Source organism: Nothobranchius furzeri, chromosome 12, assembly GCF_043380555.1.
Source record: "Nothobranchius furzeri strain GRZ-AD chromosome 12, NfurGRZ-RIMD1, whole genome shotgun sequence".
In the NCBI taxonomy this organism is placed as follows: Eukaryota; Metazoa; Chordata; class Actinopteri; order Cyprinodontiformes; family Nothobranchiidae; genus Nothobranchius; species Nothobranchius furzeri.
The window spans coordinates 26102012-26246190 of NC_091752.1; the positions used below are offsets into that span (position 1 = coordinate 26102012).

At 42.6% G+C, this 144179-nt stretch overlaps 2 protein-coding genes across 4 annotated transcripts in view; both read left to right on the forward strand.

The window, feature by feature from the left end:
* The first annotated feature begins 14545 nt into the window (after positions 1–14545).
* Positions 14546–116766, forward strand: LOC107375853 (inactive phospholipase D5). The gene is made up of 11 exons (XM_054750225.2): positions 14546–14712; positions 15025–15278; positions 72664–72800; positions 94622–94802; positions 95317–95425; positions 95588–95715; positions 95824–96021; positions 109064–109200; positions 109344–109509; positions 109600–109675; positions 111068–116766. Exons 2-11 carry the CDS (start codon positions 15273–15275, stop codon positions 111589–111591), a joined length of 1662 nt encoding a protein of 553 aa, XP_054606200.2. The 5' UTR covers positions 14546–14712; positions 15025–15272; the 3' UTR covers positions 111592–116766.
* A 13239-nt stretch (positions 116767–130005) lies between these two features.
* The window catches only part of cfap36 (cilia and flagella associated protein 36), an 18481-nt gene continuing 4307 nt past the window's right edge, over positions 130006–144179 (forward strand). For all 3 annotated transcript variants that reach the window (XM_015944631.3, XM_015944633.3, XM_015944632.3), the window contains exons 1-3: positions 130006–130325; positions 130552–130616; positions 130738–130839. In XM_015944631.3, the coding sequence (XP_015800117.3) occupies positions 130220–130325; positions 130552–130616; positions 130738–130839 (273 nt within the window). In that variant the 5' untranslated portion in view covers positions 130006–130219. The remainder of the gene's footprint in view (positions 130326–130551; positions 130617–130737; positions 130840–144179) is intronic.

Below are 144179 nucleotides of genomic sequence, written 5' to 3' on the forward strand. Positions count from 1 at the left end.
TTGTATTTACTATTGTGTTTATAATGCGTTTAGGTATTTCTGAGACTTTTTAACCCTCTGGAGGCAGGCGTTGCAGTTTTGCAACATTAAAACCTACCTACCTGGTTACTCCACATACATATTTCATGAGCATTTTTTAACTCAGAAGTACCCCTGAAGGACTAAGTTGTTCGTCATTTTATCAAAACTTATTTTGAGCCTGAGAGGGTTAACAAGTCCTCCACCTCTTAATGCGATCGCCACCTCTAAACCCACGTTTCTCATCATTTCTGTTCACAACAAAACACTTGTTCAGTATCTTTGTACTCCTTCAGTCACTGGTGAATAAATGTTCATATTTCTGGACTTTTTCCACAAAGCATAGCTAAATCTGTTCCGGGTCTGCTGCTAAATATCTTTTTGGATGGGGCAATGGCAGTGCTGTTGACAAATTTACAGGAATTGACATCCTGACCAATCACTAGCTTGCGGTCTCCGCCACTTCCGACAGATAGTTCAAAAGTGGGGCATGTCTCCGTCACCCTCTGCGAGCCTGTCGGAGAGCCCTTGCACCGATGCACAATAGTATTGCATGTCTCCATACTGACGCAGACGGAGCAGTATAAATTAGGCTTTAATCTAACAGCTGAAATGTCTCCTCAGCCTTCATTAGTTTCTACAGGCATGGTTCATCTCTACAACATGCAGGAATCATGTGCTGGAAGCAGACTCCAGCGCTATGTCAGATAGCCATTTTACTATTGACTAACAGAGTTCCTGGTCAATTATATGACCAAAATCCTGAGGGGAGGAATCATGTGACCTCAGGGAAAGACTGTGTGTTGGCAGTGATAAAAGACAGGCATGTTACTACAGAACAGGGGGGTCACAAACCTGGTGGTTCCCCAGGAACCAGATAGCGGCCCTCAGGCCATTTCTCCAAATAGCACAAGTCTAACATACTGTAAATAAAGAAATAAACTAATCTGCTGCGATTTTTAATCACAAATGCTTTAATATACAGTCAGGTCCATAAATATTGGGACATCGACACAATGCTAACATGTTTGGCTCTATACACCACCACAATGGATATCAAATGAAACGAACAAGATGTGCTTTAACTGCAGGCTGTCAGCTTTTATTTGAGGTATTTACATCCAAATCAGGTGAACGGTGTAGGAATTACAACAGTTTGCACATGTGCCTCCCACTTGTTAAGGGACCAAAAGTAATGGGGCAATTGGCTTCTCAGCTGTTCCATGGCCAAGTGTGTGTTATTCCCTCATTATCCCAATTACAATGAGCAGATAAAAGGTCCAGAGTTCATTTCAAGTGTGTGATTTGCATTAGGAATCTGTTGCTGTCAACTGTCAAGATGAGATCCAAAGAGCTGTCATTATCAGTGAAGCAAGCCATCCTTAGTCTGAAAAAACAAAACAAACCTATCAGAGAGATAGCAAAAACATTAGGCGTGGCCAAAACAACAGTCTGGAACATTCTCAAAAAGAAGGAACGCACCGGTGAGCTCAGCAACACCAAAAGACCCGGAAGACCACGGAAAACAGCTGTGGTGGATGACCGAAGGATCCTTTCCCTGGTGAAGAAAACACCCTTCACAACAGTTGGCCACAACAAGAACACTCTCCAGGAGGTAGGTGTATCTGTGTCAAAGTCAACAATCAAGAGAAGACTCCACCAGTGTGAATACAGAGGGTTCACCACAAGATGTAAACCATTGATGAGCCCCAAAAAGAGGAAGGCCAGATTAGAGTTTGCCAAACAGCATCTAAAAAAGCCTTCACAGTTCTGGAACAACATCCTATGGCCAGATGAGACCAAGACCAACTTGTACCAGAGTGATGGGAAAAGAAGAGTATGGAGACGGAAAGGAACTGCTCATGATCCTGAGCATACCACCTCATCAGTGAAGCATGGTGCTGGAAGTGTCATGGCGTGGGCATGTATGGCTGCCAGTGGAACTGGTTCTCTTGTATTTATTGATGATGTTACTGCTGACAAAAGCAGCACGATGAATTCTGAAGTGTTTCGGGCAATATTATCTGCTCATAATCAGCCAAATGCCTCAGAACTCATTGGACGGCGCTTCACAGTGCAGATGGACAATGACCCAAAGCATACTGCAAAAGCAACCAAAGAGTTTTTGAAGGGAAAGAAGTGGACTGTTTTGCAATGGCCAAGTCAATCACCTGACCTGAATCCGATTGAGCATGCATTTCACTTGCTGAAGACAAAACTGAAGGGAAATGCCCCAGGAACAAGCAGGAACTGAAGACTGTTGCAGTAGAGGCCTGGCAGAGCATCACCAGGGATGAAACCCAACGTCTGGTGATGTCTATGTGTTCCAGACTTCAGGCTGTAATTGACTGCAAATGATTTGCCACCAAGTATTGAAAAGTATAAGTTTGATGTATGGTTCTTATTCTGCCCCATTACTTTTGGTCCTTTAACAAGTGGGAGGCACGTATGCAAACTGTTGTAATTCCTACACCGTTCACCTGATCTGGATGAAAATACCCTCAAATAAAAGCTGACAGTCTGCAGTTAAAGCACATCTTGTTTGTTTCATTTGATATCCATTGTGGTGGTGCATAGAGCCAAAAATGTCAGCATTGTGTCGATGTCCCAATATTTATGGACCTGACTGTAGATTTTAAAACAACAAATGCCTTAAAAAATATAAAAATAAGATTATTATGCATGAGGTTTAGTTTAACTCTGATCTATTCCAGTTCAAAGATCAGTGTTGTATCAAGCTGGTAGACCTTCTTATGGCTCAGTACCCATGAAGTAGCTCTCAGCTTCACAAAGGTTGGTGACCCCTGCTGTAGAAGCTTCGAACAGCTAGGCGACAGGATAGGCCAGCTGTGCTTGTGGCTGGCAGCGCTGCAGCGGCCGATGGCTTCCATTGGGCGGACAGCCAACCAATCGGCACACTGAGGATTCATTGGTGTTTGACAATAAAAGGATCTTGGATAGAGACGAGAAAACATCAGAAACTGAGCATTTTCTAGGTAGGACAAGAGCTTACGTTGGTCCAAGAGTGAGTGTATGATCGATGACGGAATGGGACATGATCACTACCGCCTGACAAACATGTTTAGAAATAATTACAAACATGGAAAGCTAAAACATGCACAAACAAAACATACTAAAGTTGTACATACAAGCACATCAGGATGATCATTGTGTCTGCATCCAGTCTGAATCCTTAATTGTATCTGAGCTCCCGCGATTCAGAAACACTCCCGATGTTGACACTTGTTTGACCCTTATTGTGGTCGGACGTTCTTATTTTTTTAACTCCATTAAAAAGTTTTACTTTGTTTCTTCTGAGGTTCCACCATGATAAACCTGTTACAATAAATGTTAACCAGGTACAGTTCGTCTTTCCTGTGGTGTAAACATGGATTGCAGCAAAGACACAGGGAGCGGTCCAGAGAGGCTCAAGTTGCAAACGATGTTTTCTGTCCACAAGGAGCGGAGTGGGCTGAGTGACTTTTCATTCACCCTGTGGAGGGTCATTTTAGCTCCTCAAGACAATGACACACACACACACACACAAACACACACACACACACACACACACGCACGCACGCACACACACGCACACGCACTCACACGCACTCACACGCACGCACCATTTATATCAAATGGGGTTTCTACGGCTGCATATATTGTGATTTCTGTAGAAATTCCATTCCTTAACAAAATAAACATTAATGTCTTTATTTGAGTGAATCTGTAATTAATTCAACAGATAAACTTGTAGTAGTACTTCCTGTTAAAAAAATAAAAAGTTCATATCTGGAGAGGGAGAATGTTTAGTGGGTTGGCTGCAGTATGCCAGCCGATAACGCCCTCCAGGAGGCTATGGCAGCTCAGCACCAACACCAGTGTGGTTTCTTCTGGGGAGAACAACAAATAAAGGCCCAGAAGTCTTTGAAGGTCACACCCTGAGTTCTCCCGCAAACAGTTATTACTTCGATGCGTCTAATATTAATTGGTTGAATTATTTTTTGGAGGTTTGGCCAACAGGGTTGGCTCCCCCGGGAGACGGATTGTTCATTTCTTTTAAGTGGCTCATAGTTGGATAAAACACCGTCAAATATCCAGAAACTTCTAACACATTTTCTCAACCAGTTAATTTGCTCTGTACTCGCTCCTACATGAGTATTGGTTGACTGTTTCACTTCAGTATTAATGCATTGTGGTTTCTAAAAGTACATGAGTGCTTTTAATGGATTTTATTGTATTCCTCTCGATGAAGCATCCTTTGATAATGGCAGAGTGGATGCTCCATTATGTCATGTTAGCATATCGCATCCTTATGATTATTTAGCATGCTTGATGCACACAACAATAAAGAAATAAATGAATGAATAAAAATCACTTTGTGATTGTTTCATGGCAGCTGCTGGATCAAGGGGGTTCACATCTTTCTCCACAGAGGACGTTAAACAAGATGAATCAGGCGGCCCAGCTGGGAGGGTGACTTTGCAGCAGAGATTGCAAAATCTCCCACAGGTTTTCTAAAGTTTGGCAGCTCTGAGTTGAAGAGCTCCCCCCACACTGATTGTATTTTCAGTCCAACAGCGGTGGTGCTGTTGTACAGCCCAGGTCGGCTGAAATAATGCATCAGCTCCTGAGGAGATTCCTTTTGAGTGCAAACAGGTCCAAGAGGTTTATATTGTTTATTTTATAAAGCAGATTTATCAAGTGGAGTTTTGCGTTCATGGACTCACTCAGCTTGACTCATGATGGGGTTGGTTTAGTTTCCAGGAAACAGCAGAGAACTAGTTGAAGCTAACCATTAGCATTAGCAACTCCACAAACTCCACTGTAGAAATCCGTCAGGCTTGTGTTATTTGTGGAGATTAAACATCAGTGTTGCAGAGCATACCGAGTCAGTGGTAGAGCCGCGTTGCCGCTGGCCAATCCAAGGCGAAGTGTCCAAATATCATAAAGTCCATATTCTGCCACTTTGTCCTCCAGTTGACTTCAATGTCCACAAACAGAAGCACCAGAGCTTTAATTCCTCAGAGAATGACTTACAAGGCACTCCTTCCTAGAGACTACTACAAATGTAATAAAATATGAGTAAAGTTGACCTCTAAAAAACCCTATTCAAGAAAGCTACGCTTTGGAAAATAAAAATTCCAAGGTTAAACCTCCTTTCTGGCTCCCCTGCAGAATCTCAAATTTTGATGATCACAGTAAAAGTTATGATTTTTGTAAATCACTTTAAGGAAGCACAATAATTAAACACATCAGTAGAGGAATGGTTGTTTGACAGCTTGCTTCAATTAAAGTTTTTCTTCAGCCTCTCATATGAATGTGTGATGCTCCAGTTGTTTTAGCATTTTTTAAATGAATTCTACATTTAGAGTGCAGCATATCCATTGATCCTGTTTTGTTGTTGTTGTTGTTTTTTATAATGACATGGTTATAGTAAATGACCACTAGATGGTGGAGTGGCTCTTTGGCTTTGAAACATCAGTTTAGAGGGAAATAGGTTTGGAGGAACTTCAGAACTTCAATGAAACTTCAGATGTTCCGGCGTTCACTTAACATTCAAACCCACCCCAGATGTGCATGCAAAGTCTGAAAACCCTGCAGTTAAAATGATCGGTGCATTAATATAGTTATGTCCACGTGTATTGGGTTAACACAAGTTTCAAATCAGGTGTTACACACATGCAGATCCTTTGAGTCTATTTTCTCTCCGTACTTATGGAATTGTTTGAAGGTGCAGAAAAAAGATTACTCGAACCTTAGAGCGAATCATGTGTAAAAAGTTATTTTTTCTAATTAGAAGAAATAAATTGCTATTGTTCTGAATAGTTAATGAAAAGGGTGTGATAAAATAAAGTAGTATTTCTTTCCATAGCTTTAAGATGTGTGATCTTTTTTGTTTACTTTATTTGGACAATTTATGCGCTTTAAATGTTTACAATAATAGAATCATCAAATTTTACTATAAAAGGAGTAAAAAAAATGTGAGTAGACCGACTGTAGCTTTTAGCCTGAAACAGCAGATGGCGGTATTGTATAATTTGGTGAAAAATGCACCACTTACCTATTTAAATACAGGTGCTGGCCAGTAAATTAGAATATCATCAAAAGGTTGAAAATATTTCAGTAATTCCATTCAAAACGTGAAACTTGTACATTATATTCATGCAATGCACACAGACCAATGTATTTCCAATGTTCATTACATTTAAATTTGATATTCATAAGTGACAACTAATGAAAACTCCAAATTTGGTATCTCAAAAAATTAGAATATTCTGAATAGGCTGAATATAGAAGACACCTGCTGCCACTCTAATCAGCTGATTTACTCAAAACACCTGCAAAGGCCTTTAAAAGGTCCCTCAGTCTTGTTTTGAAGGCACCACAATCATGGGGAAGACTTCTGACTTAACAGCTGTCCAAAAGACAATCATTGACACCTTGCACAAGGAGGGCAAGACACAAAAGGTGATTGCTAAAGAAGCTGGCTGTTCGCAGAGCTCTGTGTCCAAGCACATTAACAGACAGGCGAAGGGACGGAAAAAATGTGGTAGAAAAAAGTGTACAAGCTCTAGGGATAACCGTACCCTGCAGAGAATTGTGACGACAAACCCATTCAAAAATGTGGGGGAGATCCACAAAGAGTGGACTGCAGCTGGAGTCAGCGCTTCAAGAACCACCACGAGGAGACTCATGAAAGACATGGGATTCAGGTGTCGCATTCCGTGTGTCAAGCCACTCTTGAACAAGAAACAGCGCAAGAAGCGTCTCGCCTGGGCCAAGGACAAAAAGGACTGGACTGATGCTGAGTGGTCCAAAGTTATGTTTTCTGATGAAAGCAAGTTCTGCATTTCCTTTGGAAATCAAGGACCCAGAGTCTGGAGGAAGAGCGGAGAAGCACAGAATCCACGTTGCATGAGGTCCAGTGTAAAGTTTCCACCGTCAGTGATGGTGTGGGGTGCCATGTCATCTGCCGGTGTTGGCCCACTCTGTTTCCTGAGGTCCAGGGTCAATGCAGCCGTCTACCAGGAAGTTTTAGAGCACTTCATGCTTCCTGCTGCTGACCAACTTTATGGGGATGCAGACTTCACCTTTCAACAGGACTTGGCACCTGCACACAGTGCCAAAACCACCAGCACCTGGTTCAAGGACCATGGTATCCCTGTCCTTGATTGGCCAGCAAACTCGCCTGACCTTAACCCCATAGAAAATCTATGGGGTATTGTGAAGCGGAGGATGCAATACGCTAGACCCAACAATGCAGAGGAGCTGAAGACGACTATCAGAGCAACCTGGGCTCTCATAACACCTGAGCAGTGCCACAGACTGATCGAGTCCATGCCACGCCGCATTACTGCAGTTATTGAGGCAAAAGGAGCCCCGACTAAGTATTGAGTGCTATACATGCACATTCTTTTCATGTTCATTCTTTTCAGTTGGCCAACATTAGAGAAACAAACATTTTTTCATTGGCCTTTAGAATATTCTAATTTTCTGAGATACCAGATTTGATGTTTTCATTGGTTGTCACCTATAAATATCAAAATTAAACGTAAGAAACATCGGAAATACATTGGTCTGTGTGCATTGCATGAATATAATGTACAAGTTTCACGTTTTGAATGGAATTACTGAAATATTTTCAACCTTTTGATGATATTCTAATTTACTGGCCAGCACCTGTAATGTTGTGTCTACACAACTGACAGTCTTGTTCCTGTGTGTCTTAATAAACACACAAGATGTCTGCACTAAATAATTGTTTCTTTAGGACAGGAATAGTCAACTCCCTTCCCAGCATGCTTTAATTGTTGCCCTGCTGCAACACAGTTGAATCACCTGTTCAGCAACTCGCCAAGCTCTGCAGACGCCTGTTAATCTGCTGCTGATTAAAATCAGGTGTGTTGAAGCAGGGACACAACCAAACATACTGGATATCGGCCCTTGGGATTTGACTACCCCTGCTTTAGGATCTATAAATCATGCTAGCTCTCATCACACGGATTACCCATCATTTACAGTAACTGGTTTTGCATTTTTACGTTGATTAGTCTCACTTTACTGCGTAAATTCCACCTATCTATTGTTTCACACGTGCAGCAACACACTAGAGCCATATCAATGGGAAAACTGAAAACTATGACCACTTCTTTAGTTTGAAGTTAACTAATTAGGCAATTAGCAGACACACATTAGGATCTCCTTCTGTGTAAATTACTTTCTTTTTAAAAATGTCCCATCACAAAGTGACCATTGATCTGTGAAACACAGTTAAGGTTGGAGGGAGGCTGGAGATCTCCATCGTCTCTGGATTTGTGTCTTCTGAAAGAACCATCAAAACAGATGATAGAGTTAAAAAATGAAGATAAAACACATAAATTCATATCAATTGTGTTTAGTTGACACTGACCACAGAGACAGGGTTTCTTGACCTTTCTGTATGCAGCATCTGATGGCTTCAGACCCACTGCCCGAGAGCACAGAGGAAACAAAAACTGGAGCGGCAAGCTAAAAAGAGTCAGCATCAGCAGGGTCGAGCAAAGTTTACTTCGGTGAGCGACAGCATTTCAGAAACCTAGAGAATGACAGTTTTGCTGTACAGCACACCTGCAGTAACAGAAAGTTTGTGCTAATGAACCATGGTCTGGTTGTTAAGCTGGTTTTGTGTCACTAAAGTACAAATGTGTCTCTGAGATTTCTGTTTCTGTGCTCGTCAGGTCGTGAGAGACTGAAGGTGTCGGAATATGTCAGTCAGCTAAAAAAGTGAACTGGGCTAGTGTGGTCGCACGCAGGTTGAATTACGCAAAACAAAACGTGAGTCAGCAGCTGAAAATAGATGTGATTAGACACACATAAATGTCCCCCCACACACTGCTGTTAAGGGGAAAATGGAGCAGTTAGCAGTGGTTTATGGCAGCAAGAAAATACAGAAAAAATGTAGCACAGTGTTAACCAAATCTGGGTGAATATCAGGTCACAGTAAAGTGATATTTTCAAGTTCAGGACTCATAAACTTCAGTTAGTACCGAAAGAACATCCTTATAGTATTAAAAGTGAATTGTTAGACTCACTAGATTTAAAAAAGACATTTATAATGCGTCCTCTGCTCCACTTTCCTCTTAATTGTCCATTTCTCTGACTGCAAAACTCACCTGCTGTAGCGTTGTTTAGTCTGTGGTAAGTTTAAACAGATCATTTGTCCAGTTTGAGGTCTGTCTAGGTGATGAATAATGACTATTTTACCTGTTATATATAGCTTCCTGAGTGGCCTTTGTTTGAAAAAATAGTGTTTATGTTTTTCAGGATTGCTGAAGCAGCATGGTTGATGTCATGAGCATGTGTGGAGTGTCTGCTGAGCCCTGGCCAACAGCAATATTTAAGATGCAAGTTAAACTGGGGAGTTCCTTTTGCATTTGTAATCAATATCAGCTGAGATGGCAAACTGGTGCGATGCAGAGATCCAGGAGTTTCTGGTCATTAATGCTGAAGCACATGGGTACTGTGTCAGACAATCACTGTTTGGTTCAACTCGCAAAAAACAAAAATAAAAACTAGGAGAAAAAACAAGTTACATCCAAGCTAAAAGGATGTCCTCAACAGCGAGTCAGATAACACCCCAACACACCCTTTAAACACTAAATAGCTTTTTACGGTAGAGCTTTAACATCAATCTCAGTGATTGTTGGGTTAGAAATTTGATCAGTTTCATATTTAATGGAACACTGTGGTCCTCTACTGGCCAGATACTGATATTAGCTGTTATGTTAGCAGTTAGCATTTCAGTTAGCCGATCATGATAAATGATAAATGACCTGCACGTATATAGCGCCTCTCAGAGTAAGGACTCCAAAGCGCTTTACACTACAGTGTATCATTCATCCATTCACATCATCGATATACTGGACAATTCATTTCCATAGGCTCCAATAACACGTTTTGGAGGCTAAATGGGAGGTGGCCACCACCGCCATTTTGACCGTGTCACAGGTTCCGTCAAGCCCAGACAATTCCACAAAAGGGAAGAGAGGTGGAGCTGAGGGTGTGGCTGTAAGGCTGGGATCAACTGACGACACCCGGTCGAACTAGCTACAAGCTAACCTGAAGCTAACCCAAAGCTAACGCAGAGGTGGGAGCTAAGCTAACGGAGGTAGCAACCTAGCTACAACCGGAGTTAACTGTGCACAACATCAGAGCTTCTGAGTCAGAGGTACGCCGGGCTGACCGCTGGGTAAAACCAGGTGGAACACAGAGGTCTCCCGAAAGCTGCTGAAAGCCGGCAGCCCGCGCAGCAGACAGAAGCCGCGATCAGACAGAGATGCGCCGAGCTGCGGGGAGGGGAGAACCACAATCCAGCCGGCAGCCCGCGCAGCAGACACACACACACATTCACACACTGATGGTGATGAGCTACGATGAGCTACAGCTGCCCTGGCGCACACTGACAAAGGCGATCATCAATAAAAAGCACAAGAAGAAGAAAAAGAAGAAGTTTGGTGTTTTGTTGACATCATTGCAGAGCCTGGAAGTAAAAGTATTAGAGTAATTTTATAGTGAAGCAAATTGCTAAAATCAGAGTAAACATCGGCATGGCCTACACTAGTTTGATGGAACTAAAAGAGGCTACAAAATCACAGACTGATGGTGACATGGCTTTGTTTGCTACTGGACTTGTATGTAATAATATTCTGTGTTCAACGGTGTGGATCTTTTTACTGCGTGGTTTGTTTTAGTATTAGTTGGCTCATGTTAGTGTTAGCTTATTGTTAGCACTAGCTACAGCAAGCTGCAGCAGGATTGTTGTAATTCCACTTTCAACCAGTAGTGTGGAGGAACAGGAAACTGCTGAGTGTTACTTTAAAGAGCAAGTCACCCCATATCAGAGTATTACTTCACTCCCACTTCCTGTTTGAAAAATGCAGCAAATGCTGTTGCCTAACAGACCGAGAGGGCGGAGCCGCTAACAAATACACACACACAGGCTCACAACTGACATCATATGGTACCAACTAACGTTCTAGGGTACCGCTTAGCTAATAGCGATGGCAGATTTAAATTCAAATGCAGTGCAGAGTTTTTACCTGACAGTTTTAGGCAGAAAATTTAAATTTTAACTAAAATGCACTAAAGTGCAAAACTATTGACTGCACGTGTCTGCAGCACGATTAAAGACACATTTATATAGTTTATCAGAAAAAAAGTTGATTTGGGGGTGACTTGCTCTTTAAACAACCAATGCATAATGTTTTGTGAAAAACACATGATTGTGCCATAATGCTACCACAGGCTGACCACCTTTGACCAAATAGTCCCCAATGCCGCCCTCGCTTTGTGGCAAAGTGGTACCAGTGTTTTTTGAAACAGACTATAGATAGAGTTGAAATCATACTTGCAGCCGTTGCAGCAAAATGTGTTGATTTGTTCTCATTTTATATGCGTTTAATGTTAAAACTATATATTTACTTGACTTTACTGTACTTTACTTTACATTACTTTACTTTACTTTGCCTAACTTTACTTTACTTTACTTTACTTTACTTTACTTTGCCTAAAGCAACTTTATATTACTTGACTTTATTTTACTTCATATTACTTTACTTTACTTTACTATACTTTACTTTACTTTGCCTAACGTAACTTTAAATTACTTTACTTATAAAGCCTCTTTCACGTCCTCATCGGACACCCAAGGTGCTAAACACAAAGTCAGAAACACAATATTGCATTTACCTGCATAAATTAATACAACGAATATATACATTTAAAAAATTTACTAAAAAAGGAAATTAAATGCAAACATTAAAAAACAGTAAAAACCACAAAACAGTAGGACAATGATGTTGCGCTTTCTCATTTAGTGGTAGAAAGCCGAGACATAAAAAATGAGTCTTCAGATGGGACATAAAAACAAACTGTAAAGGAGAGTGGCACACAGCCAAAGGCAGCTCATTCCAAAGTCTTGGACCCATCACTAGAGAACACACGATGCCCCTTGTGACTTACATTTTGAACGTGGAACCACCAACAGCTCTCCATCAGCCGAACAAAGAACATGCCTGTTGGAGCATGCCTCTGCAGGAGACCTGTAAGGTTTGGTGGTGGTGGAGCTTTGTACACCAATGTCAGCAACTTGGATTTTTTTCCCTGAAATGCACTGAGAACCAATGTAAAGGTGCCAGAATGAGGGTGATGTGCTCTAGGGCCTGTCAAGAACCTAGCTGCTGAGTTCTGAACCAACTGCAGCTGTGCAACTGGGCCCTGAGTCAGGCCGATGCACTTCCCATTGCAGTAATCTAATCTGGAAAGAACTAAAGCATGAGTAACAGACTCTAGATGTACTTTAGACAAAAGGGGCTTAATTCTTGACAGACAACACAGATTAAAAAATCAGGACTGCACAACGTGATTAATTTGTGCCACAAACTTCAGGATTGAATCCATTCTGATCCCTAAATTGTTGACAACGCCCTTCATATTAGCAGCAAGAGGGCGAAGATCAAGGCCAGAGGTTGTATAATCTGACATACCTGGCGTAAAGGCTATGACCTCAGTTTTAGTGTCATTTAAAAGCAAAACATTAGAAGCCATTCAAGCCCTTACATCCCCTAAACAGTTCAAAAGAGTAGAGATTGATCCACGTGCCCCCGTTGAAGTGGAAGGAAGATCTGACGATTGTCAGCAGCCATGCTGGCTAAGAAGGAACCCCAGCGGAAGCATGTAGATGGCAAAAAGGAGGGGAACCAAAACAGAGCCCTGTGGGACTCCCCATTTGGATTCTACCAAGGGGAGTAAGATTTCCCTACACAAAGACAGAATGTCCTTTCTCTGAGGTATGAACGGAGCTATTGCAAAGCCGTCTCAAGAAGCCCCTCCCACTGTTGAAGTCTTTCCAGTAGGACATCATGGTCAACTGAGTCAAATGCATGACAAATGAAAATAAAAAATTCTGCCGACAGGTCCAACATTAGCAGAACAACAGCGTCCCCTCTGTCAGCAGCTTGAAAGGCATTGTTAAAGATGTTAGACAACTCCCATTAGAAGTGCAGTCACTGTACTGTGTCCTGCCCTGAACCCAGACTGAAACATCTCCCATAACTCATGGGTGTCTAAAAAAGATACCAGCTGAGCATACATAATCCTCTTCAGCAAAGGGTTCACCACAAACCTCTTAAAGGTTGCGGGTACCACAGAGGAAGCTGGACTCGATTGCCAATAGAAATGGTGTTAGAACAGGAAAACAATCAAAAGGAGAACCAGTTGGCTTCAGACTATTAACAAAATTTTCCAACTCTGATATAGCCACAGGTAGAAAAGCTGATAGCGTGGCCCTAGGTGGCACAGTTATCACAGATATAGGGGTGGTGTGTACAATAGCAATCATCTTATCAATAAAACTGCTAAGAAAATCGTTACAACTCCCAGCCACCTACGTTCAGGCCTGCCAGCATGCCCGTCTCATCGACAACCATGGCTCAGCCCTGCGCTTTGGACAATTTCTTTGTTGTGTTAGTGCCACCTGCTGGTGGGACTGAGCACTTTGAGGTGCACACTTTGAGCTGATGATTAATGAAAGAGTAAAACTACAAAATAACTGTTTTATTTATTTATTTATTTATTGCTTATAAACTGAATGATTGGGTCTTTACAAATGCATTCTGTCTGTTTCTGTGCATTTTTTGACATGTTTGTGTAAATTTGAATAAATCTAGAATCTTGGTCTGAAACGGTCTTTGTGCCGCCCCCCGTGGGTTGAACTGAGGCTACTACATATTAAATTTGTGATTGACTGGGGCTGCACAATTTTACGCCATGGGTACAGTTCCCTCCCACTCCCCCTCCCTCCCGGGATGGAAATTTCCCCCACTTGGCCATGCCACTCTGTGCCTCCTGGCAATGCCCACTTTCATAGCATTTGTCAAATCTTGACTGGGGTGTGCAGTCCCTCTTTAAGGTACACAGGCTGCTGGAGACTGAAAACTCAAGCTTGAAAACAAAGTCCTCTCTACTCTTTTGTCCCTTCCGAACTGTAATGGTGTGACTTGTGAAGCATGCCAGCACCCTCTGTAGACTAATCTGTGTCAGTGCACAACCAACAAGCAGAGAGCAGAAAAGGTTTGCTGCTGATGGTCTGATGCTGTGTATTTGAGAAACTTGTCAGTATAGCTGTCTCATAAAAGGATTATAGAATTTTCTTCAGGGGTTTGATCTTCCATTGATTATTTTCTCTGTGGGAAAACATGCAGCATCTTTTCTTGAACATGTCTGGAGCAGCTTTGTAAATGTGAGACACTCTTTGCTGTGTCTGCACCTCCTCACAATTTAGTGTTTGATGTGAACAACCAGAATGAAAGGAGCGCGTATGCTTCCAGAGAGAGAGAGAGAGAGAGAGAGAGAGAGAGAGAGAGAGAGAGAGAGAGAGAGAGAGAGAGAGAGAGAGAGAGAGAGAGAGAGAGAGAGAGAGAGAGAGAGAGAGAGAGAGAGAGAGAGAGAGAGAGAGAGATGTAAGAGAAGGTGAGAAGATGCAGGCAGGAGAGACGGATGGCTGGACAGTGAAAAACAAAGGAAGCCTGACCATCTATTTATTCTCTGTTCCCTCCCCTTTATGGGTCTATGCAGGAGAACAGAGAAATGTGAGCTTGCTCTTTAGAGGGACAGAGGGATGGAGAGGGAGAGTCAGGAGGATGAACATTCGATACGGTGAGATGAGTGGGAGAGGAGGAAATTGAGACCCACTGAGAACAGAAGATGATGATAGTAGATGATAGATAGATGATAGATAGAGAGATAGATAGATAGATAGATAGATAGATAGATAGATAGATGATAGATAGATAGATAGATAGATAGATAGATAGATAGATAGATAGATAGATAGATAATAGATAGATAATAGATAGATAATAGATAGATAATAGATGATAGATAGATAGATAGATGATAGATAGATAATTCTTATAGTTGAAGTGGTGTTTAAGAAGGAACATCTCTCTCTCTCTCTCTCTCTCTCAGCTACATTCACTTGTTTCACATGCACACATGTGCATTTACAACCAGCACCTCGGCTGCGCAGCCGGCAGGACTCCCCTCCCCTGTGACTCTGGGTGAAGAGGGGCAGACGAGGACTCAAAGCTTTCAGACGTAGAAACGCTCTTACTGTCATCTCTCCCTCCCTCTCACTCTCGCGCTCTCTCTAACACACACACACACCAAGACAGGCACATGTGTACTGGATCAGAGAAACAACAGAAGAGTTGGACATGAAGGTGAGCTTCATTTTATTTCTCTCGCTGTGAAGTGGATGGACTAAATGTGTGAGGGAGGTTGTGAACAGCGCAGCACTCAGAGACAGCTGTGCTGATGGTGTTTGGCAATACTTTGTTAAAACTACATAGAGTGTTGATTCATCATGGTGTCTACAAATCTCTGTTAGAACATTTGGGTGCAGCAAGATGGATTTTGTTTTATTTTGTGGAAACATGTTACTGTAACGCTCAGGGGGTGATATTTACGGCAGCTCTGTTATTACAGCAGATGTTTCACAGCCACTGAAGGGAATGTTTTATTTTATTTTTTTGGGTAAAGTGATTCAAAGTTATCCTTTGCTTCCCTTTCTGTTGTTTCTTTGTGTTTGTATCTATCTCTCATCAGCTGGAAGTTTTATCACAGGATGGAGAAATGCAGCTGGTGACTGTCGTTGTTTTGCTGTGTTTACATGCATATTAGAAGGATGCAAAAAAACACTGTTAATCAGATGTTGTGGAAATATGCAGAAAAAAAACTTGCCTTTCTATGTTTGAGTTAGTCTAAGGTATTCGGTTGCAGCCAACCAAACCAAAACCACAGTTATATCCATCTGTGATATTATCCAAAGTACCCGAGATATTAACAAGTATCAGAACATGTTAAACTCATATAAACACATAAACCTCCACAAAATCTGACATACTTTTAGTTCATAGTAAAATCTGAAAGACTAGTAGTATGGAGCACCGGTATTATTGCAGATTTGATTCAAATGGGCACATTTTGTAAAAATGACATATTACAATGTGATGTTTACCTGCAGAGCTACTAGATCAATAAAATAAAATAAATCAAATAAACTGTAAAAATGTTCCTCTCGTCAGCTCTTTAAATGCAGGTTGCATAAAGAAAAACAATCATTCCAACTGGGATCTTTTTTTTTATTTGAATCACCGCTCCAAATTGTTTGTGCGATTACCTAATTTGTTTTGTGGAACACCAGGACTCTAATGCATGTCTGTAAGAGGTAATAAATCAACCAAAACATTTCATTTATTATTGAAATCCAATTACCGTGTCAGTAAACAGTAAATTGGCTAATGCTACCTGAATTAAATGTTTTTTTTTGTTTTTTTCTATTTTTCACTTAAGCTTATGACAAAAGACTTTCTTTTCATTTTCTTGTATTTCTGATATATTTTTAAGTCAAACAGAAAATATGTTCTTTACATAACAAACTCATCTTGCTCTTGATTATTTTTTATTCTGAGAGTTTAAGTGAACTTAAAAATCTAAAAACACGTGCAAAATGTTTGACTGGAAGCATGCATCACGGCTTTGATCGTGATTTTATTCACTGATAAATCTCTGTTTTCTCAAACACCTTAAAAAGGCTTGCCTTATGCCTCTTTTTTGTTTCCACCTCTCTGTCTCTATTTCTGCTCCTCCATCACTGCTTCCTTCGTCTCCTGGTTCCATCAATCTTTCAGTGTGCATGTGCAGCCTGACTAGTGGGCTCCAGGCAGCAGCCAAATGAATGGAGTCTGTCGTACAACCAGGCTGTGGGGAGCAGTAAGAGGATGAGGAACGATAGTGGACCAAGACGGGTAGAGGCAGGGTAGAAATGCTGGGTGGAGGCAAGTTAGAAACCCAGTGCTGCAAAAGGAGAAAAGAAAGCCAAACTACTAGCATGTTTGTGAGAAGCAGCTCGGGAAAAATGTTGTTTTTTCCACAAAAGAGAGCATGTTTACCTTGTAGGTGTCAAGCTTCAGCATTAAAATAGTGTGAGGTGACTCTGGAAATTGCTTTCTCTTTTCTCTATTTGGCACAATGAGCGTCATTTTCTAGAGACAGTGGTGCCCCCATGGGGTGGCTGGGGTGGGGGTGGGGTGTGGGGGGTCATGATTATCTCTTGAAAACTGTTGGCCATCCCAGTGCCAATAAATACATGATTTTCTAGGGTTTGGTAAATTGAGTGCTTTAAGAGCTCAATATATATTTTACCTCTAATTTTGACCAATAAGCTGTGATACTCTATCTAAATCAGGGGTGTCAAACTCATTTTAGCTCAGGGGCCACATTGAGGGAAATCTAGTCCCAAGTGGGCCAGACCGGTAAATTAAAAACAACTTCAGATTGTTTCATTTGTTTTAATACAATCAATATAAAACAAAGCTGGAGCCTGAGGGCAGTGTATCCAAAATAGTACAAGTACAACACCTGAAGTGCACTTGAAATTTTGGGGGGGAAAAAAAAATCAATAAATTAAAAAAACATTCCTTAGTGATTCAAAGAGCTTACAGATCACATGGCTAGATCAGTTTCATGAAGCACTTAAAGTATGTTTTACTCATTTTACTTAACATCTTTTAGCTTTCACCAGAACATCAATATCAGAAGTCACATCCTGAGTGGCAGCCAACTTCAGGATGTGATTCAAGTTCTTGTGAGCCTTGAGCGCAGCTTTGTTTTATTTATACTCGTTACAGAGGAAACTCGCTCACAAAGATAAGTTTATTTTTACTCTACATTGTAAAGTATGAAAATAAAGTTTACACAACCATCTCGCTGGCCGGATTAAACCCGCTTGCGGGCCGGATCCGGCCCGCGGGCCGCATGTTTGACACCCCTGATCTAAATATAGAATATCAACCCTGCTTGGTCTTTATGGTGTTTAATCAGAAGATTCTAGGATTCTTTATTTATTAGGGGATTGTAAACACTTCATATTGATTCAGAAAAGAGTCAGGTTTTCAAAAGTAAGAATTTATTTTACCAACAATTAAAACATGGTAAGTTAACTAAGCATTTACTGTGATGGATGGAACTAGATGTGATGTATGAACCTATGTGTGAATGCAGTGTTAGTCAGAACTTCCGTATCTTGGAGAGCCGAGTTCTGGATGTAAAAGAATTTGGTTTGCATTAAGCTATGAGGTTGATTGTTATTAAAACACATCAGACGCTATCTGTCATGTCTACTTACCCACTCGAAGACCCTCATGATAGATCCGGAATGTCGAAGTCCTCGGACTTCCAGGCACCGAGGTCCATAGAAGAAACTGCGGCCCCACTAAACTGGTCTTAGAGTTGTCTCCAGGTCACAACAGATGCATGGAACTGTGCGTCTGGGACTCCTAAGGAGTCTAAACAATATCAACTTGTTCTGCAGGAACTGTTGCGGTATCAGCTTTGCAGGTGCAAAAAGATTTTGACGACGTGTCAAAATCTTTGATGGGTTAAAGAAGGTTTTGTTTCAGATGGCCGGTCTGAAACTTTCTCTAGAACTAAAAACTCACCAGAGTGATCCAGTTTTAAGGTTCTCATGTTATGATTTGCGTAGTCAACCAGAGATTGACAAGTTGAGGAATGTTAACAAGACAACTCAGAAACACGCCTTCTTAGATCCGGAAGCTCTGATCTGGGGTAAAGGCTTATTTATGTGTCACGGGTTTAACTTAACCTTACTTTGTCCTTGTGTGAGTGCAAATGGTTATGACCTTGTCATATAAACATGCTGAAATGTATTTCAATCACTGTAATCATGACATAACATTCATTTCAAACTTCAATCACTGAGCACAGATTAATGAAACATCCCATTATATTATAATTATTATAAGTAGCAATAAACAAATGTTTATTTAATGATTATCTAGCTTACAAGTTGTAGAGGTTCACATCTGATTTAGGAAATCCGGGCTGCGAGTGTTCCTTATACAGAGGCATGAAGAGTGCTGAAAGATTGGACCTTAAGGAGAGAATGTTATTGTTGACATTTTGTTATCTGTGCTCAGAGCTGCAGGCTCTGAGCTCCAGATGGTGGGATGAAGGCAGGCCAATTCAAAGGGGACACATGCTTTCACAAGCGTGCTGGTGAGTGAAACGGAGGTGAGGATCCACACGCGGGTGAGGAAGGAGGCAGGCAGGCAGACAGGAACATTTAAAACAAGGATTTAATCAGGGACACATAGGACAATGAAACAATGAGCCAACAAGAGACACAGAACTGAAGGGGTTTAAATACATGAGGGCTGGGAGCTTGGGTGATTGGAAAACGAGAGGCAGGTGGGAGCAATTAACAAAGACACATGACTGAACAGAATGGGGAGACAGGACAGGGTGTGACAGTACCCCCCCCCCCCCCCCCCCCCAAAAAAGGGCGGATCCCAGACACCCATAGGAACACAGAGCAGGGCGGGAGGCGGGGGAACCCGGAGGGAGGGCCGAGAGGGACCGAGGGACCGATGGAGAGGAGACAGGGACCAGTAGAGTGCGGGGGCCTGCGTCTGGGGCTCAGGAGGAGGCGGCAACGGGTTCTGGGGGGCCTGCATCTGTGGCAGAGGAGGAGGCAATGACAGGCTCTTGGGGACCTGCGTCTGTGGCAGAGGAGGAGGCGACGACGGGCTCTTGGGGGGCCTGCATCTTTGGCAGAGGAGGAGGCGACGACGGGCTCTTGGGGGGCCTGCATCTTTGGCAGAGGAGGAGGCGACGACGGGCTCTTGGGGGCCAGCGTCTGTGGCAGAGGAGGAGGCGACGACGGGCTCTTGGGGGGCCTGCATCTTTGGCAGAGGAGGAGGCACAGACGGGCTCTTGGGGGCCAGCGTCTGTGGCAGAGGAGGAGGCACAGACGGGCTCTTGGGGGCCAGCGTCTGTGGCAGAGGAGGAGGCACAGACGGGCTCTTGGGGGCCAGCGTCTGTGGCAGAGGAGGAGGCACAGACGGGCTCTTGGGCGCCTGCATCTGTGGCAGAGGAGGAGGCGACGACGGGCTCTTGGGGGGCCTGCATCTTTGGCAGAGGAGGAGGCGACGACGGGCTCTTGGGGGCCAGCGTCTGTGGCAGAGGAGGAGGCGACGACGGGCTCTTGGGGGGCCTGCATCTTTGGCAGAGGAGGAGGCAATGACGGGCTCTTGGGGGCCTGCGTCTGTGGCAGAGGAGGAGGCACAGACGGGCTCTTGGGGGCCAGCGTCTGTGGCAGAGGAGGAGACGCCGACGGGCTTTTGGGGGCCCGCGCCTGGTGAGGGCAGGACTGGCGGTGACCGGAGGCAGAGATACCGGAGGAGACATCCTTGACTTCTGGACTGGAGGCGGCGGCGACCACCTCTGGACTGGAGGCGGCGGCGAAGGCCTCTGGATTGGAGGCGTCGGCGTCGGCCTCTGGACTGAAAGGACAGGGTGTGACACATGCAGTCTTGTGTCTCCTTTTTGACCAGATGTTGAATGGTCAAACTGTACCTAAAAACTGACCATTGCTGGACGTTACAATTTCAATAACATTTTAATAAATAATTGACAAGACATATATAGTTTTTGTGGATATTTTTGTTGAGAAAGCAACAGGCAAATTAAACAGTTTGAAAATTCTAAAACAAAAAAATATGAAACAATACCTGAAATATCTGGCTCAGCTCTCTCTTCACAACGACAGACCAGTACAACACTTGCATCACTGCAGACGTAGCACCAATCCGACTATAAATCTCATGCTCCGGCTTTCCGTAACTCGTGAACAAGACCCTGACACACAAACTACTTCACTTGGGGCAGGACCTCATCCCTGACCTGGAGAAGGCATTCTACCCTTTTCCGACTCAAGACCATGGTCTCGGATTTAGAGGAGCTGATTCTCATCCCATCTACTTCACACATTGCTGTGAACCACTGAAGCAAAAGTCAGAGATTACTGTCTGATGAAGCCAACAGGACCACATCATCTGCAAAAAGCAGAGACCCGATCCTTAGGCCACCAAAACAAATCCTTTCAACACCTTGGCTGCGCCTAGAAATCCTGTCCATTAAAGTTATGAATAGAATCAGTGACAAAGGGCAGCCTTGGCGAAGTCCAACTCTCACCGGAAACGAGCCAGACTCACTGCCGACAATGCGGACCAAGCTCTGGCACCGATTATACATGGACCTAGCAGGCCATATCAGAGGGCCTGGTACCCCATCATCCTGGGGTACCCCCCACAGGACCCCATCAAACGCTTTCTCCAAATCCACAAAACACATACAATGGTTGGGCGAACTCTCACGCACCCTCCAGGACCCTCCTATGGGTATAGAGCTGGTCCGGTGTTCCACGGCCAGGATGAAAACCATATAGCTCCTCCTGAATTCGAGGTTCAACATTCCAACGGATCCTCTTCTCCTGAACCCTTTAATAGACCTAACCAGGGAGGCTCAGGAGTGTGATCCTCCTTAAGTTGAAGAGCCCAACCCAAAGTCCCTAAACTCCGTTTCTTTACTGGAAGACATGCCGGTGGGATTGAAGAGGTCTTCTAAGTACTCTGCTCACTGATCCACTACGCCCTGAGTCAAGGACAGCAGCACACCTACCAACACTATAAACAGTGTTGGCAATACACTCTTTTCCCCTCCTGAGGTGCCGATTGGTGGGCCAGAATCTTCTAAAAGCCATTTGGAAGTCTTGCTCCATGGTCTCATCAAATTCCTCCCATGCCTGGGTTTTTACCTCCGTGACCACCCGAGCCGCATTTCACTTGGACTGCCGATACCTATCAGCTGCCTCTGGAGTCCCCTAACCAAAAGTACACAATAGGACTCTTCTTCCAGCTTGACAGCATCCCTAGCTGCCGGTGCCCACCAGCAGGTTTGGGGGTTACCACCACGAAAGGCACTGTCCACTCTGTGCCCAAAGCTGCAATCAGCCGCCTCGTCACAGAACATGGCCCACTTGGACTCAATGTCCCCCACCCCTGTTTGAAATGATGTATTTTTTCTGAAATGTTTGTTTATTTCTAAATTGAGTTATATTTTTGGATGCATGGGCCTATTTCTTCTTTTATGAAAAAGAACAAAGGAGCAATGTATTGCACAGACACAGGCTAAACTCTCCCAATTACCACAGGGTCCAATTTTGTGTGCCACCCCAAAATGAACATGAAAGTTTGCCACTGCCTAGAGAAGCTTATATTTTTGCTTTGCTGGAGTCTAACTCAGATATAATAAATTTGCCTCAAACTATTAAAATGCTGTCATCAGTCAGAAAGATTGATTACCGTATTTTCCACACCATAAGGCTCACCTGATTATAGGGCGCACTGCGGCTGGAGTTCTTTGGTTAATCCACCCGGTATGATAGTGAGCTCCGTGTTCATCCTCTTCACCTGGATTTTAGCTGTGTCGGTGAGATGGGCCCGCATGGAGTCGCAGATCAGCATGGCTGGAGAAGTGTGGAAGAAGCCGTCCCGTCTTTTGGTGTACACCTCCCGCAGCCACGCCGCCATCATGTCCTAATCCATCCAGCCATTCCGGTTCGCCTTGATGATCACGCCGACGGGAAACTTTTCTTTGGGTAAAGTTTTCCACTTGAAGATAACCATCGGCGGCAGCTTCTGGCCATCAGCCTGGCAGGCAAGCACGTCAGGGAAGCAGGACTTCTTGTGGCCGGTCGTCCGCACAGACATTGTGCTGGTCCCCATTTTCCCCACGGTCCGGTTCACCAGGATGTCGAAGGTAAGCGGGACCTCATTCATGTTGGTGATGTGCTGGGGCTAGATGTTTTTGTCTGCCATCTTCTTAGTGTAATAGGAGCGGAACAACTCTAGCTTCTCAGCGTAGTCGGCGGGTAGCTGCTGCGAGATGGTAGTTCTGGTGCGGATAGAAAGCGCTCGCCTCCGCATGAAGCGAAAACACCAGGAAGGGCCTCCTATGAAGTCTGCAATGTCCACCCCTCGTGCTAATGCTGCAGCTTTGAGACAAATGTAGAAGCTTCTGCTCGCGGTGCTACGGGCCGGCTCTTTGTTTTCCTGCGGACGCAGGTGTGGCTGGCTTCACTTACGTCCTAAAATACATGTATAAAAGGCGCATCCGTATTAAAAGGTGCACTGCCGGTTCAGGGGAAGATCAAAGGTTTTTAATAGTGCCTTGTGGTGCGGAAAATATGGGAGTTTCTGCTGTATGTGCTATGTTCCCACCTTTGAGATGAGAAACGGTCCATGAGTTCTTGCTACGGTGACATATATGTGAAGTGTGAGTACATGTTGGGTCTCCTGTTGTTTTTCATTCATTACTCAAAAAGCTGATTCTATATACTGTCTCATCTGATTCTTCCATCTAATGACAGCCTTTGGCATGCCCCCTGAATGCTGATTGTGGAAAAACTCACTTTGCATGCCACATAATTACATAATCTCTGCTGGGAGAAAGTGGATAAAGTGATGGGGGAAAAATGAGCATGTGTTATTCAGTGGATACCTGTATAGATCAGCAGTTTGTGCTGTCACCAGATGTCCAAATTCTGACATTTTTGTTGAACCTCAGGAACACAATTCAGATCTGTGAATGATTTTTGGGAGGACTGTTAGTCATTCGTGTCACGTATCTCTTAGTTTGTAATGAAAGAAGCTGGACTTGCTTTTATCCACTCTCTCTTCAAAAAGGGCTTTAGTATTTCCAACTCTATGAGCAGCATTTATTTATTTGTAGAGCCTTGCGCAAATTCTAAGTCTCCAAGGTCACGAGTCAAGGTGAGATTGGGTGTTGAGCTGCAAGAGCTGGGAATTGGTGTTTAGAAAGAGGAGAAAAGGGAGCCATTTAGAATTGGTTTGGTCAGCTTTGATCTGTGCAACATGGAAACCATATTTATATAATATGTTGTGGCTCTACAATACTGCCACAAAGACTAGCCCAAGCCCATTACTTCCTATGATAATGTGAGCTTATGAAGCTAGAAAAATTAAACCAGCAGAGAAGCAGCAGTGTTGCTGTTTTGAATGAAATGCTGTACACAACTAGCCTGGCATGCCATCCTATTTATATGAAAATATAGTCTAGTCATGGTCCATTGATGGCTCTCAGTCATGGGGCAGAATTTACTGTTGTCTTTGAAACGGTCTCTATATACTATTGGATAACAAACAACACAACATATTCACTGCTATGGGTGTCAACAAGGCAGTCTGCTATACTTTGTCAAAGAAAATGCAAATACATCCTTTTTCTAAATAAACTTAAGTAACTCTATCTGCCCTTGACTCAAAGAAAATCCCAAGCCTAAATAGTCCAAAGTTGGTACCAAATCCATTTCAAATGCACAGTAACATCCCGCTAAACCAATGAAGCGCTGTAATTGGACCGCTACAGAGCTGTCATCATCTTTGTTTTGATCAGTTGCACTAACATCCCGCCCACCTGGCTGATAGAGTGCTGGGATTGGCCAGCTGCAATACTGGCTGGGACTTTAGAGGATGCAAGGGAGTGTTGCTTGATCGACATGCAGAGCAAAATCATTTTGCTTCAACAAATGACGGTCTAGATTCTAGGCTAGCACACACCTGCTCCAACTTCCCTTCATGCTCACTGACCAACTCAGCCCTGTGACTACCTCCTTTGATGACTCAGAGGCTTAACAGCAATGCATCAACTACCACAAGGTGTTTCACGCAGTACAGACAGTTAGGCAGAAGGTGTCTTGGTTTTGATTCAGAGATATGTGGAGGTTTCTTAAGTTGTTTTGTCCTGTGCAACACACTTGATTCAATGGATGAAAGATCTGATTAGCCTGCCAATTGGCCTGTTTCCACTATCAGAACTTTCGGGTTGTTTTACTGAAACTTTGCAGCATGCGTATGTCCTGGCTTTAGCTGGCTGGCCAAAAGGACCACTTTCTGGACCAATTTAACCAACATAGTACCTGAGCTGGGATAAGTCGGAATGGCCCGGTAGAGTCGCTGAGCAGAACTTTTAGTTAACTCACTCTGTTAGCAGAAGTCGCCAAAATACCAGTTTTTGTAATATTGGAGGAGTTGCTGATGAAGGGGAAAAGAAGGAAAGGAAAAAGAGCAGGGTTCAAGCTGCTTTCAAATTGCCGTTACTCAACTCCCAACACTGAAAAATGCAGCAGAAGTCCCCTGCAACACCATATTTCACGGGGCTTTGTTTCACAGAGCACGATAGAAAAAGGCGCTTCTTCTGGTCATTGAATACCAGATTTACACCAGCTGCTCTCCTGGTCCTCCGACTCAGTTAAAATCTGCCGTGCGTCAACAGAATAAAACTTTTAATGTTATTAATATTTGTGGATGCTTTTTGGCGCTGATCAGTGACATCAATCACTGCTAAAGCAGTCGCGATATGATGATGTCTGTGCAAAGTCCTGAAAGAGATGAACTTGTGTGGAGACACAACAGCTGAGAGGACTGGGCCATCATGTCAGCCGGTCAGTTTTCCCCTTTCCAGAAATTTCCTAAAGTGGAAAAACTGTATGCTGGTTTGCGATCCTTGAGAAACCCGAGTTTGAGGCCCTTTAAATAACACAAGCAAACAATATGATATGTATTTACTGTAGGTTACTTTTAATAATTACATATATTAGGTCTTTGGCAATGAGTGGGTCACAAACAGATCATGTGTTCTTGCTTCTTTTTTATTCTGACATAAATCTCTGAAATTTTTGTGTCTCTTATTAGTGGATTGTCTTATTGTCTGTCTCTGATGAGACTTGTGTGGCAATGTTGCAATATAATACAGGAACCTTTTGGTACTTCAGATTCTAGCTGATGGTCAGTCTTACTGGCATTATTTTGCTCCGAAGGCGCAAACGAGAGTGTCTAAAAACCTTAAAGACAAGATCCAACACTTTAAATAAAAGGTTGGCTCACTATGTAAAAAAAAAAAGACATGGTAAACAATTCCTGCTCGGTTTTGCAACTCACGTTTAAATTACAACAAACATTAAAAAAGTGCAGCGCATTTTCCATTAACAATAGATCCATAACCTGTGGTAGTACCTTAGTTTGTGTATCTGCAGGAGCAGAAAACAATGGTTTGATTCTGCTTGCAATGACCCAGAGGCAGCCTTGACACATTTATGGTACCAGCAGCTCTGCTCTAACTGGAAACACACACACACACACACACACACACACACACACACACACACACACACACACACACACACACAAATGCAGAAACACTGATTCTGCACTTTGGACAGACACATTATTCGTCATCCTGTGCTAACAAGGGATTATGTGAGCATAACAAATGACACCTCTCAGAACACTACAAGATCTTAGCAGAGAATGCATCGTCTGATTTATCAAAGCATTAATTATGAATGTGTCTGACGTGAAGGAGGAGAGAAGAAACATCAACCCTTTACTAGTCAGTGTTTGACGATTTATCCACATGGGTTTAATAATGAGATCGTTTAGATGCATGAGACACATTAAATATTACTGAAGAAATATCACATGGGTGTAATTCTACAGTTTTACTACCGTCTGAGAGACAGATAGGATGATTATGAGTGTGAGAGCGTACATTTCTTTAAAAGCTGGATTTAGTTGATTCATGTTGCTAATAGAAAAGTCCAACAAAAGTGTGAAAAGCTCCAGTTTTCCATGTCTGGACAAGCTGCACTCAGCATCACTCCTCATTAGGCTGGTGTCTCTGATCAGTTCTTCATTAATTTATTTCATTTAACCAAGGAAACATGCAAATAGATAATCAATGTTTTGAAAGGCAACAGGGCTTGAATCAGAAGAGTAACAGGTACAATGGATCTGAAAATCACAAGCATTATTTTTGTTGCAGGAAAGGTCCTAGGCTGCAGCACTAGGGTTCCTGCACAAGAACAGAGAAGAAGTAGAGTAACAGAGAACTGATGACATCCGCCCTGCTTTAAATCTAAACCACTGCAGTGGAGTCTGAAGTATTTTTATGTTTTTTTATCAGTGCAAAGATAAGTGTCGAACTAGTTGTTTTAAAGTTGGCTCCTGTTCCTGATTTCATTCCTGCCTCTAAACTTCTTGATGTGCCAGCTCATTACTGTGAGCATCAGCGTCCCCGAAGCCTGGGAGAGGGAAGGAGGACTGAGAGATGCAGCAGGCTGACTCACTGCCAGCACCACAAAAACGTGAAACTTGCGCCCACTCCACTAAGAGTCTGACAAAATCACCCCTGTCTAACAGTATGGACTGCTCTAAAAGAAAAAAGGAGATGTTCTCTCATGTGTTCACACTATTGAAACTGATGAGTTATCATATCTGTATTGTGTGATTACTAAGAAGAAAAGCAGAGCAGTGTCACTCTGACCTGAGGAGTACATCATGTAGAAAACAAAACTCAGTGTGTCCTACAGATACATTATTCTGAAAACATATTAATATTCTCCCCCCTCTTATCTATTTGTTCAATTTCTGGTGCAAATGTACCCGTTCTTACACTGCTCTGAGATAAATCCCCCCCAGCCTGCTTTCCAGTTTCTCAAAACGTCAGCATGCAATAAGCATCTGCAAGACCAAAGAAAGAAAAGCTGCAGTGTTCACAAGAAAATGAAGAACCATTCTAAATTGAAAAGATAAAATCAAGCGTACAATTCATTTTGGAGAAATTTGCTTAAATATGTAAAGAAATAAAGTGAAAAAATTGGCTAAAAAAATTCTTCTACTGAGGACCAAACATCAGGCTGTTGGTGTCTGTTTAGGTGTTTCCTTTTTGACATTAAAATTATTTTTCGGCCGATTTGAAGGGATTCTGTGTTATTTATAAGTAATTCCAATTTTACTCTTTTTATTTTCCTTCCTTTGGAGAAACAGAATCAACATCCGACAGGATCGATGAGCAAACAGCTTGTCTGAGTGCAAGCAAGACCAAAGTAGATCAGCTGCTTTTGATCGGACACATTGTAAAACCGAATATCCTCCCCCGCTCATCTAGGAAAGAAACTTGGGTCCAAACAACCTGGTTTTCAGCAGAAAATCCAAACCGAGCCTGTAGGTGGCAGTAGGTCCCCAAATTGCTGAAGTCTTTACTGAAAAATATTCATTGGATGTGGAATAACTGGGTGTTCAGTCCTGAAGGATGTAAAAGTCTCTCAACAGAGGCAGTTCAGGAGGCTACAACAGGTAATATTAGGAACTCATAACTTTCACACAGAAACACACCTGAAAAGACCCCCAAATTCCTTTGAGTTTCAGACTAAAGTACATCCTACACTATTATCTTCTTTTTTAAAAAGCACTTGTCATCAAAGTAAACAAAGTGCTGTACAAAACCAATCAAAGTGCAACAAATCAATAAAATAAGGAAAAACCATTATAAGCAAGGAAACAAAAATATTAAAAGGGTAATGTAAAAGCGAGAGTTAAAAAAACACACCATCATTTTAATGGGAAAACTAAACAGTAAAAATATGTTTTCAGACATTTTTTATTGTGAAAGTGTTTTAACTTATTTGACGGTCATTGTGATAGTGTCATGACATGGCTCAAGTCTAGTATGACTCGCTTGGGTTGTGAGAGGTCCCGGATGAAAATCCTGGACAAGCCCCCACTTTGTCATGACCTGGCTCAAAAACAAGGGTTGAGACATCATAGTTGGAGGTTAAAATTAATTTTATTAAAAAACATTTAAAAAGCGAGAGTTCTTATAGATGAAGGGTGACATTGAGCCCAGGTGTGTCTCCTATCAGGCCAGTCTGGAAACAGGTCATCACAATAGCTTTCTGTGATGGAACTCTTGACTCTTTGAAGGGAGCAGTTCTTTTGAGAGCCATTTACCTTAATAAGCCGTTCAATAAACTGACTCTTTTGAATGAAGCAGAGTGATTTCTGTTGGAGTGAGGAGGGGTGGAGTCCCGCCAATGTCCTTGAGGGGGCATGGGTAATGTGTACCACTGATGTACATGAAAGCACACGGGAAGGGGAGGGGTGTGTTAGCGTTCTGCGGATGTCTGTGGGGGGGGGGGGGGGGGGGGGGGGGGAGGGGGGGTTTACTGGGAGACAAGATGAACGGTTCTTTACAAAGAATTATCTCTCATCGTTCACTTCAAGGTAGGGATGGTATAAATGATAAATAAAATAATAAATAAAACCGGGCCGGTATTGACAGCCGATATTTTTTCCATCTCGTCTCCATTTGTTTGCCTGTTTCAGAGGATGACGGGGGGGGGGGTGATGTGTGATTGTTTAGTCATGTGAACAGTGATAGTAATAATCTCAGAACTGTAGATGTGTGTGTTGTGTACATAATAATGTTAATTCAGCTTTAATAATGTTCATTCTATACAAATTCTGCTGATTTTAGAAGCAATGTCAGTACATCGGTATTGGCAAAAATTAGTTATCGGCCATAACAGTGATATTAATAACGGACATCGAAATCGGCCCAAATTTTTCGTATCGGTGCATCACTAGTTTGAAGGGTTGTTGAGATTATTCTATTCATTTGTGAATGTCACATCACTACTTTCCATAGCTTTGGCACCATAACTGACATTAAATATGAAACTATCATTTCAAATGCTTGGTTTGGCTTATTTTTTACTTTACTTCAATACTTGTTCATGCTCAACATTAAAATTAAGTCATCAGTTACCTATAATATAGTTTTCATGATGGGGGGGGGGGGGGGGGGGGCTTGCATTCAAAATCAAATCAAAAGATATTTCATTAATCCCAGAGGGAAATTAAAAAAAGAGGACATGTCTCTAAAAAGAGGGTAAAGGAAGGACACAGAGAGAGAGAGAGAGAGAGAGCGCTGACAAGCTGACAGGACATCACATACACCCACAACTACTCACATCAGAGTCCAGTAAACACGCACAAGTGTCGCTCTTGTTAACTGATACTTGTTAACAGATGCAAATTAATCACTTCTAGATGGTGAAAGTCACAAACATCCAGAGGCCAAAAAGGAAAAGTTTTGTTCTCCCCAAAGTTCTGCTCTGCGTAAAGTTCTAGTGGTTAATAGTTAGCTTTAAAAAGGTCATAATTATAAGTTATTGCTCTGCTACAATTTAGCTGCTCTGTAAATATTGTATACCACAGCACATTCTGTTGAGTCTCTGTCTACAAGATCAAGCTTCGAGGATTAAAAATCTCAGACTTTTTCTGTTTTGACAACAAATCCGTTTGAGGATGTTTGTTCAAACGATCATGACCATAAACCTTCACAATACTCATAAATGCTCGGTTGGAGGATGTATACAGTTTGTGTTGTTTGCTGGATGACAAGTGTTTAAAGCTGCAGCTCTCAGAGGTCCAGATGGGTTAAACAAGAGGAGACAAATAGCTGAGCTCTCATTGTGAATCACTTTAGTTGTCTCCTGCTCTCTGACGCTCTTTGTTCCTTACCATGGTGGTTATTTAGCCAGGCCTGTGGCGTGTCAGGAATTCAAGCCCAATCAGCTCTTCTGGCAGAACTTTAATGAAACACTTTTGGCTGGCAAAGTATGTGTGTGCTTGAGGAACTATGTGTGTGCACGGATGGCCAGTAAACCATCCTCTGTCTATATACACCAGCTGAGCCGCTGTAATTGAACATCCTGCTGATTCCTCTGCAAACACACGACACGTGCACCAGCAGTGGATTGTAGCTGAATGTGATGTGATCGGTGGGGATGTCAAACACTCTTTGTTGTAGATAGAAGGAGAGCAGCAGCAGGAAATCCCAAAAAGATGGATGGAGCAGTGAGAAAGGCAGTGAGCTGCATGCACCAACTTTTACTTTTTAGTAAAACGAGAACGCCACATAGTGCCGAAATCAAAGTCCCATTCATTTATATTTAGTTTGAATTAAAAAAAATATTTTTAACAAAGTAATGAAATAAACATAGTAAGGTAAGGGTTATTTTTGGGTTATTATAAAATTTTAAAGCTTTTTCAGTGGAAAAATAAGGCAGGGTCCTCAGCTAAAGTTGTGGGGTTTTTGCAATTCAATTCAATTCAATTCAATTTTATTTATATAGCGCCAAATCACGACAAGAGTCGTCTCAAGGCACTTCACATAATAAACATTCCAATTCAGGTCATTTCATTAAGCCAATCAGAAATAATGTTTCCTATATAAGGAACCCAGCAAAAATGCATCAAGTCACTGACTAGTGTCAGTGACTTTACAGCAATCCTCATACTAAGCAAGCATGAAACGTGAATGAATGAAGCAGCCACTTTGAGGGCCAGGTGCTCTTCTAGAATAAAGTTCTAGTATTATTGTACCCTAATTTATTAATATTTAAAATGGCTTTGTGTTCCATCTAAACTGCTTTAATTGTAGTTTTAGTTATGGAGAACCTAAACAGTTATTGATATTTGGGACATGAAGCCCCCCAAATGGGGGAGGGGGTTAGGGCCCAAAGGTTTGGGGGGCTGGGTGGAAAGGTCTGGCAGGCCAGATGTGGCCCGCAGGCTGCCAGTTGGAGTTCACTAAATAAGGTGTAAGTCACTGACGTCGTTAGGTCCGTTTTAGGGGGGCTTCAGCCCCCCTAAAATAATCACAAGCCCCCCTATCATTTTGAGTTTTTTTAGGGAAGGAACTTTAACGCGTTAATTATGGTTAATTAGAAAAAAATGACACATTAAAAAAATTTCACACATTTAATCGCAGCTTGCATTTCGAGCACGGCGGAACCTTTGTCATTGCACGACTTCCTCGTAGACAGAATATCACTGACGCACACAACAATGCACAGTGCTAATGGCTACTAACGGAATAAAAACAGAAAGAAGTTGCCTTGCTTGGACTGATGCAGGATTTAGGAAACCCCTCCGCCTCTTTTCTGAACTTGAAAAAAACAAACTTCCAGACAACAACGGAGTCCGTGTCGCGGACATTTTTCAGAGATCGTCTCTGCTTCGGCTGCCCGGTGGCACCGGAAACTTTACAAAAGTTGCAGTAAGCTATATTTTTAACATTTACGTAACATCTGTGCAGCGCTGAAAGCACCAGACAGAATAATTCTGTGCCCTAACAGTAGTTTATGAATGTAGTCAGACACACGAGAGGCACCTGGCTGTCGCTGGGAGAATGCTCCGTGTTCTCACTACTCTGTAAACAATCACAGACAACGTGTCTTAAAGTTGAAAACAGAAGTTTAAGTTAAAACAGAAACACTCTGAAACTTTTCTGATGATTTTCTAAACAATTCTGTCGGGGAATTCTATGTTTCTGAGACGAGTCACTGTCTAAACATCACATGCATTACTATCATTAAGCAGCGAGGTGTATTGAAGCTGCCATCAGCTAAGGGGCGGATGCTTAAGTGTATCAGGGGCAGCGAGGAACGAGGAAGTTGTGATCAGGCTGGAGATCACACCAGATTCGCTGCTGCAGGTGTGATTCTGCGGGTCTGCAGCATCCCCTTCTTAACGTGACAGCAGAACTTCCCATGTAAGGAAGGTCCGCTCACCTGTTCGTCAGATCATAATTTCCTCGCCATGATCTTTTATTAATTATTAATTAAAATTAGAATCTGGTGCAAAGTCAAATTTATTTCAGTCATTCAACTGGACAGAGAGACTACTTAAAGGCTCAGGAACCCTTTTCAGGTGTTTTCTATTTGTAATTATAAATTTTTGTTGATTTGGGGTTTGCTTCATATCACACAGTGACATTTGATTAATTAAAATGCATTTTTTTATTAAAAGCTTTAGTTTTACAGTAATAACTATGGCTAATGTTTAATTCTCTGTCTCATAATTTTAATTAAGTTTTGCTTTGAGAGGACATTTTCCTGAACGATTAAAATGCGATTAATTTAGATTAATTAATTACAAAGCCTCTAATTAATTAGATTAAAAATTTTAATCAAGTCCCAGCCCTAATTTTTATATATACTGTTATTTTGTCTTGTAATTGTTAATTACATACTCCTTTATTCCATATTATATCAGTGTTATTCATATATGAAAACTGTCAACTGCACACTCATTTGGCAGAATGTTTGACAATTATTCATTTGTTCTTTGTCATATTTCAGTAACATTTATAATTAAGCAAGTTGTAATTAAACAAATTAAATAAATGACTGCAACATTTCCCCCTGTTAAGTGCAGTAGACTGAAATGAATAGCTTTATTTGGAAATATAACATATCTAATTTTTAATGGACTTATATAAAATCTTTTTTCAACATAGACCCCACTAATGAACTGATTAAGTGTTATTTTTTTTTTATAAAAAGAAGAGTGAAAATGCACAAAGGTAAGAAAGGAAAAGAAAGTGATAAAATAATAGGTTTTGTTAAATGTTCTTCAGATAATGAATTAATTGACAAAGTTTTTGCTTGGTGTGACAAAAGAGGTTCAAGGTCAAGCTCCTGGGGCTAAGCCCCCCCATCTCTCAATCCTAGTGACGTCCATGGTGTAAGTTATTCAAAATAAATATTAACATTGTTATTCTTTTTTTAAGTCAGAGATGAGAATAAAGACAAGACAGCAGATAATAAAATCACAAAGTTTTTGCAAAATCACCCACTCCTATCTTAAACGTTTCAAATCTTGCACAAACAGGAAACAAATTACAGGGAGTGCAGAATTATTGGGCAAATGCGTATTTTGTCCACATCATCCTCTTCATGCATGTTGTCTTACTCCAAGCTGTATAGGCTCGAAAGCCTACTACCAATTAAGCATATTAGGTGATGTGCATCTCTGTAATGAGAAGGGGTGTGGTCTAATGACATCAACACCCTATATCAGGTGTGCATAATTATTAGGTAGCTTCCTTTCCTTTGGCAAAATGGGTCAAAAGAAGGACTTAACAGGCTCAGAAAGGTAAAAAAATAGTGAGATATCTTGCAGAGTGATGCAGCAGTCTTAAAATTGCAAAGCTTCTGAAGCGTGATCATCGAACAATCAAGCGTTTCATTCAAAATAGTCAACAGGGTCGCAAGAAGTGTGTGGACAAACCAAGGCGCAAAATAACTGCCCATGAACTGAGAAAAGTCAAGCGTGCAGCTGCCAAGATGCCACTTGCCACCAGTTTGGCCATATTTCAGAGCTGCAACATCACTGGAGTGCCCAAAAGCACAAGGTGTGCAATACTCCGAGACATGGCCAAGGTAAGAAAGGCTGAAAGACGACCACCACTGAACAAGACACACAAGCTGAAACGTCAAGACTGGGCCAAAACATATCTCAAGACTGATTTTTCTAAGGTTTTATGGACTGATGAAATGAGAGTGAGTCTTGATGGGCCAGATGGATGGGCCCGTGGCTGGATTGGTAAAGGGCAGAGAGCTCCAGTCCCACTCAGACGCCAGCAAGGTGGAGGTGGAGTACTGGTTTGGGCTGGTATCATCAAAGATGAGCTTATGGGGCCTTTTCGGGTTGAGGATGGAGTCAAGCTCAACTCCCAGTCCTACTGCCAATTTCTGGAAGACACCTTCTTCAAGCAGTGGTACAGGAAGAAGTCTGCATCCTTCAAGAAAAACATGATTTTCATGCAGGACAACGCTCCATCACACGCGTCCAAGTACTCCACAGCGTGGCTGGCAAGAAAGGGTATAAAAGAAGAAAAACTAATGACATGGCCTCCTTGTTCACCTGATCTGAACCCCATTGAGAACCTGTGGTCCATCATCACGTGAGAATTACAAGGAGGGAAAACAGTACACCTCTCTGAGCAGTGTCTGGGAGGCTGTGGTTGCTGCTGCTGTCAAAACACTGACAGAATCCATGGATGGCAGGCTTTTGAGTGTCCTTGCAAAGAAAGGTGGCTATATTGGTCGCTGATTTGTTTTTGTGTTGTTTTTGAATGTCAGAAATGTATATTTGGGAATGTGAATATGTTATATTGGTTTCACTGGTAAAAATAAATAATTGAAATGGGTATATATTTGTTTTTTGTTAAGTTGCCTAATAATTATGCACAGTAATAGTCACCTGCACACACAGATATCCCCCTAAAATAGCTACAACTAAAAACTAAAAACTACTTCCAAAAACATTCAGCTTTGATATTAATGAGTTTTTTAGGTTCATTGAGAACATGGTTGTTGTTCAATAATAAAATTATTCCTCAAAAATACAACTTGCCTAATAATTCTGCACTCCCTGTAAAATAATCATTCAAATCCTACAATTTTACTCAAAAAATGCATGTAATAAATTTATATTATGTTTCAAATACATTGTTTTGTCAACCGTGAAGCTAAGGAGAAAATTCCCTGCATTTGTGAGTCTTTACAAATAAATTTTATTTCTCAGAACTCCTTATCAGCAGCATCCCCGTCCTTCAGCTGCTCCCTATAAATAAAATAAAGGATGCCAACTAGCAGGTAGAAGATAAAACTGCCATCAACAGCCCAGTTTGAAATGGCTAAGGAGGTCAGCTGAAAACACCCGGTGGGAACTCATTAAGTTTGTTTTATCGCATTGTTGTTCTGAGCCGAACGCACCTCTGTTGTTTTTTTCTGGAATTGGAAATGTTTCTCTGCTATCCTGAAGTGTTATCTGCTTTTCTTCTAGCGTGTGCATTACCTTTATCTCAAATGGCACTTTAACACAATCCGATAGCTTACTCTGGTCAGGTGGTTGTGGAACCAGAGCGGTTACGGCTAATATTGGACCTGAAATGAAAACTTAAATGGAGACCAGGCAACTTTTTCATATTTTAAAATAATTTTCTTGATCCAGTAGGTGCTAAAATGACCCTTTCCAGGGTTAATGAAATGCCACTCAGACCCCCACCACCATCTGTGGCAAGAATACCGCATTTGCAAATTCGGAGTGCCAGTCTGGTCTGTTGGGAAAAATTTGAGCTAACATACCTGGAGTTGCAGTTTGCTTCCTGCATGCTTCCGCCATATTTTAAATGATGAACACACCTGATATGTTTAATTTAGTGATCAATCACTCTTGTAGACACTAATGAAGGCTGGGGAGATGTTTCAGCTGTTGCTGTTCACTCAAATTTGAAGCTGGCAAAAATGTGAGTTGATTAAAAAAACATAATTTTTCCAAGAAAATAAAAAGCTCCACATTCAAAACCCTCAACTATTAATGTTTAATAAAACTACAGAAAAAGGAGGAAACTTCCAGCCAAGTGGGCTGAGATGAAGCCACCATGCAGGGACAGACGTGGTCACAGGTCACAGGCAGCAGGGTTCTCATGTCAGTTTAATGGAACTATAACAAACGTATTGATCTTCAGAGCAGAGGTGCGATCAATGTGTCTAGTGAGACAAAACAAAAGGACAACTTGCATCACAGCGCAGCTGTCACTACTGTAAATGGATAACAGTCACATGTGATTAATAATTCAAACTAAACCTGATACTTTGGGATGTTTCAGAGTTTCTAGAAGACATTTTGTTGAGTTTCAATGATTCATGGCTGAAAACGCGATAAAAAAGAACATTCTCATCCTAGAAGATAATCAGAAGGTTATCTGTGTGTGTGTGTGTGTGTGTGTGTGTGTGTGTGTGTGTGTGTGTGTGTGTGTGTGTGTGTGTGTGTGTATTTGGGGCACTGGATAAGGTCATATCATCCCTGTGTTGAATGTGTGTACAGTCTGACCTCAGAGATTCTTTCGTACATTTCTGCAATACTTTGTAACTTTTTTTTAAGTTTAACGCTTCCAACAGGTGCAGACGGTGTTTATTCACCCCAGCATCCACACCTCTGTTAATTGCCCCAGTGGTTTGTTGTCCTGTAACCACTCATCTCTGCAAAAATACTCCCTGGTTTGAATATCCTGCAAGCGGTTTTCCTTATTTCTTGTTGCTTCTTTGCACCATTTTAGGTTGTTTTCAATTTTTTTGTTCTGCTGTTTTAAATAAAGGTTTAGTTTTATTAGAATTTTCCTCTTTCTCTGCATGTCTTCAGATTTTATTTTGTTTTTTCATTTCCTGGTAATAAGAAGCAGCATAATTCATAAGAAGCAGGTGCAACATTGAAAGCTCAGTGGTGTTTTGTGAAAGACTCAATTTGTTTTGAATTCATTATAAAACCACTTCTGTATAAAGTTTATTTTTCATGTCTAATTGATTTCACTTATTAAATTTTAGTTGTAAAAATTATATTGAAAGAGGCTTTATCGTGGAAAATCCTCTTTTTGGAGCTCTTTACCATGTGATATTGTTATTTCCTCATGAAAAAAACCCAAACCTTTTTTTTTTGCAGCATTCATGCATTTTCCTGTTTCAGCTGCAAATTTAGAGTTTTATTTTGACAATCCTGTAAAGCTTTAATGGAAACAAGTCTCATCATCAGGGCCAGCTCCTCTCCCAGGAGCTGCTTCAGCTCGCTAAATAAATTACTGCAGACACCACCAGGATTCAAACCCAAGTCACCGCACGGCAAAAGTGAGATAACAGGTTAACACCTTAACCACTGGACTACCAAGGACAATACCACAATTGGCTTTCCTAAGACGCTGTAGGCACGTTGTGTCGGAGCAGGCATGGGCAGTGTTTCACTGAAACTAAACGTTTTATTTCCAGATATAAATTCAGGCTGACAAAAATAACTCATATTTAACATAACTGATGTCTCAATAGTGCCAACAGGAATATTTTATCATGTTCTGTGCCTACCTTTGCTCTCAAAGGTTTTACATAGCATTACAAGATTTTCAATAGTTAGATTTTTACATGAACTGCTGATATTTTATGTTTGAATGTCTTGTTTTATTATCTTATTTCCCCATCTTGACCAGTTTTCTTATCTGGCAAACAATCATTTTGAGTGAAGTTGTTCTATGCAGGATAACTTGGGTCTATTTCTGTCCTCTATGGATGGACAATGACTTTTACTGCTATAGAAAAGATCAGGGAAAAGGTCTGGAGGTACAATGATGTCTTTTTTTAAATTTCATATAAAAAAGATGCATAGGTGACTTCATTTTTTCTATTTAAACAAAACATTTTAAAAGTGTCTCAGTAGTTCAGGAAGCTTTAAACATGCATTTAGGTCTTATTTTATGTTTTAGCCATGAAGATGAGTATAAGAAGTAAATGGGCCGTTGCTGAGTTTAACGTCCACACATCACACCCGTGTGCTGCCATTTATCAACCCTGATGGGCTGAGACACTCGTGTGTCCACAGGCAGTAGAAGCATTCCCACTGGATCATGGAAACCAATCAGTTCTGGTCCTCCGTGAGGCATCAGTCACACCCAGTGCTTTCATGACTTTTAGCCTCTTACACATCAATTACTCTTAAGTCCAAACTGTGTGTCAGCCAGGAGACGTTCTGCAACCAGAGTGCTGCAAATGAAATCATAAATTCCACCTTTCATGGCAATAAATTTTAGATTTTCTGCACAAGTTGGCTCCACAGCTCCAATATCTCAGCTCGTCTCGCAAAGATGATTAATTAAACTGGACATTGGAATAATTTCATTTGACCTTAAACCTGTCACCCCACCCCCACCCCTCCACCCCCCACCCCACCCCTACTGAGCAAGAAGTGGAGAATAGATCTCAGGATGTGAATTGAGGATGTACAGTCGTGGCCAGAAGTGTTGAGAATGACACAAATATAAGTTTTCACTAAGTTTGCTGCTAAACTGCTTTTAGATCTTTGTTTCAGTAGTTTCTGTGATGTACTGAAATATGATTACAAGTACTTTGTATGTTTTAAAAGGCTTTTATCAACAATTACATGCCATTTATGCAAAGAGTCAGTATTTGCAGTGTTGGACCTTCTTTTTCAGGACCTTTGCGATTCGACTGGGCATGCTCTCAATCAACTTCTGGGCCAAATCCGGACTGATAGCAACCAATTCTTTCATAATGACTTCTTGGAGTTGGTCAGAATTTGTGGGTTTTTGTTTGTCCACTCGCCTCTTTGAAGTTTTCATTGGGATTAAGGTCTGGGGAGTTTCCAGGCCATGGACCCAAAATTTCAACGTTTTGGTCTCTGAGCGCCATCGTGCTGGAAAATGCATTGTTCTTCTCCATTGATCTCAACAGGTCCTTTAATGGCAGCAATGAAATGCAGTGGGAAGTGATTTGGGATTAAGTTAATTTCCATGACAGTGAAGGACTATGCATTTCATCTGATCACTCTTCATAACATTCTGAATATATGGAAATTACTATTGTAAAAGCTTAAGCAGCAACTTTTCCAATTTCCCATATTTGTGTTATTCTCAAAACTTTGGGCCACTACTGACTGTAGATAAAGATAGCAGCCCTTCTCCCAGCTGGGCAGGATTTGATGAGTTATTTATTTATTTATTCATTCATTTTTTACCTCTGCATGGGTATGAGGGAGCATTATCGTCAGAGTAAAAGACTGGAGCTGCTGGCTCTGGCTCTCCTGTCTCTAGGTTGTCTTTTAAGGTGATGGATGCTGCTGAGTCTTTATTTTACACAGCAAATTGTTTTATAACAGCTCTATTTATAGACTTCATCAGTCCAAGAGTGTTCAGAAAAATGGACTCTAACAGAGACAAGTTATCCCTGGGAGGAATCAAAGATAAAACATAAAATAATTGTTACAAATAAAACTGTCAAGCTATGAATAGGATGCACCAAAATGTCACATACTGGCTTTTATAATTAACAAAAGGTTTAATACCATGGAGGTTTATATGAGCAAACTTCACCTGAAAATACTCCAATTTGAACTCTGGCACACTCATATGGAGTTAATAATGTAGCTTCATGTCTGTTCAGGCTGCACAGTTTACACCACAAAAAAATAACAATTATTAAAAAATAAAAAACGTGTTCACTTTTAAGTTATTTGGATTTCATGCAAGTGTCTGCTTGATTTTCTAAAACATGCTTTTATTTCTTAATCCAGTTTCAGTTGCTTTGACAAAGGCCACAAATAAACTCTTTCCTACCAGTTTTTGCTCAGGCATTGATCCCTCAGGTCCCAGTGCTGCTGGTGATCCATAAACAAGCCCTCTCCCTCGCTTTAAATATTGCAGGAGAATGGAAGCGCTGCTGCTGCTTAATTAGAAAGAACTGTGGAAGCTCAACTATTGATCTGAGGGCAGGATAAGGGTCCATATTCTTATCTTCTATTGAGTAAAATAACCTTTATCAATCGCATGTAAAACAAGCTTTTCTCATGTTTCTGGCTAAGTAGCAGAAAGGCATTATGATTTTAGAGTCAAAGATTTTCTTTGAGAAGTTCTCTTTCTCTGTATGCTCTCTTCCTCTTGTAGCTGAAAGAAATGTTGAATATTGTGCTAATTAGTGGAATATTCCATGTCAATAATTAAATATTTGCTGATTGAGAGAAGAAAAGAAATGCAGTGGTTTTTATTTAATTATAAGAAATACTTTTTCACATCCTGTCGATTCAAACTGCAGGCAGCATCGTTGGAATAAACTGAACTAAACATTTGTCTTGTTAAAGAATCGGTAAAATACTCTGTATCCTATACTCTTGTTGTCTGATGCTGCAGACTCAAACCTAAGACAGTTTTTGTCATTTGCAAGAAATATTTTACTAAGAGGGACTCTGTAAAGACAAAAGCAGACAAATCGTCAAACTGCACGGATAAAAAATGAAAATTGGGATGCACATTAATCCATACACCACTGGCTTCAGATGATTTTTATAAGACTGATCCAGAGAGATCCCAAATTACCATTCTACATCAACTGAGTGAATCAAACATCCCATGAAAATGATGGTTTAAGTCAGACGCTCTATTTTAGCGACAGTTACCTTGGTCAACCCTCTCGCTCTCTCTGGATTTTCTCTCATTGTGATATTTATTCTCCATCCCACTGTCTTCTGTTTCCCACTCTGTTTTTCATTAGCTTTTGCTGACATCATCCAGATTCAACTCCAGAAATTCCAGAAGTTCGTCAGATTTTTGTGCTACTGTTCAGAGTTTGCCCAACTAGGCGGGTAAATTGAGAGTGAAATCGCCTGATTCCCCCATAAAAACTCTAAAAGGTAGGAAATGTGTGAAAATTTCAACCTAATTCCTGTTGTTAGTGATTTTATTAGTATATAAAATCCTATGAGTCATAGATGTGCAAAGCATACGAGATAGTTGAAGGGACTTGTGGCACCCAAAACAGGTTTATGAACACTGTGTTACAACCTGAACAGTCTGCATCCGCGCGTGTGTGTTTGCATTTGTGGGGGGGAGAGAGAGAGAGAGCGAGAGAGAGAGAGAGAGAGAGAGAGAGAGAGAGAGAGAGAGAGAGAGAGAGAGAGAGAGAGGACTCCACAAAAATCACCAAACCTGAGCAAATGTGTGGAGCAAGTCTGCCTAATGGCGTAATCATGAATACTGGAAAAATTGCTTGATTTTTATTACAGACTATGACTTTTTATGAGAGGAAGAAATGTCTCGAGGGTAGATGTGAGCAAAGTGACCAAGTCTTCCTGATTTGTTTCAAATTTCCCTGAGAAAATTCTAGAGAAAATTTAAATATTTCACAAAAACTAAAAACAGATCAACAGACTCTTTCCAGTTAAGAAAAAAAAAGGCTGAACATTAACCATCGACCTGTGACACACTCATAGCCGGGTATGCCTCACAATGAACAATTTGGCCTGTCATCGACATGAAAGTGAAGATAAATAGGCCACCAACAAAAACAATTATTTTAAAGGTGATGAACACTGAGAAAACGTTTTCAATGATTGTTTATGAAAATAATCGCTCACTCTGAGTTTTTCATAAAGGCTAAACATGAAAAAAGTCTCCTAAGGCTCTGTAATGCTGCTGCTTTGGGCCCTGGCAAGATGAGGTGGGGTCTCCATGCCCTGGATGGCAGTTGACAACAGAGGTGCCTATTGGGGCCAGTGTGGGAGCTGGCTCCCTGCAGGGCTAAGCCCAACCAGCCATTCCTCCCCATACCCGCATATATTCTCTCCTCCTGCTCCCTCACATCATCACACAAACATACACATAGGACCTTGGGGGGTGGGCAAGTCAGGGAGTGTGGGTATGGACCCCATTTCCACATTCCTGTGGCAACCTGCCCCCCAATTTTACTTGCACCTTATACATTTCCACTGACGACATTCCACACAAACACACACTTAGGGCCTTGGGAGTGAGCACATTCAACGACATTTGGCAGGGGGATTTTTCAGCCTCCTCCCGAGTGCCGGTGCCCACTTCCAATTTTAAACCGCACTTAGACACCGAGGGCTGAGGGTGTAAGTGGGGTGGTGCGGTGGCATCAGCTGGCACAGGCCGGATGATGCCCGCACTGCCCGCTCACCACAGCCATGGAATACACCTCATGATCACACAACACTATATTGGAGCAGGTGGAGGGAGACTAGGGGTCTTAGCCACCTCTGTTGTTGCTAGGCTTCCTGGGGCTGGAGGCTAGGAGGGAGATCTGGCCGTCCGGTTGTGGTCTGGGGTGGTGGGTTACTGAGCTCAGCGTTGGGCGGGGGAGCCTGCTCATCAGTACCCCAGCAGAAAGGGTCAAACTTTGGTAACCGGTGATGGTTGTACCCAATGTGCCGCAGTACCGGGACCAGAGTGAAAAGGGTGTGTATGGGGAGCATGAGTGGGTGTCCGGCATGCATTTTTGTAAGTCTTGGGTTGTATGTGCATGTGTGAGCATGAGGGAGGGTGTGTGTGACTGTGTTTGTGTATGACTGTATATGTCAGGTGGGGCCTTTGACTCCTCCCATCTCCTGGAACTTCTCTTGATGATATAGATCTTCGTCCCCCCTCTCCCTGCCACAACTGGTGTGAGGGGTTGTGCCATGGTCTGCCTGAGTGTTCGTGGCAACCGGGTCTGGGGGTTTAAGAATTTTGGCATCTGCCTAATCAATCCCAGTGGCTGCCTGGTGGGGTCTGGGTCCCTGGGCTCTGCTGGGTCCCCAGCGGGGGTGGTCGCCCCTGGGTCTCGGGTCGCTGGGTCCCGGGCTTGGCCGGCTAGGGGGTGGGAGGTTGCGGGCGCGCCTGTGGGCTTGCCGCTGATATCTCCCGGGACTCTGTGGCTCCCCGGGGCGATCCTCTGTGCCTCTCGAGGGGGGCGGGGGCCTTTCTGGTTGCAGTCTCCTTGGGGTTCCTGTGTTCTGGGGCAGCGCCTGGATCTCTGGGACTTGGAGCTCCCCCCGTCTCCTACGCATCTTTGGGGGGACGGATCTGTGGTCCCTCACACTCTCTATTGGACGCTCCTATAGAGAAACCTTACATAAGCAGGCACGTGTACACACACAGGTGCTCACATGGTGCTCTCAAAAGTATGGGCTTGGGCATGTTAAACACAGGTCTTAAGACTATGGTGGGCACTTAATGCACTGTGATTTGTTATCGTGATTCTTCAGTTAAACAATGTTGATTATATATTTCTTCATCAAGTTGACGCAGTGATAGCTTGATCTTGTTATATTGTTGTTGTGTCCCATTTTTTTGTTCTTTTGCTTTTTTTTTGTCTTTTTCTGCAGGTCTAGAAGCAGACTCTTGTTCATTATTGTTTATTTTTGTGGGACCCCCCCCCCCCCACACACACACACACACACACACACACACACCTTTTGTCTTTTCCTTTCTCTTTCACCTCTGTCTCCGTGTCTGGTTGGAATTACAAAGCATTCAAAAACAATAACAGTAAAGTTTTAAGCATCAGGCGTGACATTAAAAGCAGACGCTTTAATGCTCCACCTGAGAGTAAATCTGTAAGGCTTGTTACCAGCATTCAGACATCAATTCTGTTTGCTTCACAGCCAGACAGGATACGGGGGGAAAAAAAGTCTCCTACACCTATCTTCTGCATTCGCTTCTGATAGAAAACAGATGGCGAAGCTCTAGGATTTGAAAAGCCTGAGAGATCTATGTCAGACTGACACTTAACATTCATCAACTTACCCATCTTGACTCATAACGAAGAAGTCTGCTGTTGTTGTAGTGTCCAGGAAACAGCAGAGAACGTCTCGGCTAGTAGCTGCTAGCATTTCTATTTATTACTAAACAATTTAAAACTAGACTAACTTTAAACACTAAACACTCTGTGTGATGAATGGATCTAGGTGTGAATGAGGGAAGATGGATGGTGTGTGGAATGTTGTTCAGAACCAGCAAATCCTGAGAAACGACTAGTTCTGATGGGAGTGAAATAGCGTTTTCGCTCTAAGCTTTAGGTTGGAGATTATAACACACATTGAGACGCCATTCTGCCGGTCTACGTACCCTTTGCGGAAGTCCCCGTTAGATCAGGAATGTCGAGATCCAGCTTGACCTTCTCTGGAACCGAAGCCGGTAGCAAGGCAGCAGTTGCTGGCCAGACCAGTCTTGAGATACTCCCAGGTCACGACAGTTTATTGGCATCTAGCGAGACCCAAAAAGGGGTCGTGATGGTTCAGCTTTTATTCTGAAAGGAACCATTGCAGCAGGTGGAACATGCAACAAATTTAATCCAGCTTGTCGTTGGTTCTTTCGGCTGAAGAGGAAAGTTACGGATTGGCCACTCTGATAACTTCTCTAGAACGCTTTGAACTGAAGTTAAGATGATGTGGGCAGAGTTTTATAATTTGGATGCTTTGATTTGCGGTCGAATCAAAAAAGGACAACAAAAGGGGATTTACCAAACACCAATGAAACCACGCCTCACATCAGATCTGGAAGGTTCTGATTGGACCAGAAAAAGGAAATGTGTCATGTGACTTAAAGCATTACGTGGATGAGAATGTCTAGTGCAGCTAGTTTAAAGCTATTTTATTTATTAAAACTACTGATCATAGCATTGCCATTTCAGAGATTGGTTCACATTTTATTATTGGACTAACACTTTGTTTTGATTAGCTCATGAAAAATAGAGTTCTTCTGATTTATTAAAAATAAAGTGTTCATCTTTGTTGGGTATTTTTATAATTGTACCTTTTTGAGGCCTAAAAGATGCCCATCTCTGTGTTTGCCAAACCGTGGCTGTTCATGAAAAGGTTGAGCAAGGATGTTGATTGAGAAAACTCTGTACCTCTGTAACCTGAGAAGGCCCGCCTTCTCCCCCATCCTTGGTGAATAAAGCCCCTGACGAGCTAAGAGCACACGGGAGTGACGTGGGGAAGCCTCGGAGAAGGTTTCTCTGCATTAACTCTCCATGTTTTGGGGACTCAGGGTAAAATGTCTTCCTTGTTGTCATGTGTGTTTATTTCAGGTTCCAGGGTTATGGAGATTAAATATTACTTAACATTTAATTACCAAACATCTCGGTGGAGGGTAGGCAGAGCTGGTAAGAGCAGAAGGCTGAGGCTGGAGCAGAGTGGGGGCTGGTTGGTTGAGTCCAGCTTCTCGCATGTTGATTCGCCCACATGAACATTACAAATAATCAATTTTCTCTCTCTCTCCGGGTGTGTCGTCCTTTAAGGTAATATGGGATAAATCTAATTACCTATCAGTCTTCTTCTTCTCTTGAGCTGGAAAATAAGAAACAGTTTAGAAGCAGAGCATAAGACCTTGAGCAATATCTCATGCAGATTAGTTCTTGCTGAGGAGAGGGGGGAAATGACTTTTAGGTGGAAAACAGTCATTTCATTCTGTTACAATGTGTATTTCAATTAGTGGAGTGATTTTATGGAAAAGTCTTGAGGAAATAATCAAAGAAAGTTTAAATATAGAGCAAGTTAAGAAATTATACAAAGAATTAGTTTTTCCAGATATAGACAAGAAGATCACTAATTTGTATATGTACTGTAGTGATAACTTATATTAACGGTATTGTAATTGATGTTGATTCTTTTGAGTTGTTGTATTGTGACAGTTGTGTTCAGAAGTTGTTGTGTTCTGATATTTTATTTAAGTATGAGTAAATTAATTTAGGGATAGGTGAAATGAGCTATGCTTCTTCCTATTCTTTTTGAACAATTATGGTTGTGATAAGTTATCTAAGTTGGAAATTACTATATGTATTGTTTTATTTGTTTGTAATAAAAAGAGAAGGAAAAAAAGATGTCTATCTGGAAATTCATCTCAGGATCCTGTTGTGTTAAGCTTTCCTCTGATGTGGCGTTCTTCTAGTTCCTGAAATAGGTGCAGCTGAGAACCCCCACCACCACCTTTACAAGGCATTCAGGATTGTCACCATTTGTTTGTGGATGTACAGTGGGGCAAAAAAGTATTTAGTCAGCCACCGATTGTGCAAGTTCTCCCACTTAAAATGATGACAGATGTCAGTAATTTACATCATAGGTACACTTCAATTGTGAGAGACAGAATGTGAAAAAAAATCCATGAATTCACATGGTAGGATTTTTAAAGAATTTATTTGTAAATCAGGGTGGAAAATAAGTATTTGGTCACTTCAAACAAGGAAAATCTCTGGCTCTCACAGACCTGTAACGTCTTCTTTGTGTCACGCGAGGGTACACAGGAATAAACCCAAATGTAGGAGACAGGATGACCAGATCCGATACTGATTACTTTTAATAACAAAAAGTCACCACATAAGTGGGAAAAGGACTTCACGGGTAATACAAAACAAAACTACCACAGACTCGAAACAAAGCTATGCTCTAAACACCAGAAACTCTTCACAACAACGCCACACCATGCACAGGAAGCAGCTGCTTAAATACATGGTGTGGCAATCAGGAAATTGCAGTCAGCTGCGGCATTCCCCGATGCTCCAAAGAGGGGCAGGAACAGCAGGAAGAGCCACAGCCAACCTACACAGAGAAAGAAAAACACGCATTACAACAATCAGGAGGAGTAACCCATAACATAACCCCCCTCACAAGGTCCGGCTTCCAGATGGACGACGAGGCTGATCAGGGTTGTCCCGGTGAAAACGGGTGATCAGGTCACGGCACAGGACGTGGCGTTCGGGGACCCACTGGCGGTCCGCCGGGCCGTAACCCTCCCAATCCACCAGGTACTGGATGCCCCGACCCACCCTCCGAGAGGCCAGGAGCTTGTTCACCTTGAAGACCGGGCCACCTTCCACAAGGCGAGGAGCAGGCGGAGCCGCAGGGGGCGGATGCAAGGGGCTAGTCACAAAGGGCTTAAGCTTGCTCACGTGGAAAACAGGGTGGATCCGCAGGGAGCGAGGAAGGTCCAACCTGACCGCCACCGGGTTGATGACCCTGGACACTGAATAGGGGCCGATGTACCGAGGAAGGAGCTTTCTCAAACCCCCTTTCAATGGCACATCTGTCGAGGCAAGCCAAACCTTGTCTCCCACCTTGTAGTCGGGTGCGGCTGATCTCCGACGGTTCGCCACTGCGGTGAACCGTTCCTGATTCTGGACCAGACGAGAGCGGTAATCCACCCAAGTGCGCCGACAGCGTCGTACAAACGCGGCGGGGCCGGAGGCCGATGCAGACCTCTCCTGATGGGGGAAAAGTGGGGGCTGATAACCATAGGCAGCCTGAAAAGGGGAGAAACCGGTAGAGTTCACAAGAGAATTATGGGAATATTCTGCCCAAGGGAGCTGTGAGGACCAGGTTGGGGGGTTCTTAGAGCACATAGCTCGTAGGGTGGTCTCCAAGTCCTGATCAAACCGCTCCACTTGCCCGTTGGTCTGAGGATGGAAACCAGAACTTAAACTGACCGTTATCCCGAGGAGCTTGCAGAATTCCCTCCAGAATGCTGCCACGAACTGTGGACCCCGATCAGAGGTAATGTTCTCAGGAAGCCCGTGCAGTCGAAACACATGTCGTGCCACTATCTCGGCCAGTTGTTTTGCCGAAGGCAGTTTCTGTAGGGGCACAGCATGAACCAACTTCGAAAACCTGTCCACGATAGTCAGAATGACAGTGTTACCTCTTGAACGGGGCAGACCCGTGATGAAGTCCATGGCTATGTGGGACCATGGTCTTGAGGGGATAGGTAAAGGCTGTAGGAGACCTGCAGCAGGGGTTCTGGGCACTTTAGCACTGGCACACACAGGGCACGAGGAGACGAAAGCTCGTATGTCAGAGGACATGGTGGGCCACCAGAAACGCTGAGCCACCAGGAAGGCGGTCCTTGTCATCCCGGGATGGCAAGCCAGGTGTGACGAGTGCCCCCACTTCAGCACCGCGGGGCGTAGACTCGAAGGTACAAACAAGCAGTTAGGGGGGCATCCATCAGGGATTGGGACCGTGCCTGAAACTGCAGACTTGACCCTACGTTCCAAGGCCCAGCGGTTAGCCCCAAGTACCAGGACAGGAGGAACGATGGTGGTGGTACCCGGGACCTCTGTCGACCTGCAGTCCTGCTGATATTGTCGGGACAAGGCGTCAGGTTTGATGTTTTTGCTGCCAGGGCGATAAGAGAGGGTGAAGTTGAAACGGTCAAAAAACAGAGCCCACCGGGCTTGGCGTGGATTAAGTCGCTTAGCCGTGCGAATGTACTCTAGGTTCTTGTGGTCTGTCCACACCAGAAAAGGCTGTCTTGCACCCTCCAGCCAGTGGCGCCATTCATCAAGGGCTAGCTTAACAGCTAGCAATTCTCTGTTCCCTATGTCGTAGTTTCTCTCTGCAGGATTGAGCTTGCAGGAGAAATACGCGCAGGGATGAACTTTGTTATCAGACGCTCTCTGTGACAACACGGCCCCCACCCCAGACTCAGACGCATCGACCTCCACAATAAACTGTTTGGAGGGGTCAGGCTGTGTCAGGATAGGAGCCGTAGAGAAACGTCTTTTAAGCTCAGTAAAAGCCCTATTGGCTCCAACGTCCCAGACAAAACGTACCTGAGCTGAGGTGAGTTTATGGAGAGGTGCAGCCACGCCACTGAACCCTTTGATGAAACGTCTGTAGAAGTTAGCAAACCCCAAGAAGCGCTGGAGTTGCTTACGATCCGCGGGGACAGGCCAATCGAGAACAGCTTGTACCTTAGCCTCGTCCATCTGCACTGAACCAGGAGAAACCACATGCCCAAGGAACTTGGTTTGTGTTGTGTGGAACTCACATTTCTCCGCCTTGCAGAACAGCTGGTTCTCGAGAAGACACTGTAATACGGCTCTGACGTGCTGCACATGAGTGTCTCGGTCTGGGGAAAATATCAAGATATCATCCAAATAAACAAACACAAATTTGTTGATCATGTCCTTGAGAACGTCATTTATGAGGCATTGGAAAACTGCGGGCGCATTGGTGAGACCAAACGGCATGACCAAATACTCAAAATGGCCATTGGGAGTATTGAAAGCAGTCTTCCACTCATCTCCCTCACGGATACGAACCAAATGGTAAGCGCTCCGCAGGTCCAGCTTTGTGAAGATCTGAGCCCCCCTGAGAAGATCAAAAGCAGACTGTAACAGAGGCAAAGGGTAAGTGTTCCGGACTGTAATACCATTCAGCCCTCTGTAGTCAATGCAGGGCCGTAAGCCCCCATCCCGCTTGCCCACAAAGAAGAATCCCGCCCCAGCTGGCGATGAGGAAGGGCGAATGATCCCAGCCTGCAGGCTCTCCTGTAGGTACTCCTCCATGGCCGCACGCTCAGGGATGGCGAGGGGGTAGATGTGGCCCTTAGGAGGCTGCGTTCCAGGCAGGAGGTCAATGGTGCAGTCATAAGGACGATGAGGGGGCAGGGCCTTGGCTCGCACCTTGCAAATCACAGCGGCCAAGTCTGCATACTCGGGGGGCACCGAACTTAAGTCTGGAGGTTCAACAGGAGGGTTAGAGACAGAGGAGCGTGTAGCAGCAGCCGTTAAACAGTTCAGCAAACAGAAAGAGCTCCAGGAGAGCACACGGCCTGAACACCAGTCAATGTGAGGAGAATGTTTACACAACCAAGGAAAACCTAAAATAACCGGAGGCCTCAGGGAATCCACTACATAAAAATCCATAAGTTCAGAATGGTTTCCAGAAACAGTTACCTTAATAGGAACCGTGCGTGCTGTTACTCTGTGGATGATGGAACCGTTTATGGCACGGATGAGCAAGGCAGGGGATAAGGGTATTACTGGAATAAAAAGTGCGCTTACCACTTCCTGGGATATCAGATCACCATCTGAACCAGAGTCAATCAAAGTCTCATAAGCATTCTGCATCTGGCCATAGGTCACCAGCACATTGACGGGGGGTCGAGAGGGTGGGGAGGAATATGAAAACCGACTCACTAGGTGCCCCCCCGCTAGTGAGCCCCCCCGTTTCCCGGACAGTGACGCACCTGGTTACCGGGACGAGCACAGTACAGACACAGCCCCTCCCTCATCCGTCTCCGTCGTTCAGATGCGGGGAGCCGTCCCACTCCCAGCTGCATGGGTTCCACAGGAGACGGAGCCTCACGAGCGACGGGAGGCTGTGACAAGGCCCTGAGGGGTGCGTGGTTAAAATCCGGTAGACGGCGTTCCTCTCTGCTTCGCTCCATCCTCCGACGATCGATGCGGGTAGCCAGCTCGATTAGCTCCTCCAGATCCTCCGGAACCTCCCGTGCAGCCAGCTCGTCCTTCAGAGTGCTGGAGAGACCTCGAAGGAAGACGTTGATCTGCGCCTCTTCCGGCCAGCGAGTGTTAGCTGCCAAGGTACGGAACTCCACTGCATAGGCAGAGACGCTACATCCGCCCTGCCTAAGGCAGAGTAAGTCAGCAGCAGCAGTTCGGTGAGGAGTGGATGGATCGAACACCATGAGCAGCTGGCGAGAGAATTCCCGAAAAGAGCGGCGGAGGTCCGAGCCTCGGTCCCATTCCGCCAGGCCCCACCTCTTAGCTTGTCCAGTTAAAAAGCTCATGGCGAAGGCTACTTTGCTTTCTTCAGAGGGGAACTCACCGGGGTTAAAGTCAAAATGCAGCCTGCAGGAGGCGAGGAACGGCCGGCAGTCCACAGCCGTGCCATTGAAGAGCTCGGGGGAACCCAGGCGGACCTGACGAGGCGGAGTGGGAGCCTGCGGAGTGGGAGCCTGCTCCAGCCTAGAGAGGCGTCCATGGAGTTGTTGCATTCCGGACAGGCAGCCGCGTAACTCCCGAGCCAATACAGCAAGTTCACCTCCACTTGCCGCGTCCTCATCTGACCCAGGTAAGGGAACGTTGGCAGCTGGTATTCCTCCTGCTGGGTTTGTCATGGTGGCATTGTAATGTCACGCGAGGGTACACAGGAATAAACCCAAATGCAGGAGACAGGATGACCAGATCCGATACTGATTACTTTTAATAACAAAAAGTCACCACATAAGTGGGAAAAGGACTTCACGGGTAATACAAAACAAAACTACCACAGACTCGAAACAAAGCTATGCTCTAAACACCAGAAACTCTTCACAACAACGCCACACCATGCACAGGAAGCAGCTGCTTAAATACATGGTGTGGCAATCAGGAAATTGCAGTCAGCTGCGGCATTCCCCGATGCTCCAAAGAGGGGCAGGAACAGCAGGAAGAGCCACAGCCAACCTACACAGAGAAAGAAAAACACGCATTACAACAATCAGGAGGAGTAACCCATAACACTTTGAGAAGCTTTTCTGTCTTCCACTCGTTACCTGTATTAATGGCACATGTTTGAACTCATTATCTGTATAAAAGACGCCTGTCCACAGCCTCAAACAGTCAGACTCCAAACTCCACTATGGCCAAGACCAAAGAGCTTTCAAAGGACACCAGGAAAAGAATTGTAGACCTGCACCAGACTGGGAAGAGTGAATCTACAATAGGCAAGCAGCTTGGTGTGAAAAAATCAACTGTGGGAGCAATTATCAGAAAATGGAAGACATACAAGACCACTGATAATCTCCCTCGATCTGGGGCTCCACGCAAGATCTCATCCCATGGGGTCAAAATGATCATGAAAACGGTAAGCAAGAATCCCAGAACCACATGGGGGGACCTGGTGAATGACCTGCAGAGAGCTGGGACCACAGTAGCAAAGGTCACCATCAGTAACACACTACAACGGCAGGGACTCAAATCCTGCAGTGCCCGACGTGTTCCGCTGCTGAAGCCAGTGCATGTCCAGGCCCGTCTGAAGTTTGCCAGAGAGCACATGGATGATACAGCAGAGGATTGGGAGAATGTCATGTGGTCAGATGAAACCAAAGTTGAACTTTTTGGTATGAACTCAACTCATCGTGTTTGGAGGAAAAAGAATACTGAGTTGCATCCCAAGAACACCATACCTACTGTGAAGCATGGGGGTGGGAACATCATGCTTTGGGGCTGTTTTTCTGCTAAGGGGACAGGACTAATTTTGGCCTTCTTTTACGTTGAATTTCTTTCACAGTTTTCATTGGTTCACTCTATCCCTTGTTTTACCCATCTGTCCTGTACTAGAATGTTTCACCTTTTTTTGTAATTTTGTATTTTGTAATTTTAATTGCTTTTATTTCTGAATTGCTTTTATTTTTGATTTATTCACTATATTTGTGCTTCTACTGTACCATGTTCAGCGCCTTGGGCTTCCTGAAAGGGTTGCGGAAGGCGCTTTATAAATAAAGCTTTGATTGATTTATTGATTGAGGACGACTGATCTGTGTTAAGGACAGAATGAATGGGGCCATGTATCGTGAGATTTTGAGCCAAAACCTCCTTCCATCAGTGAGAGCCTTGAAGATGAAACATGGCTGGGTCTTCCAACACGACAATGATCCCAAACACACCGCCCGGGCAACAAAGGAGTGGCTCCGTAAGAAGCATTTGAAAGTCCTGGAGTGGCCTAGCCAGTCTCCAGACCTCAACCCCATAGAAAATCTGTGGAGGGAGTTGAAAGTCCGTGTTGCTCAGCGACAGTCCCAAAACATCACTGCTCTCAAGAAGATCTGCATGGAGGAATGGGCCAAAATACCAGCTACTGTGTGCAAACCTGGTAAAGACCTATAGTAATCGTTTGACCTCTGTTATTGCCAACAAAGGTTATGTTACAAAGTATTGAGTTGAATTTTTGTTATTGACCAAATACTTATTTTCCACCCTGATTTACAAATAAATTCTTTAAAAATCCTGCCATGTGAATTCATGGATTTTTTTTCACATTCTGTCTCTCACAGTTGAAGTGTACCTATGATGAAAATTACTGACCTCTGTCATCATTTTAAGTGGGAGAACTTGCACAATCGGTGGCTGACTAAATACTTTTTTGCCCCACTGTAAATAACAGATGTTACCCGGCTGCACACCGAAAGCATCATAGAGCGGAACAACAATCACAGCACTCAGTGTACACCGATATGTGTTCCCCCCTCGAGATCTGTTTCTTTTGGACCCAGCTACAAGTGAAAACAACCCAATCACAAAAAATAACCCTCCCCTAATCCTTATCCTAGTGAAGCGGCTTCTCTGCCATGCTCCTCACTCGACTTGCAAGATCACCCGATCCCTCGAGTATTCAAAGGGTACAGTTTGTTTATGCCGTCCGCCATTAAACCAAAAATAGGAAATACACGTTGTTATTGCTGTTTGACATCATATATGTCATATTTATGATGTTGTTCCTCTCCACTGCCAGGATCAAAGCTATGAAAAACACACAGCTGCACTTCTCGAAAGATGCTGAGAGCAAATTAGCTGTTAGGTCACACGTAAGCTTCATACACATGAAATTGCATCGCTGTAATACTTTTATTTTGAAAATTACACGGAAACCGTGTGTGATTTCCTTTCAGGCCTTATGTTAACTGTGGCGATTGATGCATCCCAGAAGCGGCACGCAGAAAAAATAGAACGCAATCCTATCTTTAGCAGCGCAGTGTGTCTGAAAATAGGGGTTAGGTTATGCAACATCACCGCCCACAAGAAATAACGTCACATGTGCGACTTGTGTTTACACATGTTTGCTTTAGCCAGCTCACTTACTGCTCTATGTGGAAGCCCACATGCGAAGGACGATAATAAGGACGCTTGCCTGCAACCTATTATTTCACACCCAAGGAACGTCTTTCAGCAAAGATGCCAACAATTTGGGGAACTACTGTCACCTACAGGCTTGGGATGCCTCTGAATGTGCTTCACATTGCTCCTGATTTTTTCACTGAAAACAAAGTTGTGTAGAGCCATGACGTTTCCTAGATTAGTGGGGGAGAACATTCGGTTTTACAAAAACTTGGTTAAGTGTGTACACGTGGTTTTGCATAAATAAAGAGACAAAATGGCTTTGATAAAGGCCGTACTTCGAGCATTTCTATCGTGTTTGTCTCTTCTTTCTTGCTGCAGTACATCAGAATTTTATAGCCGTCATAGACAGGGACAGTTGGCAGGTGGCTCATTCCCAGCAGCTCAGTGTCTCCTGTCTCTTGATGAAATTTGGCTCAGTGATGCTGAGATCAGATCTCTGTGGAGTTGCATTTTTTGGTTGCAAGGCTGCCACAAACAGTAGTGTGCAAGAGAGGATGTGGATACAGGGGCATAAAGGTATTTAATCTTATTTCAGAACAACCACAGGTGCTGTGAGGCAGGCTGTCTAAGAACATGAGGCTAAAATTGAGTGAGAATAAAACAAGTTTTGTAGTTGGGGAACGATCAAAGGAAAAAAATGAGGAAACTGACCAGGAGCGAAAGAAATAAAACAAGAAAACACAATGAAAGAAACCTGTTAACTTTGGCAAGAAGTTTATTATCTTTAAAGTTTCTTACACTGTAATGTAATAAATTAAATGTAAATATTAAAAGTGCATCAAACCCTGTTGTGCAGCACTCAGTTTAAACAATCAAGGCTAGGTTCTTGTTCCACCGTCATCAGTGCTAGTGAGCTATTCCATAAATGCACACGACTTGACAGAGTTTTCAAACAGACTGATAGTGGAAAAATCTTTAAAGACATGTAGCTCTGGGCTTTTAGCCATAACAAACCAAGTGCCAGGACATCTATTCCTTTCTTTGATTTGACCAGCAGTGTCCCGCTGAGGTGATCACTCAGGTTTCAAATTAACCAGAGATGGAAAAAGGGCCCTTGGCCAGCTAGTTTCTACATCTCACAGTTCAACTTTTACTGCATTTACTTTGCAGCCTGACAGGTTCTTGTTACTCCTGTGCAAAGCAACATCAGCAGTTGTTCTTTGTCCAAAACTGTCATCATCTCTGCAGCCTGTTATGTTTTCCTTCCTGGATGTCACGTTACCTGGGCTGTAATAAAAATCTCATTAAATCAACCTTCTTCCTCTGTGAGCCTTATTTTAGGTGTATAAAACTTGTGTGATCATAATTCAGAAAGGGCAGCTGTCAGACTGCTCATCCCAGATTGCAGTGGCTCTGGGAACACTCAACCTGAGCAGATATTTGAACTAAAAGAGCATCATCTCTCTGTGACCGGACGATTTGTCCTTCTTTCCATTAGGGAGGAGCACAGAGCAACTCATGCCTTATGTCAAAACTCCATAAATTAAGAAGAACTGGTAATCTCAGTAAAAATACATGAATGGTAATTTAATTAGTTGGATGCTACAGCTTAAAGCAACACTTAGTAAGTTTCCAGTGTCGCCCTCCTACTGGTTGAAAGAGGGATTACAACAGTCATAAACAACCTTGCAGCCACAGCATGCTATAGCGAGTGCTAACAACGAGCTAACACTAACACGAGCCAACTGATACTAAACAAACCATGGAGTAAAAAGATCTACACGTGTGGACAAAAAATATTGTTACTTATGTTCAATAGCAACAAAGCCAGGTCACCATTAGTCCATGATTTCATAGCCTCCTTCATCTCCCTCAAACGAGTGTAGGCTGCGCCGATGTTCATTTTGGTTTTAGCTCCTTTACTTTTGGCCTCTGCCATGATGTCAACAAAAAAGTGAAACTTCTTTTTGTGTTTTTTATTGACGATCAAACCCCATTATTTGATTCTTATCTGCACACAGCATAATAAACATAATAAAGGTTTGTTTTTACCTTTTTTGCTGGCAAGTTTCGGCTGACAAAGTTTCTGGCGATGGCGGTGCTCTGAGAAAGGCTACAGAGTTAGCTGGAACTTGTCAGCAAAAACTTTTAAAACAAATCTTTATTATGCTGTGTGCAAAAAAGAACCAAATAATAGAATCTGATAAACAACACAGAATGAATGTACCAAAGAAGGTTATCAAACTGAAAAGCTAACTGCTAGCATTCATGTTAGCCACCGTAAAGCATGTAGAGACCTCCAAATAGTTTTCCTACCCAAACCAAAAGTGTTGTTTCTAGTCAGCAGAGGGCGACAGAGTGCTCTCCAATGTGAAGTTGTTCAAGTTTGTGGCTCGAGAACCACTGAAATCAGTTTGAAAGCAATAGTATAAGTGTGAAAACCCCTTTAGTGTTGCTTTAAGATGTTGTGTGTCTTCCTCAGTTTAGTTTCCAGGAGTCAGAAAGCCCGAGAAACGTACAAAAAAACTTTGAAATGAGTTAGAAACTAAATTAAATGCAAAATATTGAGATATAATCTATCAATATTATATACACCAGTAACATATATGGGACTATTTTCCTGAAATGTTATCTGGTGGAAAATATTTGTATGCATAAAATCCAAGAGACAAAAAAAAACTGAACAAGAAAGAAGTTTTCATTGCACAGAGAAAAACCAACAACGGAAGGAGTCAAACTGGAAACTTGGAAAAAGGTTTGGAGTGATGCAGAGACTGATGGTAAAAGTTAGAGGACGATGATCCTTTCATCAAAATGAAGCACTGTTGTCACAATTGGTGACAGTCCACACATTTCTGTTCAACAAAAGAAGAAATGTGGCTCAAATAAGCTGTAATTATCTGTAAAATCACATATTTTTCCTATTTTGCCAGACTAAATGTGAATTTTCTGGTCCTGAAAATAACATGTTGGACATGGGAAGCACAGTAAGATCAGCAAAGCCAAAAAGATCTCTGGGTAACCCTTTTTCAAGCAGTCATTGTTACAAACAGAGCAGGAATTCCAAGATAAATGTTGCCAGTTTCCAGTGATTTTCTTCTCTCTGGGATTTTATAGAAAGCTCTCTGAAGGCGTATGCACAGAGAACGTTTTCCTGGTTGAAGTAACTGTCTTTCAGCATCCTTCCCTTCAGCTTTGAGGAATTTCCAGGAGACTATTATTATAACATCATCTCTCCTCAGCCTACGGTGAAACCCTGGTGTCACCTTGATCTCATACTTTTAAAAAGACTGATGATGCCAAGATGAGCCTTCACCTCAGAATGAAACATAAGCCCATACCACTCTGCTCCCGAGAACATATTTCTTTCTCTGAATCTCCAACGTGCAGCAGTGACACTTTCACAGCTTAATGGTAGGGCTGAGAGGATCTGCACCAAGCAAAACAAAAAGCAGATATCTGAGAGTCCTTCAGGCTGCAGACACAAGTATGTAAACAGAAATCATCTGATGTCTTTTGTGTTTAAAGAGAAATGTTTCAGTTTTAAAAAGGCAAAGGGTCAGATTTGGTTAGATCTGTATTATGTAACTGTAGCGTACCGAATTGTCATGTTTTTCATCAAAAATGACCAGAAGTTAACTTTTAACTTACAGGGCAAACTTCTTTATTAAGGTCAATCTGACACCGTGGTGCCAACATCAAGAAATGAACATGAGCCAATATTCTTAACAAATCCTGCTTACGTCATGAGTCCTCGAGGCTGCAAGACGCAGGACTTTTTATTTATCCTCTTTGAATAATGTTTATCTTACCTGGCTTTCATAAATGACTTTAAAACTTTATAAAATTATATTTTGTTGAATGAACAATGTATTTAAATCCAAAGTGTTTGAATAATGAGTCCTATACTTTACATTAATGAACGATGAGTTAAAATGAATACTTTTCCTCCAATGATTAATTTAAGATTTTAAATGACACCAGATCAGCAATGGTTGAATTCATAATTTAATCCATCAGTATGAACACAACAATATCATAATATCATTATTGACGTTTAACGATTTTGGTTCACATAACTGTTCTAACATTTGACTTCACACTAAGAATAATCTCTCCAAGTACCTGAGGGAAGGAGGGATCTTCTGAGGTATTTTGGTAACACCTTTAAAACTTGTCAAATTCTGATTTGTCTAAATTTGTCAACAACAGTTAATAAAAATGGAGATCACCTTCTGATCTAGTCAGTTCTCTGCCACCTCCTGGTTCGGCCGACCGGGTGAGCGAAGCACTTGGAACCATTCTCTCTTTAACCTCAAGGTCAAAAGCCTTACTGTAATGCTTGTGAGTGGTTTCAGATGCTACAGCACCTCAGACGTGGAACGTCTATCTTGCAGACCCTGGTAGTATCTTCTGGCTGGTGATATCTGAACTCAAAAGGGAGCTACAACTCGTTAAGATCCTAGGAGCCATCCGGTGGCAACACCAATCTGGCTGCCTCTTCTCCGGACCACTCAAGAGCTACCGTCAACACAAAGGGGTATCGTAGACTCTGCACGATGGTGCCGGATGGTTTTATGAATAATCTCTAGCTTATTAAACCATGCAGTCAAACAAATTTTACAACTCAGACATCACAAGATCTCTCAGATACTTAATAAGGTTTTGCTACAAACATCTAGCTTACATTCCATCATTACATTCATACTTTGTCATGTATAATCATTAGTTTAGAAATATAGAATTAAATTCATTTTTATAAACTATATCCTTGACTCTGTCTGAATTGATATGAAGCGTGTGTTGCCTGAATAGTCAAATAACCTAAGTTAATATTAAATCAAATATTCAAAGACCAATCAGATTGATAATTCTAATTTATATGTAATATCACATCATATTGATCATTTAATTTAATATGTAGCGACATCCAAAACGCTACACAAGATAACCAGTAGTGGTACTTGATTCTTTGGCTCAAGTAAAAGTGCAGATAAAGGGCAAAAAAACAAACTTCAGTAAAAGTGGAAGTAAGTATCCAAGAAATGTTTTAACCCTCCCACTGTCCTAATGGATGTGACCCCGTGAGGAAAGTTGACCATTGAGCAGTATTGATGGTTTATCCCTTTGGTCCATGTGGCAAGGGTGAGGAGTGAGCACCACCTCACCCCTGCCACGTGGACCTCAAGGGATAAACCATCAATCCTACTCAATGGTCAACTTTCCTTGTGGGGTCACCCATAGACAGTGGGAGGGTTAAATAAGTAAAATTATTAAGTGTGCATTTTCAAATATACTCAAAAGTGACAACATTAAAGTCAAGTATTTAACTAACACTCAAAGGTTGAATTTGGAACAATTTAATAAAAACCTGTATTTTTTAAAAATATAATACCTCCGTGTGGTCTTTATAGGTGTGCAGAATGAAGGTACAGTATTTCCTTTAAAGCTATATTTTAATAAAAAATTAATCAAATATTTATTTTGACAGGCACAACACTGGGTTTGTGTTTCCATCTACCAGCCAATAAAAGGGCACCATTTAAGGTTGCCAAATACATTAAACAGTCAGCTTGAACCAGCGAGGCTGGTACTGTGGAAAATGGTGGACTAGACAAGTCAACCAGCTGCTTCTTAGCCCAGAAGATGTTCTAAGGTTAAATACTGTTGTAAAATGTTAGTAGAAATTAGTCCTTTTTCTGTACGATACGTCACTGGGCATGGTGCTGGCTTCACCTATCGACAGCGAACCTGACATCTCGACACTGAAAACTTTGTTCTGTTGCTGCAACTGCAATCTCCTCACACTAGATGTCGCTATCATGTTCCATATTCAACCTTTAAATATGCATTGTCTGTAAAAGTGTGCTGTTGAATCGTGGAACGAAATTCGAGGAGCAAAATTCTAATGAAAGGACAGGCTTACCCCGGCTTTCCACGGGAGCCGTCAGCAGCACGTTACTGCAGCAGCACGTCATAGGTGCTGATAGGAACCACTGTGATCAACAGAACCTTTTCCACTGGAGCCGTCAGCAGCCGTCAGCAGCGCGAGTCGGCCGCGTCTCAGGAGCAGCATGTCGCGGCCTTTACGCGCCGGTTCTATTTTCTACGCGCAACGCCTCTGAAACGGGTCAAGTTCGACATTTTTGGGGAAGGAAAGACAGGAAATCGGATGCGGAAATGGAGAGAAGCTACCGAGATTTTCAGAATAAAGAACGTACTGCCTTCCGGTTGCTTTACTTTTAAAAAAGGTTACTTACTGTGCCTCCCCATGAGAAGTTATCACCTAGCTAGCGGTCTCTTTTGTTTTTCAGGTCCGTATTGGCGATTATAAAACGGACAGAACATAAAACACAAACCATGTTGTAGTTTTCTCCTGCTTGTTGTTGTGTTTACTGACGAAGTCACTCGTGTGACTTCGTGCTCTGTCGGTGACAGCTGCTCCCCTGCTGCTTCGCGTCTCGTGGGAAGGGCCAAGCAGCAGTTTACGCGACCAAGACGTGCTGCTGCAGTAACGTGCTGCTGACGGCTCCCGTGGAAACCCGGGGTTACTGAGAAACCTTTTTTTTTTACTTATTGTTTTTGAAAATGATCGGTCATGCTTGAGTTTGTCATGTAGACTGAATGTGAAATTGCGTCCATCTCCTGCATTATCTTCTGATAGAAAATAGATGGAAAAATGCTCGGTTCAGAAAATCCTGACATATCTACGTCACACGGTCACCAAACATTCATGGACTCACCCATCTTGACTCACAACGGGGAAGGCTGTTGTTGGTTTAGCATCCAGGAAACAGCAGGTCTCTACTAACCAAAGCTACCTGTTAGCATAAACAACTCCACAACACAGCAGAACTCCTCCAGGCTTGTGTTATTTGTGGAGATAAAACATCAATGTTGCAGAGCAAACTGAGTTGCAGGACTAAGACTCCAGCTAACTTCTACAGCCTCCAACGGGTGCATCAGAGCTTTTTATCCTCTAGAGAACAACCTACAAGGCAATCATTTCTAATAGAGACCACTGCAACTGTTTTACAAATATGAGTAAAGTTGACCTTTAAAGTACTTTAGCTTTTAAAACATTTTAGAAAATGTAGTGGAGTAAAAGTAAAAAGTAAGCAACTAGAGTACAGTTTAGAAAAGTATGATACTTCATACAATCCATCGCTGAAGATAAAGTATAAAATGCTATTTTAAAAATGTGTATTTTTACTATTGCATTCAGGCTTTTTTCAGGCTGTCACTTATATGTGACTCGTAACGGTAAAAGAGGTGAAGTGAAAAGAAAACAGGCAGAAGCAGAGACATCAGTACACAGACAGGTAAACACTGTGTGTGTACAAGAATAACTCTAAATTTATGCGTCTTTTAACTCAGATTCCTGAAGGGAGCTGGTGGAGGAGAGAAACCAGGCGTGTTTCAGAAAGTGAAAATGCATTCTGTGCATTTTACTCGTGGGATCAGGACTCAAAACACACAGACGCCAAGAAACTTGCTTCCTCAGCACTTTACTGGAGAGGATGACAGCATGCTGTCAGCCATTGCTCCTTTAATGTCAGTCATTCTGGTATTTAAAAACCAATGTTCTTAAACACACACGTTTACACACACACACACACACGCACACACACACACACACGCACACGCACACATTTACACAAACACACAGATGACATAATGACAAGCTGCTTCTGAAAGGAAATCCCTGAGACACACTTTTAGAAAACCAGTTTTTCTCATTAACTGGTGTGTGTCAGTCAGGTGTACGCTTGCTCTGTGTAAATCTTGTGTCACGAGGTTATTTCAGTTATTCTAGTTCTTTTCTGAAAGTAAACTTTCAGTGTTAAAAGAGTTCTGGTCAGAGCATGGACAGGATATTACACCACAACAGGAAAAGCATGAATAATTGAATCTTGTTGTCATGGCGAAAACAGAGATTCTGCTTGTGCTTCCTTCTGCGCTCACAGGAGCTGAGACTCTGGAATATCCTGACACTGTCAGTGAGAGTGGCCCCTGCGACTGAGACATTTTAAAGTAGGCTGAACTCATTTTTACAAACTTGCCTTCGTGCAGTCTCCACATTAAACTCGCCTACTCCGCTGGTGTTTTGTTTTTATTTTCTCTGTTTATAGGATTTTTAGCCTTATATAACTGTTGTTTTTGTTCTCTGCTGTTTTCCTGAATTTCATGTTTGTAACTTGTGTATTGCTCAAGAACTCTATTTTAACAAGCTAATCCATCAAAGTGTTAGTCAATATAATAAGATGTGACCAACCTGTGAAATCAAAAATATTAATTACTTTATTATGATCCTATAGAAATAATAAGTACCGTGACTTTAAGTGTTCCAACAGGACTCATTTCACGTAGTGTTAAAAGGACATAACACATTCTTTTCACTGATCCAATCAGAATCTTACAGATCTGGCATAGGCGTGCTTCTGACGGTGTTTGGTAATTTTCATTTGACAAAATAAATAAATAAAAAACCTAAGGTGAAAACTGGTGAAGTGACATGAAGTGGAGGTTGGGGAGCCAGAACCGTGACAACATGCAGAGCTTCTGCTGCTGTCTGCCTACATTTCAACAGCAGGCTACCTACTTGGTGTTTTGTGACCCAAATTGGAATCCCAACCTCAACTTTGGGAGCCACTGCTGTTTAATTCAAGGTTTAAACTGCTGTTTAAACAGGAGTGGTCAAAACTGTCACCAAGATAAAATAAAAACCTTTCCTGTGTTAAAAAAGAATAACTTGGCTATCACACATTTTATGTAAATGCACAACTTTCCAACAGCTCATTCTTCTCCACAAGAAGATTTTCTTTTTAAAGTTTAAAAAAAGGCTAAGTTTGTCCGTGGATGAGAGCGCGCGTACATCAGCGAGTGCAGCTGATGTACCGGTACAAACTGTTACTATATGTGTGATAAGCTGTCGCATTTCCAACAAGCGTACAGCACAAACCATCTGCTTTTGTTTATGGGATGACATGAAAGCAGAACAGCCTGAGCGTTTTTTGTCAACAGGACGGACACATTGCACATCACAAACAAAAGACAGGGACAACAGAGAGACAAAAACAAACTTCAGGGGGTAAATAGTGATGCTGAGAAGCAGCATAAAAACAACTGATCTGCACAAACCAGTGCATGATTTCTTTTCATTTTACTTGCTTTTCTCATTAGACAAATTAGATCAGGATGTTTCAGTTATACTTTGCCTGTGGTGATGCTGTGTTGTCAGTCTTCTTAGGACACAGGAAACAGTCAAATGTAGATAATTGAAGCAGATATGCTTAACTCAATCTGCACTGGAGAACCTCTGTTTCTCTGCAGGAGCTCTTTAAGAAAAACAATGAAAAAACACAACATAAACACACCAACAAAACCATACACAACAGTTAGAAACAGACTAGTGCACTAGATGAGCCTCATCGGCACAAACTGTTAGCTGCTGACATGGAGCAGATCTAAAGTCTGTCTGACCTGAAGAGTTTAGATCCAAAAGCTGCTGTAAATCTGAAGTCATCATTTAATGTCAATCCAGTTCTTCAACTGATAGAAAAGGACAGCTGAAGAAAAGGTTGGGAGAGAATTTTATGATGCTATTTAATACGGCCGCATCTAGTGTGTGTGTGTGTGTGTGTGTGTGTGTGTGTGTGTGTGTGTGTGTGTGTGTGTGTGTGTGTGTGTGTGTGTGTGTGTGTGTGTGTGTGTGTGTGCATGCAAGAGTACATGCATGCATGTGTGTGTCTGCAGGAGAAGTGGCACTGTGCCATTCACCTTGCATGGCCCTTTTTAATGGACTCTCAGGAAGTTAAATACATAAATAAATTAAAGCCAACACCCAATTTCACTGAATCATATTATTTACAACCTGTTTTTGTAAGTCAGTCAAGAAGTGCTTGACTTTTGGTAACTGGCTGCAAATTTCTAACTATGGCAACTAAAGGAGATGTGCCTGCAAACATCAAAATCTCCCCAACAGGAGCAATAAAAATAGAATTTCAGTGTACATAAGCTTGGAGGTGCTCTGAGTTGGATTTAGATTTATTTAGACTTATTGTTGCACAGGTAATTAGACAGAAGGTGTTGGTGCTGTTAAACCCTCAGGGTTGATTTATTAATGAGCACATAGGGGACTTGTGTTTTAGTTGTGTTCAAAAGTTTTAAACATTTTCATCAAACAAGAGCGTGTGTTGAAGTGTGTGCTGTTGAGGAGATTATTTGACCAATCAAAGGTCTGCTGCATGTGTTTTACTGGTACAAGTTTTCCATGTTTGAAACCTGAGCTGCGGTGGTTTAAACAGTTTCAGAAGTAAATATGGAAGTCTGAAATGACTAAGAATAATAGAAATAGCCACAATGAAGAAATGTGATATTATGGATCAGGTTTTCCAGTCTGTGAGCTGGCTCTCTGTCCCTCTGGATTGCTGTTAGAGGTGGAGTTCTGTCATTTTCTCTCAAAAAGTCATTGATGTTATTACTTACTGTAAAGATTCATAGCCCCCGGTCCTCATGCCAGCTGTCCCCCCCACCCCCTCTAAAGTCAAAACCGGTCGATCTACGTTCCTACCCTCACCTATAGCCACGAGCTTTGGGTAGTGACCCATGAGTGAATGAGATCATGGATACAAGTGTCTGAAATGACTTTTCTCCGCAGGGTGGCTGGGGTAGAGATTGGATGAGAAGCTTGGTTATCCGGGAGGGGTTCGGAGTAGATTTGCTGCTCCTCCACATTAAGAGGAGCCGGTTCAGGTGTCTCGGGTATCTGGTCAGGATGCCTCCTGGGCACATGTAACTGAGAGGAGAACCAAAGGAAGACCCAGGACACACTGGGGGGACTGTGTCACATGGCTGGCCAGGGAACGCTTTGGAATTGGGAGCTGGCCCAAGTGGCTGAAGAGGGGCAAGTCTGAGCCTCCCTGCTTAGGCAGCTGCCCTATATGGCAAGCCAAATGAGCATTTATTCTGATATCAGGATATCAGCCAGAATTGTCATGAACATGTAAGCCATTTCTGTCCACTAGTTAACTAGTTAGACATGTTTGTGTCACCTAGTTAACTAGGAAGCCAAAATGTGTTCACTTGTCAACTAGTGGGCATTTCTTCTGTCACTAGTTAACTGGTGTGCACATTTTGGCCATCACTAGTTAACTAGTGAGACACAAAAAACCTTCAACTAGCTGACTGGTATGCATTTTGGCCTTTACTAGTTAACTAGTGAGCCATTTTTGTGTCACCTAGTCAACCAGTGAAGCCAAAATGTGTTCACTAGTTAACTAGTGAACATTTCCGTCTCCCACTAGTTAACTGGTGGGCTCATTTTGACCCTGACTAGTTAACTAGTGAGACACAAATACCTTCAAGTAGCTGACTGGTATGCATTTTGGCCTTTACTAGTTAACTAATCAGCCATTTTTGTGTCAACTAGTTAACTAGTGAAGGTCAAAATGTGTTCACTAGTTATCTAGCGTGTACAGTTTGACCCTCACTAGTTAACTAGTTGACCTGTTGACAAGATATCAGAATTAATGCTCAAGCGGCTGGCCAAATTGGGCAAAGTTAACAAGTGAGATTTTTACATTCAGTAGTCAGCTAGTACGAGTTTTTGTACCTTAGTTAGTAAAAACTAAATGTGTTTTAACTAGTTAACTAGTGGACATTGATCTGTCCACTAGTTAACTAGTGAACACACTGAGCAATTCTAGTTAACTAGTAAGATATGAAACATTTTAACTAGTTAACTAGAGAGAATTTAGGCCTTACTAGTTAACTAGTTGACATTTAGGCTGTCACTATTTAACTAGTTGACACAAACATGGCTAACTAGTTAACTAGTGGACAGAAATGGCTTACATGTTCATGACAATTCTGGCTGATATCCTGATATCAGAATAAATGCTCATTTGGCTTGCCATACCCCCATGACCTGACTACAGATAAGTGGAAGAGAATGGATGGATGGATTCTGATTTTATATCTGAATAACCATTAACATGAAGAGATGGGTTGATTTTAAAATAAACATGGGCGGGGCTGTATTTTTAGCCCACCAAGGATGAATCAAAAGTACCGTTGTATCAGCCAACTGAAAAATGTCTCAAAGGCAGAGACGTAAAAAATAAAGCAAAAATAATAATGTTTGAGGAAATGTATTACTAGCTGCTCGGCACAGTTAACAGAATAGATGTTTTTGCATGTTTTTGCTAAATTTGTTTTCATATTGAACTGAATCATTGCAGCACACAGATTTTTCTTTTTCTCTACCTTTGTAACTGTCTCATATTTCGACACAACTGCTACTTTTCAGTCTATTTCATACAATTGAAGATGCATTGATTCTTGGTTACACTGCAGTGTCACTTAACGCTGAACTGGACACCAGGCTGACCTTTGCATATATCTGCTGTTTGCATAAATATCTATCTACCACGTGGATGTGGATGCCAGTAAATACTGGAAGTATTAGTGGCAGGTTTCCCTGCAGGTGGACCTTCACATATAATTGCTTTTCTTGCATGTCTGGCATGTAGCTCAGCAGACTGACAGATTTGATTTAACCTCCATTTACCCTTTGAGAGCGCTGTGAGTGCTTCAGTTAAGTGCAGAGATGAAAGTTTCCTTTGTTCTTCCTTCATCTCAGCGAGGTTTGTGGATTTAAACCAGCTGCTTTATAAACAGGAAGCCACTCATTATCAGTCTCAAGGCCTGTGGCATTGCAAAAACAAGCTCTTAAAAATGAACTGCAGAATTGCTTAAAGTTGGTCTTACAGAGCAACTTTACAATAACCATTGCTTGATGTGAAGATAAAAATAATTAAAGGGGAAATAGGCCATTTTGGCTTGCTTTTAGCACCACCTAGTGTCCATTTTTAGAACCAAAAGCAAAAATGATCTCCTTGCTGTGTGCCACCAGTCTGAATTTGCAAGTTGACTATTCTGACCATAGGAGGCAATAGGGGCTGGGTGGCCTTTCGTTAACCCCATAAAGGGTCATTTTAGCGCATACTGGCTGAAGAAAATGATTAAAAATATGAAAAAGTTGCAAAGTATCCCTTTAAACATTTACAACTTTGCAGAAAATGGAAAAACAAATACTTTTTTGAGCATATTGGTGAATTGGATGGTTGCATGCTTTTCAGCAACCAGCATGCAGAATATCCATACGCATCCACAACAGCTGGGCTCCTCCTAATGATGCTAGTCACCAGTCTGGTTGCATGTTCCTGCAGACTGATCCTCAGTCAGAGTTAACCGGTTTGGTGGCGTTGGTCACTCTACACTACGGCATGCCCAAGCTGTGGAGAATATTGTAGGGGATTTGGGTGCACCTTTCTGAGGCTCTGTCCACGTTGCTAGCTCTTTTGTGCAAAAAGTCAGAACTCATTGTAAATTAAGTCTGATCCAGATTTTCTGATGTTCTGCCAAGAGACATTGTTACATCCGACACGTTCTATTGGTGTTTAATTTAGTAAACATCAAGAAAGTAAATTCATGGTGTCATGGTTTAAGACTGAGGTGAGGACCCAAACACTGGTGAGCGATAAAGTGAGCAGGCAGGACAGCAAATAAACAGAACGGATTTATTTACAGGAGCCGACAGGGACACAGATACAGAAGATACACAAGATACACAACAAGGAACTGACTAAATCGACCACAAGATGGGGGGTTTAAATACACATTCAGGGTTAATGAGGAACTGGTGAGAGTAACACTAATGGGAAGAAAAGACACGAGTGACAGGGGCTGGGGAGCAGATCCTGACTCAAGGACATTGTTTATACTTTAAAACTCATGAATACAGTTTTTCAGTGTGACAAAAGCAGCTTTTTTACTTGTGACTGTTGTACACATCTGCAATTATTAAAAAGCTGCTACATCCCTATTTAATTTGATCAGGTCTCCTTTTTTTTCTGTCTCCTCTTCTCCTTAGCAGCAGCAGCCTATTCAGAATGTTGCTGCTAGAGTCTTAACAAGAGCCAAGAGAATTGAGCACATCACTCCTGTTCTTCCGTCTCTACATTAGTTACCAGTAAACTACAGAATCGACTTCAAAGTGCTGCTACTAGTTTATAAACCAATCAGTGGTATGGGGCCAGAATACATGTCGGATCTCCTTGAAGTATATTACGTACGTTACGCATCGCGACGCTCGGTTTCTCATGAACAGAATTTGCTGCGGCTCTTTCCTCTGTTCTAAATGACTTGAGCATGTCTTTAAAACCACAACAAGGAGAAGTGCTAAAAGCCTTTCTTCTAAAGAAAGACGCCAGACACCGTTTTTGACTACAGCTAAAAAAAACTACAGCATTGCGCGATACAGTCATCATTTCTGCCTGTTTTCTGATTGGTTGTGTTTGAACTGGCTAGTCCCGCCCCTCATGTGCCTCTCTGCCTGTGAGAAACCAGCTTAGTTTTCTGTGTAGAATTAAACAGAGGACGAGTCTGGCAGGCCAGGCTAGTTTTCATCTAACTTTGAATGAATGTTTCTTATGCTGCACTTTCTGCACTGTAACTGCTCACCCTTTAACTTTGTCTTTTTTCTGATTCTTAAATCTGAAATTAATTTGTGTATTTAATTTGGCCTAAATGTATTTCTGGATTTTAATATTGCTGTCACATTGATTTAATTGTAGGAGAAACTGGTTTGTCTCAGCCATATTTGTAGCGTTATGGTTTTAGGCTCTTTTATGAAAGAGGAACCATGCTACGTATTAATTCGGAATATTAATTTTAATAAATCAATAACCAAATTTTATATTGTTAAGAAGACTCAAAGGTTGTTTTCATCGATAAACTGACGATAATATCTGTGTGTCTGTGTTTCAGTTCAATGAGGAAACCAGTTTGACAATTAAAAGTTTTAATTCTTCAAATTAAACTAATGATTTTGAAATTGACAAACAGGAAATAACAATCAACATTGGCAACTTGTGGGACAATCTTTAACAGTTGATATGATCAAATAGACCTTGTGGTGAATTTATGAAGATTGAGAATGTTGTGATATGAATGCGTGTGTGAGTCTGATTTTGCTTCAGGAAGAACAGGTGTCTGAGTGAAGTGATGGTTTGGATAAACTTAGGTCTTATCAGAGAACTGCATCAAACGCTAAACACCGTGCTCTGTCTCACCGAACTCTTGTGGACCCTCTTTCGGATCCGGGCCGTGGAGGATGGTGGTGGTTCATCCAGATGACACCAGCGGCTGACAGGGGAGACGTAGGTGTCGAACGGAACCGGTCCAGAGTTGCCCTCGGTACACGTCGATGGAAAAGCGTTTTGTCGATGCGTTTGTTAAGTTTAGTTCACTCAGAAATCAAAAGACTCGGTAATGAGTCTGCGTTAGAAGTTGCGATTCAGCTGTCCTGTCTGGCTAACAGGAACAGCGTGAGAGGGGGGGGGGAGAAACGAGCCAACCGGCTCCCCCCTTTTAGCGTTTATTCAGGTCCTCTCTCTTTCGTTGTCAAGCACCAACTGAAATCAAGACTGAAACTTACCAAAAGCCTTTCTCTTCTCAAAGCAAACGTGTGCGTCAGCAAATGTGTTTTGGAGTTTACTGTGAGAATCTGTGTGTGGGTGTGTGTGAGTGTTTGTTTGCTTGAGTGTGTGTGAAGGTCAGTAACAAACATCCTCAAACATTATTTAAGTATGGATTCATTAATCCATTATAATTACCCAAAGCATAAGAACCATTCATTTGATTAAACACATTTATAATGAGCAAAATGATAATGGTTACTTTAACATTAAAATCAAGAAACAAAGTTTTAAGACTTGTTATGTTATGACTACTTTTATGGGAACAACATCTTCTGTGGGAACAACATCTTCTGGCACGAAGCTGCAGGTGGCAGATGTTATGGTTTCCTCCCAGACTCTCTGGTGTTCAGGTCTTAATCTGTGGGTGAAAGTTCTCAACGACCCAGCTTTGACCCAGCTGAGTCCAACACCACCTTTGTGACAGAAAACCCACATTTCCTCACGTTACATAATATTTGCATTATTATCGCGAATGGAAAGCACATTGAATTGCCTCTATGAGTGAAATGTGCTATATAAATAAAGCTGACTCGCCTTTTTCTACTCACCCCTAATATTGGTTCTAATACATTATTGCGCCTGCAGCCCTAGCTCTGACGAACGCTTGTGTGAGCACGAAACTCTCTGAAACAGCCGGGCTACTGACTCTCTGGTACCCAGGGAACACTTCATCGACTGTTGTTTTAGATGAATTTATTTCCCGTATGAGGACACAGACATAAATCTCTTTAGCTGCAATAAACACTGTAACATAATGAACGTGTTGTGTTTGCAGCTCACAAAGGCTGAGCATGATATGAGTTTTGTCTCTGAGGATAATGAGTTTGGCTGAGTGTGCTAATGATGTGCACAGTTTGGAATTAGGTTTCCTTCTTCTGGCAGGTTTCATATTAATCATTTGTTATTGTTTTATACACGGTTTGGGTATTTTATAGTTGCTGGGTCAAAGAAAAAACAGACTGAGGACATGTTAAGGCAATAGTTGCCAGACTTCCAAATGCAAAAGAAAATCAATAAACACCCTCCACCTGCCGTGTTAAACTGGGCTTTTTCACTCCTGGCATCTCAGGAGATGCAATCCTCATTTAACGTAAGAGTAAACATATTTCTTGTCGATATTAAGCCATTTTTTCCAGCACAATCAGTTCACTCACAATCAAATTCTGTGTTTACAAAATACATTCTTGCACTTTAATACTATTAAGTAACCATCAGAACCACACAAGCTGTGCCAACCAACTTATTTAGAATTAATTACAGCAGAATATTAAGACACATGTGAGAACTACAAATTATGTAGTGGTTGGGAAATGAAAATGTGCCAAGCAAATATGTTGTTTTTGACTTATTTCATGATTTTGGTTTTACTCTATACACATATCGCATGTGGGACTGTGAAAATAGCTCACTGTAGTAATTTGAAGTGAATTTCCATTTATTTGAGTAGGCAAAACAGGAGAAAAATAAAGTTATTTATAAGGGCATAACATGCAATACTTACTTAGAAAACTCAACTCGTATACATATTCATCTAATTGTGTCTATTATGAAATAATGCAACAGAGAATACTGCACCGGTAGTTTCTGTCTTTTCCACTTTTTCTTTCAAAGGTCCACTATTCCCTTTGGACAGAATCTTATTAAGAAATAGGAGCACATTCCCACATCCTGTCAGCAGTAATGAATGGTGTTCTGTGTCTGGAAAAGGCCTGTTTGGCTGGTATGAACCAAAGGGTCCACGTTGTTTATGTGAATATACACACATGCCTTCCAATTAGTGTGATGATCAGTGTGCAAAGCAGAATAACATATAGGTCAGAAAAAATGCTTATACAAAATATTCTAAGTGACAATATGAAGTTTTTACCATTAATCTTTTGAAATATCCATTGAAATGTTGTTGAAGATTAATTAAATGATGTCCAGTTGTTGAAAAATGTTGGCAGCTTTGTAACATATAACTATAAAAATTGGGTCTAAACTACATGGGAGGGGGTCTAAGTCTCTGGGCGACGCCATAGTAGTCACCATGTTTCCTTCTACGGGAGCCTATGAGGACAAAATGCATTTACTGCTGTGTAACAAACAGTTTAAAAACTTTTGTCATTTATTAACATTGTTTTGCACATTAACCTCTTCACTCATTGCCAGTGATGAAAGTGAGTCTGATGTTTTGCCATTTTGCTGGAGGTTGCACTCCCAGGGATTTTTGACCCTAATGGCTATCTGTTGGTATGGTCTTACTCAAACACCAAAATACCGCTTGCTAGCAATGATTTAGGTATGTACTGCCCCCTATCACCTGGTAAAATGCACATCATCACGTATGCTTATCAACTTGTAATGATTCATTAGAAGATGTATGACGTGAAAACATTTTAATCATACTTTTCTGCATTCTTACATAAGGCAGTTCCACTCTGACACATTGCTTATATTTTTACCCAAAATGTTTGACAGAGGGGGAGAATTTACTTTGTGTGGAATAGATAAACTTGTGGCTCAAAAATGGATTGGGGTGAGAAGTAACAGCTGGGATCCAGTCACCTTCACGTCTCTAACGCCCTCACAGAACATGCTACAGAACGCTTTTTTGGAATGAGTCCAAACATGCTAAGGTCATCATGGCTAAAAATATCTACAAACAGCGTGTTTTTTCTTCTTTTGCTTCCTGTTTCTTCATAATCACACTCATTTTACTTGAATGAATGAATGATCAATTTTATTCAGTCAGTCATCTTAAGACAATGTGTACAATAACATGTCATACAAATAGATACAAATACCATTTCTCACTAACATATACATTCATTTGTGTATGGTGTCTATTTGGTATCTCATGACTGAATAGGTTTAGGCAGAAGCAATAGCTTGTATAATTGCCTAACCTACTTACAAAACAATTTTTCAATTTCCTGCAATGAACCAACAACCCAAATAAAAAAAAAACACAAATCCATCCATCAACATCAAATTAATACTCTTCAAAAATATTTTTACTGATAAGTTTTTTAAGAACTGAAAGAGAAGTTGCTAATTGTAATTCTATTTTTAGCCTCATTCCAAAATTTTTACTCCCATTACAGAGATACATCTCCTTTTCGTGCCCTTTTTGGCTTTTTGTAGAACAAACATTCATACACCTCTTAAAACATATTTACTTTCCCTCTTTGCAAAAAAAATTAGTATATTTTTTGGCAGAGCCATTAATTTTACTCTAAACATAAATTGCATTATTTTATAATAATATAGATCTTCTAATTTCATAATCTGTGATTCTGAAAACCACTTCTGTTCTCTCCCTCTTTCATCCCCTCTCAATGCTGCGTCAGAGTCTATGGGTCATACATGAGCCTACATGTCCATGCTGACATCTCCTCCATCATATGGTGACCTGCTGAGCTGAGCAGTAAATCAGTCCTGTCATCCAGACGGCTAATAGGGGGTCAAGGCTGGGGAGCTCTGGCCTTACAGTTGAGTTGAGGAGCAAAAAATAAACCATAATCAATGTTGTTGTGTTTCTCTTCCTTGCAGTCTCAGCAGAAGTGTATCGCAATCTTTGCCCTGGTGTGCTGCTTTGCTGTGCTCGTGGCGTTGATTTTCTCTGCAGTGGATGTTTGGGGCGAAGATGAGGACGGAATCACAGAGGAAAACTGTTCTAAGAACTGCAGGTAAGAACTGCAGAGGCATAATTACTGTTTCATGTTTCCAAGCCTTTATTCTTGTCCTTATAATGAAAATCAAGCTTCTCTCCCTCACTCTCTCTGAATGGACGCCTGAGGAATATTAGCTTTAATTAACAGCACCTTTAAGTGACAGAACGTTGGTAATTGATTAGATTCATGAAGTCATTAATATGTATAAAAAAGCTAATAAAGCTAAACCTTCTTGGACTCATCCCTGTTCTGATCGCAAGAAGCTAACAACAGAACAGTTCTTCATCGGGTTTTGTGAAAGCCTCATTAGCGTGTGCAATGAGGCTTCTACCTCTTTTGGCTGCGGTGTAATATTACAAGTCAGCTGCATCAAGCAAAGAACATTTGAGATGCAAACAAAATCATAATTAGCTGCAGCACTGATGCAAATGGACAAAAACGGTAAGAGTCAGTGAATGCTCTCACAGGGGTGGGGTGATTTTCTTTGACAAATTTGAAGTTATAATTACCATTTTGTATGTTGTCCTTGGTTCCTGAATGCTTAAAACACAGCTGAAAACTCACCTGTTCAAGCTGGCTTTGGTGTGACCTTCACCACCTTCTCCTTGTTCTGCTCTCCCTACCTATTCCACCTTCCTCGGGATCCACTGATTTCTCTCTTTCCTATCCACTCTCTCTTTCTTTATATTTATTAATCACAACAGTCTATTTTTGCTCATTTAAAATATATTTTAATCATCTTCTAAATTCTTTTTTATAATTTACATTTTTTGTTTTTGTGAAGCATCTCGTGATTTTTATCTTGAGAGGTGCAATAGAAAAGAGCTTTTCTTCTTGTGTTTGGAGAAATAAAACTAAAGGATGCCTCTAAACGCCACAGCTACCTGTGCCATGTGATGCACTAGTGGTTGCATTATATTCATAATTCAAAAACCTGATCACTTTCAAAATGGGAAAACTTTATTGCCTTTGAGAGTTCCGTGACGGTGTTTGTGTTTAAAAGCTAACTTGTTATGCAGATTTGCCATTGCAGCTTTGACAGAGTTTGCACAGGTATTTGTTATTTTAGAAAACCAGTGCTGCATTGTGGGACAGATGGTAGCATTGTTGCCTTGCTGCAAGAAGGTTGCAGGTTTGAATCCTGGCTGTGGGTTTGCTGTGTGGAGTTAGCATGTTCTTCTTATACACACGTGGGTACTCCCACAGGCCAAAACATGCAATACGAGTAAATCTCTAAATGGCTTTGGGTAAAGCATCTGTAAAATTCATAAGCATTCCCATAAGCAATGCTGTATTTCCTTGGAGCTCCTTATGGAAAGCTGGTTTTCTCACATGCCTGGTCTCATTTCACAGTTGGCTGTTCTATCATATCTTCTGGTCCTTTTCATTTATTTTAACAGCCTTCAGTGATGACCATCATCTCCACCATCCCCCATGAGGCAAAAGCAGCTGAGCTGTGTTGTATTTTGGTGAATATGTTACCATAACGTAATGAGGCAGATGCTAAATGGAAGAAACTAAATGTGAATTTGTACCAGTCAAATAAACATCCGTCCTCTACTTGCCTGGTTTGATAACTTGGCTGTTTTAAAAGTTATTTTAAACCAGCCCTTCAAATTATGCAAAATGTAAGAAAGTGAATTCTTAGACAAGATGTCTAAAACATCTGCAGAAATTTCTGATAGTTCAAGCTGAAAGCAGCTAATCAGCAGGTGTCGAGCTGATACAGCAGGTTTTTATTTTGCTTCCATTCTCTACGCTTCCTGCTGGTTCCCCACCATTAGACACTTATCGTTCAATTTACCACTCAGCCGTGGATTACTTCTCCATCTCGTCTCCTTGTGTGTCTATGTCCATCTAGGTTCTCCAGCTTCTTCCTCAAATCAGTAATTAACATCCATTCAGAGAACATTACCAAGCATTCTCCTCATCCTCTTGAGGCTGAAAGAAAAATCCCAACTTCCAAAGCTGAATGAGCCCCCCTTGTCCTCTGATGGACCCCTGAAGCTTGGGGGCAGAATAAAAACGAGGTTGCGGGAGGGTGAAGGAGATGGAGGGAAATAAAGATGATGGAATAGATTCATCAGCTGTTACTGGCTCAGAGTCAGGGACGATGGAGGTCTTGTCCATTCAAGAACGCTTGTAACAAGTTTCAAAAGTGTCTGCTGTGAGATTTCTGTGTGCACGCTTTTATTTCCAAGGTTATTGATGAAACCTTCAGTGACTACATAAATAAAAAGAAATTCAATAAATGCATGGAGTGTTTTGCTTAAAACAAACTTGCAAAAGATGGATTGTTACGAGTTTGGCACACGTGGAGCTGCACTGATGATTGTTCCCTTAAACTCACGAAGGTACTTGAAGCACTTCATTAAAGCAAATGCAAAGTCCTTTTGTAGCAATTCTGAGTTCATCCTGCAATTAACAGTGATTAACTGAATTTCTTCTGAAAATACAGCAAGCCCCTTATTCTCTGCAGCCACTGCTGCACTTTCATTAACAAATAACGACTCTTCGAGCTGCTTAAGCAATGACTCAGCAGTCGCTGTGATGTTGGATTGTGTCAGCTGTTTGTTTTTAATGCAGATTTTCATGCAATTTTCTTTTTAATCTGTTCTGCTTGCCCAGCGAAGGAGGCCAATTTAGGCATCTCTGGAACAGCAGGTTTTGTTGTTGCAGAACCAAAAGAACCAAAAAATATTTTATCACCATTAATGTTTGATGAGTAGAATAATAAAAGAGCGTAATTCAGTCACATTTACTCTGAATAGGGAGCCTAAGTGTCATGTGGTGTAAATATCTAACCCACGACATACAGAATCAACACGGAGACTTGGGTAAAAGGTTTAAATAATAATTTATTAAAAGGGGAACCAAGGGAGCAGCATAGACTACTGTAACTCTCTTTTCACGTGTCTGAGCAGAACCTCCCTGAACCGTCTACAGGTGGTTCAGAATGCCTGTGCTCGGCTTCTGACCAAGTCCTCCAAACACACCCACATCACCCCACTTCTCCTCCAGCTTCACTGGCTGCCAGTCAACTTCAGGGTTCATTTCAAGATCCTGGTTCTGGTCTATAGGGCCTTACATGGACAAGCACCATCTTACATTGGTGATCTTCTCAGTCCCTACACCCCCAGCAGGTCCCTGAGGTCCAGTGATCAAAGCCTACTGGTTGTGCAGCACACCAGGCTAAAGACCAAAGGTGACAGATCATTTGCTGCTGTGGCCCCCAGACTCTGGACCTCTCTCCCCCTGAGCCTGAGATCAGTGGACTCAGTGGTCTCCTTTAAAAAGCAGCTGAAAACTCGCTTGTTCAAGCTGGTTTTGGTGTGAGCTTCATCACCCTCTCCTTGTTCTGCTCTCCCCACCTATTCCACCTTCCTCAGGATCCACTGATTTCCCTCTTTCCTATTTACGCTCTCTCTTTCTTTACATTTTTTTAATCACAATGGTCTATTTTTGCTAAATTTAAATATATTTTCAACCATTTTCTAAATTCTTTTTACATTTTTTGTTTTTGTGAAGCGCCTCGTGATTTTTATCTTGAGAGGCGCTATAGAAATGATATTTTCTTCTTCTTGTTGTTCTTAACCATATCTAATGCCTTACTAAGCTAAGTCTAATATGGCATCCCCCAAAGATGCTAGTCCCACACTCTATGTACTTTAGACCTGATTTTTATAGTTATATGCTATGACGATGCCAATATTTTCATAAAACTTCATTTTATTCATTTTAAACAACATTTGAATAGAAATTGATACACGTTGTCACTTTAATAATGCATTAAGATTAATAAAGGGACCTTATTGTGAAATGTTACCAACTAGTATACCAGACAGACTCATTGCATACATAATGAAATGTTTTAAGTCTGTATTTGTTGTAATTATGATGATTATGGCGTACAGTTTATGAAAATCCCAAATTAAAAATATCAGACTTATTAGAATATTGTGAAAAGGTTCAATAATCTAGACTCAAAGTGTCACACTCCAATCAACTAATTAATTGCACCATATTTTCCTGTTTGATATGGTTATTGATGAACAGGTTGGAAAATGCATGACATGTAAATAATGTGATATGAAAAAGATGATTTCTTTGTTTCTGAGAAATCAGACAAAATTTCAACCCAGACAGGAAACGACTCTTAAAAATAATTGACAGAAATCCAATTAAATTGGATCACACACTGGGAACCACTTCAAAAGATCTTTCTTTTTGTTTTTAGTGTTTTGTTTTGCTCACTGATCAAATTGAACGGGAAGCACGCTGAGTGGAAGCAGCTGGTAATGTCTTCCTCGCTGCTACACTCTCACGTCTCAGTGCAGCTTGTGGAGAGGCTGGATCACTTATATCAGGTTTCAAGAGCTGAATCACATAAACATGCTTCTTCACTGTAGGTACAAGGCATCACGGGCATGTACGTGTATTACACATCACAATTTGATTTGCACGTGTGTTTCATTTGAGAACACATCATCCCTGACTGCTGGGTAATGTGGTTCTCATCTCCTGCAGCATTTTAAGACAGTAAATCAAAATGATGCAACTTTACTCACCAACCACTGCATGTATTATCATTCAGAGGGAGAGCTTTCTGAAGCCAGGCACGGTCTCCCTCCCTGACTGTTTCCTGTATTCACACAAATACAGCACAGGGTTTACACAACTGCTTTATTAGCTGCTGGGGCTAAATGGCACCCAGCACTGCACAGATGGGTTACAAAGCAGCCATAAACAGCCTAGACTGCATAAATCAATGAATCTTCTGCTGGAATAAACAACCTCTGCTTTCTCTAATTTTAATACCAAGGCCTGTCTGGCTGCTTGAGCCAGTCAGAATCACTCTTCATCATAGCTCAGACAGTAGGAAGGCTGAATACTTTATTTTTTCTCTCCACGGGATTATCCCATCCTCTTCTTCAAAATGAAGAAAAGAAAAATTGCATAATGCTTTACTGTTTCTATTTTGTCCATCTAATCAGAACAAATTCTGTGCATTAGTTCGTGTGCCCTTATTTCAACTCTTTCTATGTCTTCAGCAGCAACACCAGCCAAGCTCTCCTTCACCAAATACACACACTCCTTCCATGATGAGATATCAGCGTGTTGTAATTACAGAAACGGTTCAACCCTTGGCCCCTTTCCAAAATCTGACTTGGCTTTACTGTAAAATACATTTTCACATTGAGAGCTGACAACTGTCCTCTCTGTGGGATTTAACCACATTATCACCTATACAGTCCATGCTCTGACCAGCGTGCCCTTGAGCCAGGTCCTGTTGGGGTCCAGAGGTGTCACTCTTTATCTGACCCAGTGTGCCGACTGTTCTGGGTGCTGTTGGAAAACAGAATGCAAGTTTTAAAAGGATATAAAGAGTTGTAGGTTAAAGTACACTGAAATAAAAAGTCTGTTGGATTTACATAATTGAATCAAGCACATCAGTTGCATGAAATTAGATTATTTTTTTGTTTTAGAACTTCATTATATAATGCTAATATGATAAGTGACGTGAGCTACACAGAAAGCTTGAGTGTTTAGTAGGAATGTAGCGTGAAGGGAGAACCCAGACGCGGAAGAGCGAGCGTTGGGAGCTGTTGTCACGCAGTTAATATAGGAACATTGACGCAAGGCCCGAGTGAGAGCGGGACTAAGGAGGTGTTCCAGAAAAATAGGGAAAAGGCTTACTTTGAGTTGGGTGAGCTGGTTGACTCGATGGTGGAGCATAAACGCCCAGAACTCAGACAGGGATGAAGAATCGATGACTGAGTGTGGTGTGTTGTCCTCTTCCAGCTTTTGAAGATGACGGTGATGACGTGGTGGGGATTCCCGGTAATGAGGGATGATGGGAGATGGATTTCTAGGCTGAGGGCTTGCGAGCAATGAGGCGGCTGGAGGGAGTGGATGTGACAGGACCCCCCCCCCCCTCCTCCTCCAGGGACGGCACCAGAAGGACCAGGGCGGCGGGCGTGGAAGTTCTCGACTAGCGACGGGTCCTAAAACAGCACTAGCTGGCTCCCAGGAGTGGTCCTCTGGCCCATAACCCTCCCAATCAATCAGATACTGCCAGCCACAGCCCCAATAGCGAGCGTCCAGGATGCGCCGTATAGTATAAACCAGATCATCGTCAACAAAGCAGGGAGGGGGAGGGGGAGGCGGCGAGGGGGCAAGGGAAGATGTGACTGAGGTTTGAGCTGGGAGGTATGGAAGACTGGATGGATTCGAAGAGAGGCAGGCAGACTGGGTCTATAGGTCACCGGGTTGATGCAGTGGGAGACCACGTAGGGACCCAGGAATTTGGGAGCAAGTTTCCTGGACTCGCCTCGCATCCGAAGGTGGGCGGTAAAAGGGCATACACAGTCTCCGGGGGACGTAGGTGCGGTCGGGGCGACGGCAATGGTCATGGTGTTTGGAGTACCTGGTGTTGGCATGCTGGATGGCCGCCCTCGCCTTGATCGAAGCGTTCCGGCAGCGGTGAACCAGCGTCTGGGTGGCTGGCACCCCCACCTCGGCCTCTAGGTGGGCGACAACTGGAGGCTGGTAACCATAGCACACCTCAAAGGGGGACAGCCCAGTGGAGGAGACGTGGAGGTTATGGGACAGTTCAGCCCAGAGGAAATAACGGGGCCACTGAGATGGCTGGCTGGACACATAGCAACGAAGGAACCGACCCAGCTGCTGGTTGGAACGCACGGTCTGGCCATTAGTCTGGGGATGGTAGCCGGAGGAGAGGTTCGCAGAGGTGCCCACCAGGCGACAGAAAGCCTTCCAGAAGCGAGCCGTGAACTTAGGACCACAGTCGGAAATGATGTCCAGGGGAAAACCATGGATGCGGACGACGTAATCGAGCAGGAGCTCAGCAGTCCTCTTTGTGGTGGGAAGGCCCTGCACTGCCACCAGGTGTATGGCCTTGGAAAACTGGTCGGAGATGGACAGGATGGTGTCCAGTCCGTCCACAGCGGGGAACCCCGTAACAAAATCCTCCTCCAAGTGGGACCAAGGGCGTTAGAGTACTGGAAGGGACAGTAGGAGGCCCGAGGGGGGCTGATTAGCGGTCATGCAGCAGGCGCAGGTGTCACAGGCTGCTGTATACTCCCTGACATCCTTAGCCATGGATGGCCACCAGAGGGCACTTCGGAGAAACTGCAGAGTACGGGTAGCTCCGGGGTGCTCGGAGAGTTTGGAGGAGTGACCCCAGGCAAGGGCTTCCTTTCGACACTGAGAGGGAACATAGAGGCAATGAGGCGAGGTCCCGGGAGGTGCTGGTTTGTTGACGAGGGCCTGGCGAATAGCCTCCTCCAGGGGCCAGTGGAGCGTGGCTAGAAAGCTTCCCGCTGGGAGGATGGGTTTGGGAGTGGAAGTGTGGGGTGAGTGGGAGAACTGTTGGGAGAGTGAGTCCGCTTTGGCATTCTTGGAGCCGGGGCAATAGGCCAATTTGAACTGGAATGTCTCAAAGAAGTGAGCCCAGCGGGCCTGGCGAGGGTTGAGTTGCTTGGCTGTCCTGACATGGACTAGGTTCTGGTGGTCGGTCCAGACAGTAAATGGGACAGCCGCGCCGAGGAGCCAGTGCCTCCACCCCTCGAGGGCCCATTTAATGGCCAGCAGCTCCCTATCCCTATCCCCAACCCCGTATCTCTGCTCCATGGAGGTGAACTTCAGGGAGAAGAAACAGCAGGGATGGAGCTTACTGTCTGGGCCGTGTTGGGGGAGGATGGCCCCGGCTCCCACATCCGAAGCGTCCACTATGACGATGAAGGACCTGCTGGGATCCGGCCGGAGCAGGATGGGGACTGAAGTGAAGAGGTGAACCAGGAGACAAAAAGCCTCCTCCCCCTCCGGGGTCAGTTAAAATGGTCGGGATATATTTCCGATTTTGGTGAGAGAGGTGAGAGGCGCCGCAATGACACTGTAATTCCGAATAAAGCACCAGTAAAAATTGGCGAACCCCAGGAAGCTCTGCAATTGCCCTTAGGCTGGTGGGTGGAGGACAGTTGGAGACCACCTGAACCTTTAGGGGGTCCATCAACAGCTCCTTGGAGAAGATGACAAACCCCAGATAGGAGAGGGTGGACTGATGGAACTCGCACTTCTCCAGTTTACAGAACAAGTGGTTCTCCAGGAGTCGAGTGAGAACAGCTCGAATGTGACGGATGTGGTCTTCCATGGTGGAGGAGTAGATGAGGATATCATCTAGATAGGCGAAGACCCAACAACCCAGCATGTCCCGCAGGGTGTCATTGATAAGGTGCTGGAAGACCGCTGGGCTGTTGCAGAGACCAGACCAAGACCGATACTCCCAATGGCCTGTAGGGGTTATGAAAGCGGCCTTCCAATCCTCCCCCCTCCTTCATACGGACCAGGTGGTAGGCCTTCCGGGGGTCAAATTTGGTAAAAACGGTGGCCCGGCTGAGAGAGCCCAGTGCAGTGTTCATCAGCTGAAGCGGGTGCCGGTCCTTGATGGTGATCCGGTTAAGCCCCCAATAGTTGATGTAGGGGCACAGGCCTCCATCCTTCTTCTTAACGAAGAAGAAGCCCGCGGCCCAGGGAGAGGTGGAAGGGCGGACGATCCCCTGTCTGAGAGCCTCCGTGATGTACTCCTGCATGGCCTGGTCTTCCGCTGGAGAGAGGGAGAACAGGCGGCCCCTGGGTGGCGTTGTTCCCTGCTGGAGCTTTATCTCCATGCCGTAAGGCCGCCGGGGAGGGAGTGCCAGTGCTCGCCCCTTGTCGAAAATTGCTGCCAGGTCCCAGTAGGGTGCAGGAAGGGTGTCCCAATTGGCCGCAGGGTTGGCACCTGCGGGAGCGTCAGGAGACGGTTGGGGGACCAGCTGGTGGTGAGCACAGGTGGGTCCCCAGCGTAGCAGCCGGCCTGTGGACCACAAGATGCTGGTGTCATGGAGGGCGAGTCAGGGAAAGCCCAGGATGAGTGGTGCGCTAGGGGCGGAGACGAGGAGGAAGCGGATGGCTTCTTGATGGTCCTCCACCTGCATGCGCAGAGGAGGTGTGCATTGACCAATGGGGAATGGCCTAAGGGTTCTTCCATCCACTGAAGTGACGGTGATGGGCCTCTCCAGTCTGATCGAAGGGATGTGGAGGCAAGTGGCTAGTCCTGCATCCATAAATTGGTCCGACACGCCTGAGTCCAGCAGCACCCTGAGATCCGTTGGCCCTTGGGTGAGCTGGAGGGTAACAGGTAACAGAGTGGGCAGAGGAGACGGGGTAGGATGGGCCAGGTAGAACGTTTCCCACGTTCACCTGGCCTGGTCTTTTGCCGGTCGGCGAGGGCATGAGGGCCAGCCATGTTCAGCGGAGCCGCAGTAGGTGCACAGGCCCTCCCTCCGACATCGCGCCTTCTCAGCCGGGGAAAGGTGGCCGAGTTGCATAGTTTCCTCCTGTCTAGGACCCGGTTCGGCGGTGTGACCTGTAGGACATGGGGGTACCAGAGGAGGTTGTCGAGTCCGGGGTCGAGTCAGGACCTGTTGGCCGATTTGAAGGGCCAGGTCCACCACCCCATCTAATGTAACTCCCTGCTGACCTACTCGTCCCGGATGTAGCCAGCAAGTCCCTCAGTAAAGACAGCCTTCAAGACGGAGTCCCCCAGGAGAGGTTGGCTGCCATCTTCCGGAACTCAGAGACGTAGCTGCATACGGGTGTCATGTTCTGCGGGTGGAGGTGGCAGACCATGTATGGTGGTGGGTTCCGGAGGCAGATGAGCAGGCAGACGGATGTAAAAAATAAAAAGCTGTTTATTGTAGGACGGGAGCACAGGACGAACGAACATGGACAACGACAGTGAACCGACAAAGACAACAACCAGGAGGGAGGTATAAATACACAAGGGAATCAGGAACACATGGGCAGAGTAATCAGGGACAGGTGAGAACAATAAGGCAAATCAGGGCAGGAGAGACACAGTCAGGGAGGCTGGGGCGGATCATGACAGTACCCCCCCCCCCCCAAGGGGCGGATACTAGATGCCCACAAGCCACAAAACACAGGAGACACGGGCACGAACGAAGACCAGACCAGGGCACACACGACAAGGGAACACAGAAGACGAGACCAGGGAACAAGGAACACCATCCAGGGCTGCGGAGCAGGGGCCTCTTGGTTCAGGCGGCACTCCATCTTACGACCAATCAGACGTGTCCAAGAACTTAGACCAGGGAAACTCAGACTCGATGACTTGACTTGGGCACAGGGACTCGATGACTTGACTTGGGCACAGGGACTCGATGACTTGACTTGGGCACAGGGACTCGATGACTTGACTTGGACACATGGACTCGATGACTTGACTTGGGCACAGGGACTCGATGACTTGACTTGGGCACAGGGACACGATGACTTGACACGATGACTTGACACGATGACTTGACACGACACGTAGACCTGACTTGACACGCAGACTTGAGTAGACTTGACACGAACACTTGACTCCAGGAATACAGGACACCAGGAACACAGAGACGAACTGCAGCAGCAGGCGTGGGACCCAGCAGGAACTGCAGCAGCAGGCATAGGCCCCAGCAGAAACTGCTGCGTGGAGAACCTGCAGGCACAGAACCTGCAGGCGTGGACCAGGAAGTGGTTGAGTAGCGGGAGCGACGCGTGGAAGCCCAGCTCGGCGGCAGGTACTTGACATCCCAATCAGAGCAGGTGCACATCCGATCTGCTGGGTCCATCGGCGGAGGCTCGGGAGAAGGGAAGCCGGAGAAGAGCGGGGAGACCAGCCCTACCACAATGGCGTGTGTAGGGGGTGTGATTCCCTTGTGGCTCCAGGATCCGCGGCTTCAGGAGAAGAACGGGACGGGGCAAAAACAGCTGGAGGAGAATGACCCTGGCCACCCCGAAGATAAATAGGATGCACCAGGATCTCCCAGAGGAACTTCGACCACCCCGAGAACAGGTAGGATGCGCCGAACACACAAACTCCAGGCCAGAAATCTCCCACAACTGAAAGGGACAAAAAAGAAAAAATAATCCTCCAGGAACAGATGTGTTAGTTCACCACAGGTCCAGGTTTGGTCAGTTCATTCTGTCATGTTCTGCGGGTGGAGGTGGCAGACCATGTGTGGTGGTGGGTTCCGGAGGCAGATGAGCAGGCAGACGGATGTAAAAAATAAAAAGCTGTTTATTGTAGGACAGGAGCACAGGACGAACGAACATGGACAACGACAATGAACCGACAAAGACAACAACCAGGAGGGAGGTATAAATACACAAGGGAATCAGGAACACATGGGCAGAGTAATCAGGGACAGGTGAGAACAATAAGGCAAATCAGGGCAGGAGAGACACAGTCAGGGAGGCTGGGGCGGATCATGACAACGGGTTGGTCCCGTTGGCGGAGCATGAGGAGACATGCCTCTGCGCCTACGTCACCGCTGGGGGGAACAAAGGTCTTGCGCAGCGCTACCACAAAGGCCACGTAATCATTACAAGCGGCCACTTTACTGTTGTATAGGGCAGCAGCCCATTCCAGTGCTCTGCCAGACAGGAGGGAGGTGAGGAGGGCGACCCAGTCCCGGGAGGTGGTATATTTGGTGGGTTGGCATTCAAAGAGCATGTCGAGCGTGGCTAATAATCCATCAGGGTGTCCGTCCACTCCATTCCAGCACTCAGGGAGACCGATCTGGGGCTCGTTGGGGGCGGCCAGGCCCTCCCGATGGAGGGACGTGACGGAGGCGGAGAGCAGGATCAGCACGTCCGACATGGCTTCCAACTTAGTGGCCTGTCGGTCTACAAGAGCACGGAGATGCACGACCTCGGCGCGAAGCCGCTTGACTTCCGCTGGGTTTATAGTTGACTCAGTCATCCTGTGATAAGTGACGTGAGCTACACAGACAACTTGAGTGTTTTGTGAAGGGAGAACCCAGACGTGGAAGAGCAAGTGTTGGGAGCTGTTGTCACGCGGTTTATATAGGAACACTGACGCAAGGCCCGAGTGAGAGAGAGACTAAGGAGGTGTTCCGGAAAGGTAGAGAAAAGGCTTACTTTGAGTTGGGTGAGCTGGTTGGCTCGATGGCGGAGCATAAACCCTCGGAACTCGGACAGGGATGAAAAATCGATGAGTGTAGTGTGTTGTCCTCTTCCAGCTTTTGAAGATGACGGTGATGACGTGGTGGGGATTCCCGGTAATGATGGATGATGGGAGATGGAGTTCTAGGCTGAGGGTTTGCGAGCAGTGAGGCAGCTGGAGTGAGTGGATGTGACAGCTAACACGATAAATACATCTTACTAGAACATGACTATTTCATGTTGTAAGAACATGAAATACATTGATATAATTTCCACATGCCTGATAGGTTAAAGAGCAAGTCACCCCCTACCTGAGTCTCACACCACTCCCACTCTGTTTGAAAAATGCTACAATTGCTGTTGCCTGGCAGACCGAAAGGACAGATTCGCTAACAAATGCACACATACAATTCAATTCAATTCAATTCAAAAATACTTTATTAATCCCAGAGGGAAATTGATTGCTGTAGCTCAGAATAATAATAACAATCAAGTCGTCAAAGAGTTATTGTATATTACAATGGCTGTTGGCAGGAAGGATCTCCAGTAGCGGTCAGTGTTGCAGCGAAACTGAAGAAGCCTCTGACTGAAGACACTCTTCCGTTGTCGGACAGTCTTGTGAAGAGAATGCTCAGGGTTGTCCATAATTTTCTTGATTCTCTGGAGAATCCTTCTTTGCATTATCTCCTCCAGCGGTTCCGAAACTGCCAAAACTCTGGTTGAGTCCTTGAAAGGGCTTGGAGTTCCTCCATCTTGTTGGCCAGTGATCTCACATTGCCCATTATGATCGATGGAAGAGATGGTTTGAATTTCCTCTTTCTCTGTCTCCGTTTTGCTCCCGCTCTGCACCCATGCTTCTTGCGTTTTAGCTCATTTAGGATTTGTGGCTTCAGTCGAGGTATTATTTCAGCCTTTCCCATGTTAATCAGCTGCTCCCGATTGTAAACCAGCTTGTTGCCATGGTTACGCATCATAATAAATGCTCAAAAAGTGAAAAAAGCTAAAAAAAATAGCAGTAAAAATCCTCTAAGCTTCACAGCACCAGAAACAGAAAAGTAAAGTGTCCAAAAATATATAGTTTTTCTTGAGAAACTACAGGCTCACAAGAACATTGTGACCTCATAAAGTACCAGTGAGCAACATGTGTACTTCTTGGCAAATAGCAATGGCAGATTTAAATTCAAATGCAGTGCAGTTTTTACCTAACGACTGGGCAACATTGACAGTTTTAGGCTAAACATTTAAATTTTAACTAAGATGCACTAAAATGCCAAATTATTGCATTCACTTGTCTACAGCATGATTAGACACTCATTTATATAGATTATCAGCAAAAAAAGATGATTTGGGGGTGATTTGCTCCTTAAAAATTGTACGTTGCTTTAAATAAAAGTGTCTGCCAAATAACTAAACATAATAAACATCCTCACCAAAGCCCTTTGTTTGTGTCTGTGCCCCTATCTGTGCCTAGACCTTGTTGCACATTCTCCCTGTCATTTCCATAGGTGTCGTTCGAGTTGGAGACGCTGCAGAGTGCTTTCTGAACCCCTCTGTACCACTGTCTTTTTCAGTCATGATTTTTATTTTTGCTCACTGCCCACTATACACAACTGTTTTTTAGCACATGTATATTTAATTTTATTTATAACACTTCAAATGTGAGATGAACTTAAACTGCAATCAATTGATTAGTTTTAATTTGCAGCATTCCTAAAATTGAAAATAAAAATAAATTAAAAATTGAAATAAATTAAAACAAACCAATTGATGACATTTTGAATTCAATTCACATTTAAACACTGAAAAATGGGCTTTGTGAATTCTGTGTTAAATACACATGATAATTTCATGTTCTAAGAACAAGTATTTATCATGTTGGCCTTAAATAATGAAGTTATAAAACCAAGACATAATCTAATTTCATGCAACTTATGTACATGATTCATTTATGTAAATCCAACAAAAATGGCAGGCAGGGATTCTGCAATAATAATGGAAAAGAACAAAATTTGTTAATAAATTTTAAAAAAGAAAGCTTCATACAAACAAGTAACGCTGGACGAGGACAAGGCAGGGTCAGTGGAAAGTGTGAAATCTAAAATGCAGATGACATCTGTGTCATGTTCTGTGTCCTTTTGGTCCCCAGCCCCATCCAGGTCTCCCTCCAGGTTTCCCTTCAGGTTTCCCTCATGTGTCCCCTAATCATCTGTGCCCCTTTTTGGTCCCCAGCTCCCTCCTGGTATCCCTCATGTCCCCCCAGTCACTTCATACTTAGCTATCCCATCCCATTTAGTCTCCCCATAGATTCCCTCTCTTTTGATTCTTGTCTCTTTAGTTTCCCAAGTTAAAGATCTAGTGTTTCTTGTTTGTTCTAGTGTCTCTAGTTTCAGGTGTATTAGTTTGTTGCAAGTTCCCACATGCCAAAGATAGTGGCAAGAAACGGAGTCAACAGGTGGGCCACAGAGAAAAGATTGGACCCACACTGAAACACACTGAACTTGCTTATGCGAGTAAAATCAGCCAGAAGACAGGGGCCCAACTGCACAACAAGCATCAAGCTGGGACAAAAGAAGATCAACTGAAGATAATGCATCTCAGAAGTGGACAAACCCTTCATGAAGAATCCAAGGGATCAGAACTTGCTTCTGGGAGTAAAATTGGGCAAAAGGTCAAGAAGTGTCTGACTCAAGGTTGGTTTATGCTTGACGCGTCCGCGAGGTCCGCACGGCTCCGCGCGGAAAAGTTGCATCATTTTGCGTCATTTTAACAACCACGCCCCTCCACCGCGTCTCCGCACGGCTCAAGATTTCCGCAATGCGCACCTCGGAAAATTTCTAACCACGCGGACGGACGGACGTGGAAAAACATGGCAGACCGGCAAGAACTAGTATGGCAGAGGTTCGTAAATACAGACATTTGTATGATTCAGCTCTCAAAGATCACCGTGATCAACATGTTGTTAATAATTCTTGGAGAGAAATAGCTCGCACTGTCGGAAAAGACGAGGACGCTGTTAAAAATGCTGAAATGCCATGTTGTAAACAGTAATTTCTACTTCTACTATGGTGTAGTGTTGGATGCATGCTGTAGAGCTCCATGCTGCCCCGTTCAGTTTGGGAGAATATTGGCTCACCGCGGAGACGAGCCGCACGAACCATAAACGCTACGAGTTGTGAAGCGCGTTCCATCCGCGAGCCTCATCACCGCGCGGAAAGTGAATGCGTCAAGCATAAACCAAGCTTCAACCATCAGGAGAAGAGGCAGAGCCGCAGGAGACAGACTGAAGAGAGCCTATCAGAAGACAGAAAGCCTTCATGAGGAATGCTGGACTTTGGGAAAAGACACCTAATGGCCTGTGTTCAGCTGAAAAGCTGTCCTGAAGAATGTGTTGAACTAAAAAAGTGTGTATCTGGTAGATGGCCCAATGACCTTACTGTCATGAGACAATGATGTATGTGTGACTAGTGAACTTTTTACCTTGTCTAAGATGACCCAAGAAGAGTATAAAAGGAGCAGCTAGAGGCAGAGAAAAAACACAGTTGGGGCAGACGACAGAAGAGACAGAGCAGATTTGGGATAGAGGAGGTCATCCTCCATCCAGAGGACGGAGGATGACAGGTCAGTTTTTGGGGAGAGAGAGGTAGCAGGAGTTAGTGAGCATGTGTTAGAGGGCATTGGCCTGAAGAAAAGAAGATTTAGGGTTGGTGTAAGCTAACTCATTATTCTTAGTTAATTATTAGGATTAATTACTCCGTGGGGGTAGTGATCAGTTTTATATCTACCCATTTTTGTATTTTTTAATCTTGTAATAAATTTTTTGGAAAAAGATCCACATTCCTGATTCTTTCAGGTCCTTTTTTAGGCTAAGGTTGGAGCCCTGGCCTGTCTTAAGGAGAGGTAAGCACATTAATTACAGGTTCCTGAGTTATCAGGATTTGCTTTGCGGTTTGTGACAGATTAATAAAAAGAAACCTTAAGATAAAGAAGCTTGTCTTCTCCTCTCCCGCGAGTAGCGAGATGTCTTAAGGATGATAAAGCCAAAACATTAGTAGGTTAATTTAGGCTCTGTTTGCAAGTGTGAAAAAGTCTCGGCCAGCGCTGGGAAGGTTGGATTAATTAGATAAATTGATAAATCTATGTTAGCCTGATCAACTAACAAGAATCATCTTCTAGTTACCAACTCCCACAAAAGCTGACAGAGGCGCAAATTAATCCTAATAACCCAAAGAATTGCCAGAGACAGATGGCCTCCCGCTGGGCTTCGCCCTAGTATCTAAACCACTAGATAACGGGATTAATTAAAAGGAAGTGTGCTTTCACAAAAGAACTGAGTACGGCATATCATTCTACCTTAAAATAGAAGACTGATTCTAACTTAGGGAGTCCAAACCAGGGTCTAGTACAATAAAACTCACCGACACCCCCACGAACCCTGAGAAAGCAGCGCAGTCTTATTAAGTTCTAACGGAACTGGGTTTTAACGGAACCGATAAATGGGACGTGCTCGCGACAAGTTCACTTATCTTTAGTTCTCTGTACATTAATATTAGTATCTCCCTTTAGTACAATGTGTTCCTCCCCCATTTAGTTAATTAGTCTCTCCTGATCCCTTCAGCTCACACTCCCCACACACCTGTTACCTGTTTCCCTGATTGCTTCCCTCTGTGTATCTTGTCTCTCAGGCCCTGTCCACACGTAGCCGGGGATCTGCCAAAACGTAGATATTTTTCTATGTTTTGGCCTGTCATCCACACGAAAATGGTTTTTTCACATGAAAACGGATCTTTTTAAAAACTCCGGCCAAAGTGAAAACCTGCGTTTTCTCCGTTTTGGGTGTCTGCGTGTGGACAGACAAAACCGGAGTTTTAAGGTCCGCAACGTCACTTTCCGCGACAAAAAAAGTGCTGACATCACGTGTGCGACCTGTGTTTACACTAGCCGACAGCATGGATGCCCTCAGAGCTGCACTCGCTTTATCAATTGTCCAAGCGCTTTTTGCTTGTTTGTTTTTGCAAGCGGAATTACTGCTCCTTGCGGAAGACCACAGATGAAGGACAAGGTTAAGAACGGCTATTGCCCGGCACCTGGTTTCTCCAAGTGCTGCTGCCTACAGGTCTGGCATGTCCTTAGCAACGTGTTTATCCGGGTACTTGTGGACAGTTTTTTTTTAAAATGAGGTGCTGTGGATGCAAGTTTCTGGAGGGGCGGATACTGGTTTTAAAAAAAAACCCGGCTACGTGTGGACTAGGCCTCAGTGTGTGTTGGTCCATTGTCTTTATCAGCGTTGTTTTGTCCCTCTCTAGAAACTCTAGGTTCTGGCTTATAAGTGAGCTTTTGTTTTTGTCCTTCAGTGTTTTAGATTTTAGGCTTAGAGTCCTGCACCTTTTGAGTCTGATCATCATCCTAAATAAAAGGAATTTTATTTAAACAACCGCTACTGCCTGAGTAGTTCTGGTGTTCTGCATTTTTGTGTCCAATCCTCCTGCTCTCTCAACGTGACAGTCTGTGCTGTTATTCAAACTACACTTAAAGTAGCTTTCTGGAGTGTTCAACTTTTGAAGATTATTTAAGATTTTTCAGAAATCTGCTAAAGTGATTGTCTCATCGTGTACTGTGATAATGTAAGCAATACGTTATTTATTTTATTTTATTTTATTTTGCTACGCACGCCCCCTGCCCTGCAGAACTCAGTGCATAAGGAAACTGAGCATCGACCAGAACCAGCCAATAGCATTAGACTACAGCTTATGTGCGTCAAATTTAAGGGCGTACTTCGGCTGATGCTGAGTTGATGAACTGTTCACGGACAAGTAAGTCTTTCAAATATAAATATGTGAAAAAACACAACACAAGAATAATACTTGCAAACAACGTGTTTTAGCTCTGTTTGTCAGCTACAAATGCACATTCATAAACAAGAAACGTGAAGCCGCCATCTTAATAAAACGGATCAACAATTTTTTTATGTGATATGCTTGTTAACCAGTAGATACTCCATCTAGCTGTAATAAATGCATCAGAGACAAATGTTAGGCGTAACCTCTATGTGTCCCTATAAGTACTCAGATGTTCAAACCAACCAGCAGACAAGAACTTGCTCTCCTTATGGATATTGCACCTCATATCTAATTTCACAGTAATAAATGAGTGAAAGTCACTTAATATAATTGTCTTTGCTTTGTGTTCTTTTAAGCTTCAGTAATGTGATATAATATTTAAGATATAACTACAAAACTTACTACTACCACTTACTTACTATCTTACCACAAAAATGATTCAGTAATTACCTAAATTAATCATTCAATCGTCTTAGTAACAGAGCAGACATGCATCAATAGCTCTAATGAGGTTTTCTTAACATTGTTGAGCTGATTGGTTGACCATAATGGATGAGGAAATAAAGAATACTGTTTATTACATAGTGTATATATTATTCCTTGGTTTGATAAATCCTTGCACATGTGAATGGGGGGAATTCCCTCTCAGGGATGGTTGTATCATGGAAAACATATTATCCAGATGTTTAATCAACTATATTAAAGCTGTTCACCCACACAGAAACAGCTGCTGCTCCATTTATATTTCTCTCTTGAGATCCAGTTGGGAGACATTGGTGTGTAGGCAGATGCAGATACTACGTGGTGTTGGAGCTTGATAATGGCTTGGTTCTGAGTGGCTGCAGAAAAAGGCTTTACATCAGTACTCCAGCCCATTCACTTCAGCGCTACTGCCCTCGTTCTGTTTACGGATGCTGGTCAAATACCAAGTTCGATTTTTACAATGATCTTTTCAGAACTTCAAAGAGTAAAAACAACTATCTACAAGCATTTTTCTTATTAAATGTGTGCTGTTTGTCATTAGTACAAATATCTAGGTGTGTCAAAATGAACGGAACATTTCACGTGTAGAGCCACAAATAAATAAATCTGGCTTGCAGCTAATGCATTGCAGGGTTGTATCGCTTCTGTATGTGATTTCATTTTATCATCACACCTGCATTTAGATATTATTGCTCTAAAATTGCTGATGGTTGCATACAAAAATCACGATGTGGGGGTGTACACATTTAGAAATGACGGAATAGTAATTGCTACAGAAGGTGCATACTGTATGCTTTGCTGCTCCAGTTCTTTTGTGAGCTCCAATGAATCCCAACAAACATGGAAAACGATATGCAAAGTGTCAACTGAAACTGCAATTTAATATATTTAATATATGATGTCAGTGGAGATCCACACTGGTTAGGTGTGTGTGTGGGGGTGGGGGTGGGGGTGGTGGGGGGATGGGGTGCAAGCGGCCCGTTTCACCTCCGTGACTCTAGAATATTGCCTCTGTTAGGGGGAGGAGGGTAGATTTTGTGAGATTTTGTAGGTGGTGTGTGAGTGTGTGAAGAGGGTCAGGTGTGTGTTCCTCACGCTCAAAGTGTGGGAGTTGGCCCTGCTGCATCAGTCCGTGATTTTGGAGCCTCCTTTTGCTCCCTCAATCTAGCTTAGGCTGTTAGCATTACGGCTGTTAGCATTACAGCTAACAGCCGTAGAGCAAGTAGAGAGTACCCCCTAGAACACCACTACACAAAACTATCAAATGTGGATATTGGTCAGCAGAGGGGTGCAGAGTGGTGTCAAATATGAAACTGGTCAATTTTCTAAATCACCAATCAATCACTGAGATAAATGTTAATGTTTTAAAAACAATCTAGTGTTACTTTAAAGAGCAGGTTCACTGAGAAACTCTTTATTTTCTTTAATAGAAGAACACATTGCGCATCATCCAGAGGGACATCAGATGCTCCGACAACCAACGGGACATCAAATGTAAAGGAGAAAGAATGGCTGGAGCAAACTGGTCCTGAGTATTTTAATAGGTGCAAACAAACAGAACTAACATTTTCTTTTCTTGTTATTGTTGAAATATGATCATATGCAGCAAGAAATTAGTCCTCTGTCTGTCTGGTGCTTTAGTGCTGCACAAACATTACAATAATAACAAATGATTTTACTTCGCGTTTGTACGGTGTCCTTAAAACTTCCGGTGCGCAGATCAGTGATAACAATCGGAAGAATGTGATGACAGGGTGAATTTTACCTACTACACTACTACTGCACACAGATGGAATTAGCTTCTGTATGACCTCAAATGTGCCCCAACATTTAATTGAAACATCAAGTCACTAGTGACTTTTAAATCAAAATTGAAAACCTTAATGTTTTCATCAGCCTTTAAATAAATGTGCTTATGTTGCACCTTCTGCACTGTATTTGCTCACCATTTAACTTTAACTTTGTTTCTTTTTTTATTATTGTTTTTCTGTCATGCAGATTTTAATGTTCTTGCTTTTCTTGCTAATGGAAAGCACCTTGAAGTGCCTCTGTGTATGAAATGTGCTACATAAATAAAGCTGCCTTGTTGCTGCAGACCGCTAGAGAGATCAAAGGTGATCTCTGATGCATCATGGAAAAAATGTCTAGGTCACAGACTCCATGCAGATTGTTGAATGACAGTCTGCATGTTATAATTTTCAGGATTTTTTTTTTCTACATTAAAAGAAGCATGTCGGTCAATTTGTCTGACGATTTTTCAATTTTTCATCAAGCAATATTAAAACACGTTGTTAATGTCTGACGTGTTTTCCTAAACACTGGAATTGATTTTTGCAGCCAGGAGTGTGTCTCAACTAGCAGAAGCTAACTCCACAACATGGCAGAACTCCTTCAGGCCTGTGTTATTTGTGGAAGTAAAACATCAACATTGCAAAGAAAACGGGGGCAGGGGAAGAGTCGCGTTGCTGTTAGCCAATCGGAGGTGAGATATCCCAATATCATGAATAAATAATAAGTAAGACTCTAAATCTCCCTCTTTGCTACAGCTAAATTCTACTTCCTGAAACAGGACCGCCAGACACTTTTGTCTGCAGAGAACAATTCACAAGGCAGTCATTCATACTAGAGACCACAGCAGATTTATTCAAAAAAATAATAATAAAATGAGCTTTAACCCTCTCACTGTCTTCATGGGTGACCCCGCAAGGAAAGTTGACCATTGAGCAGGATTGATGATTTATCCCTTGAGGTCCATGTGGCAGGGGTGAGGTGGTGCTCAGACATTGGGAGGGTTAAGGAAAGTAAGAAATGCATTTATTTATCTTTCATTCTAGTTATTTTTTTAACCCTTAACATTAAACAAAAATCCACAGAAACCAAAACACTAAATCATCCCCACTGGGAGACATTTTGATACAAAACTAAATTCACAGTTTCTCTGTAAGAAAAGTGGCTTAAATGATAAATAGCAAATAAACAAACAAAATAACAGAAATGTTGCCTTTCCTTTATGTGCAGTATTACATTTGCCCTAGACTCATCAGTCTTCTTATGTTTCTCATTCAGCTTCTGCTAGAGGCAACCTGTACAAAATGTAATAAAGCTTGATGGAATCGGAGGGCATGTGTGGATCTAGAAAATTTGATTTCTCTCATTAAGCTAATGATCCACAGAAAAAAAGTTGAATGCAGTAAGTCAATTTGCCATGTGGGTACAGGAAAAAAAAAATCTGATCTAATAATAACCTGGTCACAAAAGCCAACAGATAATCCCTCGTGTTCAATTTTTCTGCATTTGCCACAGCGTGTGTGTAATTGAAATTGAGCCTGCTTGACAGTTATTTGCAATTAAAGAACCACAAGTATGGAGCAATTAGCTAGACTACTGGAGGTTAGGATGAAGCAGGAAATGAAGCAAACCAAAGCACGGTTGAAGCTGGCTTTGTTAGCATCTTTTTAAAGATAGATGTGTTGTTCTTATGATTAACAGTGTGGTGCTTGTGGAGAACATCCCAGACAGCATCTCCTTCTCGGACAACAGCACATCGCACCTACCCCTCTCAGTAGGACTGAACAACTTACTGGACAGAGCTGAGCGGGTCGTAGAGATTGTTTCTCCAGTGTGGCTCCTCAATTCCTCTGAATTCAACTTCCAGCTTGCTGCCAAACAGGTAATATTGGAACAAATTTTAAAAAATAATAATAAATTTATCTTAGTTTTGAAGAAACAGACTCCTAGTACAGTATACTCTGCTAAAACTGGCAAAAGCAGTATATTTCTACTGAGCATTATAATGTGATGTAGTGTGTTCAGATGCCTGCAGAGCGCATCATTTTGAACTGAAACTAGGTGTGCTATGGACTGCTGCCTGGGGGTTGTCCAGGTCGCTTTTAGTGCACATGTACACACCTGCACAGTTGTGTTTCACACATAAAGTTTAACAGATTTTATGAGAACCTGAGCCAAGAGCCTCAGACCAAAGATGGGGTAATAGGTTTTCAGCCTGGAGCTATCTAGATGATATATTTTTAAATTTTAGGTTAAAACGTGGAGATAAGAAAGAGCACATGAAAGATTCCCAATGGCGATGCAGCATTAAAGTAGATTTAAGGATAAAATCTGAACTCTGTCTTTTCAGAATTCGTGAATTTTATGTGACAGTTGTGTTTTGGTGTTTACCTCAGGGAAGGGATCTGCTGTCCAGGCTTCAGCAACTGAAAGCAAAAGGAATCCAGCTGAAGATCTCGAGTGGAGAAGTCGACTCAGCTGAGCTGGAGACACTCGCAAATCACTGTCAGCTCCCCTCTGTTTTATACCTGCTTGTACCGAAACATGCTGCAGCTTAGTTTCACTTGTTAGACGTCGATCATTCCGGACTGGATCTGTTTTTTCATTTGTTTCTCTTGCTGCTTGATGCAGTTTGTGTTTCGTGTCTGTTTCTGGTTTTTTTTGTAGATGCTGAGGTTCACAAAGTGAACATGACAGCACTGACCAACGGCAACATCCACTCGTCCTTCTGGGTGGTGGACCGCAAACATTTCTACATCGGCAGCGCCAGCACGGACTGGAGATCTCTGGCCACAGTAATGTAGACCAAATATACATTACAACACTGTGTGATGTTTGTCCCTATTAAAGTAAAGTAACAAGTTTAACATTTGGCCCTCTAAATGTTTTGTGTTTCTGTGAAGAGAAAGGAGCTGGGTGTGCTGGTGTACAACTGCACCTGTCTGGCTTTGGACCTCCACAGAGTGTTCAGCCTTTATTGGGGTCTCCAGCATAAAGAATTCATCCCTACCTTCTGGTCCAAGCGCCTGTTTCCCTACTTTAACAAAGACAAACCAGTGAATCTCTCGTTCAACAACACAGAGGCTGAGGCCTACATCTCTGTAAGTCGCATCTGCAGCATTCACAACTTGTTGAACCTTTTAATTTTTCCTAGAATTTAATTGTATGAAATGAATGTACTAATTATATCTGAAAGGCCATATTTAGGATTGTACAGAAACCGTTTTATTTCCGCTAATAAACATGAAACATAACAGAACAATAGCCCTTTTCTCTCTGTTAGAGCATAAAGCCTGGCAAATCTCTTGGCGTGAACAGAATTGTGGCCAAAAAGGGTGAACGTAAACTTTATTAGTAGGTCTGTTGCTGTCTAGTGTGACTGGCCCACCGACAGCCTATTGAGCACTTTCTTGAACAAGTTCAGCCACTGACCAACAGTCTACGAGTCCCGTCTGCCATCGACCAATGAAAATACACACAGGGAGTGATGTGAAAAACTAGGGACATAAGTACAGTGATAGAGTGGCAGTATCAACATTAGCAACAGTGGAGGCTACAGGCAAGAATGCAGTTGGTGGGGGTTGCGCGCACATGCGGCCTTTTGGTGTTGATTTATCTGGCTTTCATTCATAGTCTGGATTTCCCAGTACATGCTGGAAGGTAAGTAGTGCTCAAACATTATTTTCTGTTATTTACTGAACCTCTAGTCCAACAAGAGTGTTGGTAGCTCATGATGGCGTTAGCGGTCGTGCAGCCTAGTGTTAGCATTGGGGTTCAAATTACACACAGGGTTCTGGGGGACCTATGTACCATTCTCTGTAAAACAATGTGTAGTTTTTACTGTTAATCTCTGGAAATATTCATCACATTTTTTTTGAAAATGAATTAAATGATGCCCAAATGTTGAAAAATATTGGCAGCTTTGTATGGCGACGCCATCTTAGACGCCATATTTCCTTCCACGAGAGCCCATGAGGACAAAATTAATTTACTGGTCTATTACAAACAGCTACAAAACTTTCACCATTCACAAATGTTGTTTTGCACATGTACCTCTTTGCTCGTTGCCAGTGATGAAAAGTAGTCTGATGTGCTTGTTATTTTGCTAGAATGCTAAAAATTTTTACCCTAATGGCCATCTGTTGCTAAGGTAAACACAAAAATATTGCTTGCTGGCAATTATTTAGGTATGTTCTGTATGGCAAGCCAAATGAGCATTTATTCTGATATCAGGATATCAGCCAGAATTGTCATGAACATGTAAGCCATTTCTGTCCACTAGTTAACTAGTTAGACATGTTTGTGTCAACTAGTTAAATATCGAGGGTGAAAATGTGCCCACTAGTTAACTAGTGACAGCAGAAATGCGCACTAGTTAACTAGTGAACACATTTAGGCTTCAGTAGTTAACTAGTTGACACAAAAACTGCTCACTAGTTAACTAGTAAAAGCAGAAATGCATAGCAGTCAGCTACTTGAAGGTATTTGTCTCACTAGTTAACTAGTGAGGGTCAAAATGTGCACACTAGTTAACCTGTGGTAGACATAAATGCGCACTAGTTAACTAGTGAACATATTTTGGCTTCACTAGTTAACTAGTTGACACATAAATGGCTCACTAGTTAACTAGTAAAGACCAAAATGCATACCAGTCAGCTAGTTGAAGGTTTTTGTGTCTCACTAGTTAACTAGTGATGGCCAAAATGTGCACACTAGTTAACTTGTGGTAGACATAAATGTGCACTAGTTAACTAGTGAACACATTTTGGCTTCACTAGTTAACTAGTTGTCACATAAATGGCTCACTAGTTAACTAGTAAAGGCCAAAGTGCATACCAGTCAGCTAGTTGAAGGTTTTTTGTGTCTCACTAGTTAACTATTGATGGCCAAAATGTGCACACTAGTTAACTAGTGAAGGCTTAACTCCTAACTAGTTAACTAGTTGGAGTAGGTCAGTGCCACTAGTTAACTAGTGAACCATTAATGGCTCACTAGCTAGCTAGTTGATGGCAGCAGGCTCACTAGTTACCTAGTTGATGCATCCATTGTCCAAACTAGTTAACTAGTGAGGACATAAATGTATACTAGTAAACTAGTTCAAGTCTACATTCACACTAGCTAGCTAGTTGCGCAGAATTCTAATTAGGAGGTGGAGAATTTCTCAAATTAAGACTCTCTATTGGCTCCCTGTGTCAAAATAAAATATGACAACCAATCACAGTGCGGAATTTCGTAAAATCCCACCCCAAACATTTGCATGCGGCACACAAGTTAACATGCTGGCCAGAGGAACCTCAGCTAGTGAACTAGTAGTGGCTTCAGTGTGACACTTACATGTAAACTTGTGAAGGCAGAACTGCTCACTAGTTAACTAGAGAGGGTACAAATGTCCACTAGTTAACTAGTGAGGTGCAAAATAAGTGTCACTAGTTCACTAGTGGGCCCCAAATCGCCCACAAGTTAACTAGTAAGGTGCGGATATGCTCACTAGTTAACAAGTGAGGTGCAGATTTGCTCACTAGTTAACTAGTGCGCCCTAAAGCGCCCACTAGTTAACTAGTAAGGTGCAAAAAAGCATCACTAGTTAACTTGTAAAGTGCAGATATGCTCACTAGTTAACTAGTGGGCCCCAAAATGTCAACAAGTTAACTAGTAGGGTGCGGATTTGCTCACTAGTTAACTAGTGAGGCACAGATATGCTCACTAGTTAACTAGTGATGTGCGGATTTGCTCACTAGTTAACTAGTGAGGTGCAGATTTGCTCACTAGTTAACTAGTGTGCCCTAAAGCACCCACTAGTTAACTAGTAAGGTGCAAAAAAGCATCACTAGTTAACTTGTAAAGTGCAGATATGCTCACTAGTTAACTAGTGGGCCCCAAAACGCCAACTAGTTAACTAGTAGGGTGCGGATTTGCTCACTAGTTAACTAGTGAGGCACAGATATGCTCACTAGTTAACTAGTGAAGTGCGGATTTGCTTACTAGCTAACTAGTGAGGCGCGGATTTGCTCACTAGTTAACTAGTGAAGTGCGGATTTGCTCACTAGTTAACTAGTGAGGTGCGGATTTGCTCACTAGTTAACTAGTGAGGTGCGGATTTGCTCACTAGTTAACTAGTGAGGTGCGGATTTGCTCACTAGTTAACTAGTGAGGTGCAGATATGCTCACTAGTTAACTAGTGAGGTGCAGATATGCTCACTAGTTAACTAGTGCGCACAAGACGCACACTAGTTGCTGTTTTTGGAGCAATCTAGTTTACTTGTTATGTAAAAATGTGTTCTTACTAGTTAACTAGTGACAAATTTACCTTCACTAGTTAACTAGTTGACATATTTGGCCTTTCTAGTTCACTTGTAATGGGACAGGAAGCACTCACTAGTTAACTAGTGAGCATATCTGCATTATAATTTTTTCTCACTAGCTTATAGAGGGCAAACTGAGCCTTACATGTTAAGTAGTGAACACAAAACACTGTCACTAGTTAACTAGCTGCAGAAAAATGCCCCTAAAACTAGTAAATTTGTGGAATTTGAATAAATACACACTTGGCTGGCATTCTGTGTAACATGTTAACTAGTTCGACCGCTGTACTGCTCACTAGTTAGCTAGTGAGCAAATCCGGCCTTTACATGCAAATGAAGAAATGCAGAACAGCTATGTGATTGGTCCATGTAGGACTGAGAAACAGAGAAAGTATGGCGGACTCTGTTCAGGCTGTTCTAAGAGAAAATTTGATAAACTAAGATCGTTTGAGCACATAAATATGTTTTGACGATATTTGTAGCGAGAAAGTTGTGGTGTATTGCTGTAATCTTTGTTCAGTTAACGTGTGCAGTCTTTAGTTTTCAGTTATTAGTCTGAAAAAGCCTGGAGGCGGAAGGCAGCGGCAGACAGCATGTCTGTTTCTGTTGACAGGAAAGTGCAGAAACTCCGCAGAAATCTCCGTCAGATATATTGTTTCACATTTGTACGGAAGCGACAAGTTTATAATAATAAAAAAGGCTCTATTTTACATACGTTGCTGTAAAGCCTGCCAGCACTTATAGTGTTTTAAAGGTATAAATTTGCAAAGAGATGTAGTACCTAGTGTTGGTGGTCTAGTGACTAACGCGTTCGCCTGCAATGGTGAAGGTTGTGGGTTCGAAACTCGATCATTCACTTTAGTTTTGTACATTATTTCACTTCTTTTCTTTTGCATAATTTTTGTATTTATGTCAACAAGAAACAAAATACGTAACGGATTAGTGGGCAGAGTCACACACACACACACACACACACACACACACACACACTCACACACACAAACATGTAAACAAGTATTTTATGAGTATGAATCTGATTATTGCCGACAGTCGATATTTAAGCATGTGTGTCCCCCTTCCTCAATCCATCCTCGCAAAATAAAATCATCGGCACAGCACAGCAGGCTTTCTCTTGATCCAGAACTAGCACTTCGAAATTGATCATGTCCGCGGCCATCTGCTGCACAATCAGCTGCTCGCATCGCGGGAAACATTGAAAACAGCTTCATGAACTGAGACACAACAGGGTTAACATCGACAAAAAAATCCACAAATAAATCTAAATAATTAATGCCATTTCCGTCTTTTTCGTTGAAATATACAAATAGCAGATCATAAATCTAGAGCAGAAAAAGCTGCTGCAGGAAGCAGGGTCTGTAGTTATTCATGCACCAATTCATCAATGTGATTATTGATCAAGATCAGGTAAACTGATATTAATGTTGCAACATTTCATTTGATCATCTGAATGATACCACACAACTGAATGACCTGTTGAGTCTCTGCATATTCAGGTATTTACTACGGAAAACAAACAACAGCAGGCAGCAGCAGGACTCCCCATGTTATTTCTCGGGTCGCTGGCCCGCGGTCGTCGGGGCCGCTGCGGTCAGCTCTTAGCCGGGAAGCCCTCGTTCGGCTGCGTGGGCTGCTTCACCGTGGACCAGCTCCCAGCAGCCGCTGGTCGGGAGAAACGCTCTGGCTGCAGCTCCGATCAGACCCTACCAACACCTCGCCACAGACAGCACCGCATTAAAAGCCCACAATTACGACCCGCTCCCCAAAGTTACAGTTCTCAAGCACTGATGAACACATACATAACCCACAACAGCTATGAAATGTGTGTTATTTACGGCAAAAAGGAGATATTTTTCAAGCCGACGTGCCAATGTTAACCGCAGTTGGCTTGGAAATGTGCTGATTTTATTATTTTTGTCAATTAAAATCCCCCTTGTTTGCTCTTACGTTTTACGAAAACGCAATATTAATTAAAGCACGCTTTAGTGATCAGCATGTAAAGCAAAGAAGAAATGTGAACATTTCAACCCATTTCGAACCAACCAGTAATATGATTTCTTAACACGGTGCAGCGGCAGCATTTAAAAACCAAAATATAGTTTTTACTCTCCAAAAAAAGGAGAAGACAGTCACGGTGCAGCAACCCATTTTAGTCCATTAATCTCCACAATAAATATCCAGACAGAGAATTTCTACGGCCTCGCTGTAAACTCCAATGTCACCCAGGACCAGTCTTAAAGAGACAACGCGCTTAAAGGGAAAGTGTGTAGATTTCTGGCAATAGGGGGTAGTAAATACCAAAGTCACTGCAAACAAGCTGTATTTTTTGTTCAAGTGAGGACCTTACTAACTAATGCTCATAAAGCCAACAAAACCCTCTGGACTCTAGCTGTAACTCTCAAATTAGGATATGAGATTAATGACTCAGGTTCACGCTCCAATACATTAATTGTTTGAGAAATGCATCTTTTTATGTTGAGTGCCATCCGCCAAATAACACACGAGAAAAAGAAGAAGAAGAGTGTTGTTGCACAGTTTTCAAAGGAGTCAAAAACCACCAGCAAAACCATAAATACAGCTAAATAAACATAGAATCCAACATGGCGTCCTCCAGAGAGTCGGACCCTCGCCTGTGTATTTTATTACTATGAAGGGTACATGAACTGATTAGGAACACAATGTCATAGGGTCAAAGGTCAAGGTTGTGTGAGGTCATATATATATCAAAAATTGCCTGAACGGGTTGAATGATTTTGACCAAATCAGAGGTGATAGCTCCCTATCAAAGGTAGATAAACTGATCAGGTCACAACCTCATAGGGTCAAAGGTAAAGGTCGTGTGAGGCCGTATATATGAAAAATTGGTTTTTGTGTGCAATATCTTCTGAACAGGTTGAAATACTTTGACCAAATCGCAGGTGAGAACTCCCTATCTAAGGTAAATAAACTCATGAGGTACAAAACCTCATAGGGTCAAAGGTCAAGGTTGTGTGAGGCCGTATATATGAAAATTTGGCTTTTGTGTGCAATATCTCCTGAACGGGTTGAAGGATTTTGACAAAATCAGAGGTCATAACTCCCTATCAAAGGTAAATAAACTCATCACATACACAAGTTCATAGGGTCAGAGGTCAGTGTCATGAGAGGTAATATATATGACCAGTCAGGCATATCCCGCGACGCTCTGCATCAATTTCCAGGGCTTTCTTGTTTCTACAGAGTTTATGTAGGGTGCTGCTGGTTTGGGGTGTTATGTCAGCAGGCAGAGTTTAGGAGTCTGACAGCTGTGGGGAAGAAACTGTTTCGGGACCTGGTAGTCTTAGTCCATAGGCTCCTGTAGCGCTTCCCAGAGGGCAGGAGGGTGAAGAGTCCATTCGATGGGTGACTGGAGTCTGATGGTTTTCCCTGCCCTTTTCAGACACCAAGAAAAAAGGAGAGTAACTTTATTTTGTTTGTGTGATTTTATTTTGTTGTGTGACTACTGGTTGCAGTTCCCTGTTCAATTGATTGCTGTTCCCTGTTAAATTTAAAAAAGAAAAAAGTCTAAAGTTTTGTTTTGACTGGAGAGAACTAAAAAAGGTTACACTGTCTTCTGGTACTAGCTCAAAATAACAAGTGGTGCTTGCTGCAGAACCACAAAGGCGGAGCTGCACCAGAAGGTGGAGCTGCACCAGAGTCAGCCCCGCCCATTCCAGAATCAGCCCCGCCCATTCCATTAGAGTCAGTCTAATTCCTTCCAGTTGTCAGACTTGATAGCATTCTGGAACCAAAGAGGGTGTTGTAGCTAAAAAATGCGAGATTGAGGACGGAGTTGAGAAGTTAATTGAACAGTTTTTGTAAAGGTTCCATATAATTAAAAATCTAACTTTTGGAACTTTTAATCATGTTATATTGTCATTTCCTCATAAGAAACACGCCAAAGCCATTTTTAGCCTCATTCATGCATTTTCCTCCCATCTCAGCTTCAATTTGGTCTCCTCCCCCGAAGCGGGTCTGGTCTTGGTTCTCAAATCTGGATATTCTGTGAATTTTCTGACAAATTATTTCTGAAATGACTTCTACTGAGACACCGCCAATAAACCATACATCCCATCTCAGAGACACACTGGGCAGCACAATTACATGTAACGCCACTTGATTTATAACAGATGTGGTGGTGTAGTGGTTATGGAGTCAGGTTGACATGCTGTTTCGCCTCCCAGTAGTGTAAGTTTTAGGTAGTTTACAACCTCTTTTCTTCATTTCTAGCTACACTTGCCAGTACTATGTTTACAACAATTTACTGGTATACCGTTTAACATATAATGTGTTTATTTATTTATTTGTTTATTTAGCCAGTGTGAGTCCATTTGTGAGCAGAGTTTCAACTAAAATGCTGTTTAGGAACGACCAAATTCAAAGAACTTTTAGCGACATAAATATTTTGCTGAAAAGAAACATTACAACTAAAATATAAACAAATTGAATGTGGCTAAATAGACTGCTGATGACCCCACCGAGAATCGAACCAGCATCAGCTGAGGGGAAAACAAAAACCAACTCAGACGATTTTACCACTAGACTACCAGAGGCCATTCAATAGATTGAAGTGCTGTTGTACACCACTTTTATTAGACCAGCTGTAGGCAGATATTCGCTAAAAGAAACCTTTTCATTTCGAGATATATTCAGTCTTTGTCATGTAGCAAGTTATATTTATCTTGTTTAATTGGAGTATAGAACATAGCATTAACGACTGTAAACTAGTAACAGCCGTAATTCATGTGGGTCAGGTCAGTTTGCGATAAAGTTGAAAACAAAAACGGAAGTCAGTGGGCTAGGCTGAGTTTGCGTGAATGGGCGGGGTGCAGCTCCGCCTTTGTGGTTTTGCAGCCAGCACCCTCTCCAAAATAACCACAGTTTTTTCCCTCAGTGTCATTTGATCTATTTCTTGGGAAGATGGATGGATGGATGGATGGATATATATATATATATGTATCAATAATTATTTTTAATATAGCCTTTTTCAATACCAAACTTTCAATACCAAACAAAAATGAACTACAATAAAATTACTGGCACACTAAATTCCAATTCTCCTCAATGGGACTTGAACTCGCCAACTGATCTCCCTTACACGACACCAAACGAGGTGCTTTACTTGATTTGGGAGGGGGGAATAAAAGCAGTAAAACAATAAAACTTTGAACATTACAACACAAAGAGAAAATAAATAATGTTACAGCAATTGCGGAATGCCATCTGCGGGATTCGAACCCGCCGCAACGACCAACCAGTAGGTGTCAAACCATGACTAAAGAGTGCAAGCCTTGGCGCTCAGGGACACCCATCAGATTGTGAGGCCACAGCACATACGTTTTAGACTGGGTGGGATTCTTATACCCAACAGGAGTCTTCTGCCCGCCTTCTCATTAGAATATGCATAATTTGTGTTTCAGGCACTAGTTAACTAGTGAGCTGCTGCACTGCCACACATGTAAACTGGTGAAATTTCTATTGTTCCACTAGTTAACTAGTGGACAAAAATGGTCAGCTTGTATGTGTTTTTAGATGCAACTAGTTAACTAGTGAGCAAATCCGCACCTCACTAGTTAACTAGTGAGGTGCAGATATGCTCACTAGTTAACTAGTGAGGTACTAGTGAGGTGCAGATATGCTCACTAGTTAACTAGTGAGCATATCTGCACCTCACTAGTTAACTAGTGAGCAAATCCGCACCTCACTAGTTAACTAGTGAGCAAATCCGCACGTCACTAGTTAACTAGTGAGCATATCTGCGCCTCACTAGTTAACTAGTGAGCAAATCTGCACCCTACTAGTTAACTAGTTGGCGTTTTGGGGCCCACTAGTTAACTAGTGAGCATATCTGCACCTTACTAGTTAACTAGTGATGCTTTGTTGCACCTTACTAGTTAACTAGTGGGCGCTTAAGGGTGCACTAGTTAACTAGTGAGCAAATCTGCACCTCACTAGTTAACTAGTGAGCATATCCACACCTTACTAGTTAACTTGTGGGCGTTTTGGGGCCCACTAGTGAACTAGTGACACTTATTTTGCACCTCACTAGTTAACTAGTGGACATTTGTACCCTCTCTAGTTAACTAGTGAGCAGTTCCGCCTTCACAAGTTTACATGTAAGTGTCACACTGAAGCCACTACTAGTTTACTAGCTGAGGTTCCTCTGGCCAGCATGTTAACTTGTGTGCCGCATGCAAATGTTTGGGGTGGGATTTTGCAAAATTCCGCACTGTGATTGGTTGTCATATTTTATTTTGACACAGGGAGCCAATAGAGAGTCTTAATTTGAGAAATTCTCCACCTCCTAATTAGAATTCTGCGCAACTAGCTAGCTAGTGTGAATGTAGACTTGAACTAGTTTACTAGTATACATTTATGTCCTCACTAGTTAACTAGTTTGGACAATGGATGCATCAACTAGGTAACTAGTGAGCCTGCTGCCATCAACTAGCTAGCTAGTGAGCCATTAATGGTTCACTAGTTAACTAGTGGCACTGCCCTACTCCAACTACTTAACTAGTTAGGAGTTTTGCCTTCACTAGTGAACATGTGGACACTTTGAACTGTCACTAGTTAACTAGTGAGACACAAAAACCTTCAACTAGCTGACTGGTATGCATTTTAGCCCTTACTAGTTAACTAGTGAGCCATTTTTGTGTCACCTAGTTAACTAGGAAGCCAAAATGTGTTCACTAGTCAACTAGTGGGCATTTCTTCTGTCACTAGTTAACTGGTGTGCACATTTTGGCCATCACTAGTTAACTAGTGAGACACAAAAACCTTCAACTAGCTGACTGGTATGCATTTTGGCCTTTACTAGTTAACTAGTGAGCCATTTTGAGTCACCTAGTTAACTAGTGAAGCCAAAATGTGTTCACTAGTTAACTAGTGAACATTTCCGTCTCCCACTAGTTAACTGGTGGGCTCATTTTGACCCTGACTAGTTAACTAGTGAGACACAAATACCTTCAACTAGCTGACTGGTATGCATTTTGGCCTTTACTAGTTAACTAATGAGCCATTTTTGTGTCAACTAGTTAACTAGTGAAGGTCAAAATGTGTTCACTAGTTAACTAGCGTGTACAGTTTGACCCTCACTAGTTAACTAGTTGACCTGTTGACAAGATATCAGAATTAATGCTCAAGCGGCTGGCCAAATTGGGCAAAGTTAACAAGTGGGATTTTTACATTCAGTAGTCAGCTAGTACGAGTTTTTGTACCTTACTAGTTGACTAGTAAAAACTAAATGTGTTTTAACTAGTTAACTAGTGGACATTGATCTGTCCACTAGTTAACTAGTGAACACACTGAGCAATACTAGTTAACTAGTAAGATATGAAACATTTTAACTAGTTAACTAGAGAGAATTTAGGCCTTACTAGTTAACTAGTTGACATTTAGGCTGTCACTATTTAACTAGTTGACACAAACATGGCTAACTAGTTAACTAGTGGACAGAAATGGCTTACATGTTCATGACAATTCTGGCTGATATCCTGATATCAGAATAAATGCTCATTTGGCTTGCCATAGTTCTGCCCCTTATTGCCAGGGAAAATACACACCATTACATTAAGGGGAGGCCAGCTCCCCTATAATTCTAGCCCTAGTTGGTAGTTCAGGCTAGCGTTACCAGCAGTACAACCAGATTTTAAATATTGCTAATGTTGAAGTGGGTTGGAACATGCAAATGTAAGCAGAAGTGCCTTGCTTATTTTATTATCTGAAGCTTTTCTAGAGCCAACCATCGCTCCTTTGCTTTTTCAACATTACTAATTTACATGATTTAGAATTTTTTGGTATGCTACATTTGACCACGCAAGCTGCCTTTATTCAGCAGCAACATAAATATGGTTTTACATTCAACTTCCCCTTAAAAGAGACAATGTGTAGTTTTTACCATGAATATCTGGAAATATCTATCAAAATGTTGTTGAAAATGAAAGAAATGATGGCCAGTTTTTGAAAAATACTGGCGACTTTGTAGCATATAACCATAAAAATCAGGTCTAAAATACATGGGAGGGGGTCCAAGTCTCTGGGCGAAGCCATATTAGATGCCATGTTTCCTTCTACGGGAGCCCATGAAGACAAAATGCATTTACTGATTAGTAACAAATGGTTACAAAACTTTCATCATTGTTAAATGTTGTTGTTTTACACATTTACCTCTTGTTGCCAGTGATTAAAGGGAGTCTGATGTGCTTGTTATTTTGCTAAAGTTTGCACTTCCCAGGGTTTTTTGACCCTAATGGGCATCCATTAGTAAGATCTTACTCCAACACAAAAATACTGCTTGCTTGCAAAGATTTAGGTATCTACTGCCCCTATAGCCAGAAAAAATACACACTTTCACTTTAAAGCTAGGGCTTTTTTCTTTGCTGTTGTCTTTTAGTGACATATGTTTGTCAGGGATGTAAGTTTTTTACATTTGTATGTTGCATTATTTTATCATATGTGTTCAATTTAATCTTCTAGATATTATTTACATATATAATTTGAATCACTGTACAGCTTTTTATTCTACTTGTTGTGAATCCACATTGCCGCTTTTCCACCAAAACATTTCCTTCTAATGGACAATAAAGGAAATATATATTCGGTCCCGTAACGTCATGAAGTTTGACTCACTGAAATCTTTGGCCACGTAGTGAGCCATCACTTTCAAGATTTCAGTGTGACATGAAGCGGTTCTTTGATATGGCCGAAACACACAGTGTGGACCATGTGTATGATGGTTTGTAAAGAGACGTTGGGTAGGTTTAGCGACACTATGGCAGAGCATTTTTTACGATGAAGAGCTGAAGGGGAGCAAAACAACAAAGATAGAACAGCACTCGTTTGAAATTGCTGGACAATTTAGACTGGGGCATTTCGTTGACATGAGCGGATAGAGGTACTTCTTCCTCTACCTCTTCAACTGTGTATGACGGACTGCCCACAGACTAATTTCTGTTGCTATGAAGATTTCACATTGTTCATTGCTCCAATTGTGTGTCTGAAAGACGACTGTAGATTCTGCCCTTACAACTGAGCTCTGTCTATGGGTCATGGCCTTTGCCAGTCTAACATTCTGTGTTTTTAAAGTAAAACGTTCAGCTTTAGAAACAGGCTCATTTTCAGAAACAGGTTTAATACAAAATACATTTAATATCAAATAATTAGTAACAAACTACACAGCACGCTGACATTCAGAGTCTGTCAGAAACAGCAGAATGTTTAATAGCGTTTGCAGGATGCTAGTGTCATTTTATTCCCAGAGATAAGTGATGGTGACATTTACCAATGTGAAGCAAAAACTAGAGAATTTGGCTGTGTTGTTTCGTTCTACATGATTGATTTAAATACAAAATGCTCACTCGAGCACAAACTCCGTTAACCACTCAGTGCCTGTCAACAGAAGGTTATAAACTACAAAGCTTTTCTAGAAACTGAAGGTAAACTTTTACTAAGAAAAATGAAATCCTGCTTGTCTTTTAGATGAATGACGATTAGAGTTGGATTTGTGACGTTGTTACCAATTACAGTGGTAATTCTCATTATTAAGATTCCTGCCCGCATCTCTGTGGTAATAAACTGCTGAAGCAGCACTATGCTCTCGTGTGTGTGTGTGTGTGTGTGTGTGTGTGTGTGTGTGTGTGTGTGTGTGTGTGTGTGTGTGTGTGTGTGTGTGTGTGTGTGTGTGTGTGTGTGTGTGTGTGTGTGTGTGTCTGTCTTTAGAGAGCACTACACCATCAGCAGATGTGTATGCATTGCCCTATGGGATCGACAATTCCTTACTCCGGTTGCCATTCTCTGTTGACAGAGCTCGCCAGATGCTTTCATCCCCAAAGATCGTAGCAGTGATCTTGAAGCCATTTCCAGGGTCATCCAGCAGGCCCGCCATTTCATATACATCTCCATTATTGATTACCTGCCTCTCTTGAGCAGCAGCACACTGAGGTTAGAACCACACTGACACTGTACACTGTTTTGGCATGCATTTACCATTAAAAGCTTGGATGTATCGCTTTGATTCAAGTGATTAAACTCTGTGTATGCCTCTCTGTCCATCTGGCTGTGCGCCCACCCTTGTCCGTGCCAAGGTACTGGTCTCGTATCGACAGTCTCATAAGAGAAGCTCTGATCCTGAGGAAGGTGCGCATCCGTTTGCTGATAAGCTGCTGGGAAAAAACTCATCCTCTTACGTTTAACTTTATCTGGTCCCTGAAGAGCCTGTGCATGGAGCAGGGCAACTGCTCGCTGGAAGCCGTAAGTTCTAAGCTACTCTGTACTGTTTTCAGCTCTATGGATTAACTTTCTCAACGCTCACAGTACCACTGTGTGTCTTTGTGTTCGTAGAAGTTCTTCAGCCCTACGCAGAAACACGTAATGAACCACAACAGGTTCATGGTTTCAGACAGAGCCATTTATTTAGGTAAGCTCATCTGGTTTGTTATCTTCAAACAGGAGTGCAGGAGCTTTGTATTCAATTCCGGTTTATGTATATAGCACCAAATCACGACAAGAGTCGTCTCAAAGCACTTCACATCATAAACCTTCCAATACAAGTCAGTTCATTAAGCCAACCAGTAAATGGTTCCTTGATAAGGAACCCAGCAAGTTGCATCGAGTCACTGACTAGTGTCAGAGTCTTTACAGCAATCCTCATACTAAGCAAGCATGCAGCGACAGTGGAGAGGAAAACTCCCTTTTAACAGGAAGAAACCTCCAGAGGATCCTGGCTCAGTATAAGCAGCCATCCTCCACGACTCACTGGGGATCGAGAAGGTTTATCTGTTTCCACAGAGAAAGACTTAAAGGCATTTGTTCATACCACAAACCACAGCAAATGCATTAGAAAGGAGAGTTTTAAAGTGATCAATAATTGCAGAACAAAACTTATAGAACACCAGGAAACAGGAACTACTGGGAGAGGCAGGGAGGAGACCGGCAAGCAGGAGACATTGAGTCAAGAAAATGAAAAGTGGGAGTGCACAGGTGAAACTTGAAAAATTTGAATATTGTACAACAGTTCATTTATTTCAGCAATTCAACTTAAAAGGTAAAATTAATATACGACATAGACTCGTTACATGCTAAGCAAGATGTTTCGAACCTTTCTTTGGTATAATTGTGATGATGGAAACCCCACATTCAAAAACCCTGACAATTAGAATATTGTGAAAAGGTTCAATTTTCTAGACTCAAAGGATCAGACTCTAGTCAGCTGATGAATCCAGAACACCTGCAAAGGGTTCCTGAGCCTTTAGAGCAGGAGCATTCAATTCCGGGGCTGGAGGGCCAGTATCCAGCAGGTTTTAGTTTTAACCCTGCTTCCACACACCTGATTTCAATCAGCAGGTAATTATCAGGCTTCTGCAGAGCCTGATGAGCTGCAGCACAGGTGATTCAACCAGTGAATCAAGTATGTTGGAGCTGAGAAATCACCAAAACATGCTGGATAATGGCTCTCCAGGTCTGGAATTGAATACCCCTGCTTTAGATAATCTTTCAGTCTAAGTTGAATTACTGAAATAAATGAACTTTTGGACCATATTCACATTTTTCGGGTTTCACCTGTACATACACTGAGATCGACGGTTAGAGACATGGAACAGGTGAATTGAGTGATTGGGAGGAGGTGTGCATGGATATCAGGGGAGCTGAAGGCAAAGACAAACAAACAAACAAACAAACAGGTACCGATCCTGACTGTCCTATTACAAAAATTATTGTTTGCATGCAGATAAATGTTTATAGCCATCTATCCAGTCTACTGCTTGTAGAAATGTGTTTACCGTCATCCCTGTGGTCTGTTTCCTGACAGGTAACCTTGACTGGGTGGGGAAGGAGTTTACCTATAACGCAGGAGCAGGCCTTGTGATCAGCCACCCAGAAACCATCAAAGAAAGGAACAACTCTGTAGTGGAGCAGTTACGGGCTGTTTTTGAGCGGGACTGGTTTTCACGTTACACCCGCACACTTCAGAATGACAAGATACCTGTTTGTAACGAGCATTCAGTCACTAATTACAAAGCCAGCCACAGTGGACCAGTACCTATCAGAACAGGTCCGTATGATAACGGGCCTGCACCACTGAGAAACCGTCACAATGCTGGTGGACTGACTCAAGACAAAGCAGCTCACCATGATGACAGGCTAAGAAAGATTAGCCAACAAAGTGTTGCTAGTGAACCAGTGCCAATAATGGACAGTCACCAAAAGAGGGCTGGAATCAGAGTGAATCACCTTGACGACAGACGGGTACAGAACCACAACATTCCAGCAGATCCAACCAGCCAGTCGACTGAAAGCAGCGGCTTCAGAGAGACTTCCAGTGGATCTCTGTGACTTTCAAGGAACTGTTTGGAAAACTGATAGCTCTCTAAGTGTCTACCACTTGCTCTTTGTAGCACTTCAATACTGTCATTTTTTAGTAAAGTAAAAACTTTAAGGATTTAAGACACAACAAGGAAGACCATGAGAGGGAAGGAATTCTCCATCTCCAGTCTGGCACTTTGAAAGGGAAAGGAAACAAAGAGATTTTGGTTCAAATTAAACACTGATTTAAAGATTTATACTAACACAGATCCTTGCTATTCATTTAATTTTACTTGAGGTCTCTCTGTGAAATAACACATACATTTGCACTGACTGCCTGAATGCTGTCACTTAAGGTGTTGGTGGCAGTCATAACTTATCACCCTTTAAAAGGAGGAACAGCACCTGGATGCTTGTGCAGAGACAGGAAGCAGTGCAGCATGTGCAGCCACACGAGCTACATCTTGGATTGCTAACACTTCAAACTAGTGGGAACTTTACACACAGTTTGTTTTTAGTTACCACTACTGAGTGCATACTTTGTCCTTATGTAAGTAATCTCCTATTGCATTTTATTCAAAGGAGATGCAAAACTCCAATTGAAAAACACTACAAAGTGTAATTTCACATCTGAACCAAACTAAAGGTTTAATAGAAAACATCAATTGACATGACTCAAGCTGCTAATTAGAAAAACAATTCATTAAAGTAACACTAAGTAGTTTCCTGCTCCTCCGCCCTACTGGTTGAAAGTGGAATTACAACTGTCATCAACGACCCTGCAGCCAGCTGTAGCTAGTGCTAACAATGAGCAAACACTAGCCTGAACCAACTAATACCAACATAAACCACAAAATAAAAAGATCCCCACTGTTGGAAAAATAACATTATTACAAGTCCCGATACAACAAAGCCGGGTCACCATCAGTCCATGATTTTGTAGCATCCTTTAGGTCCCTCAAACTTGCGTAGGCCGTGCCGATGTACACTCCAGTTTTAGCAATTTGCTTTGCTTCCAAAGACATAACTCTCTTACTTTTTTCTTCTAGGCTCCACCATGATGCCAACAAATACGCAAACATCTTTTTCGTCTTCTTGTGCCTTTTTATTAACGATTGGTGAACTGAAAAATCTAATTGCTAGCTTAATAGCTAATAGCCATAAAGCAGAGCACCTACCCACTCCACAAAACCGTTAAAGTGAAACAAGGCAGTTTTGACTTGATTTTAGCACCCCCAGTGTTCATTTAGTAAAATAACTCATCTCAGTGCTATACGTTTGTCTGTTTGTTTTAAGCCTGATTCACACTTCTCCATCAACTTCGGTGTGGAGACACACAATGTCATTATGCGTCGGTGCAAGAGCTTTCAGACAGATGGTGACAGAGACATGGCCACATTTTTTAATATTCGTTGAAATGGATGTACTAGCTTGCGATTGGTTAGGACACGGCTTCCTGTAAATTTGTCCACAGCACTGTCATTGCCTTGTTAAAAAGTAAAAAGATATTCAGCGGCAGACACAGAACAGATTGAAAAAATGCAGCACGGGAAAGTCAGGAAATATGAACGTTTATTCACCCGTGACTGAAGGAGTGCAAAGTATGGAGTAAAAGTTTTATTCGTGGAAGGATATAATGATAAGAGCATGGTTTAGAGATGGCGACCACATGACGAGGTGGAAGAGAGTGAAGGACAGATGTGTCTGCATTATGAAGTCTCTGAAATATATAAACACCTTAACAAATAAACTATGGACCAGATACATGAGTGTAATGGTAGCATGATACCACAGAAAAGTGCTATGCCCTCTATTGTCCTGGTGGGGAATTTCATTAACCCTGTAAAGCAGGGATGTTGAGAGTGTCCACATAGCCTGCCTTTATTCAGGGTGCAACCAGACTGTTTCAGCCCCCTTTCTGAGGTGGTCTGCTTCAGGCTGACCAGGGCCAACACACCCACTGCTGACCAATAAGCCCACTTACCAGTCAGCAAATTCATGTCTTTCATTAGAGGAAGCCTCTGATTGGTGGGTAGAATCAGCCCACATGGGCTGAAGGCATGCACAACTCATTATCATGCTGATTACCTATAGTAGCTGAGAACTTCTCTGACTGCATTCCTAAGCAAGGATGTGTGGAATCAACCAGGCCAGGCTGGGGCTTACTGGAACTATCCAGGTGGTGTGGCGCCGATGCTAGTAGCTCGGAGGGCCTGTATCCAGCACATTTTAGTGGTGTCTCTGCTCCAACACACGTGATTCAGTGATTGAGTCACCTGCGCAGCAGCTCATCAGGCTCTGCAGAAGCCTGTTAATTACCTGCTGATTGAAATCAGATGTGTTGAAACAGAGTTAAAGCTAAAACGTGCTGGAGACCGGCCCTCTAGGCTCGGAATTGAATACCCCTGCTGTAAAAGGTCATTTTGGCACATACTGGCTCTTGAAACTGGTTTAAAAATATGAAAAAATTTCATAGCATCTGGTTTCTGGTCAGCAGAGGGCTGTTTGAGATGAAGCTGGTAATGTTTTTACTCACGCAGTCACTCAAACCCACGTTGAAGGATTAGCTTAAAAGCTGTTTAGTGTTAGCCTAGTGAACTAGACCAAAGTGTTACTTTAAATCTGTTCTGAATTCTGACCCAAAAGTAGAGGAACAGGAGCTCTAAAAGCATCTCAAATTCATAACTATCCTGTTCCAATATCTTTAAGTCCAGGAAATGGGTGCGCAATCCCAGAAACCTTTTCTTATTAATGATCGTCAAATGTTTTTATTTTATTTTTTACAGAGAATGTGATTATATTAAATAATGCAGCTGTGCATTAATTACCCTTTATTTGTTTATTTATTTATTTTGTTTATAAATTTTTTTGCACTGTATGGCTAAACTACGAACCTGCCCAAACGTCATATGACAGGAAGGGGCAGTGGAACCCCTTTTCCTTGGAGGAAAATCTGAAGGGCTCCTAATAAATGACAATTCCTGTCTTTATACCTAAATCCTGCTTTCTATTGAGTTTCTCGGAGTTGTAAAAATGGGTCAGAGGGGTTTTTGCTGCCAACCAAATCAATACAATGAATTTTTAACAAAGCTGACAGTTGAAGGCTGCAGTTTAACCCTAACCTCAAGGACGTGGTGTTGGTCTGTAATGTCATGCCTGAATCCCTTTACTGTAGTCAGAACTAAACTTATACTGTAGATTGTTTGTGGAGATTAGCTATTTAACACTTGAATGAAAGCTTGTAGCACATTTTCTTTGCATTTTGAATGTTCGCACGTAGCCTGTGTTTACATACCTTTAACTGACGGTGCCTGTGTGGTTTGTATCCAAGCATTTGCTTATATCCAGGGATATTATTAACTCATAACGCATGGTTACTTTTATTTCTTTGGGCTTAAAGTAGCACATCTGTAATTAGAGCTGTGTCTGAGAAAAACTAAAAATTATCAGGAAATCTGTTTGTTTGGCTTTTTCCCTGGTGCTTTATGTACCTGTTAAATAATAATCACAATCTCTGATTGCTGGATTATAATTTATGTCTTTGTGAGTGGAAAATCTAACAGTTTTGCATAAAGATAAAGGAAAACACTTAACAATGGGCTTGCCATCACAGATAACTTCTGCCATCTAGTGGACATTATGGGAGACTTTTTTTTAAAATATGTTTTTATCAAGTCCATATGTTGCAGCTTTATTTTAAAGATTTTTTTTTTTTTACAAAAGCAAGAAAATGTAACCTAAAATATCCATAAGTTCAGTTGTTTTGTGCTTTCTCCCTTTTTGTGTATAGCACTACATGTGGGCATCAGTAGCTCAGGTGGTAGAGCGGGTTGCCTCATGATCGGAGGGTCATGGCTCCGATTCCAGCTCCCGCCAGGGGTATCCTGCTGTTGTGTCCTTGGGCAAGACACTTCACCCAACTTGCCTGTGTTAGTGGTGGTCAGAGGGGCAGACGGCGCCAAATGGCAGCCTCGCCTTTGTCAGACCTCCCCAGGGCGGCTGTGGCTACACGTAGCTTACCATCACTAGCAGTGTGTGAATGTGAGAGTGTGTGAAAGCATCTTTGGGTGTCTAGAAAAGTGCTATTTAAGTTCAATGCATTATTGTTATTATTATTACATCACCACAATGTCATGTTGGTTAAGTGTACATTTTAATCTAGATCACTGCAAACCTCATATGGAAAGAAATGCTGCTAATATATTATTTCCATGTGTATGTGTAAAATATGTATTCTGCACATGTTTTTAAACCGACTTGAGCTTAAAAAGCTGTGACTGTTTCCCGCTTGGCAGGGTCTAAGCCTTATGCATGACACTGGAGATTGTTTTTCTAACCCTAACCTCCATGTGTCAGGGGTTAAATGTATTGTGGCTACATGACAAAATCCAAGCAATGACAAGAAAAGGCATGTTTCTGTGTCACCTGTTGTGCATCGTCCTTTATTATTCGGTTTGACTGAAACCTCTGAAAGTTTTTATCAAATTATGTATGGAACTGCACAAATTAAGCACTGATTTCATAGTTGAAGCTTTTCAATGTTGCTTGCATTACCTTTACTCTGTTGTTTCGGCATGACTGCTGCTTGCATGCCCTGCCTTTAAGAACAATAAGCCTTTCTGCAAGTTATGCTAATGGAAAAATCTTGTATACCTTTAAAGATACAGGAGGAATGTATATTTATTGAATATCTTGTTAATGCACTCTACTGATTGTCTGATTATTTGGTTTTTACTCTTAATAAAAAAAATAAGTAAAACTATTTTCTGTTTAAGTGTAATTGAATGCTTAAAAATCTAAATAATTAATGAGCATCAGAGTCAAGTCAGCGCCAGAGCTAGCACTGGAAGCTAGCTCTGGGGAAAGGCCTCAGCCTGAGCCTCACGTTAATGGATGTTAGGCCATTTCCACTCTGTGAACTGGCTGCCACCTCTTACACACTGAGCATGAGACACAAGCATTTGACCTTCACACTCTCTCACGCCACACCTCCAATATCTGACACTAAACCGGCGCCTGCGCTCCCCAATCACGCATCACGATCACGCCCAGTGTGTTGGGCTTATGAAAAAAAAACTGATTATATTAATTATAGCATTAGCTACTGAGCAACATGCACACAAACAACACTTAAGTAATAATTTAACTGGCGTTATTTCACACACAGAATCCCATCTGTATAATCCAAGCCGATGTGCTTTTTTCCACTCTCGTTAGATGGGCGGAGTGGTGAGCTCCATCTGCTGTTGACGGGACGGGCATGCCCGGTTCTTTCTCCTAGCACTGTGAGCTGCGGCTACACGTGCCGCCAAAATTACATGCTTTATTTTAGAAATGCAGTCGCATCGCCTGCCGGTGTTGACAGAGCCAAAGCTATAGAAAGGAGTCACTATACTGCGTTTATATCAGTACTTGAAAATACTTCGTTAACTCGAGTTAGCATTTAGCTAATCTCCCGCTGATCTCCGACCTCACGTAAGCGGCCAAAGCGGCCGGGTCCGATTGCAGAGGTCTGAGGCTCTGCTTTTATTTTAACAGGCCATATTAAAGCTCCACAAGCTATCAGCATGACAGCCTCGCACAGGAAACCAGGTGGCCACGCAGGTGGGCTACCTTGGAGCTCATTTTTAGCTTCTTGGGTTAGCTAAGTTAGCTAGTGGCTACATTGGTTCATTTGGTTCCAATCCTGTACCAGACGTACCCATCCCACCCTCAGCTCCACTTCTTTCCCCATTTTTGGATTGTCAGGGTGTAACGAGACCTGTGACACGGCCCAATTGACAGTGGTGGGAACCTCCCAACTGGCTTCAAACCTGACCCCCACAGATCAATGGGCGGTGTATGTCCATCCATTTTATATGTAGATGAGTTGAACCCATTAATGTTCATTCATTTTCATTTCATTCATTTATTCATTTATGGTATTTATTTCACAAATGGCTGTAGACATTTCCATGAAACAAAATGATTAAAGTATTGTATAGTTCTGTATTTGTGTCTGAATAGCTTCTCACCCCACCGCTTCAGTATTTACCGTTATATAAAGTATTTATTCCAAATGAATAAATAATGTCAGTAATCAGACAAACATTATTGTCATTGTTGAAATAAACAATTAAAAAACAATTTCCCATCTTCAGTTCAGCAGAAAATAAAGCGCCATCAAGTCATTTAAAATATATCATTAAATATAAAAGCTCTCCATGTGTCAGACTGGTCGGCTGGATTCGGGAGTTGAGCTTGTAGAGAGCGTGGTTTCACAGACGCGGAAGTGTTAGCGTCGGTGAAACGCCAGTGTTCTGAGAAAACGTCCTACCCGTAGGATAATTTTACGGTGTTTTACATGACACAAACCCTAACCCTTACCCTAACCCTAACCCAAAAAAATTAAGTATCAACGTCAATAAAAAGTACTAATATTTACAACTTACCTATTTTCCCGCAAATATGACAATGGAGTAGCATTCCCTTTTTGTGTTGTGCGCATGCGCGCACATGCTCAGGAGCAACGGGTAGGACGGTTTACCGGGTAGGAGAAATTCCCAGAACACCGTCTCACAATTTAATCTAGGAATCCCCGAGCGTTTGAGCATAAATGAAGTGACACGGAAATGCTGGGTTTTCCAGAAGTAAGTAAGAACACTTACTGTGAGCGGATAGTTCGTAAGATGGATCGGTTGATTGGAAACTCTGATCATGGATCTGAAGAAACGATGACTGAGTGGTGAGCTAGGGAGGCGACTTCCGTATATAGTCGTGGTTAGTGACGTAGGTGTGACTTGGAGGGAATCCCCGCAAGGGGCATGCTGGGAGATGTGGTCCATGGTGGAGATCAGCTAGCTGGGAGAGGCTGGCTTGGGGACTTGGGTTCTGACAGGACCCCCCATCCAGGGACGGCTCCTGAAGTCCCAGGGCGGCCCCGGCTGTCCCAGAAGTCAGAGATAAGGGTAGAGTCCAGGATGGAGCGGGCCGGTTCCCAGGCGCGTTCCTTGGGGCCGTAATCCACCCAGTCCACGAGGTATTGCCATCCCTGACCTCTGCGACGGGCGTCCAGGACGCGTCGGACGGTGTAGATGGGCTCACCGTCGAGGAAGCGGGCAGGCGGAGGCGCCAGAGCCGGAGGCGGAAGCAGGGAGGAGTCCACATAGGGCTTGAGCTGGGAGGTGTGGAAGGTGGGATGAATGCGGAGACTCGCCGGCAACCGCAGCCAGTACGAGACTGGGTTGATGACCTTCTGTCCGGTGTAAGGCCCGAGGAACCGGGGAGCGTGCTTCTTGGATCCGGCACGGAAGCGGAGGTCCGCGGTGGACACCCAGACCTTATCCCCAGGGACATAGGAGGGACCAGGACGGTGTCGACAGAGATGTTGGCGAGCATAACGGGCGTCAGCTCGGGTGATGGAAGCTCGTGCTTTGATCCAGGTGTTCTTGCAGCGCCTCACTAGGGATTGCGTGGCAGGTACAGCAACTTCGGGCTCCTGGTGGGCGAAGACCGGGGGCTGGTATCCATAGCAGACCTCAAAGGGGACATTTGAGTGGTTGAGGAGGTGTGAAGACTGTGGGACAACTCTGCCCAGAGGTGGTATTTAGGCCATTGCGAGGGTTGGGCCGAGACAAAGCACCGGAGGTACCGACCCAGCTGTTGGTTAACCCGCTCCATCTGACTATTGGTCTGCGGGTGATAGCCTGAGGATAGGCTGACCGATGCTCCCATTAGGTGGCAAAGGCTTTCCAGAATTAGGCCGTAAACTGGGGACCCTGGTCGAAGACCACATCGACAGGGAAGCAGTGGAGGCGCACCACGTTCTCCGGGAATAGTTCCGCCGTGCGTCGGGCCAAAGGGAGATACGGAAGGGCGATGAAGTGGACAGCTTTAGAAAACCGGTCAGTGACCGTGAGGACCGTGTTGAGGTTGTTGACCGGGGGGAGTCCTGTAACAAAATCCAGACCCACGTGGGACCAAGGACGGCTGGGCACCGGAAGAGGTCTGAGGACACCAACAGGGGCCTGGCTGGGTGTTTTGGAGCGGGCGCAGATGTCACAGGCGCTAGTGTATTCCTTAACATCTCTCGCCATGAATGGCCACCAGAGTGCTCGTTGGAGGAACTTCAGAGTTCGAGAGAACCCCGCGTGGCCAGACAGGCGTGACGAGTGGGCCCAGGAGAGTGCCTCGCTGCGACAGGATGTAGGGACATAGAGACGACCCGCGGGGGTCTCTGGAGGTGCGGGGTCGTCCCAGAGGGCGTTCTGGATAGCCTCCTCCAACGGCCACCTTAGGTGGGCCAGGAAACGGTGCTCTGGGAGAATTGGTGCAGGCTCGGATGTTGGTGTGGAGTGTGTGAACTGGCAGGAGAGGGCATCAGCCTTCTGGTTCTTAGTTCCAGGGCGGTAGGCGAGATGGAACTCATAAGGCTCGAAGAAGAGGGCCCAGCGGACCTGGCGAGGATTGAGCTGCTTGGCGGATCGGATGTGAGTCAGGTTCTGGTGGTCCGTCCAGATAGTGAAAGGCTGGGTGGTGCCTAGAAACCACTGTCTCCACTCCTCCAGCGCCCATTTTATGGCCAGCAGTTCACGATCACCCATGCCATACTTCTGCTGGGTGGCGGAAAACTTCCTAGAGAAGTAGGCGCAGGGATGGAGCCTGTCGTCGGGCCCACCTTGGGACAGGATGGCACCGGCATCGACGTCCGAGTCATCGACTTCGACCACAAAGAGCTCCGTAGTATCTGGATGGCGGAGGATAGGAGCCGACGTGAACCGGGTGACCAGGTGGCGGAAGGCCCGAATGGCATCTGGAGTTAGACGGAATGGTTGGCCGGGTGGGCTTGGTCAGGTGAGGGAGGTGAGCGGTGCCACAATGGTGCTGAAGTTCTTAATAAAACGGCGGTAAAAGTTGCAGAAGCCCAGAAAACTCTGTAGCTGTTTTGGGCTCGTAGGAAGGGGCCAGTCAGTGACCGCCTGGACCCTCTGAGGATCCATGGTTATGTCCTGATCCAAAATCATGAAGCCCAGGAATGAGATGGTCTGCTGGTGGAAAGAGCATTTCTCGTGCTTGCAGTATAGGTTATTGTTCAGGAGCCGGGTCAGGACGGCGCGAACATGGTGGAGGTGTTCGGCCTCGGACTTGGAGTAAATTAGGATGTCATCCAGGTAGGCAAACACCCACTGGCCCAGCATGTTGCGGAGGACATTGTTGATGAGGCATTGAAATACGGCGGGGCTATTGCAGAACCCGAAGGGCATGACCTGGTACTCCCAATGACCGGTGGGTGTGATGAATGCGGTCTTCCACTCATCCCCAGCTTTGATGCGGACCAGATTGTAGGCGCTCCGGAGGTCCAGTTTTGTGAAGATCTGCGCCTGGGAGATGGAGTCCAGAGCAGTCGTGAGGGGTGGCAGGGGATGGCGGTCCCTGATAGTGATCTTGTTTAGACCCCGGTAATCTATACAGGGACGAAGGTCACCTTCCTTTTTCTTCACAAAGAAGAAGCCTGCAGCACCCGGGGAAGAGGAGGGTCAGATGAAACCCTGCTGGAGGGCCTGGTTGATATATTCCTCCATAGCTCTGGATTCGGAGGGAGAGAGAGAGAAAAGGCACCCACAGGGAGGACTGGTACCTGGTTGTAGCTTGATCTCCATGTCATATGGGCATTGAGGCGGCAGTGTGGTGGCGCGTCGCTTATCGAAGACTGCGGCCAGGTCCCGATAGTGTAGTGGCAGATTGGGCGGTAGAGGAGCAAGACCACTAGCCGGGCGGTCTGCCATGGGTGGAGGAGGAGAGAGGTGGGCCTGGCACTGGGTCCCCCAGCGTAAAAGCTGGTTCTGGGACCAGGAAATCTGGGGATCGTGGAGACGGAGCCAGGGGATCCCCAGGATAAGAGGAGAGGAGGGAGTGGAGATGATGAGAAAGTGGAGGGTTTCCCGGTGGCCTTGGAGGACCACCTGGAGTGACTGGGTTCGGTCTTGGACAGGATAGGGTTAGAGAGGTCTGCCGTACACCGAGGTCACCGGAAAAACTCGTTCCAGGGGAGTCAAGGGGATCCGTAGGCATTTAGCCAGATCCACGTCCATGAAGTTGTCGGCGGCCCCCGAGTCCACCAGAGCATGTACCTGATGTGAGGTCTCGTTGTGAAAGAGGGTGACAGGAAGGAGGAGTCGGTAGGAAGAGATAGGGGCAGAGGGTGACCCGGGCTGAGCTACCCCGATACTCAGTGGGTTCTTCCGTTTCCCGGCCGTAATGGGCAGTCCAGGCGCCGGTGGTCGGGAGAGCCACAATAGGCACAAAGACCCTCGCGCCACCATCGCTGTCTCTCCTCCGGGGGAAGGTGGCCTAGCTGCATAGGCTCCTCAGTTGAAGTGGGTCCGGGAGCTGGCGCTGGTGAATGAGGAAGAGGTCCAGGAGCTTTGAGTGGGCGAGTGGAGGACCTGGGTCAAACCAGAACCCGCTGGTCGATGCGCAAACTTCTTTTGTTCGTTTTACACTAAGCAGATGCGTGCATCGGAGCGGTAGTGACGAATTTTGCTACACAACCACTCTTTCAGACTAAGTCTGAATGTTCCCGAAAGCTTAAGATAAGTGCTTTTAAGCTATATCGGAGAACGGGGTGCTATTCTTGCTGTGTAAGGCTGATTAGCTACTAGCTTTGCTAGCGTGAAGAGAGAGAATGAAATCTCTCAATGTATCCATAATTTATCCAACAGACACTACGTGTCAAGATGGTGAATAAACGTTCAAACACACTCAAACAACACATTAACTTACTTTAGCAATTAAGATGTCTTTAAACAGTCCCACAGACTCGTGGATTAATCATTGTGTAAATGCTGTGTCACGAACTGCCGGAAGTTTATGCCAGAGTCGGTGTTACCGTAAAAAGCTTCCCTCCCGGAAGTTTCCGGAGGAAGTTACGGTGACACAACTCCCGTTTTAAGTAAAATATTGAAAATAAAACACAGAAATAGCATTTTTAATTTGAAAAAGAATGGCTGCCAATTATGTAGCGTATTCTACATACTAGAATCAACACTGTTTGCTATCAGTTGTTAATTCTGAGAATGACCAAGCACATTAGCATATGAGCCTACATCATGTATAAAAACTCCAAGATACTTATATAATCGATACAAGTTCATACACCAACCTACTTGGTCTATTTTTAATCCAAAGATTAACGTTTAATTTAAGATAATTTAATTTAATAGCAAAAGTTTATTTTTGAATCAGAAGTTAGGAATCTTTGCTTTTTCAATAACCAGAAATATTTATACCTTTCTGTGTTTCATTTCAAAGAATGACGCCAAGTTTAAAAATGAAGAATTCATTACTAACAATTTTAAACTTGACAATTTGGAATGACAATTTAAATGACAATTAAAAATGACAATTCATGGATGACAATTTACCAGCTTTGATATTAAAACTTGTTTTAAATGCAAACCTGGGACTGAATGAAAGCTAAATTGAAAATACGAGTTTGGATACATGAATGGTCTCAGAAGGTTTCTTTCAGAAAGAGAAGCGCTTTCTGGGTTGAAATTATAGTTTTGCAGTGTTGGGGTAATTAGGAGCAAATAATTAGTAAGTTTTACTTACTTTTGGATTCTTCAATAAATTCTGTAAATATGGGAATATTTACCGATGTATTAATTAATTAAGATACTCTTTAGGCATCTACGGGGCACCATTCCCTTTGATTAGAAAGGGCAATGAATCCAAAACTCTTATCAGTCTATCTTAAATGTGGAAAAGTTCTAGGAGCAGAGATTTTACATCGACACAAAGAAATATATGGAGACAAATCTGAATTTTATAACATTTAATTAAACAAGGAGGTTAAATAAACAGTGAAATAAATGAATAATAACCATGTGATATGATTGAAGATGTATATTCAAAATAATGTTCAAGGTGTTTTGTGTGTGTGTGTGTTTGTGTGTGTGTGTGTGTGTGTGTGTGTGTGTGTGTGTGTGTGTGTGTGTGTGTGTGTGTGTGTGTGTGTGTGTGTGTGTGTGTGTGTGTGTGTGTGTGTGTGTTCTAAAATGGAGTCTGTATACAAGATGGCTGACCCCCTTGTCTGGCTAAAGTGTGGGTGGCAACTTGCACTTTAACCTCCAAAGCACTTAGAATCAGAAGTAACTTAACCTTAAAACACTCAAAACGTTTCAAAGGATCGTGAAGCTTCACCAAAGATTAATCACAAATAATATCTTTTAGTTTAACCGCTTGGCCATAGCAGAAACCATTTTAAGATACCAAACAATGATCAATAAGCAGTTTATTCTTTCAAAAATGACCCGACGGACGTATTCGGGAACGAAAAAGAGAAAACTCGTCTGGTAATTTGAAGCAACAGCGCGGTTTTATTGCTTATTCTAAACTATAAAGGAAATGGGAGAAGGAAGAAGGAGAGAGAGAAGATGAGTTTTCTGATCACCAGAACAGCGAGGCGTCCCTCCCTGTTTGATTTGACGGTTCTCCGTGGTTTTCTCCGCAGTTCAGCGTCGTCCGTCGGTTTGATGGCTTTCCCCGCTGTTTTCGGCGTTCTCCGTGAGTTTGATGGAGTTGCTGTTTTCCAGCCCGGTTCTTGTGTTCTCCCCCTTCAGCAGCTAGGGCAGCGAGCGGTTGAACAGACCTGATGGGCTTGTAGCTTAGCTTTCCAGCAGTTCCGTGAGCTCCACTTGAGCACTTAGACCTCCCGCGTGCTCAAGTCAGTCGGAGCGTGCAACGAGCGTGTCCTTACAGCCAGTGATCCTGGGCAAAAGAGCAATAAGGACGTTGTTCCGTTGTAATTTATAGCCTTCGGAGTTGGCGGGAAAACTCCATGAGCTCCCGCACATGCGCAGAACGTGTTTCTGGTATTAGACGGTGACGTCTTCACGTTGCTTCCGTGTGCAAAGCATCATGGGAAATGGTGTCTTTTGGCGCTGATGTTTAATATCTGCTTTTCAAAGCAATTTAGCACTGTCTTTGGAGAAAATTACTGCAGCAGTTTCTCACGAGGGCATACCCTCAACAGCAGCTAATTGTTGTTACTTAAACAGCATCAAACATGATCTTTGTGCTACCTCACCCAGCAAGATGACCCTTCGTGAGGATCCGGAGGTCAAGGGAGGATGTTGTCAGCCTCCGGGCACTCGGTCCGGTAGAGGAGACTCGAGGAACCGACTCTCTGGTCCGAAGATGTCGCAGGGTATACAGTCGAGCGTCTTACTTAACTCAAAATCAATAACTCTGAAGGAGCTTTGCGTCAGCTGGTTATCATACGTTTATTCGAAGCTATTCTATCAGCATGACAGAACAGCAGGTGGAGGCTTCAGGGCGGCCGTTCCCTAACCCCCAAATTCCACTACCTCCGCTCCGCTCCGACACGAACGCCGGAGCAAAATCGGTCCCGTTGTAGTCAATCAGAGCAATTCCACTACTGCGGCCGTGCTCCGGCAGTGCGGCGCACGCCCTCTGTTCCGGCGTCCAGCAAAAATAGAATCGATCCTATTTTCGCCAGACGCCGGAGCACCTCCGCAGTCAATGGACAGAAATCACAACGGCCCAACAGGAAAAGGAGTAAGCATAATTTCCGTTTTTCACAATAAATCGATAAACAAAAGGCGTTTTTTGTTTCATATGCACAGGTTTAACAACTTTTAACAACTATCAATGGCGGCTGAAGTTTAAAAGAGCACAAAAGTAAGCCATAAATACTGTTTCTACTATCAAAGTAGTCACCCTTTGTTGATCCAAACACTGCTGATCTCTCAACACAAATGATGGGCAGATTAAACAGCTCATGCCAATGCTTCTCCCACACAACGGGTGTTTGGATCTAACTTCCGCGTTTATTGCTCGGACTGTATCGCAAGATCTCGAAAATCCCGCGCATGCTTGTTTGCCCCCTCAGGTCTCCGCACCGGAGCGGAGCCGTTGTAGAGCGGGTACCAGTAAAAATTGAGTTTGGAAGCGAGCGGCTGCGGAAGGCGGGGGCGGAGCGGAGCGGAGCGGAGCGGAGCGGAGCGGAGGTAGTGGAATTTGGGGGTTATCCTCAGTGATGGTGGTTGGTTCACGAACTGAAGTTAAAGCTAGTGGAAAGTTAGTTTTAACAAACCCCTCAGAACACACTCTCTCTCAGCAAGAAAGCTTTGGTCATGAGTCAAAGACATGTGATGGCAGATTACCTTTACTCTGGATAAGCTCTGTGTTGGATGGATAAGGTGGAAGTTGACCTTCTGGTTTACTGAACACAAATTACCGATTATCAACCATAATCAATATTATACCCAAAGCATAATAATTCATTTCAGTAATTAAAATACATTTACTGAACCAAGAGATTAATTATGATGATTATAATAACAGTAATAAAGTCAAAGAGTTTATTAAAATTATTATTTAAAATTATTATTGTGAAACTTGAAGTGTCCTTCTTCTGGGACAGAACAGCAGCAGATAAATATGATATTAAGCAGCCATCATGTGTCACGCTGGGATGGGAAGGTTAACGAGGGGCAAGTGAGAACAATAAGGGCTAATCAGGGCAGGAGAGACACACAGTCAGGAAGGCAGGGGCAGAACGTGAGAGTACCCCCTCCCCCCTTACGGGGCGGATACCAGACGCCCACAAGGCCACATAACACAGGAGATACGGGAACACTTGACTCGGGGGACTCCAACACTCGACTCGGGGGACTCGAACACTCGACTCTGGGAACTCGAACACTCGACTCGGGGAACTCGAACACTCGACTCGGGGAACTCAAACACTCGACTCGGGGAACTCGAACACTCAACTCGGGGAACTCGCACACTCAACTCAGTCCGGGGCTGCAGAGCAGGGGCCTCTTGATTAGGCGGCACAACTCTGACTTACATATGGGTCATTCCCATCTGTACTGGGTCGGTCTGGGCCGGGTAGCGTAGGTTGTTTACATATCTGGGTGGCCTGGTATATTTCCGGGCCAACCAAGGCTCATTCTCAGCCCTCTTCTTGAGGGGGTCTGCTTCAGGCCGACCAGGGCCAACACACCCACTGCTGACAAAAAATTCACACCTTCCATTAGAGCAAGCCTCTGATTGGTGGGTAGAATCAGCCCACATGGGCTTAAGACAAGGATGTGTGGAATCAACCGGGCCAGGCTGGGGCCGACTGGGGCTACCCGGCCCGGGCCGACCTGGTACAGATGGGAATGGTCCAATAGTTTCCCAGAGCTCAGACCAGGGCCGCAGAGCAGGGGCCTCTCAGTTAGGTGGCACAACTCCGGCTTACAAGGGTCTCTTGAGCTAGGACCAGGAAACTTGGACTTGGGAACACGAACTCTTGACTTGACACACTGGAACTCTTGACTTGAAACACAGGAACACTTGACTTGAAACAGGAACACTTGACTTGAAACAGGAACACTTGACACGAACAGAAACAGGAACGGGACCTGGAAACAGCAACAGCCGGGGTGGGACCCAGTAGGAACTGCAGCAGCAGGCGTAGGACCCAGCAGAGACTGTAGCATGAAGGACCTGCAGGCACAGACCTCGCAGGCATGAACCAGGAAGCAGTGTACTGTAGGAGTGACGCGAGGAAACCCAGCTCGGCAGCAGGTACTCGACATAGGGTCTGAGCAGGTGCACATCCCGATTCGCTGGATCACAGGCAGAGGCTCGGGTGAAGGGAAGCAGGCATGGAGCTGGAAGACCAGCCCTACCACTCCGAAGAACGCTGGCGTGCGCAGGGGTTTTACCTCCAACAAAACTCCAGGAAAAGCAGCTTCCATAAAAAACAGGACGGGGCAGAACAGCAGGAGAGGAGAAATGACCCCGACCACCCCGAAAACGGATAGGATGAGCCAGGATCTCCCAGAGGGCTCGACCACCCCGAGAACAGGTAGGATGCGCCGAAAACACAAAACTTCAGGCTGGAATCTCCCTCCGCTGAAAAAGAGAAAAAGCAAAAAATATATATATAAAAAATCCTCCAGGCAGATGTTGCAGAGCAGAGCTCACCACAGATCCAGGTTGGTCAGATCATTCTGTCACGTTGTGGGTGTGGAGATGTTGGACCAAGTGTGGTGGAGCAGCTCAGGAGGCAAAGATGCAGGCTCGGATAAAGTAAAACGGTTTTAATTACAGAACGGGAACGGCAGGAACAAACACAACGCTGACAACTAACACACAATGATCTGACGAAGACTGGTACAAGGAGGGAGGTATAAATACACAGGGAAAACTAGGAACACATGGGCAGGTTAACGAGGGGCAGGTGAGAACAATAAGGACTAATCAGGGCAGGAGAGAGACACAGTCAGGAAGGCAGGGGCGGATCGTGACATCCGGTTATATTTTTAACCATTTGTTTAAAAATATAACCGATCTTCTACCAAGTGCCCACCCAGTCTTTTGTCAAAATATATTGGTAAAGATATATAGATAAATAAATGAAAACTAGTTCAATAATTTTATTTTATTTTTTTGCTGATAGTTTCTATATGGCTTTAGAAAGATCTTAAACAGATTTAAATTTAAGTTGAAGAAACCTGTAGGAACACTTTTATAGCTTTGGGGAGATATGTTGTGTGGTCATGATTACTTTTTGGTGGAAAATATATTTTACAGGGGGAAATATGTTTGTTTTTTAAGCTTTTTATGTTCGTATCTGGGTTATACACCTGATGGGCTTTATTATTATGGTTAGAGTGCTAATATGATATGTGTAATTAAATAAACCTTGACTTAAAGCTCCATTATCAAGTTTTAGAACAATATTAATATCTGGCACAATCTACTGTTGAGGGAGAAATACTATACATTACATAGGGAAAATGTTGGTTTTGTTTTTTAATCGTTGTTACATGCTAAATATAGAATAAGGAAAGAATGGTGTAAAGCCAATTTTCCTAACTAGCAATTAATTAGTAAATGATGTGACTTAAAAAGGTGCCATTCATAACGTAATAATTAGAGGAGTGTTTTTCAACCCTGGTCCTCAAGGCACACTGCCCTGCATGTTTTTGGAGTTTCTGTGATATAGCAGACCGTATTGAGATGATTGCAGTGAAGCAAAAGCTTGTTCATCAGCCATCAATTGAAATCAGCTGTGCTTAAGCAGGGAAAATTAATTACAGATTAATTACAGATCACACATGATTAATGTAAAATATGTTTTTAATCTCATGACAGCAGTAATTTTGATATTGTCTATTTTTGATTAGGAGAATTCTCTGCTTGAGGACACCTTTGAGGCAGCAAGGTGGTGTACCACAAGGTCCTTCAAAGGAAACATTTCCCTTCCCCAGGTCATCACCATGGACAGGGAAGCTTGCCGGAGGGCAGTGGAGAGGTTATGCGAAGCCGTTTACAAGAAGGGACACAGCAGACTGCACTTCTTGAGGACGCTTGGTCCTTCAATGTCTGTAGCAAGATGCTGCAGATCTTCTACAAGTCCGTTGTTGAGAGTGTGATCTCTTCCGCCATCATCTGTTGGGGTAGAAGCATCAGAAGCAGGGACCTGAAAAGGCTTAACAAAAAAGGCGGGTTCTGTTCTGGGGACGACTGTGGAACCACTGGAGGAGATAATGCAAAGAAGGATTCTCCAGAGAATCAAGAAAATGATGGACAACTCTGAGCGTTCTCTTCACAAGACTGTCCGACAACGGAAGAGTGTCTTCAGTCAGAGGCTTCTTCAGTTTCGCTGCAACACTGACCGCTACTGGAGATCCTTCCTGCCAACAGCCATTGTAATATACAACAACTCTTTGACTTGATTATTCTTATTATTATGAGCTACTACAGCAATCAATTTCCCTCTGGGATTAATAAAGTATTTGTGAATTGAATGCTCCTGTGATGGCCTGGATGAAGAGGAGATGAATGATTGCAGGGAACCGTTCCTGTTCATGTTTAGTTTTCAATCAGACTTTGAGGAGTTCTGCAAAGAAATTGTGGACAAATGGAGGATGAAGGTGTTTTCTGGCTTTGCCATAGTACAGCGGTGTCAAACTCAGTTTTTGCATTCTGTGTCCTCCTTACATTGTTCTTTTTTGTGGGTGCTTTTTGGTTCATTTGTTTGTACTTTATTTTTTTATTCCTGTGTTGGCTGTTGTTTGCTCTATTAAATTTACATTTTTGAAGAATTTAGTCTGCATTCTTGTGCGTCTGCAGCACCGGCCAAACACGCCCCCGGCCAAACACGCCCCTATGTACAAAACACGCGTGCATGTACGAAGACGAGAACTCGCATGCGTGTTGCGAGAGATGGAAATGACGGTTCAGGTAAAGACAGATTTATATTTTTACAACTTGCGAAGATTTTGTACTTTAAATTTGAACGTTTCAGACATGGAGGAGTATTATTGCCCAGATTTGGAACAAGTCACGCCCACGTGACCTGTGACCCTTGAGACTAACCTGGACCTTACGTAATGGTTCCCACAGCAACCGATTTGGCGTCACTGCTCGACTTTCAAATTCATGACTACGCGTTTCCCTTCGAAGAGATTTCAGGTCCCACATCAGACAAAGAGGCACCCGCGGTGGACACATGAGGACATGTTTATGAGGGACGGTCCACCTCTCGTTTTTCCCCGTTTAACCGCGTCTTTGCGGAGCTGGACCTGAGGAACGTCTCCGCCGTTGTGTGGCTAGGTCTGTTGTTGTTAGCCTTCGTTGGTCGGCCAACATGGCTGAGGACGACAGCGAGTGGATAGTAGAGAGTCTCGTGGGCTACCTGGGAAGTCCCGAATGGGTCACTCCTGTCACGGACTTCATGGAAAACAAATGCACAGGTGAGACGAGCTTTTGTCTCAGTCACAGCTGCTGAATGAACAGGGCGGCTAAGCTAACGCTAACTGTTAATGCTGTTGTTTCTACACGTTTAACGGCCGCGTCTCGTTTGTTCGCTGTGTTTGTGACTGATTTTGATACTTGACATTAATTAACATTTGATCAACATGTGGTGCAAATAATCTGTCTCTTCTGTAGACAAAAAAAAGTTACTTTTTAATGTTTCAGTTTTTGATGATGAAGATGAAAATAAGTTGTCATATACAGAAATCCACGAGCAGTATAAGAAATTGGTGAGTAAGCTGCACACTTTTTTCAACTTAGCAATTTTTTAGTGCAAGGCCTCAACATTTCTGATTTCAAAACAGCGTATTAGTCAAGACTGGGCTGCTGAAAGCTGCTTTACTGTTGTAGGTGGAGAAGCTGTTGGAGACCTACATGCAAGAGGTTGGCATCAACGAGCAGCAGTTACTGGGTGCATGCGCCTCTCCCTTTACCAAGTCCAGATCTTTGCAGGTATTTTGAGTTCTTCTCTGCACACCACTGTCAGCCTGCCAACTAACCTGAAGAGCTAAGAATGGGATTTGCTTACATAATACCTTCTTCTCCTTTAAGGACTTTTTCTGCCGAATCAGCAAAACAAAAAACTAGTTTGCAGCCACAGACTAAAAGTCAAGGAGATAGCAAGGTTTATTTATAAACAAAAACATGTTTTGCATTGTTAAATTGCAAAGTATTTAGTTTGTGCTAAATTCAGGAACTGACTTAAAATATTAGCTTTGAATTTCATTAAAGCACCACATTCGTCAAAAAGACAAGAAACATGACCCTAACTGGGAGTGAGACTAAATCATAAAAATGTATTTTAGGAGAATTTATGTATTTAAAATAAAAATAAGAGATTGAATTACAACAAATAGGCAGATCAGCAAGCATAAAACAACCATAAAAAACAATTTAGAATTGCAGAAATATGCACAATAGCAAAAGATTTTGTTTGAAAAGGAGAAGTGTTGTATATGTTTTCTACCTCTAAATTAAATTAATGCATTTACAGTGTCTGTTGTTAAAAAGCAAAGTATCCTACAGATTTCTTTAGTTTCTTTGTAACGAAATGCTTTCTGTAAATTATTTAGTTTAAGGATATATTTTACTGTAAAAATGCGCAGACATTAAATATTTCATCATGTGCAACATGCGTCATGATCAAGAGGTTTAGCTAATTCAAAGAAGCACCAGCCAAAGAGACAAGACCAAAAAGAAACAAAAAAATCATGACATCAGAAAGATGTCTAAAATGTATTATTGGTTATTGCATCTAGGGAAAAAAGTACATTTTCTGCAGAAAATTTCAAATTCCCATTAAAATATTTTATTATTATATCAACAGCAAGTAAGAGACATGGAACAAACTGGACCAGCTTATTATAAACAAATAACTGAAGATCACAAATAAACACAATAAATCAAAACGCTAAAGGAAATCCTAATTTAGGATGAACTGAGGTTAAAACACTTTGTGATCTAATGAGTCAACACAATCCAAGCCTTGTACTAAAGTCTTAAGAGATGCTCTTTTTTCTTTAGGTTATAGTTCATGGTACGAGATGTGAGGTGTGATAAAAGGTAACAGCGCAGCTACATGGTCTAGAGCAACATTCTGCAAGATTTATGGTTCTACGAATAAACTTTATTCACTTTCTTACTAAAAATAATAAGTAGAGACACAAAATCTACTTCCATTGTAAACATTTTAGGTTATCACACTCTTATCATAGATAAGAAAAAAGAAAACTAGCTCTGCAAGAAAATTACTCTTGCCTGTTTAGAATTATGCAAAGCTTTTGCAGTTTTTCCCGTGTTTGTAAAATGTTTCTTTGAAATTGCCCACAAGAGAAAGGAAACATTAACTTAGTGTAATACATGTAAAAAAAATAAATCATCAGGCTGTCATATTTTAATGCATTTAAATTAGGCTAATTTCAATTGATGGTCAGGCCTACTACATTTACAATGTTGAAAAACAAAGTTCTGGTTATGCTAACATGCTAACAAGTAAACAAACTATTAGCGGTAACACTAAACCTGATCGCTTACACTATATTTAATCCATGTGTAGTCATGTTTTGTAAAATCCAATATCCTCCACTGTCCATCTAGGAAAAGTACTGTGGTAAGCACTGTCTTGTTTTCAGAAAAAAATAAAAATAAAATAAACGAATCTAATGCATTGTGAAGCACATTCACAAGCATGCCAAGCCTGTAGGTGGCAGTAGTTCCCCAGATTGTTGGCGTCTTTGCCAAAAAACATTTTTTGGAATAAGTAGGTGGAAGCCAATATCGGTCATCAATCGTCCTTCACGTGTGCTCTTCTACATAGAGCAGTATTTGAGTTTCTAAAAACAAGTGATTGTAAACACAGGTCACCCGTGATTTCATCATGTCAGAGCATTTTTGTCATGGGCAGTGACAATACGAAATATATTTATGTCCACAAGCAAATGCTGACAACGGGGATTTCGCAAATCTTCACTTTTGTCTGAGTTTTTTGAAAGAATCATTTTTGTGCCATTTATCTTCACTGTTGTGAGGAGGACAGGCCAAACCGTAGAAAATATCCTTGCTGTGTGGCTATCCCTGGCTGCTAGTGTACAGGGTCTTAATCAAGTCAGGTGCAAAAATGTAGAGGCCGACCGATATGTTTTTTTTTAAGTCCAATGCCGATACCGGTTTTTAAAGAATTTTGTTGCCAATGGCCGATATCTAAAACCGATTATTAAGGCTGACATATGTACATTTTAGCAGCACATTGATTGTGAAAGACAACTGAACACTCACTGTGTGCAATAGAAATTAAGTAAGTCAATACATTTCTTAATATTTATTAAACTTCAAATATAAAACAAACTCAAAACAATGTGTCCTTTGGGTCCTTTCTTAGTCTAGTAGTGGTTGGCCACACCGGTGCCTAATTAATTAATTAAAAATTTTTTTTTTTGGCTCTTAAAATTAATTTCTGCCGATATAGGAAAATTTGACTATATCGGCCCGATATATCGGTCGGCCACTACTAATGACATGAGACCTTGCTCTAGAAACAGCAGCACTGAGGAGACAGGAGGCAGAACTGGAGGTAGCAGAGATGCAAATGCTGAGCTTTTCTTTATGGGTGATGACGATGGATAGGATCAGCAATGAGACCATCTGAGGGACAGCTCATGTTAAGTCCAGACTGAGATGGTTTGGACATGTCCAGAGGAGAGACATCGATTACATTGGTAGAAGAATGCTGAGGTTGGAGCCACCAGACAGCAGGTTGAGAGGAAGACCTACAACAAGATTAATGGATGTGATGAAAGGGGACATGAAGTTAGTTGGTGTGAAGGTAGAAGATGCAGAAGGTGGGACTAAATAGACACCTGAAGGAGGTAAAAGTTGTTGTTTATAGCTCCAGATGTTCTTGTCTTCTAAAGTGGTCAGCCTGTCACATTCCAATTTCTTTTGCTTAAATGTTTAAAGCGATTCCAAGAATGGCTTCCGTTCCGACTAAGTTTTTATTTTTGCGCCATCCAGGTGATTCCCAAAGACCTTAGAGTCTGTAGACATAACAAAGTTTCATTCCTTAGGCTGAAAGCAACTTTCAGCTAGAGGCAGAAGCCTGTGCTGTTCTTCACCAACTCCACAGCAACACTTCAATTCAATTCAGTTCAATTTTATTTATATAGCACCAAATCACGACAAGAGTCGTCTCAAGGCATTTCACATAATAAACATTCCAATTCACAGTTCATTAAGCCAATCAGAAATAATGTTTCCTATATAAGGAACCCAGCAAATTGCATCAAGTCACTGACGAGTGTCAGTGACTATACAGCAATCCTCATACTAAGCAAGCATGCAGCGACAGTGGAGAGGAAAACTCCCTTTTAACAGGAAGAAACCTCCAGAGAATCCTGGCTCAGTATAAGCAGCCATCCTCCACGGCTCACTGGGGATCGAGAAGACAGAGCACACAAACACACACACACACACACGCACGCACGCACGCACACACACACACACACACACACACACACACACACAATAATGTGTCTATAGTTCTATTGTGATGTCTTAGTAAATATTCTGTTTGGTGAGATCAACTTTATTGTATTTATCCTAGTGGATCTCTAATTAAATGGGTAAACTAGCAGTAACACGTCCAACGTCAAGGAAAGCAAAAAGTTATTATCAGGAGAGGGAGAATGTTTAAGTGGTTAGCAGCAGTGTGCTAGACAATAGCCCCCTCCATGAGGCCACCACAGCTCAGCAGAACATCGTTGTAGCTTCTTCTGGGGAGAAAAACACTTAGAGAGAAATTAAAGTTAACAGCTGAAATTGCAGAAAATAATACAGTTAAAGAGCAGATTGTAGAAGAAAGTAGTAGAGTGTGAAAAGTGGTCAGTGTGTCCTCCAGCAGTCTAAGCCTATAGCAGCATAACTACAGAGATAACGCTGGATAATCTATCCTATTTAGATGGAGGCATGTTGGAGGCAGGACAAGGGAGAGCCGTCTTTACCGACTGTACACTCCACCTCCCTCTACTCCCCCACTTGTCCTGATTTAGTCTAACATCAGATTTTAACCATAGGCCCTATCAAATAAAAATGTTTTAAGCCTATTCTTAAATGTAGACAAAGTGTCTGCCTCACGGACTAAGGCTGGGAGCTGGTTCCACAGGAGAGGAGCCTGATAACTAAAAGATCTGCCTCCCATCCTAATTTTAGATATTCTGGGAACCACCAGTAGACCTGTAGTCTGAGAGCGAAGTGCTCGGTTAGGAACGTATGGAACAATCAGATCACTGATGTATGATATGATGGAGCTTGATTGTTAAGAGCTTTTTATGTGGGAAGAAGGATCTTAAAATCTATTCTGAATTTAACAGGTAGCCAATGTAGGGAAGCTAAGACAGGAGAGATATGATCTCTCTTTTTAATTCTCATCAGAACTCTAGCTGCAGCATTTTGGACAAGCTGAAGACTTTTAACTACATTCTGTGGACTTCCTGAGAGTAATGAATTACAGTAATCCAGTCTTGATGTAATAAATGCATGAACTAGTCCACTTGTCAAAACAAGTGTGCTCCAGGAAACCTGACTTAACATTTCACTGATGTACTTTGTTTAATTTAAAGATTTGGGATTTCTATTGAAGGCTCATTAAGTTGTCAAGAAAAATCTCAAATGATGAGTTTCTTCTAGCCAGATAAGTCGACTAGTTCTGAAATTGTATTTGTTTGCATATTCATCTCATGTAAACCTGAAGTTTTGCTGTGGAGTTGGTGAAGAACAGCACAGGCTTCTGCCTCTAGCTGAAAGTTGCTTTCAGCCTAAGGAATGAAACTTTGTTATGTATTGTTACGGCTTGACCATAAATTAGATTTGGCACTGACTAAGGATTGTGGCACAGCCGTGCCAGACTGAGTTCAGTATTTAGTATCAGTCCTTGGGTGACTCAGATCTTGTTAATTACCTCTAAGGTGAATAGTTACTGGCTGCAAGGCTTCTGTACCAGAAGTTGCTTTTTGTTTATCCTAAATATTATAACAAATGTCAAAGTCCATCAAATCACTGGCAACCTTTTTTATTAACTGTTTTGAGCCTAAACTAAACTATTGATGTTTTATAAGCTGTAACTAAGAAAGTGTAGATCTTTATGTAATTCTCCCATTTGCTGCAAGATTTCATCAGAAAATATTTAACTTCTTTTGTATAATGACTAGGGATTAGGGTAGACCCATACATCAGGCCAATATTTACCATTTTTTATATATCATATCAACTGATATACCTCTTTTGTAGAGCCAATTTAAAAACAAAACAAGCACATCAGTGGGCAGCCTTCCTCTCCAATGACATCATTTACCTGAAATCAGAAATTGATTAATCCTTCAATTGAAGTTCTTTCTTTTCTTGTTTTTAAATTAGAGAAAAGTTGTTTGCAACCAGAAAGACGGGTGCAGCTGTAACCAAAGCATAATAAATATGGTGATCAATCTTTTTTTTATCTGAAGTAGGTTTTCTTGCACAGAGTATTCCTCCAGTGTTTTTACCACTTAAAGAGACCTGATCAATTGTTTTCTGCAGCTTCTTCCAATAAATACACAGTCTTAGTTATGTTTAGTTAGGATTCACGTTTTCAATATGTTTTAACTAAATGAAAAAATGAGTTTGAGGCTGAGAGAGGATAACACAACACTGTGGAGTTGAACAGATCTGAGCTGGTGCTCTGTTGCATCCTGCTCTTTCTGCATCTTAACCCACGAAGGAGGAAATCAGAGAAAATATTAGTTGTTCTGTAGCAAATAGTAGTTACCGTGCATAAAGCAGCATCAATAGTTTGTTACTGCGACCAAATTGTGTGTACATGTATATTTATATTCCTGAAAAACATCTGCTTAAAAAGCAAGTCACCCCCAAATCAACTTTTTTTTTGCTGATAAACTATATAAATTAGTGTCTAATCATGCTGTAGACACATGTAGTCAGAAGTTTGGCTCTTTAGTGCATCTTTGTTAAAATTTAAATATTCTGCCTAAAACTGTCGGTGTTGCACCGTCTTCAGGAAAAAGATCTACACTGCATTTGAATTTAAATCTGCCACCGCTATTGGCTAAGAGGTACACTATGATGTTAGCTGGTACGATGTCAAAATGTTGTTGTGGTCCTGTGTGTGTATTTGTTAGCGGCTCTGCCCTCTTGGTCTGCCAGGCAATAGAATTTATTGCGTTTTTCAAACATGGAGTGGGAGTGGAGTAATACTCTGGTAGGGGGTGACTTGCTCTTTAAAGGTATGGAACACTGATAAAACATTTTTAATGATTATTTCTGATTATAATTTGTCACTTGTGAGAGTTTCATGCAGGCCGAACATGAAATAGTCTCCTACACCTATCTCCTGCATTAGCTGTTGAAAGAAAGTAGATGGTGAAACTCTAGGATTTGAAGGTTTAAGGTTTGTGTGAAAAGACGTGAAGGACTTTCACCAAACTGGCGTCATCAAACTGGACAAGGAGAAGAAACTGGCTGGGTTTAGCTAGCTTCCCGTCCTTCTTCCAGGACGACAGAAGCTGCATTAAATGAAAACCACTATAAATGTGGTCATGTGTTATGTTACAAGCTACCAAGCCACCACCAGGCCAGCAGCAGCTACCAGGATTACTGCAACTTCTTGTACTTTGGAAGCGGACCTGAGGAGAGAGTTTGAATTTGAAGGTGAAGACTCACCGACTGAGAGCCTCTCACCAACTGAGAGCCACCACCAGGCTAGCAGCAGCTAACAAGCCACCACCAGGCTAGCAGCAGCTAACAAGCCACCACCAGGCTAGCAGCAGCTAACAAGCCACCACCAGGCTAGCAGCAGCTAACAAGCCACCACCAGGCCAGCAGCAGCTACCAAGCCACCACCAGGCCAGCAGCAGCTACCTAGCCACCACCAGGCCAGCAGCAGCCTACAAGCCACCACCAGGCCAGCAGCAGCTACCAAGCCACCACCAGGCCAGCAGCAGCCTACAAGCCACCACCAGGCTAGCAGCAGCTACCAGGCCACCACCAGGCCAGCAGCAGCTACCAGGCCAGCAGAGCTACCAAGCCACCACCAGGCCAGCAGCAGCCTACAAGCCACCACCAGGCCAGCAGCAGCCTACAAGCCACCACCAGGCTAGCAGCAGCTACCAAGCCACCACCAGGCCAGCAGCAGCCTACAAGCCACCACCAGGCCAGCAGCAGCCTACAAGCCACCACCAGGCTAGCAGCAGCTACCAGGCCACCACCAGGCCAGCAGCAGCTACCAGGCCAGCAGAGCTACCAAGCCACCACCAGGCCAGCAGCAGCCTACAAGCCACCACCAGGCCAGCAGCAGCCTACAAGCCACCACCAGGCTAGCAGCAGCTACCAAGCCACCACCAGGCCAGCAGCAGCCTACAAGCCACCACCAGGCTAGCAGCAGCTACCAGGCCACCACCAGGCCAGCAGCAGCTACCAGGCCACCACCAGGCCAGCAGCAGCTACCAAGCCACCACCAGGCCAGCAGCAGCTACCAGGCCAGCAGCAGCTACCAAGCCACCACCAGGCCAGCAGCAGCTACCAGGCCAGCAGCAGCTACCAAGCCACCACCAGGCCAGCAGCAGCTACCAGGCCACCACCAGGTCAGCAGCACACTACAAACCACCACCAGGCCAGCAGCGGCTACCAAGCCACCACCAGGCCAGCAGCAGCTACCAGGCCAGCAGCGGCTACCAAGCCACCACCAGGCCAGCAGCAGCTACCAGGCCAGCAGCAGCTACCAGGCCAGCAGCGGCTACCAAGCCACCACCAGGCCAGCAGCGGCTACCAAGCCACCACCAGGCTAGCAGCAGCTACCAAGCCACCACCAGGCCAGCAGCAGCCTACAAACCACCACCAGGCCAGCAGCAGCTACCAGGCCACCATCAGACGATTCTGGAATATACCGTAGGCCAATAGGCCCGGAAGCCCAGGTTTTACTAAGCACTAATTGCTAAAAAGGAAAAAATACCAGCAACCAGCATCTGGGTAAGCCACAGGCTACAGGCATCAACTCAGGAAGCTGGGCTAAAGGATTCAACATCAGCAATTAGCATCTGGGTGAGTCATTGGCTACAGGCCTCAACACAAGCTACCAGCTACAAAGAAACAGGTTTTAACTGCTGATAGCAACAGTTTTTTAAGATGGGACCAAAGAGGATTAATAATGACGAAGTGGATGAAATTAAAAAATCACTTGACTTTCTGGCTGAAGAACTTACAACAGTCAGGCAACAACAGAAAAGTATTATGGATTTGGTACAAGAAGGAAAAAAAACTGAAACAACAAAATGTTGAGAAGGACAAACAAATCTATATTTTGCAAAAACGAGTGGATGAACTAGAGCAATATTCAAGAATAAATGATGTTGTCATTACAGGAGTTGATATAAAACCTAGATCATATGCTCGAGCAGTAGCAAATAATAATGGGGAGGAACCAACTGAAACAGATATGAATCATGTGGAAAGGCAGGTAACAACTTTCTTTCACTCACAGGGTATTGAAATCAGTGAGAACAACATTGAAGCATGTCATGTTTTATCAAGTAGGAATAGGAAGGAAAAAGTGTCTGTGTTAATGAGATTTGTGAGCAGAAAGATGAAAAATTCACTCCTTAAGCAGGCAAAAAAGTTGAAAGGAACTGAGGTCTATGTAAATGAGCATCGGACAAAGTATAATGCAGAAATTGCAAAGAAAGCCCATTTTCTGAGGAAGCAGAAAAAGATCCAGGGTACCTGGACTGCAAATTGTAAAATGTTTGTTAAATTGAATGGAACTCCAGAAGAAGCAAAGATACTGGTGATTAAAAGTTTAGAAGATTTGGATCAATATCAGTGAAAGAGATGATGGGATAGAGGAATGGAATGTGTAGATTCAGAGGTGTGTGTGTGTGTGTGTGTGTGTGTGTGTGTGTGTGTGTGTGTGTGTGTGTGTGTGTGTGTGTGTGTGTGTGTGTGTGTGTGTGTGTGTGTGTGTGTGTGTGTGTGTGTGTGTGTGTGTAGAGTTGGGGACAGCTTACATCAACAGGACCAGGAGTATACTTGAGCAATCAGATATTACGTAAGTTAAAATATGAGGAAAATGAAATTTCATTTAGAAATTGATCTTTCAATGATATTTGGGTTTTGAAACATGATTAGTGTGAGGGAGATTAGAAATTTACGATTAACAGGATGACAAATGAACTACATATTGACACAAATATAGGCTGTAAAGAAAGGTTTGGGGATTTTGACAGCAATATTGATGAAATACATGAATGTAATTATTACAATGAAGAACAATTCAATATGAAGATGAAGTCAGAAAATAGTTTGACAATGGCTCATTTCAATAGCAGACGCTTATATGCAAATTTTGACGCCATCAAGGAATATATAGCATAATTCAAGAAACCATTTACTGTCATTGCCATATCAGAGACATGGATAACACATAAAAAGGAAGGAAATTTTGAATTGCATGGATATGACTTTATCCACCAAGACAGAATAAGAAAAAAAGGAGGAGGGGTGGCACTTTATATTGACAAAAATCTTAATTACAAAAAAGTAGAAATGATGACGACTACTATTGAGGGAGTGATGGAATGTGTAACTGTAGAAATAAGCATGAAAAAAAAAGAACATATTAGTAAGCTGTATATATAGAACACCAGGCTCTAAGATTGAGACATTTAAGAATAAAATGGAGGAGATGTTTACAAATTTGTACCAGAAGGGAGTGTTTATTTGTGGAGATTTCAATATAGACTTGCTAAATCCAAATAAAAACAAAAGTACAGAAGGATTTATTGATATAATGTATAGTCTAGGTTTATTTCCATTGATAACCAGACCGACTAGAATAACATTACACTGCACTACTTTAATAGATAATATATTCACTAATATAACGGAAGAAAAGGTGGAAAGTGGGTTATTAATAAGCGATATGAGTGACCATCTACCGGTTTTTGCTTCTTATGACTGTCATTGTAAAAATGAAACAGAAGAAACTAACTATATGTATAAAAGAATGAAAACAGAACAGAGGTTAAATAGTCTTAAAAATGATCTATTAGAACAAGATTGGAATATTGTTTATGAAAAAAAGAAGTAAACCAAGCATATGATACCTTTTTAAATATATTTAAAAGTCAATTTAACAGAAACTGTCCAGTAATCAAAAATATTCAGAGGAATAAGTATAAAGAAAAACCGTGGATGACCAAAGGTCTACAAAATGCATGCAATAAGAAAAACGCACTTTACAGAGAATTAAAAAAAAACAGAACGACAGAAGCAGAACAAAAGTACAAAAGATATAAAAACAAACTCATAAATTTAGTGAGAAGCTGTAAACGTGAATATTTTATTAAAAAGTTAGAGCACAATAGAAACAACATAAGGCATCTGGAAAGTATTAAATGGTGTAATTAGGAAAGAGACGGGGAATAATAACTATCCACAACATTTTATAGAGAGAAAAAATAATATTACAAACATGAATGAAGAAGTGGATGAATTCAACAAATATTTTGTAAGCATAGGATCTAAATTGGAGGAAAAAATAATAGTTGATGAGATACAAACGGATGCCACAGAGTATGTTGAAAGAAATAAAAATTCTGTTTTTTTAAGAGCGGTTGATGAGAAGGAGATTTATGAGATAGTTAGAAATATGAAGAATAAGACCAGTACAGACTGGAACGATACTGACATGAAAACACTGAAATGTGTGATTGAGGGCATTGTAAAACCATTAACACACATTTGTAATCTTTCTTTTCAAAAGGGTTTTTTTCCGAATAACATGAAAGTAGCAAGGGTAATTCCTATTTACAAGACAGGAGATAAGCATCAATTTACAAATTATAGACCTGTGTCAATACTATCACAATTTTCCAAAATATTAGAAAAGCTTTTTGTTAAAAGATTCAATAATTTCGTTGATCAATATGAGTTGCTGACGGAATGCTAATATGGCTTCAGGAATAATAGGTCAACAGTCCAGGCACTGATTGATCTTAATGAGGAAATAACAGAATGCATTGACAAAAAGAAGCATGCAATAGGGTTGTTTTTAGATCTGAAGAAAGCTTTCGATACAGTAAACCATGACATATTGATGAGAAAAATGGAAAAATGTGGTTTCAGGGGTATAGTATTGGACTGGATAAAAAGTTATTTATCAAATAGACAACAATATGTGCAAATAAATCAACATAAATTAGGACTAAGAGAGATACAATGTGGGGTTCCTCAAGGATCAGTCTTAGGACCTAAACTATTCATAATGTACATAAATGACATTTGTAGGGTTTCACAAGTATTGAAGTTTGTATTGTTTGCAGATGACACAAATGTTTTTTGCTCGGGTATGGAATTGCAACAGGTCCTGGATGTGGTCACACAGGAAATAAATAAATTTAAAAAATGGTTTGATGTAAATAAACTGCCACTAAATTTGGAGAAAACAAAATTTATGTTGTTTGGTAATGAAAGCAGATACAATGAATTAGATATAGTAATTAATAATGTAAAAATTGAGAGAGTATATGAAATAAAATTTCTTGGGGTGGTCATAGACAGCAGAATCTGTTGGAAGCCACACATCAAATATGTTAGGGGGAAGCTTGCACGGGGCATTGCTATATTGGGGAAAGCTAAGTATATTTTTAATCAGAAAGCACTTTATATATTATACAATATGATGCTACTGCCATATTTGAGCTATTGTGTAGAGGTCTGGGGAAATACGTACAAAAGTAATTTACAAACAATAACGACAATGCAGAAAAGGGCTATTGGATTAATAACAAATGCAGGATATTTGGATCACACAAATGAACTTTTTATTAAAAAGCGGACAATGAAGTTCCAGGACTTGGTTAAATACAAAACAGCACAAATAATGTATGAAGTAAGAAATAAATTAATGCCTGCTAATATACAGAAACTGTTCACAGAGAGAGAAGGAGGATATAACCTGAGAGGGACACTAAACTTAAAGGTCCATAAGTTTAGAACAACAGATGTGTATCACAATAATAGGGGTTAAATTATGGAACAATTTAGAAGAAGAAATCAAAGTAAGTACAAATATAAATGTGTTTAAAATGAATTATAAAAAACATATTCTGAACAAGTATATAGTGGAAAATAGATGATTTATGTAATTGTCCTTTATTCTAAGGAAAAGTAAATATGAGCATCAATTGTAAAAAGATGTGGGGTATTTTTTCTTTTTTTGTTTATTTCCATATGGTTTGATGGTTTTTGGTGACTTGTACCATTTTGTTTGTTTTATTGTAGGTTTTGTGTTACATTTAGTAAACAAGTAAAAATTACTTTTATAAAGGGGTAGGGAAATATAAGTTTCGACTTCAGCCTACTCCATTTCAGACAGAGAAGAAGAAAAAAAGGGATGATGATATGTATTTTTTCTGTTTGTGTTTTTTAAAAAAATGATGTATGTTTTCTTTGTTTGAAATAAACTAAACTAAAAAAAACCTGACAGAACTACATCTTTGTTAGGTTTGTACTGTGGCAGAGCAGAAGCTAATCGTTAGCATTAGCGACTCAACCACGTGACAGGCTTCAGTTATTGGTGGGGATAAAACATCAATGTCGCAGAGCAATGGGAGTCAGTGGTAGAGTTGTGTTGCTGTTAGCCAATCCGAGGCAAGGTGTCCAAATATTAGGAAGTAAGACTTCAGAGCTTGCTGCAGCAGATTTGTCTGCTAATAAATGCTCTAAAACATTGTCAACAGACATTTCTTTTTATTTATCTGTTTTATATTTTATACATTATTAATTTGTTTGATTAACTTTGGTTAAAATGTTTGATTTAATACTGTTCAGAGCACAAAATTAAGATTCAACATTTGGTTAAATTCAGTGTTCAAATACTGATTCAAGTTCAGAAATGCTGTGCATCCAACGTTTAGTGAGATTTTAGCTTGCAAATTGGGTGGAAAACGGCTATATATCAGCCATAAAAATCAGCCCAAAAATATAGCAGTACGTCTTAGTCATGGGCTGACCCTACGTATCGGCTTCGGTATCGCCATTCCAAACCATGAAGTTAAATTGGAAAAAAAGTGAAGCTCAGCTCTAAGCACGCTGGATGCTATAAAAGTCTTGTCAAGCTGCAGCCTAGATGCAGGATTGACTCTTAATAGAAACAGGAAGCCAATGTAAAGATTAGCCTTAACTTTCACAGTGTTTGAAAACATAGCTTACTTTACGAGGTGATAGTTAAATGCTTTCATTTACACCCCCTT

Excerpts from the sequence above, each read along its gene's own strand:
- LOC107375853 (XM_054750225.2), top strand. Across the intron at positions 95,426-95,587 it reads GGAGACACTCGCAAATCACT|ATGCTGAGGTTCACAAAGTG; the intron begins GTCAGCTCCCCT and ends TTTTTTTTGTAG. Across the intron at positions 109,510-109,599 it reads GCAACTGCTCGCTGGAAGCC|AAGTTCTTCAGCCCTACGCA; the intron begins GTAAGTTCTAAG and ends TTGTGTTCGTAG.